This window comes from Pelobates fuscus, chromosome 13 (genome assembly GCF_036172605.1).
Source record: "Pelobates fuscus isolate aPelFus1 chromosome 13, aPelFus1.pri, whole genome shotgun sequence".
Lineage (NCBI taxonomy): Eukaryota > Metazoa > Chordata > Amphibia > Anura > Pelobatidae > Pelobates > Pelobates fuscus.
The window spans coordinates 79,024,493-79,168,671 of record NC_086329.1 but is presented as its reverse complement, the minus strand read 5'-3'; the positions used below and the strand labels follow the sequence as shown (position 1 = coordinate 79,168,671).

General features: G+C 41.5%; 2 protein-coding genes across 4 annotated transcripts; both read right to left on the bottom strand.

Annotated features, from left to right (window-relative positions):
* Positions 1 to 16,472: 16,472 nt before the first annotated feature.
* On the bottom strand, positions 16,473 to 64,284 carry TC2N (tandem C2 domains, nuclear). 3 transcript variants are annotated; one of them, XM_063440020.1, is made up of 13 exons: positions 64,183 to 64,284; positions 57,979 to 58,031; positions 55,998 to 56,113; positions 51,224 to 51,454; positions 48,250 to 48,420; positions 41,800 to 41,888; positions 39,036 to 39,111; positions 29,455 to 29,555; positions 26,753 to 26,869; positions 24,682 to 24,876; positions 22,116 to 22,230; positions 19,127 to 19,326; positions 16,473 to 16,976 (listed from the first exon to the last, which is right to left on the bottom strand). In XM_063440020.1, the coding sequence occupies exons 3-13, from the start codon at positions 56,056 to 56,058 to the stop codon at positions 16,866 to 16,868; spliced, it is 1,467 nt and encodes a 488-aa protein (XP_063296090.1). In that variant the 5' UTR covers positions 56,059 to 56,113; positions 57,979 to 58,031; positions 64,183 to 64,284; the 3' UTR covers positions 16,473 to 16,865. The 3 variants fall into 3 exon arrangements, with proteins under 3 accessions (XP_063296090.1, XP_063296092.1, XP_063296091.1); XM_063440022.1 differs by having other exon boundaries at positions 26,756 to 26,869; XM_063440021.1 differs by lacking the exon at positions 64,183 to 64,284 and adding an exon at positions 58,180 to 58,255.
* A 26,719-nt stretch (positions 64,285 to 91,003) lies between these two features.
* FBLN5 (fibulin 5) lies at positions 91,004 to 141,308 on the bottom strand. The gene is made up of 11 exons (XM_063440402.1): positions 141,070 to 141,308; positions 130,535 to 130,589; positions 125,764 to 125,815; positions 123,421 to 123,651; positions 121,642 to 121,764; positions 102,079 to 102,195; positions 98,316 to 98,435; positions 98,015 to 98,137; positions 97,795 to 97,921; positions 97,052 to 97,247; positions 91,004 to 91,423 (listed from the first exon to the last, which is right to left on the bottom strand). Exons 1-11 carry the CDS (start codon positions 141,081 to 141,083, stop codon positions 91,262 to 91,264), a joined length of 1,320 nt encoding a protein of 439 aa, XP_063296472.1. The 5' UTR covers positions 141,084 to 141,308; the 3' UTR covers positions 91,004 to 91,261.
* Between the last annotated feature and the right edge of the window lie 2,871 nt (positions 141,309 to 144,179).

Here is a 144,179-nt window from a genome sequence, read left to right as displayed (position 1 = left end):
ATATATACCCGAGGCGCAAAAAAAGCCGACCCACCCGGCGGGGGCAGAGGAATTGCTCAAAATACAAATCTTACGACAAAACCCCCCAGAATGAGAAGATGACCACGGTGTTTAACCTATCCGATAAGAGTCTAGATGCCAACCACTATTCACTATTGAACAAAGGTTTATCGTTTGTACCGGTAGCCAAACCTGACCCATTTAAGACTGAGGTGGAAATGTACAAAATTCAAAGAACCCTGTACAGCAATGAAATAAGAAAACAGGGAACTCAGATGACTACCCAGCGATTCTATACGAGAAACCAAAGGGACATCCGTACAGCCAATCCTTCAATCAAAACATTCATACAAACAGTTAAAACTGAGATTGAAAGAACAATTAAAAATCCACCAGAACATCATCATAACCTAACACCAGGTGAAAAACTTGCCTTAAAAGATCTTCGACAGGATCCGAATATTATAATCCGATCAGCGGATAAAGGAGGTGCCACGGTCATTCAGTCTTATCAAAACTACCAGGCAGAAATTTATAAGCAACTAAGTGACACGCTTACATATGCCAAACTCACGTTTGATCCGACTAAGAAATTCCAGAAGAGGATACAAAACCACATAGATATGGGTATACAATGTGGATACTTGGATACCAAAACAGCGCAATTTTTACAAGTGGAACATCCAAAACACCCAATATTATACACTCTACCCAAGATCCACAAAGACCCACTACAACCGCCAGGAAGACCCATAGTATCCGCCAGAGAAAGCTTACTCGAACCGATCGCCAAGTACATTGATATTTTTATCAAAGACAGCGTATTGGCGCTACCTACATGCCTACGTGATACACAAGACTTTATGTCCAAGATTAAACAAGATCCCGGTGTGGAACACACAGCCCTGTTGGTAACGATGGACGTACAAAGTCTATATACGATCATACCACATAGGGAAGGCATACAAGCGCTCAGAGATATTCTCATCAAATCATCGGTTTATGAAGGACCCCCTATCGAATACCTCTTGGAATTTCTGTCAATAGCACTCTCCTGTAATTTTTTCAAATTTGAAAACCAATTCTTTCTTCAGTTGTCAGGAACTGCAATGGGTGCGGCTATGGCACCAGCATACGCTAATTCCTACATGTTCATGTTTGAACAAACGCATATCCTATGTAAATATGGACACCACATTAAACACTACTATCGCTTTGTCGATGACGTGTTTCTCATCTGGACTGGGACCTCCGTTGAGCTAGAAAAGATGATCACTGAAATCAACCAACTATCTACACCAGTTAAGCTAAGTGTTGAACAAGACACACTATCGATCCAATTTCTAGATGTCACAATATACAAGAAAGATGACAAACTTGAATTCACTCTACATCGAAAAAAAACAGATCGGAATACTCTACTCATGGCTTCCAGTTTTCATCCCAAACAGTTTAAAAGATCATTACCGATATCACAGTTTCTGAGGGTCCTCAGATATAACACGGAAACGGACAAACGAGACACACAGATCCAAGAGATGTGGGAAAGATTTAGAGAACGAGGATATCTACCGTGTACACTCAAGGCGGCACATACTAAAGCAGTGGACATTTGGAATCGTGAGAAAACTACTTCCAAAAATAGGACAACACCCAAAACACCGAGGATCTATCTCCCTATCACTTTTCATACAGGGACCTCGATCATCAGAAACTCCATTCATAAAAACTGGGGTATGCTTAGATCGGACAAATCTTTACCTAGAACATTCTTGGAAACACCCATATTAAGCTATAAAAGAAACAAAAATTTGAAAGATCTCCTGGTCAAGAATGATCCTATAGCCAGTTATCGCAAGCCCGCTCTGATCTCCAAGAAAGGTTGCTTTAAATGCAGTGGGTGTGTGACATGTGGTCACATGATCAGTGGTACAACTTTCGCCCATCCTCATAGTGGCCTCAAAATCAAAATACCACACTATATTACATGTACCACTGATCATGTCATATACATGATCACATGCCCCTGCGGACTCTCATATGTGGGGAAAACCGACTTGACCCTACGGGATCGCATAAGAGGACATAGATCTACGATTATGACCGCATTCAGGGATCAACATAGCGACAAACCAGTGGCCAAACATTTTTTAAACTTGGAACACAGACTCCCGACTCTCAGATTTGTGGCCATAGATCATGTGCCTCCCATGTCCAGAGGAGGGGACAGATCGAGGATCTTGCTACAACGAGAGGCCCAATGGATATATCGATTGGACACTGTCGCCCCTAAGGGGCTCAATGAAAATATTATTTTGTCTATGTTTCTATAATTGGGGTATAGAACACCGTGAGATGTGTTGTATATATTTGAACTTTTCATTTAGTCTCTCCAGCTGTCTCTCTTGCTCCGTTCTCTCTGTGTTGCATTCTTTTTCAGTCTTTCTCCGGTATCTCCTGGTGGCTTCTGATCGATAGAATAGGTCTTCAAAATGACTAACTCCTCAAGAATATGGCTATTTATCCCCGAGCCGCCGACTCTATTATACATAGAGTTGGAACAGTTATTTTTGACAGTTATGACATAGCTGCCCTGCTTTGCGTCTTTACATAGACTATGGTCATCATAAGCTAGTTCTCCACTGTTATGTTTGTTATGATATGGTGGATATCACCTTTATATGTATTTTTCTATGTCCTATGTATATATAAGATTAGGTGGTATAGCTCTCTGGGGAGATCTATATGACATCTATGCACATTTTCTTCACTGCATGCAATTTGGCACTATTTTCATTGCGTGATCACATACGTGGATTCACTGTAAAAGTCTTACAAATTTGTTTGCATCTTATATAGCTGTATGCATAGCTATTCCTACATTTTTCATAGTTCACATTTAATTTACATAGATATATATTCACATATCTATACACTGCTCGGGATAGATAACTCTGTAAATGTTTTGTATATGGGTTTCCTTGCAACACATGTACACGTCAGCACGCACGTAGCACGACGGGTCACGTAGTCACGTGATCGCTAATTCACTTCCGGGTTTACACGGAGGAGGGGAGGTGATTCAGTCACGATTGGTGAGTACATTATTGATTATGCTATATATTTGGTTAATGTTTATTGATACACTGATCTTGAGGAAGACCCTGAGGGGTCGAAACGTCGATCGTTATTTGAAAATTTGGAAATAAAATACTAAAGGACTTTTTATGAAGACCGGAGAGTGCTTCCCTTATTTCTGCATATATATCTTCTACACGTGGGATAGCACCAAGGCATCTATAACTTGATTTTTGAGATAGGGTGAGTGCCAAGCATATTTGTTTTTTGTATATATATATATATATATATATATATAAACTAACAAATTATATAAAATGCATACGGGCTCCCCCAATAAGGAGAGGTGGCATGTTTAACTGAATCAAAGCCCCCCTAATACAAAAATATGAGTCACTTCACTGGAGGGGGCGATATAACGCCCGGCGCGAGGAATCCATCCAGCAGGAAATTCTCAACCTCCTAGATCCTCCCTCAGGTATATCTTCGCCATGTATTTACAAAGAGTAGGTGTGCGCTTGGTGGGCCAGTTGTTCCCCTTCTAGTCCCCCAGGCATCCCCAGTCACGGCAGGCCCCCTTCCTTTCCCTACCAATGCTTGCGTCCGTGCCCGCGGTTAGGTCCACCGAGCTGTGGGCACTTAAAGGCTGCAGCCGTCCAGCATTCCCCCCCCCCTCCGTAGAGTCCGCCAGGGCTCCAGCCTCCTGCACCTCCCCAGCTCCGGCAGGCCTCCATGGAGCTCCAGCCCCGTCCTGCCTCACCCTCTTCCGGTCTCGTACATGGCGCCGGTGAGCCCCCGGCCACCGGTCCACGAGGGGTCCGCGCACCTCAGCTCCACAGGGCTCACAGATTTGGGGGCATTTCTCTGGACCGCCACTAAATCCGAAGATCAGGGCCGGCTCCGCCACTGGCCAGTTCACCTTCCGGGGGAGTCCAGTCGTGGGGTCCGCCATCCCGGGGGCCCGGGCCTCCTAGCCTGGGTTTCTATTGTGTGTGCGTAAGGCGCCACCTCCTCCCCCACGTCGCTGTGTAGGTGTGGAGTGTCTGTCTGCCGTTTTGGCTCCGTGAGGGAAGATACCACTCACCGGTTGGGCTCCCACTTCCAGCCTCTGAAGCTTGGACTCTTGGGCCGGGATCACCCGCCACGCTCATGCGGCGTGCCACAGGCCTCAGGGGCTTTCTCTGCTACAATTGCGTTGCCCGCTTAGATCATGCCGCAGCACTTCACTCGCGGGTTTTTCACCTCCTGACTGCCTGTCTTTTCGTCAGTGTTTAGTGGGTTTTTAGGTCAGATTGCGCGTATTTTATACAGCTTATAGCTGGAGCCGGCGAGGATGGCTGCCGCTCGGCTCGGCAGCCCGGCCCCGCCCTCTTGCTTATATTTTTTTAAATACTGTTTAGTGAATAAATCCCATCATATTTTCGTTTGTCATACTTATGGACCCCTTTGCAGTTAAATAAATCTGGCTTTAGTTAAGTGACCTACTACTTTTATTTAACAATATTCCATCATTTTAAGTGATTTTGTTTTTAATATTGACCAATAATCACCAATAAGCATGTTTATATTCATTCCCACGTTGGAACCCTGTGTGTTACTCAATTCTTTAAATATTTGCTCAGTCCGTCCATTAGTAATGTAGATTTCTTGTGTGTTGTGCTGATTATAAAACATGACAAGGCTCTTTCTCTCCCCATCAATTATGGGTTACATATACCATTCTGAGATAAGCAATCAGTTATATGCTTTGTGAACATAATAACAATGGTCTTTGAGATTGATGTCTTCCACTACGTTATGTATGTTTGGTTAACCAGTTCAGCTCCCAAGTGGCCAGCTCCCAGAAAGATGTGTGTTTTTTTTTACGAGTAAAAGGCAAACTTCCATCCAGTTCACAATATCAATGTTCTGGTGGTCAACACCTGCTAGACGGCAATGCTTGTTATTCATAATTACAATTTTGACTGAGTTGATGAGAGTGGACATTCCACAACAATTTGGGAGAAAGTGGTTGAAGAATCCTGGTCTCTGATGCAGGAAAATGAGGAAGTAATTAAACGTTTGTGATAGTATTGTGTCTTGTTATGGGATAACAGTATATTGAGTAACTCCTTTTTTTTTTCTTATTAAATTGTGAATATGATTATTTTAGATACAGCTTTTCTAACAGTCAATAAAAATTGTAGTTGCAGGCAAATGTGTATTTCATAGGCTCCTAGGCAAAAAACTGCTGACTCTCCCAGGCATTGCCCGCTCCCAGTAAAACCTGGAACCTGAGATCAAAGCAAATGCAAATAAAAAAAAAATAGCTAGACCACAAATGGACAAAGTAACTCACAACATCAAAGAAGCTCATCTTATGGACAAACTCACTGCACAAATCAGAGACACCTATCCATTATTCCTTAAAACCTGGGAGCCCGGGGAAGACTACACTAACCGCTGAAAAAAACAACAACACAAAGGCCTCCCTGGAAAGGACTACCTACGTTGTCTGCCCCCCCTGTCCCCGGGGAGTCTCCTCTTCTTGCATAACACCCCTCCCCTCTTTTCTTGCTTCTCACTCTAATTAACTTCTCTTCTTCTTAAAACAATCGAAAAATAGTTCATACCGTCGTGGGGGTATCTATGAATGAGTTAAAGGCACAGATGTACGGACAACAGGCACGGAGCAGACTCGCGCACTACTAGATACAAAGGAAGGGGAACAGCTTAGCCCTAGACGTGGCGCTACCACAGGGATTTTGAGTACCGGGGATATATATCAATCAAATTCAATAGCACAATCAATCAGGGAAAGAAACAAACAAACCTGTAAGGATCTCTGAAATATCTGCATCTAGCAGTAATGTGTAATATGTGTAATTGTATTAGCAAATGTTTATGTACCCGGTTCTTCATTATGGTCAATTGCTATGCATGACTTGATAAAGAAATAATTTTTTTAAAAATAATAAAATAGCTAGAAACAAAATTATGCTGAATTGACAGATATTCAGTGTAACCCTGTTAGCAACACTACATGGAGCAATGGAGAAGGGGTTCAGTGCAGCCCCTCTGTCCACCACCCCATTTATGTCTGTCATCTGGAGGGGAACTATCCCCTCCTCCCTAGTAGTCTGGATAAGTTCTATACTAGTGAATCTTTTCACTTAAGGTGGTTGAGAATCAGCTGCTTAATGCAAAAAAAAACAAAAAAAAAAACACTAGTATTCTGGTGCCCCTCCACCAACTGTATAGATTTGGTCCTGAATGCCCCCACTTCCAGGTCTTCAACCCAAAAAGCCCTCCCTCTACTAGCAATGTCGCTCTCTGTTACTGTTGGCAATTATAGTCTGGGAGTGCTAATAAAAGTGTCATTGGGAAATACGTGGCAAAACAGGTAAATCTAAAAAAGAAAGTAAAGCAAACTAAAAATGCAACAGACACTCATCAGGAGCTGACAATAGATTAATTGTTTGTATTATGTGATTGTATCCCCAAAGGAACATCTCCAAAGACCTCCGGACATTTCAAAGTAAACTTTTCTATGAGTAGATCCGTTTGATCTCAGGCACGGGGACAATAGTTCTTCTTTGCACAAGAGATACAACAATTCAGACATCTGTTTTGGTCTCTCCCAGGTCTTGTTAGTGAGGTACAGCTGATATCCATCTGAGCATGTCTGGATTTTACTTTAGACTTAGGGAGACCATTGGAATATGCAAATAAGCACAAAGGATTGTTACAGAACACAGAATAGCAGCTTTGCTTATGGGTAGTTTTTATTCAGGAGACCTACATTAGAGTTCTATCTCAAAATGCAATTACAGAGGACCTCTAACTAAAAGATGAGTAGGTTTCCTCTGTGCGTAAATACGCCCGTTAATGTAAAACATTTCTCTCAGAATCTCCAACTTCATGTGTGTTCCAGTGGAAAATCGCCTATTAGATCAGGAGCCACCGATAAAGGGGGCACCAAAACCATGCACTGCAGCAAAGATGGAGAGATTCCAGCAAAGATATTAAAGGGAGGGTTAAGAAATCTTGAGAAAACTGCTAGAGAAAAGGAATGGACCATAAAAATACTTTTAGTTAGAGGTGATGAGGGCCAGACTGTTCATAGAATCAAATTATGGGACTATCTATGAAGCCAAAATGAAGGACTCTCCAGGCTTAACTAAGCTAAATATTATGGGAATTAAAAGAACACTTCAGACATATGAAACATACCTACCAACACTGGGAGGTATGCATCACCAGCAATGTCCATAATGGGCATGTCTGCCCAGGAAAGGTGGTGGGTCCACCCACTGAGGTAGCGTAACAGCCTAAATGATCACCCCTTACTGACAGGACAATGCAGGAAGAGCTGCTGAAGTGCTCTACTTGGGCCTCGTGCCTGCGGCAAAGCGCAAGTGGGATCCAATAATTCACTCACACTGTGCCGCCCTGGGGACAATTCCATGGTGTCCTAGATGTTGGATACCAGGGGATTTGGGTGGGATGGCGAGACAGGATTACGAAATCAGGGCTGTCCTGCCAAAAGGACTGTTGGGAGAGATGCATAAAGCAATTGAGTGCATTCCATGACTGAAGCTGATACATTTGTGACAGTTTACAAAAGTGTTGATTTTATTAGAAATTGGCGAATTTATAATTGGGGAAGAAACACCTTACAGGATGTCACTCAGAAAGCCAAGAAGGTGGTTCCAAAGAGCTAACAGAAGTGACAGGACCACCAAGCCAAGAGTGCACCGCCCTTTCCCCTTTGTCAGTGAGCCGTATTGCAGTTCATTGAGAAGCATAGGAAAACCACGATCACTTGTGCACACTCACTGTTTTAGTATTCCCCAGCAGCCAGGACAAACGTTATGTCTGTGCTATTAAAAAAGGGGAGGGCTTGCAAAGACTGCAGGCAAGAGATCTGCAGCATTTGCAATCTGTTTTAGATATACCCCGATGAAAAAAATAAATGCGTGCGTGTTTTATATCTACGAGATTTCCATTGGATTGTTATTTAAAGAAAGGTGTTTAACCCCTTAAGGACACATGACATGTGTGACATGTCATGATTCCCTTTTATTCCAGAAGTTTGGTCCTTAAGGGGTTAAAAAAAAAAAAAAAAAGGTATTTGAAGAGCCCAGAATCCCTTGCGCTGGAGGTGATGAAGTAATACTGGCATTATAGAACTTTCCAGCCAGATGGGCGCTGTGATAGATAGTATTTATTTAAACTGTTTGTTTTTGGAATAAGTTGCCCTCACGTGAACTTCATTAATCATACTGTGATTCCCTGAAAGTCACATGTCATAGCAGGATCACATTGCTAGTTTATAAGAACTGTCTAAAGGGCATTGCACACATGTGCCTCCATCCTGGCAATCGAACATAGTTACACAGTGTAAGGTACAGTACAGATAATCGTGCCTTGGCACACAGCCTCATCCGTGCACGGTACAGGAAACACCTTCTAGCAGCGTGAAGCAACTTGCGAGTGTAGGGAGATCACTCAGCTTGTTCATTAGGGACAATAACCCAAACAGCAGCAAAGTGCAGACCTGTAAGTGTCTGCAGCTTAAAAAAAATAAAGGCTTGCCCTCCAGTTAGTAAAACAGAAAATAGGTAGCGCCAAAGAGAACGGGCAGGATAAGAGATATAAAATAAATCTCCTAACGAAACATGTAGGACGAACATATTTAACTTTTTTTTTTTTTTTCTATACTATTTCACTTTGTACAATAAATCCTCTTTTTTGGAAGAATACTCTGGTTATCGTTGTTGGTGTTTCAAATAGTCCGGTCTGGAGAGGAGTCCGAAGGAGGTATTTTAGCCCCCTACTATAATCGAGGGTGGCACCCACAAGGCGCTGTTATCATCTTTTATCTGTGAGTGCACCTGGGAATTTGCCTTTATTTGTTTATCAGACATTATTGCACTATGTTATTTCTTTTTTTTTTTATTATTTATAGGTTCACCAGCAAGATCTCTAAATTCTGTATAAATAAATATCTGTTGTGGCTGATACCCATTTGGGAGGTAATCTTGGGAGGCTGTGTCCCTATAAGCTAAGTTGTGTTTTATTTATATTTTATTTCACTGGTGTCCGGTGGAATAATCACAACACCCATCAAATACCTGTCTGCCTACACTATGTATTTACTCTGAAATCCCCAATAATCTGGCAGTGTATTCCAAGTATGGTTGTAAACCATGAAGCCCTGATAGTGTACAAAGAATTGAGGCTTTGCGGTTCAATCATGAAAACAGTGAGCTGTTGACAAACAAATTATAATACTTAGGCCAAAATATCCGATTTGGTAAAGATCTCAAAAACGTTTCAATCTTTGCAAATTGTTTAATCTGATTTCTAATTCACCACAGTTTACTATGTATAGAAAAAACATGGTTATTCACTAAAGTGAGAATTAAAGGTGAATTTCAAATTCAAGGTAAAAAAAAAAAAAAGCCAAAGTGGAGACATTCTCTAAGTAAGCGTCTGCGTCCAGTTTGGCAACTTTGGTCATAAATCCAAAAATCATTTTGAATTCACTTTAAATTCTCACTTCAGTGAAAATCCAGGTTCGTACATTTTCTTGTGATTTTTTTTTCTTCTCTCGAGACCTCACACACCTTCAATGCCAACAAAACATATTTGTTTCCCTAGAAGAATGTAATTACAGAAAACCAAGGCATATTGATTAATAATTAATAGCAATCCTTCAAATGTTTTTCCAAGGTACAATGAAGTGTTTATTACTCCGACCAGGATTTTCATTCCTTCAGTACATTTCATACTTGTTTACCATCCTTCTGTGTGCGTGTGTGTGTGTGTGTGTGTGAGCAGAAATTAATCACTACTGTCATTGGCTAAGACATTCACAAGGATTAGTTCAGGGGGTGCTTTTGAATTGCAACAATCTATGGGATCTAAAGACTGGTCAATGCTGGAGGATCAAAGCTTAAAGGGACACTAGAGTCACCACAACAACTTTGGCATAATTAAGCAGTTTTGGTGTATAGATCATACCCCTGCAGTATCACTGCTCAATTCTCTGCCATTTAGGAGTTAAAACACTTTTGTTTCTGTTGATGCAGCTCTAGGCCACACCTCCATGACTGTGACTGACACAGCCTGCATGAAAACACAATGATTTCACTTTCAATCAAATATAATTTACGTTAAATGTATTTCCTGTCCTCTAAATTGAACCTTAATTGCATACAGGAGACTCCTGCAGGGTCTAGCATGCTAATAACATAGCAGGCGATACAAAATTCACAATTAAGGAGGTGCAAACATTAGATGACTCTTTACAGGAAGGGAGGAGTGACTAGGGCTGCGTAAAAAGTGATTTGCAGACCAACAACTGCTCAATAAAATAACCCTAGCAGCCAGAAGGGCCTTGGCCCAAACCTGGCTAAAATCAGACGCCCCTCCCCGTGACCACAGTTATTAACAAGATCACAAAATGCCATCTCATGGACAAACTTACGGCCAGAGTACGAGGCTCCACCAAAGCTTTCACCAGGACCTGGGAACCCTGGAACAATTACATGAACAGTTAAAGACTTATAAACAGACTAGGGATACAACAAACAGGCTATCGACCAATATGTTCCCCGCCCCCTCCTCCCAAACTCCCTCACCCACCACTGGACCGGGATAACTGGTACCCCGGCCCGAAGTTATTTTTGTTTAAGTTTCACAGTTCATGTTACCTTTTTTCATTTTTTTTTCTGTTTGCTCCATGTTAAAAAAACAATGATGCTTGGTAAAAGACAAACGTATGTAAACGAGAGCCACCATTCAGTGAGCTCATGCTTAACCTCTTGTTTCATCGCACTATGTAACCAACGCCTAAAATTCTACTGGGCTCTTGCACGAGCCAAACTGTAAAGAAGTCTTACTATGTGTCATTGCAAAAATAAAGAATTATAAAAAAAAAAAAAAGTGATTTGCAGGGACATGATTTATACACCAAAATTGCTTCATGAAGCTAAAGTCGTTTTGGTGACTATAGTGTCCATTTAGATGTTTGTTTTAGATGATAAAATAAATGCCCCTATGCTCTGTGTGTCAAACTGTCATTTTTTACTTTCATTGGATGCTCTCTGAACATACTGTATATCACTTTTTTGGGTTTCACTCAATATTTACTAAGAGGCTTTCTCTAATCTTCCTTTCATATCAAAGCAGAACCTTAATAAACCGTAAATAAATTATACATGAGATCATATTTTTCAAATTTCCATCATACACTCAAGTACTCGGGAGAGGGTATTTAGTCATAAGCCTAACGGTAAAGTCTTATTTAGGAAATTTACCACCAAATAGTTAAATACATGAATTTGTGTTATCTAGGTAACCGGAAAGAATGAACGAACAAGACAAAAGCAGATACAGGTCAGAATGTCAGGATACAGGATATTCTGTCCACTGAAAAACAAGAGTTCCAAGAACGCATGGGTCACAACGGACACACAGCAGCAATTTAATGGTTTTACCTTGTTGTCATCAGTTTACGCTAACACAACATCAGGATGTCTCTATTAACAGAAACCTTTTTTCTTTGTTACCGTAATAAACACAGGCCAAGTTATAGAACCGTTGATGGAAATGCAGTTCCTACTTAAAATTGTTACTTAATTAACATTATTACTGCCAAATTGGTGAGCAACAATGTTTTCTGGGTGCTGCACTACGTGACCCGTGCTACAGGCAAATGCATAGATTTCACCAACTGCACAAAAAAGCCATAGCTTTGGTTATTAGTGGGGGGTTGTACAGCTTCCTTTATTAACAATCTTGTAACCATCACTACCTAAATCATCATCAGCACCATCCACACTATCAGGGTTATTTAGAAAAGTAATATATATATATGGGAATTCAAAGTGAAATAATAATAATAATAATCTGGAGAAATCCATTTGGCTACTTTGCCCTTATATTTGAAACACACTTTGAATTCCCAACAATTCTCATATTAGTAAATAACTCTGTATGTCTAGACCTGCAGTTTTCCTCTGGTATCGATCAGCACTCTGCCCCTTGAGTCTGTACCAACACTCTGCACCGGAACGTCTATCTGCACCCTATCCCTTGAGTCTGTACCCACACTCTGCACTATAATGTCTATATGTACCCTATCCCTTGAGTCTGTAACTGCACTCTGCACCGGAACATCTATCTGCACCCTATCCCTGGAGTCTGTACCCACACACTGCACCAGAAAGTCTATCTGCACCCTATCCCTTGAGTCTGTACTCACAATCTGCACCAGAACGTCTATCTGCACCGTATCCCTTGAATCTGTACCCACACTCTGTACCAGAACGTCTATCTGCACCCTATCCCTTGAGTCTGTACCTGAGCTCTGTTCTAGCACATCTCCTTCTCTCTAACCTGTACCCAACCTCTAAACACCAGAATGTCTAACTGCACCCTATCCCTTGAGTATGTATTCACACTCCATACCAGCACATCTCTCGGCACCCTACCCATTTAGTCTGTACCCACACTCCATACCAGCACTTATCTTGGAATTCTACCCATTGAGTCTGTACCCACACTCCATACCAGAACTTCTCTTGGAATCCTACCCATTGAGTCTGTACCCACACTCCATACCAGCCCTTCTCTTGGAACCCTACCCATTGAGTCTGTACCCACACTCTGTTCTAGCACCTGTATCCATTTTGAGCCTTTTGAGTCTATACTCACACTATGTACTAGCACTATATCTGCAATCTGACACTTGCATCTGAACTGGCAAGTCTACCTGTGTCCCGCCTCAGCACTTTCCACCGGCTCTCCTTCCATCAGTTTTCTTTTGTCGGCCAAACTGTCTATATTGTCTCAGATACTGAGCTGTGCAAACATTCAATCCCCTTGAATGAGTCAAACAAAACACTCAAATCAAGATGTTCCATCCCTCAGGGCTTAACCTTTATTTAAGTTCCATTAGTAACAGAATAATTCTGACATTGTTATTTAATCAGGAATAGTACATTGAGTTTTCTCTCGTCTCCAAACAAGCCTTAACGAGGAGAGCACAAAAACACAATACAGTTACTAGTGTTAATAAATTAAAGAGGAATGACACTGATTAGTTTTTGATTTCAGGGTATAATATTCACATCACAAGTGGAAGTCCTCTAGATCAGGCTTCTCAAACTTTGTCCACCCAGATGCTGCTGAACTACAATTCCCATAATTCTCTGGCCATGTATTGCATTCAAAGAATTCTGGGAGTTGCAGGCCATCAACATCTGGGGGCCTGCTGTAGATTCCTGCTGTAGATTATAACTATAACTTTGATGATGCTTTGCCAGGCAAAGAATTATGGGTGTCGTAGTACTACAATAGATGTTTGTCTCTAAGTTCTGAAAGCTCATGGTTATTGCACATGGACCAAGATTGTGAGATGGCATAGAGGAATTCCCAGGGGTTATGGCATGCCACATTTGTTTAACCGGAGGGCGTGCACTCTAATAAAGAAATACAAATGTTTAATGTGACTGTAAAGGTAAAAGTCCATTTTTATAATGTGTCACTGTTTCAACTCTAATTGCACACAGTTACAATATATACATATTAGCAAACGGAATCCGAAGGAGGTAACAGTGATATCAGGTCAGATGGAGGTAAGTGTGGTTGGTAGTGGTCAGGAAATATCAGCGAATGGTGAGGGTTTAAACAGTAAGATATGGTGGTGAAGATCAGGTGGACATAAATAATAATGTTGGTCAAGTGGAAGTAAGAGTGGATGACTGGAATTTGGTGATGGTACCAGATAATAGTGAGGGTTGATTGGATTCAACAGTGGAATATGAGTTATACAATGTACTGTATAAAACAAATAATGATGGTCAGATTGAATTAATAGGGACCAGCGAAAGTCCTGTGAAGATCGGTTGGCTGAATCCTGTGAAGAACAGTGGATGTTATAATTCAGGTAAAAGTAGTAGCAAATGATGTATTAAGAGGAGGTAAGAAGCCACCTTGAAAGGTAAGGGTGGTAGAAGAGTGAATGGTGAAGATCGATCGGGGGTAACAGTGAAAAAGCGTCATGTGAGGGGAACAGACTGGTGAGGTCAGGATGAAAACTGAGACCTAGATAAACACGATTTAGAAAATATTACATATTATAACAAATTACCAAATCATTTGGTCGAATGACAAACTAATTGTTTATCAGATAAGCCATTCAGCAACAATTCAGGAAGTTTGTTTAATCTTAATCAAAGATTAATAAAAAATCCACAAGACCGCATCTGGCAATAGGCCAAGGCACACCCTTTGTAGCCAGGATGAAATGGAATAAAACCGTTTGGCTGTGAAAAAAATCAAAACATCACACATTACATTATTAACCAAACAATTCTTGAGAAAATCTGGTAAGATAAAGCAGTATGTTTAACCCTGGCATCTTTAGGCTGACTGGCAACACATCAAATATCAAAAGGAATGACAAACATATTTAATGACTATTATCTCTGGAACCCAGAAGCTTACAATCTATAATTTCATACTACTTCAAATACATTAGTTAACTATTTTTTTTATTTCCTATTGATTTTTGTTAGCACTTTTGTTTTCCAATAATACTACATTGGCAAGTCAACTGGCAAAGCAACTTTTCTTTGAGAAACAAAGCACATTTTGTATTGTAGGAAAAAAGATTTGAAATCCAGCACATAGCATCTTCTGTACCAGGCATAGGCAACCTTCGGCACTGCAGATGTTTTGGACTTCACTTCCAATGATACTTTGCCAGCATTATGTGTGTAAGGGCATTATGGGGGATGTAGTCCACAACATCTGGAGTGCCGAAGGTTGCCTTTCCCTGGTATCTGAGTGGCATACTCAATGAAATCACATTTTAGAAAAAAAACTTGCTGTTCTAACATTAGTACCGGATACATTTAAATCCCCATACCAAGTCTCCACTTGGACAAATGGAATCAAAATTCTAGGCTCACATTAACCCACCTCTTCATACAGGCAGTGCATTCTAGAGTGACGTTATGGGATCCAACATGGTTGACAAATCGTGAAATATTGAATATATTAAAGTTTCAGCAACGTATTTAAACGTATTTAAATGTACAAAATAAAAATTCATCTTTTTGAAAGGGACCACTGACCATAATTGAAATAACCTGGTAAATAAACTGTCTGTCTGATACAGATTATTAACTCCCATAGGAGTCTGTGTAGCTGCGTAGGTTGAGGAAAAAAAACTGAATTACCAGCAAAATAAAATTAATATAATTTAGGTTATTATAATGTCATTAAAAGTTAAACACGTTAAACAGTACACATTATCCTACAACAAAAGCAAACAATTCAGGGCTAAAATAGTCTAAATGAACCCATTTTTAGTAAAAGTTTTATGGATTTGCTACTGCAGAGTGATACAGAGCACTTATGGAAAACCGAATTAACTTAAAAAAAAAAAAAAAGTATGCGTCTTGCGAACTTCATATATTGGGCAAAAAGAAGAATTTAAACAAAACATGCCTAGGAAACCAGTAACTGTTTATATCTCATTTTGGGAATATGGTAGACTTCTCAAATTCACATGTTTTCATATAGGCATAATATTATATATTTCTTTCTCTTTTCATTCTATCTTTAAAATGAATAGGTACTTCTTTTGTTAGCATTTATTGACATACATCTTGATGCAGCCATTCATGTAGTAAGTAAAACAAGACAGACTAGGCTAGTTTTCCAAGAACCCAAGTTAGGTGAGCCAGGCAAGAATGTGCATTTTTGAGTTTCCCTATGGCCTCAATTTAATATTTTTGAATAAGCTTTTAAAATGATTTAATTGTTGAAAACTATTTTAAAATGTTGATTTTTTTTTTTATATATATATATCAGTATTTTGAAAAGATAATTATTAAATAAATATTAAATAACGTGAAAAGCTCATCCAAAATATTAAATCAAGGCCTATATTGGGTTACTCTATCATTTGTTTTAGCAAATTGTTTTTTTTTTTAACCCAATTTACAATATATCTGTTACAAATACTGCACTGTGAATCTGAATTTGTCTTAGATGACGGAATAGTTTTGTCCATGTGAGTGGATCCAGTCTAAAAATATATTACAACATTTAATTTGAATATATGCCAACAAAAGCAGTACTTGTTCACGGTCGCATTTATTTTGAATTATACTTATTTTTTTGCTTTGCACAACACACTTCATTTATTTTATGTCTATACATCTGCATGAAATGGGATGACTTCTGTTAAATGTCATAGTAAATAATTTGATCTAGAAAAATACCACGCATGTTTATCCTGCTCGTTATTGTAAGCCTAGAACAGGGATAGGCAACCTTCGAAACTCCGGATATTGCCGACTATGTCTCCCTTGATGCTTTGTCAGCTTTATGGCTTTATGGCATTATGGCATTGTGGAAGATGTACCTGGAGTGTCAAAGGTTGCCAACCTCTGATCTAGAGCGTGAGAGATGAGAAGGTAGAAAATTACACTGTTACAGGAAAGACGGGTCGTAAGGCCAAATTGAGAATTTCAAGTTCGTATTCCCAAATCGCATCACTGTCCTCCAAATCTGAATTGTTGGTGTATTAATTATTGATTGCGATCCATGCTTTATTATAAGCTGTATGTCCTTCCAAGTGTAGAGAGGAAATAGTATGGTTAGATCCCACAGTCTAGCACAGCCTGCGCACATATATGAAATCCAATGTCTTAAAGCACTCATCCAGCCAGTAATTTGCAGTGTCCCTAGATCCAGGTATTTCCCTGTGGCTTCTCACTTTTTCAAGAAGGATTCAGTTTATGCCATTTGGTCACCACCTTCTCTGGGTTGTGGATTGTATCAGTCCACTGATCAGCAGCCTCGGGGCTGTTACTGTCACTGCTGATCCACACCTGTGAATATGCAAAGTGCAAAAAAAATTAGCAGATGGTAGAAAGTCACTAGTTGCATAGTCTGCACTAAGGGTTATAATATGCCCACCTGTTGCCTAACTACAAGTCCCATAATCCCACAGGGTGGCAGAGTATTACGGGAGCTGTAGTCATACAACATATAGGGTGCAGAGAGCCCAGTTTGACTCCCCTTTTTTAAAAGTGAATTTACTTTCTTTCTGTTAACAGCCTAATGTGTAACCATATCCTCCTATGCATTTCACGCACATTTTGTTTCTGGTAATAATGTACAACAACAAAAAATACAAAACATTTATCCAACTCATGTATGTAATCACATCGTACGGTTCCCAGTGTTTTGCAATGAGCATGACATGCACCAGGATGTATCTGAATCTCACTGTATATCACATGGAGGGTACAGATGTTTGGGGCACTGCTGCACCTGCACAAAACTGGCTGAAAGCAAAGGAAAGCTGAGACTTTCCTGTGTTTATTAGATTTCCCCATCTTGTGAAAAGAAGTCTGGCTGTCTCCCAAAAGCTAAAGGGAAAGGGAGCAGACCAGCCATGTTTCTGTCTGCACAATTAGATCATACAGAGAACTCAGTGTCTACCTTGGAATGAGACTGTGTCCACTCCACAGCCTCCTACCTCATTCTAAAAAAAATATACATCTTAAAACTGACTTAAACTGCCTTAGTTGCCCCAGCACACAGCAATCTCCACCAGACGTTATTACTGTTCAAATATGTGAAAGTACCAGTGGAGGCAGGTAAGACAATGTACCCCCAAGTTTTGAAGCAATAAAAAAAATATGGTAAGGAATAATGATAAATATGTATTTTAAAAAAAGACATGTTGTGTCTTTCATGATTAGAAATGCGATTTCCACACTCCCTGTTGATGGCTGGAGATTTTGCCGAGAGGCTGATTTTATTTATTTATAAAATATTTTATCAGGAAGGATACATTGAGATTTCTCTCGATTTCAAGTATGTCCTGGGTCCACAAACATTACAAATATGATTAACTATTCATGTAAAGGTGGAATGTAAGTGACACAGTCGAGTAACCATATATATATCATGTATGTTAAAACAACTTAGTAATTGACTAGCATGTTGAAATAAAACAGCCTAAACAACGTTTCAGCGATCCGGCCTCTTGATCAAACTGGCCCAAGAACACTTCCCAAAATTAAAAATTTCAGGAATAATTTGGGGTATTCATTCAGTACAGCTATGTGGTAACTTGGAGAATGAGATTGAATTCATAATCTTCTTGATTGTAACTCCATTAAAAATGGCAAATTAAATGCTTGAGCTCAGTCAACATTGAAGTCTGTCTAGAATAAGTTGTATAGTCTTGTTGCTGCTCAGCACCTAGGAGGGTCACCAAGAACATTGTTCAACATCAAAGCCTTATAGACCCCCTGCTTTGTGGTTTGTCATCTGAAATTACACGTACCCACAAATTCCGTCATTGTTAAAACCAGATAGCTATCCAGATTGAATAGTCATATAAAGTTCTCTGTGCCAAGAGATTTATTTTATTGGCCACTCAAGGAGCGATCAAGGTTTTGTTCAATGTCTGGGAGTATGACCTATTTAATGCGTAGAAATCCTCACAGGAGGTATAAGCTTCTTTCCCATTGTTCACAATGTAAACCAATCTTTATAGTTTCATCAGTGGTTTACTTTTAACTTCTATTTAAGGAACACAATGGATGAATGGGTTACATTTAAGAAAGTGAAAATAATCCACCTAAATGTCATGTATACAGCTGACTTTTCCGCATCCCACTAAAATTCATTTTAAAAGTACTGAAAAGTGATCTTTCCTGTCCCTGGAAAAAAGTGGACTTTGAATGTCTGATGAAAGAACAGTTTTGTTTTACTTTAGGGACCCTGGGAACAACCTCCTGAGATATTGTGTTATTTTCGTCATACGAGATGTAATTAGACATCATAGAGATGTAATTTAACATCGGTTACTGCTCAATGGTGAAAATGAACCAAGGGTGGAACAACTGTTTACAAATGTGTCTATTAGAAATAGCCCCATCATCCAAGCAGCAGGTAAAGAGTATATCGAAATCTACTGAAACCTATTAAACATGGAGGAGAAGACTTGTGAAGATGGTCGTACCTGACCAATGAAATGCTTCCGTCTCACTGAGCTCCTGCTGTAAAGTTTGATCAAAAAGTTGATGCCTTCCTCTTTCTGCGTCACTGGGAAGAGCATAGTTTCTCCCCAATTAACTTGAGCATTTGTTGATTTGAGTGGACGTGTCTTCTTTTTGTAGAGAAGCCCTTCAGTGCTGAACATTTCTGCCTTCACAAAGAAATCTGCGGAAATTTTACCCAAAAACATGAGTTTCAGTAAAGAGGTTACATACCTTATTTCATACTATTTTTTTTATCACTGATTAAAGTACATTTTTGGCTAATATAAAGCTCACTGTTAGATGAAAGTCCAAATGTGTTGATATAGAGGTGTCCTTCTCACTACGTACACAAGTTCACAAGGAAAGAGTTCCAGCACACTTCATTAGTTAATGAAAGCACTTCAGATTTATTGAGTTTCCAGACCAACAAGCAATGTTTCCACTTCTACTGAGGATTTCATCAGCTTAACTGAGGATTTGATAGAGGTCAAAATAATGCTTGTTATTCTGAAAATTCAATAAATTTGCAATGTTTTTATTCAATACTGCAGTATACTAGACCCAATTTCTGTTTTAACTTGCTAAAGATGACTGGACTGTGGGACCAGGCGATCCATGCACCCTCCATCTCCCAGGATGATGGAGTAGAGTGAATTGAGCATGCAGCAGCTGTTTACTAGTCTACAGTCTCTTTACCCTGCCCTGCATAACGTTAGCTTTATTATTAAATAGTGTAGGCAATGGCATGGGGGTATTTCCTTCAGGGAAAGCTTTTTAATGTCTGCACTGTCATCATTTTATAAAGATTTATAAGATCAGACAGAAGGTGACTTTTACTGAAAGGTCTCCTAATCACTCCAAAAATGCATTAAAGCAACAAAATGCTGTCTTACACAAAACATAAAAAAATAAAAACTTGACCCGACTGCAAAAATTATACATATTTGACCTAGCCTTAAAGTGACTTAATATGAAAAATATTTACCTAGCAACTTTAAAATATGTATAACCCTGGGATATCTAACAGCTACCAACGAGTGGAAATATTCAGAGTCTGAAACTTTACTTTAGTGAAACAATCAAATTGTGAAACTTGAGGATGAGGTACATTTACTGAGAGTGCTTGGCACTCAGTTTAACAGAAGTATGCTAGCAATAGTTTAAACATCACATGAGTTAGATTAAAATCAAAGTAAAGTAGGATAAAGTGGGACTGGCATACAATTCAGCAAGCATACTCGTTATTATAGGTTGAGAGTTTAGTGGTCTATATTTACACACTACACCTTTAAGCTCCATTTCAGCTTCATTCATACTCAGAAACAATGCAGTTTCACCAGAATACCCCAATTAGGGAATGTTATTACATACCTCCCAACATTTAAATGGACAAAGACGGGCACTTTAATTTTAGTTGTGAGTGGGGGTGTGGCCAGAAATGGTATGTTCTGAGAAATTTTAGGATACTACTAATGACAATTTATGCAACTAAAATATAATTCAGAGCAAGAACAATGTATCTTATTTAGACTGATTTCTAAACTGCTGTGGAGCTGTTTTATGCACTCAGACACACCAACAAAAAACCTGGAAAACAAGGACATTAAGAGGAAAAGAGGACAAAGGAACCTGGGCCCAAAATAGGGACTGTCCATCCTAAATAGGGACACTTGGGAGGTATGCTATTGTGTTGTTAACAGAAAACAAGAGTTATAGACAGATGTTGGCTTTAAAAGTGGAGCAATCCACAGGGACATTCCATTGGTTCCCATGGAGACTGCTTCACTTTTAGAATTTAGAATTTTGCACCAGAACTGCATTTTTTATATAAAATCATCACTACGAAACATTAAGATATGATCTAATATACTTGCGGAACAAAGTGTTTTCCATGTTAGGGGACTCTAGTCTTTATATGTTTATAGCTCTCTGGCATTCTGTGACTCTTTCTTGCCTTAACATCTTGCAATCCCTGCTACCTATTGTCTCTATACCCATTACATCAATTCCATTGTAAGCTCATGGGTCAACTTGCTCTGCACCTAATAGAAAAACGTTGCACATGCTAGATTTTAGAATTACATGCATGGATCTTTTTTTTTAGTTTTGTCTAATTATGTATTGAACTCTTGATTGCTACCTTCTGTTAATGTACCCATTGTACAGCGTTGCAGAAAATGTTGGCACTTTACCATAAACATAATCACATTAATATTTTTTTTGATCTGCAGACTGTCAGAGAAATACATTGAGCAGCGTTTTGCTAACATCATTATGCCTTACCTGTGTTCTAAGTCTCACTAAACTGTAAGCTGCCAAGAGCTGGACTCTCAATATACAGTGCTTTAATTCTTGCGTTGTTCACTGTATATCATTTTTCTTGTACCCACTGCGGTACTGAACGTGTCATTGCTTTAGAATTAACAGCAGTCTTAAGAATGGTGTCATTGCTTTAGAATTAACAGCAGTCTTAACGTATTTCTTCCCACTTAAAGCATAAAGCTCAGATGGACAATATTGTGTCTGCCCATGAAGCTATAGACGTTTAGTCCATGGCCCAACAAATACAAAATTGCCATTGGCTGCCGAGGACTTACTTTTTACATATTTAAAATTGATTGAATGCAGTTTCCCAATGTCAAAATACAAAAAGTGATAACCTTTTCAGTGCTGGGTGAGCAATAGATAATGATATAATGAGCCCATCCGGCAGTGAAAGGGTTAAGCACAGTGACAACCACCTTTCTAAATCACAAGCTCAACTCGCACGTATGCCAAATGGCACTGCCGTGATTCCAATCCTCTGTGGACACACACATTCTGCCTAGCTTGTGCCCTTTTTTTTTTACCAAGACTTTTCTTACGGAACAGGTTAATCCACCTGGACTACGTCTGACTTTCAGAACGAAGAAGGGATGCCAAGTGCTATGGCAACGAGGCAGACAAACAAGAGGCTTATTCTGGACTTACTTAGAGACAGTGGCGTGGAGGAGCCAGGCAAGTTCTGAGCCTTGAGAATCTGTAACTGAATCCGGCTATTTATTGCCTGAAAACAGGTCCCAATCTGCAGCTCAGCGTGACAGACCTACGCAAATGGACAAACAGGACAGTTCAGGAGAAATATCAGCAGACAATGGCTTCTTTCATGATAACCGCAGAACTTTCACTTGGTGTGCCGGTGGCCTAAAGGAACAGTGTAAAGGGCATAACAACTGAGACTGTCTCCGGAGAGTGGCCCGGCTATGAAATAGTTAAAAATTGACTTTATGGGAAATATATTTTTCATTTTGGACATCTACCATTCCCAGTATATTTGTTATGGACAGTCACCATATTGGTTTTACAGTTTAATTATTGAAGACCACATATCATTGGCATGTAACATTTACATTTCCTTATCAAAGACATTAGTCGCATCATATAGCTTTTGCCCTGTTTACTTTCAATAGTTTTTTTTTCCCAGCACAGATGTATCTTTGTACAGGGTAGTTTTAATAAATTAAGCTAACTGCAGGTTTCAGTAGGAGTCTGGTAGTTGAACTTCAATTCCCATAATTCCTGCTGTGTTGCGTCTCAGGATTGAGTCACACACACAACCGTATTACTTGAGACGAGAGTAAAAAAAATACAAAAAAAACACTTATTAAAATAAAACAAAAAACAACAACTAGCACAACTAGTTGAAAAATCTAGGCCAATTAAGGGGATCATCCTCTCTCTCTTTACAAACTATTTTTTCAGAGTCGCTTACTTTACTTGGGGGTAACCTGTTTGCCTAGGCCAGAGGCGGGATAAATGGCTCAATAGTGCATATGTAATACAGCTTTAAAATGCATTAATCAGACCCCAGGCATGATAGAGTTAAATGGAGAATAATACCGCTTTGTAAAATAGAAGTGAAAACAACGTCAATGTAAAGGTCAGACACAAATGCATAGTCACAATGGCAGGTACAATGCACTGAGCAAATCATTTCCTGGCCATTACGAGCTCTTGTTGTATTACAGTAACATTCTCGCACAAAAACCTTATGTTCAACGTAGAGAACCATAAAACATAAAAAAAATTAAAAAAAATACACGTACATGCCAGCAAACAGCTGTCAAGCACAGCCTGTCCTGCATTGCCTGGGAAATCCAGTATTTACACACACCCCTTTGCATCTCTTGTTAATGTTATACGATGGGGATTAACGTCACAGAGCTCTGAGTTCTATAGCATTCTAAGACACCACGTAGAACGCTGTGCTTTAAAACAAATAATATATTCTTTCACACAGGTCACACTAATACAAAAATAACAAAACCTCTAGATTGAGTTCTGTTTATTTTAGAGATATCGGTGGAACATTTACATTAAAGGTTTATTTGTTAACCAGTCAATTTAAACGACTGACCATAACTTACAGAGTACTCGACAATTCCACTCCGTATTGCATATTCTCTTCAATGAAAATAAAAATTAATGTAACTTTTTCCTTCACTCAGCTGTTGATTCGCACTAATCTATAGGATTTCTCAAGGCTATCACCATTACAAATGTCCTATCTTGTCCTTTCCCTCAGCTATCTCCTAGCTTTCAGTCTTTTAAGAAGTGCTTTAAAACCTACCTCTTGAGGGAGGTTTAATATCTATGGCCCTCCAAAAACCCTCCAAGCTTCTTAAAAGCTGTATACAAGTGTTCTCCGTGGAGCGGATAATGAACACTATGTACGTCAATCAGTTGTGAATAAAGATACTGGTTTTCCGGAGACAAAATGCTACGTGGAGAGGGATAACCCATCAGTGAAACTGTTTGCTGTTTATATTGTGAAATATTTAGTGTGGTGAAAGGTTTTTACCGATACATTTTACATCAATGTACCCACTATCCCCTAGAAATGCTTGAAATGCTGTGGACCCAACAAAGTCTGGTCAAGAATGATGGGAACACACGTCTACAGCAGGTAATCATAGGCTCCTCCCAACCCTGACCTCACTGACGCTGCAAATTCTTTGTTACGATTGTAGTACCATTAGAGTATTACTCAATCAACAATCAAAATTTAAATTGCAACATGCAGAGTACAAGTTCTAAATACATGAACTTTTTAGACGTGAAACGACAATAAAGCATAATGAGTAACAGGTAAATCTAAATAAATAAATGGGGTACAGTAGGATTGGCTTCCTCACACAAGTAGGTTGGAGAGACACTTTTTCTTAACCCGGACAGTGTCACCCATGGTGTGAGAAAACAGGGCATTCTTCTAGACCCCTATGGTTAATAGAAGATGTATTGGGCTTTGTTTGCAATTCTGTTATAACTTAACCACATGTACAGATACAGGCACAGGATCAAACATTAGCTGCTGGGACTACCTATGATGCATTTCACAGGTGAGCACAGGTGCATACTAACTTCATGCTGAAGACAATGAAATGTACGTAAAATATTATTACAATTTCAGACATCATGACATTCAGATACTGAAATGTTGCTTCCAAAATTTAGTTGCAGACAAGGTTACATGACATACAGGATTGGTTTGACTCACCGATACTTTTGAAGATGGTGCCACATCTAGCCAATAATCCTTCTCATCCTCACACAAGTCCCGGAGGGAAACAGAGCACTGGCTGATGGTCCGCTTTCTGGGGGTCAGACTGACAACTTTGAAAACTAGTCTTGAGTTCTGCAGACTTGTTAACTTGATGGAGAATACAAAGGTTTCCATAAACTCTATATCCTGCTGGAAAATGGGGACAGTTGAGATATCCCAGAGAATTATGTCAAGATGTCATTCTGTATCACAATTCCAATCATCAGCCTTAGGCAACCTGATCTTGTGACTGGTAGGATATGCTCAAAGCCTTCACATAGGAGATGATGGGGATTGTCCATGTGTTACTTAAGGATGATGATGATATATTGTATTATTTCTACGGTTACAGAAAACACAGCCTTGAGATTCAATGGAACTCCTCCCTTATGAAGAACAGAGGAGACATCCTAGGAGTCTAAGTGTCTCATTCAGAAGACAGTCACAAGCTCTGTTTGCAAATTTACCAGATTTAGGGAGTTGCTTAAATCTGTTAAGTCTACAAAGTTCCATTTCAGTAATGTAACTAACTGCATAAATCTAGCTGCTGCCTCCTAACCCCGCCCCTGCAGAGCCCTGTGATCCTTCTTTAACCTTACAAAATGTAAGACCAACTCCTTTCCATCTCAAACAGAACCTCTTTTCCCATTGTTGTTCCCCTTGCAGAGACGTATGCTGATTTATCCTGCCTTGTAAAACATTTGACTGCTTTCTCTCTTCTCGGCAAAGCTTTGTGCTCTTTCCTTCCCCGTGTGGAGCCTTGTGATGCCTATACATACTGGAAAAGCAGGGGCCTTCAGACAGTTGAGGGTTACAAGATAGCAAATACAGGATAGGTAACAATTGTGAACAATGTCAGACGAGGCTTGTAGGCAATGTCCTGCTGTATGTAAAATTCATGTGTTGTTGATGAGATATCCTTTATGATTCAAGCCTGGGTGCACGTGAATTACATGCATGGCAGGATGGGATTTCAAGTCTTGTCTGAAAGCCTGCAGAGTTAATAATTCTAACTTCCTCCCCTCTCCCCCATTTTTTCATCTTGGTCTTACTTTCTCTCTATCCTCGACTATATCTCATCATCTGAGTGAGCCAGACCGGCTTCCCCTGAAACCTCACACAGAGGTAAAAGTACGAAGGGCTTATGAGCAATTTCTCTAGGCCAAGAGGGTCATGTTGAGTATAAGCACTTAAATATAGCAAATATACTTCATCGATCTTTCCCAGGAATAACCTTGGGCAAGTAGACACAAAATACGTCTCTACACCGACTGGTGTCTTATTACTCTTCACGGTTTATTACTGTGTTTTACTGTTCTTAACATACATCTGTAGTATGTTAATAATTCTTGAAGTTAAACATTTTCTAAATAATTCTAACCTCGGTTCCAGCAGTTCCAGGCTAGCTAATCATGAGGTGGGATAGAAACATAGAATGTGACGGCAGATAAGAACCATTCGGCCCATCTAGTCTGCCCAATTTTCTAAATACTTTCATTAGTCCCTGGCCTTATCTTATAGTTAGGATAGCCTTATGCCTATCCCACGCATGCTTAGACTCCTTCACTGTGTTAACCTCTACCACTTTAACTGGAAAATTAGCATAAATTACTTAAGTAGAAGTTATGTATTTCTTAAACATGATAAACCAGCATAACAGATTAAGAAAGCAAGCATACAAGTAAAGTCTAATATTTGATTATTTTTTATTTTTTTTAATAAATAAAATTAACTGATTGTGTTTCTTTCTTAGGTACCAAAAAAAACATGCAGGCGTTCAGTCTTAGTGTTCATACAGAAAGTGCTGGGACCACTTTGCTGTACGTTAAGATGTAAGGATTGTGGTTGGACAGAAAACGTTAGACTTAACCACACTCAGGGTGATAGGGGTTGGAGTTTGACAATATTGGGAGGATGTACAGAGTTGTCTAACCCATGTTCACATAAACAGTTTTCCCACAGATGAAGAGACACACATAAAGACATGTTTATCTCAATGACATCTCAGTCAAATTACATGACTTACCACAGCTCCCTCCTTAGAGGAGGATTTAAAGTGCACCGCTTTGGGTAACGTAATGATCCCTTTAATACAGATATTGGGATTTTCTCCACAGCTTAGGGGCCAGCTCAAATCTTTCAACTGATATAGGAAAAAACAACAACATTAACAACAGCAAGATTTCAGATTTCAGTTCAACAAAAACCCATCATTTTCTTTCATCAGGTATTTTTTTATCTTCTTATAATAATTACTTTGAGAGAACTGAAAAGGCGGATTTCTCACGTATAGTTTTCCATCATGTCCCATACTAATTTTGGGATCTTTTAAAAGGTCAAATGAAATCCCCTTTGGCATCAAATTTAATATGGAGCAGTTTAACCACAAAGACACCTCTGGCGCCAAAACAGTTAGCCAGACAGCAGTATAGCCAGCTAATGACTTCTGTGACTGAAGGAGTTAATGGGTTACTCTAAACAAACATTTGTAAGTAAAATCAGAGTAAACCTTTCTGAGGTGGTCTACCCCCCAAACAATAAAAAAAACAACAACAAAAACTCTAGAACGTACCAGTGTTCCATTACCATGTCCATGTTCTCTCCTCGGCCCATTCCTCCTTGTCTGACCTCACTTCCCCTTGCAGGAAGAAGATGGAGGTGAGGGAGAAAAGATGGTGGGGGCAGCCATTGGCTGTCTGGGACCAACATGCTGTGTGTGCTGGCGTCAGATGACAATTTTGCACAGAATTTACATTAACTCGCTTTCATACTTTGTTCTGGGCTGGCTAATGACGCTGCATAGGTGTAGTAACAGGGTTTATCTCCATGATCTCTTCAGTGATTTGAAGTGGTCACGGTGCCTGAGATCTATATGCACAGCGTTTTGCTTTGAAATGCTGCACATACAGACTCCAGGCAACATGACCACTTCAAATCACTTAAGAGATCATTGTGATTAGAGAAACCCTTTAAATAGGCGGCAGTATAAACTGCCAATCACCCAGGGCATTAAATGGGTGAAATATAAAGCTGTAAATATAAAGTACTTGGGTGGATCCCAACTTTATCACATTTCCAAGTTATAAAAGCAATATTAATTGTGCAATCCGTCGAACAGATGAGAATCCAATAATAAATAAAATTAAGTATCTAAATGTGAAAGGTGGCCCTTTGATAAAGCATTGTAAATCAGGAAAAACAATAATGGCATTTTATATTGTTTTTACTTCCTTGTGCTATTTCTGTCCACTGGGATTGTCTCATCGACCATTATTTTAATGGAGTCCCTTCCCCCCATCCGTATTGCAGGTGAGGATTATTCCACCCAACCTTTCTACCTTTTGGTAACTCAATCTATTTACTTTCTATTGTGGTCATTTTTATTGGCTGTATAATAGGATTTTCTGGGTTTGTAGATAATATCATTTGTGATACTGTGACCATTCGATGCAAGCACCATTTGTCTAAATGCTAAAACAGGGAATGTACCACTGAAGCGTCCTACGCGGAGCACCAAGGCGATCGGTAACATGTGAGTTTAAATGTATTATTTTGTCAAGATCTATCCACTGGTTTTAAGGGAAACAATAGGGTTATTGTGATCATTGATCTTTATTGAAGATTTAACAAGTTACAAGGGTAACAGAGTAGTATAACGTGGTACAGAGGCATGAATCACATGTAAATAAAATGCAAATTTTAACATTTGTAGGTATATAGATAAACACAGAGTTAGGAAGACGACCAAATGTAATTATGAAATTGGGTCGAGTGAATACAAAAAAAAAATCCAGTTAGGGATAGCAGGAGTCTGTTAAAATTGGTGTTAGCGAGGGTTATTGCAAGAAGCAGTGCTCATATGCTTTTCCTACAGCCCTGTCAGCGCTTCCTCCTCCCAAACTTTCACACCCTGGGATAAGTGAAATCATAAACATATCTACCCTGAACTCCGATAAGGTAAAAGTTCCAAAAAGTCACACCTTGGCACCAACAATGCCCGTAACCATCCAAAATCTGAGAGTTAAATGCAGGGCATCCTGAAACTAACTTTTAAGTACCTACCCCAAAATGCCTCCAAATATAAGTAGGTAGACATAGTAGAGTTATTTTCCAAGTCTTTTCCCGCGCTAAAATGTTTTTATACTTATTGTGTCTGACATAGTCAGTTGATACTCATATATCATATTCTGCCCAACACAAACTAAAAAAGAAAACAAAATAATTCCACAAAATGAAATGAATAAAACCGGTTTCACGGTCAGATGGCTGTATATGATGGCTAACCTGATTGGCTAGAACCATCAATGCTGGGGTACATCCGCTTACTCCAAAACTTAATGTTTTTACTGTAATTTGGCATCTGGTTTTAATTTCCTGAATCCACTCTCAGTTCATTCCTCACAAAGTATTCTCTTACAAGAAAACACAAATGGTGCATTTACTGATATTTGTTTTTTATCTGTTTCTGTGTTTAGCTTCTTTCGTGGGACCCACGGTAGTCTCTATCCCAGATTAGAGCACATCCTGTTTCAGTTACAGAAAATTGCAGACACTTTCCAAGCTCCTTTGGCAGTGAGAGGGTTAACCCGGTGGTGCATGGTGAGTTCAGATGCTTGTTCCACTGGTGTTAGTGAACACAGGATTAAGCCCGCATTAAGGTGTAATTGGAGACTGTGCTGAGCTGGCATCTCAGCAGTTACTGGGATAATGAGACGTTTGTGTCCTCACCTGTAATACTGTGATCCATATCTGTTCCATGGCCGTAACATATCGCAGTTTGAAATTCAGCTTCCCAAACTCCTTCTCGTCCCCAGATAATGTAATTGTATCTGAAACAAACAAAAGTCTTTTTATAGAAACTATTTAGAAAGAAGTTTCCTAGTGGAGAAATGTTTACAAACACTAGCCATTCTGTGGAGAAGGGGTGTCCAACTATGGACCTCCAGTTGTGAGTGCACTATATTTCCCATAATTCTCTGTAAACCACTAGGGAAACTACATAAGTAGAGGACCTTGGAGAGGACTGTACTCATCCAATGAAAGCTCTGCTTTGCTTTTGTTCTATTGGCTGCTTGAAGTTCTAAATTAGAACTTTGAGGTTTTCCCCCCAAAATATATTTTTTTAAATTCTTTATTTTGGTTGTGCATTTATGAAAATTACATACAAGCGTTCTATAGGTCACAGCATCGTAAGCAAGCTTCAATACTATACGTTTAAAACTGGAAGTGACATTTGAGGAACATGCACATTTTTTTATATTAATGTTTAAACAAGCTTTAACCATTTAGTTGCGTCTAACACAAAATGTTAACGTAGAGCTCCTTTAAATAATAAGAATAATACGGTATCTTAGACTCTGCGGTTAGATACAGGGGGCACGTTACAAATTGCTATGGGCATCAGGAGAGAGATTATCAGTCTCACACTGGTAATATATTATGCTTGCCATGAGATATCTATGTGCATTAAAAAGATAGCATTTTGTATTAACTTAACTGGCATACAAACAAAAGAGTTAGGTCATTGTTATACCACGGCACTGTCTTATCAAGGCTTTGAACAGGTGTAAGGCAAGTTGATCCTAGGCTAGGCTAGTCACAGAGTATGTGTAGCTGGTAGGGCTAAGATTAGAGAGAAAAATAAAATGTTCTCTGGGCTGCGCTACCACAGGTGGACACCCAGAGGGAGAGTAAGAATGTTCCAGGGGAGTTGTTGCCTGTCACAGAGCCTTAATTCTAACCCATGCAGCAGTGAAAACAAGCTGTATATTAAGTGATCTGTGGCCTTCGTATGGGGCTGCTCACCCTATGCCCGTTAATGGCAAGCTGCTAAGACTGGAACCCACAAGTCCACCTTTTTGTATGGAAGGAAGCCACCAGCCCCAAGTGCCTGTGCCCTCCCGCCTTGCTCTTGCTGCATAGCGGCATAGTCCAGTTACCGGACCATGGTCTCTGGGTCTTCTCAGTGCTTGTGCTCTGTATTGCCAGGTGTGGCTTAGCTGGCGGTATTCAGCAGGTCTCTTTGTTTTCAGCGATGTTGTAGGGATTCGCTTAGCGGGTTGTAGCTGGACGAGGTGCTTTAGGTAAGTCTGCTTTTGAGGGCTTGTGTCTGCGCTGGTGTGATGGCGAGATGTCTGTCCGCTGCACGCCTATTCAGCCGGTAAGGTAGTCTCCGTGGCTTTCGTTGCTTCAGGATTGTCGGGCTGTCTCGGGGTGAGTGTCGGCTTTTTGGAGTCCGCCCAGGCCGCTTCCTAGTGCGTGTGTGTTCTCCTCTGGCAGGCTGTCTCCTTCTGCACCATTTTTGGGCCTTGGCTGCCAGGGGGGTGTGCGCTCTTGTTGGATGCCTGCTAGCTCCGCTGTGAGAGTGTGGATACTAGATTTGTGTGCCTGGGCTTGCTGCTCCCTGAGTGCCATCTTCTCCCAGAATTTAGCAAATAGCATATCTAGTTTGGCAAGGAAGTCAGTCCCCTCCATAGGTCGGGCGTGTGTGACGGCGGCCATTTTGCTGGAGTTCGCCTCTTCCCGCCGTCGATGGAGCTCCCTTTTTGGGATTTTAGCAGGTCAAGCTTTGACCGGGATAACCCCCACCGGTCCGGGGGGGGGGGAACAGGGTGATTGGACAGCTGCCCTTTCGATGCAGGGCCGGGGAGAGCGGCTGCCTCCCCACAGTCCCCTCACCTCTAGGCCGCGTCTGGCCAGCATAGCCTCCCGGTCTCCGAGGATCTTAGAACGGGTATCAGGCTTGTCATCAGGACTTGCTTATCTCAGTCAGCACTTCCCGGTTTGGTTTTCGACTCGGATTTGGCAAGGATCAGCAGTAATGTGGCCCATTAGACGGGAGACCAGCTTACATGCGACCGCTCGGCTCGCTGGCTTAGCCCCGCCCCCCAAAAATAAAATTTTAATAAATATGACAGTCTTTTGTAATTACAGCTTAACTATATTACTGCTAAGTTAATCATCTTCCATGTATTATCAAATTAAAGTATATGCTTAAAATGTATTTACAATAATATAGAAAAATAAAGCACCACTCTGGGCACCATAACAACTTCTCTCAATTAACTAGTTATGGTGCCCGTAGGTCCTTTGCGCCATCTTTCTTTATAGGGTTAACCCCTTAAGGACACATAACATGTGTGACATGTCATGATTCCCTTTTATGCCAGAAGTCCATAAGGGGTTAAACAAGTGGCAGTTGCAGGGGTTGCAGCTGCGACTGGGCCCGTCACTCCAGGGGCCTGGCCATCCTGTCGATCCCCATGACCGGCATAACTTCATAGCCGTTGCAAAGCCACACTGGCCTGAAACACGTGGTTGCCAGATGACCGTCAGGAGGGGGCACACAGCACGCTCCACTCCTGCAGGTCACTGTATGTAGCATAGCCAAGCAGACCACGGTCTCACAGGAAGTTCTCACTGAGAGCAACAAGCACTTCCTGTCAGGCCGGGCAGCACAGTCCAGTCAGCCACACTACATGGAGGTGAGGGGAAATGGGAAGAGACACATGGAAAATGGTGGGGAGGAAAGGAGACACATGGAGAGGCTAGAGGGAGAGGACAGGAGACACATTGAGGGGCTGGGGGAGGAAAGGAGACACATGGAGGGGCTGGGGATAGCAAATGAGACACATAGAGGGGCGAAAGGAGATAAAAGGAGACACATGGAGGTGTTGGGGGGGAAAGGAGGGCAATTTTTGCACTGTGGCCCAGTGGTTTCTAGTTACGCCTCTGGGTTAAACCATTTACAACCAGCTTGACCCCAAATTGCTCTAAACAGCTTCTGTCTTCCTGGCCCCTATGCTTTCAGGATTTGGCTGGCATCCATGGAAAACTATTGAATCTGGAGAAGGATTGCCCAATAGGACAGTGCCATTGAGAGCACATTGAGTTTAACTATTCGTAAAAGGTTTAACTAATTACGGTGAGACAGCGCCCAGGATCTACAAGCACCATAACTACTTAATTCAGAGTGCTTCTTTAATAAATGTAATGCAGAATAGTACTTTATTTAAACTCCTCTCTAACATGTCATTTGGTGACATCTTGATATTCATGGCATTAAAGGAACAGTCTGAACAGCAAGCAACTTAAGTGCATTTCACAGGTTTTTGGCCTCGTTGTTTTCTTCCCTCTTCAAATCCCTTTAGTTTTAGAAAGAAAAAAAAATTAAAAATGTTTTGCAGCTCTCTGCATCATAACCCCGTCCTTTAGCCACATTGATTGGAAGGTAAACAGCGCAGCTCAGCCAGTGAAAGATTAGTGTATCTGAGCTGCTGATATGACTACATCCCACAGCCAATCACAGTTGTCTTATCAGTTTAGCATATCAAAGCTGTCCTAAGCGTAAAGGAGGATGTTAACAAGATGACAGTGATTGGTTGGGAGCGGATTAATTTCAGCAACTCCGCTCATACTGCGCTTTCATTGGCTTAGCAGAGTACAAGCCCAGATGAGATATGAATAAGGGATATTGGACATGGGGCTAAGGAGGATGAGTTACACTGCACTTAAATTGTGCTGGAGTCTGGTTTGTACCAAGAGGATCCTATACCTCCCACCTTTGGCATTTCGTAAAGCAGGACGCTGATGGGCAGGGTAGTAAGGAACATATGTGTCTCTGGCGCCACTCAAAGGGGCCGTACCCATCTAGAAGAGGAGAAGGTCTGCCCGAAGAATTGACGGGTCATATTGGCGTGAATGCACAATGTGTCATATGGATTCCCGATGTCACGATTCGGGGAACCCAACACGCCAACACACACACAGACACACACACAGAAAGTGTGCCGTACCGGTCCTTAGAGTGGCCGGGCTAAGCACACACAGAATAGTCAGAAGACAAGCCAAGTAAGGGGAACCAGAAAACAGAATAACGAGAAACAAGCCGAGGTCAAAGGGTAGGAGAAAGTCACAAAGTCAGTATAACAAGCCAGAGAGTACGTAACCAGAAAGCACACGTTCAGTATCAATACTATAAAGCAAAGACCACAACAGGGCACAGATAGACAGGAAAGGTAAGTATTTAAATCCTAGCCTGAATCCTGATTGGCTAACCACCAATCAGTATTAACAAACACACGTGGGGGATATCTATACCCCCCACTGTGTTTGTTGCACTGTAGCTTTAACGCCGGGTCACGTGAGTGACCCCGGCGCTTAGATAACAGTGCCGGCTCCCAGCGTGCAGCGTTAGACATGCTGCCGCTGGGAGGAGGAGAGGAGGACGCGAGCGGCGTGTCAAGAGGAGAGGACGCCGCTCGCTTACCGGTAAGGGGAGAGGGGACCGCGGGCGGCGACGGACCGAGGGTGAGTGCTGCGAGAGGATTGCAGCCTCCCCTCACCGCTGCCCGCGGAGCCCTGACATAACCCCCCCCTCGAAGACCGCCCAGAGGGCGGGAAGCCGAAGGCTTCAAAGGAAACCGCGCATGAAAGGAGCGGATCAAGGAGGGGGCGTTCAAGTCAGAGACAGAAACCCACGACCGCTCCTCCGGGCCATAACCCTTCCAATCAACCAGATACTGCAACCGACCTCGAGAGAAACGAGAATCAAGGAGAGCAGCCACCTCATAAACGTCACTAGAGACCGCGCGGAGGGCATCGGAACGCCTGAGAGAGCCAGAGAACCGATTACAGAGCAAGGGCTTCAAAAGGGAGGTGTGAAAGGTGTTAGGTATGCGCATGGAAGGGGGCAAGGCCAGGGAGTAGGATACAGGATTCACCCTACGCAACACCTTATAGGGACCAAGGAACTTGGGCGCGAACTTCATCGAGGGAACCCTAAGGCGGAGATTCCTAGAGGACAACCAAACCCTATCACCCGGAGCATAAGAAGGAGCCGCACACCTACGACGATCAGCAAACCTCTTTTGAGTAGCAGCAGCACGACAAAGAGCAGCATGGACCTGATCCCACATCTTCCGTAAGGAGGCGAGGTGCTCGTCCAAAGCGGGCATTCCCTTGTCGGAGAATACACCGGGAAGGACAGCGGGTTGGAACCCATAAGCCACCATAAAAGGACTTAAGCCAGTAGACGAATGTGTCACAGTGTTCCTGGCGAACTCAGCCCAGGGAAGAAGATGAGACCAGTTGTCCTGGTGCGCATTCGTGAAGCAGCGTAAATACAACTCCACAGACTGATTTGCTCGTTCGGCAGCTCCATTAGATTGCGGATGATAGGAGGAAGTAAACGATAAGGAGACCCCCATCTCAGCACAAAAGCCTCTCCAAAACCGAGAGACAAACTGAGGGCCCCTGTCAGATACGATATCTTGTGGTATACCATGCAAGCGGAACACTTCTTTGGCAAACACCTGAGCCAACTGAACCGCAGAAGGTAGCTTCTTAAGCGGAATGAAGTGCGCCATTTTGGAGAACCTATCCGTTACAGTCAAAATTACTGTCTGCCCATCAGATGAAGGAAGATCCACAATAAAGTCCATGGATAAGTGTGTCCACGGTTCCTTGGGTACAGATAGGGGCATAAGGAGTCCCAGGGGTTTAACATTAGGGGACTTACACTGTGTACAGACACGGCAAGCCTGCACGTAATCCACCACGTCTTTTTTGAGTGAGGGCCACCAAAACTGTTGGAGAAGACCCTTGTAAGTCTTGGTAACCCCTGGATGACCAGCCGTTTTGGCTGTGTGAAATAAAGTTAACAACTTCTTTCTGTCTTTTACTTTCACGTACAGCTTACCAGTAGGGGTCTCAGAGGGTGCTTGGGGTTGGTATGACTTGATACCATCAAGAAAAAGAGACGAGATAACCAAACGGGTAGTGGCTATTATATTAGTTGTGGGTACAATGGGCTCAGGAGTGGAGGTAATTGAATCTACAGGTTCGTACTGGCGGGAGATGGCATCTGCCTTGACATTTCGATAACCAGGCCTGTATGTGATTATGTACTGAAAACGTGAGAGAAATAAAGACCATCTAGCCTGACGAGAGGATAACCTCTTAGCATCTGCGATATAGGATAGATTTTTATGATCGGTTATAACCAAAATCTTGTGTCTAGCTCCCTCTAACAAGTACCTCCATTCTTTAAATGCCATCACTATGGCTAATAATTCCCTGTTCCCAACGTCGTAATTCTTTTCAGACTCTGACAAGCGTTTTGAAAAGTAACCACAGGGAAGGAGGGGTTCGTCATACGATTGTCTTTGTGACAACACTGCTCCTATACCTGATTCAGAGGCGTCTACTTCCAGTACAAAGGGAAGGGAAGGATCAGGATGGTGTAACACAGGGGCAGTGGCAAATGCCTTTTTTAGAGTCTCGAAGGCCACAATAGCATTAGGATTCCAAACCCTGGGGTGTAAACCCTTTTTTGTCAGTTTAGTGATAGGGGATATAATGGATGAGAAGTTTTTAACAAACTTTCTATAATAATTGGCAAACCCTATAAATCGCTGTATTGCCTTAAGTCCTTGGGGAAGAGGCCAGGACAGTATAGCTTCCAATTTTGAAGGATCCATGCTGAATCCTTGTTCAGAAATAACATAACCCAGGAATTGTACAGAGGTTTGGTCGAATAAGCATTTCTCTAATTTACAATAAAGACCATTCTGCAACAACCTTTTAAGCACCATCCTGACATGAGTATGATGTGTCTTCAGATCTGGAGAATATACAAGTATGTCATCTAGGTAGACTACAGCACAGACATGCAGTAGATCTCTAAGGACATCGTTTATGAGGTCCTGAAAAACGGCAGGAGCATTACACAATCCAAAAGGCATGACCAGATACTCGTAATGCCCACTACGCGTATTGAACGCCGTTTTCCATTCATCGTTCTCCTTAATACGAACAAGGTTATAAGCCCCCCTGAGGTCTAGTTTAGTAAAATACCTAGAACCTTTGACACGATCAAACAATTCGGTAATGAGGGGAATCGGATAGGCATTTTTAATCGTTATATTGTTTAGGGCTCTGTAGTCTATACATGGTCTCAAATCGCCCTCCTTTTTTGCCACAAAAAAGAAACCAGCACCAGCAGGAGAGGAGGACCTTCTAATAAAACCTTTACTTAGGGCCTCCTGTATGTACTCCTCCATTACCTGGTTCTCTTTTTCAGAAAGAGGGTATACCTTACCCCTAGGCGGCATAGTACCAGGTAAGAGGTTTATGGCACAATCATATTCACGGTGCGGGGGTAGTTTATCTGCCTCCCTTTTTTCAAACACCTTAGCTAGGTCTGCATACACATGAGGAACATAAACAGACATAACCAGTTCTTTGGTCTCATGGGTCACCAGAGGTTTCTCCAGTGGTCTACCGTCTATGGCCTCCACAGCCAAGGGAGTAACCTTTTGGATCAGAGTCAAAGATGCGGTTTTAGCAAAACTCTCATCCATAAGATTGTCAGCAGCCCCTGAATCTATCAAGGCTTTGGTAATCACGGTAGTATTACCAACAAAAAGGGTAACCGTAATAAACGGTCTAGTAATGGGGACGTGAGGGGTAAACGACATAACACCCGAGGTCGACCCCTCTTTAGGCCTTGGGTGCTGCAGTTTTCCCCGCAATTCAGGGCAGGTTCTTAGAAGATGTCCCCTTTTCCCACAGTAAAGGCATAACCCTTCCCTTCTTCGGTATGATTTTTCTACCTCAGTTAACCCAGTAACACCCAATTGCAAGGTTTCAGGGGGAGGTTGGCTAGAAGGGGGTAATGCCAGTAACGCAGTACTGGGTAAAGCAGGTAACATCTGTGTATACATACGCCTCTGACTACGTCTCTCTCTAATACGATTATCAACACGGATGATATAATCTATAAGATCATCCAGAAGGACAGGCAATTCCCTGGACGCTATTTCGTCCAGGATGTAAGCAGCCAAACCCTCCAGAAAGGCTGTAACGAGGGCATCATTATTCCAAACCACCTCAGCTGCTAGAGTGCGGAATTCGATAGTGTAATCCGCTACAGATCTGTTAACCTGTCGGACCCTAAGCAGAGCTTTGCCAGCAGAAGCAACCCTACCGGGTTGATCAAATGTGCGTTTGAATGCGGTCAAAAAGTCTGCAAAGGACATTGGGGAAGCATTCTCCCACATGGGATTAGCCCAGGCTAAAGCTCTCCCTGACAAGTGGTTTATCAAAAAGGCAATTTTAGTTCTGTCAGTGGGATAGGAACGTGGGTTCATTACCAAATGGATGTCAATTTGATTGAGGAAACCACGACACAAAGCTGGGTCACCACTATAGCGCTGTGGCGGTGTCATATGGACTATATGAGCAGGAACGGGTACTGGAGTGGCAATGGGTTCGGACACAGCAGCAACCGCCTCCTGGACGGCAGGCTGCTGGTGTGCAGTACGAGCCAGTATGGTCTGCAAAGCTGGAGCAAACTGATCCATACGGTGTTCCAAGCCTTCCATTCTAGCCTCCTGATTAACTAGGAGCTGTGGTATGTCAGCAGGTTCCATTATGGCCCTGTTGTAATGTCACGATTCGGGGAACCCAACACGCCAACACACACACAGACACACACACAGAAAGTGTGCCGTACCGGTCCTTAGAGTGGCCGGGCTAAGCACACACAGAATAGTCAGAAGACAAGCCAAGTAAGGGGAACCAGAAAACAGAATAACGAGAAACAAGCCGAGGTCAAAGGGTAGGAGAAAGTCACAAAGTCAGTATAACAAGCCAGAGAGTACGTAACCAGAAAGCACACGTTCAGTATCAATACTATAAAGCAAAGACCACAACAGGGCACAGATAGACAGGAAAGGTAAGTATTTAAATCCTAGCCTGAATCCTGATTGGCTAACCACCAATCAGTATTAACAAACACACGTGGGGGATATCTATACCCCCCACTGTGTTTGTTGCACTGTAGCTTTAACGCCGGGTCACGTGAGTGACCCCGGCGCTTAGATAACAGTGCCGGCTCCCAGCGTGCAGCGTTAGACATGCTGCCGCTGGGAGGAGGAGAGGAGGACGCGAGCGGCGTGTCAAGAGGAGAGGACGCCGCTCGCTTACCGGTAAGGGGAGAGGGGACCGCGGGCGGCGACGGACCGAGGGTGAGTGCTGCGAGAGGATTGCAGCCTCCCCTCACCGCTGCCCGCGGAGCCCTGACACCCGAAGATTAATGCCATGTCCTTTCTCCTAGATTCCCTGCGATCGCATATTCTAAAGCTACCTGGAACAAAATGGCTTCAAATTTTACTGAAAGTTCTCATTAACCTTGACAGTAATTCTGCAATATAGATTATTATATTATAATCTTTCTCTTTGCTTTACAACCAAATTCAGCTAATTTTAAAAATTCAGAAAAGACGAATCAGCACTACAATACTTACCGAGACTTCGATTGCTGCCTTGGGAATCTTTTCTGGAGGAATTACTGCTACGGACACTGGAAACAGAATCGTATCTCTGCAAAATGGTGACATAACTTCAATTAATCATTAGTGATATATAAAGGAGTCAGGGATATAAAATATATAACCATTGTGAGAGATATCTCTCTATTGATTTAGTAATAGAAAAAAATATAATATATAAATACAGGGGGGAAAAGAATAAATAAAGAAAAGAAATTGAAACATGCAGTAGAAAAAAAAAAAATTTTTAATGAAAAAGTTAATAAATTCCAGTCCCCCTCTGGAGCAGAGCATGTGAACCAAGAGACGTGTCCAACATAGATTCTTACTTAGCCCTGCCGCCTTCTGCTGGAGATTTGGGGTCTATTAGGGAACTCATTATTATTTAATATAGAATTAGTATGGTTAGACAGTAACACATCTTATTTCTCAAGGTTGCTTGAGACTCTTGAGAGCTGCAGCCTACACGATCAGCATGTTACACATTCAGAAAATAATTCTCTGTCTGCCTTATACAGGGATTGCTGTGATAATATATATATTTTTTTATATCTATCAGCATTGCGTCTGAGTTTAAGTGTAAATGGCAGTCAGGTTGATCTTAGCACAATACATTCATTCAAGTATCAAATGGGAGAACATTTGAATTCTGAGAAGAAGGATGCCACCGATCTAATTTCCAAGTACTTTATCCCAACATAGGATTTATTTCTATTTCCCAGGTACAGAGCGGATTATCAAGTTGGGCAGCAAGCAGTTGTTTTGGGACATTTTAATAAAAATAAATTATTAAAAAAAAAAAATATAGCTTGAAACCACATTTGAATATATAAGTCAATACAGAAAATGTGAGAATACTGGGAACAATTTGAATATATTTATCTTTAAGTCATGTATCGCTGTAGGTCTTCGGTTGGGAATTCTATTTGTTTAAATATCTGTTTGTATTTTTCTTTCACGATCAATAAAAATTGTTAAACAAAAAAGTGCAGGAGACATTTTTTGAAGCTGTAGTTTTGGTTGTGGTAGACATACAACGTATCTTTGGCTATGCATCATAAGAACTGTAATTCAATAAAAATTTAAACTCCGTTTGCCACCCATGTGCTAAAAAAAAATTCATCATTCCTTCATAAAACCGTTGTGATGTTTTTATGTTTTTGATGACTGCCAGCACAGCCCAGAAAATGATTTCAGTGACCTATTCTTCAAATGTAGTATAACTGACAGAAACTTCATTTTGAAAAATACCTTAAAGGGACACTATAGTTACCAGAACAACTACAGCTTAATGCAGTTGTAGTGGTCAGTATAATAGCTCCCTTCAGGCATTTTCATGTAAACACTGCCTTTTCAGAGAAAAGGCAGTGTTTACATTGCCCCTAGGGACACCTCCAAGTGGCCACTCCTCAGATGGCCACTGGAGGGGCTTCCTGGCTCAGGGATTCAATGCGTCTCTATGAGGAGGTGCTAATTGGCCCAAACTGCATTTGGCCCCGCCCCTTGCCGATTTTAGCCAATCCAATGCTTTTGATAATGTCACAAAGGGGGCGGGGCCAGCAGACCCGTGGAGAGCTAAAAATAAGGTGAGTTTTAACCCATTCTGAGGGGTCTAGGGAGGGGCAGCCACCTAAATGGTGGGTTTAGCACTATAGGGTCAGGAATACGTGTTTGTGTTTCTGACCCTATAGTGATCCTTTAAGGTGCTCCGAATATGAAGAATTCTTTAATTTAAACACTACATTTTGTGTTTATTCAAGAATTAATTAGCAATTTTATTAGCAAATATTTCAAACGCTGAAGCAAATATTGAAATGAGTGCAACTAGATTAAAGCTGTCCAAACTTTTCCCACCAACAGCTGTTGGGCCTATGGCTCACAGAATTCTTTGCGAGTCAACAGCTGGTCAAGAATGCTAGGCATTGTAGTCATACAACTGAAAAGCCAAAGTTAGACAACCCTGCAGTAAAGCAATTTGCATGGACCTCAGATATGCCATTATTCAAACATGCCCCATCTTGAGTTAATAAGTGACCAGTCTTAGAGAGGGAGCCTATCGGGGTCGGGAAAGAAAAATCAGAGCTCTGTCTGGCCAAACAACCACTGAGAAGGACTGCCAAGGACTAAGTATACACTTCACATTTTTCCTAGTTCTTTCACAATATGCACTTTCAATTACCAATCTTCGAAACATGTGACAACCCTTTAGATGACTGAGGAACAAGTAATTTATTAAGTGTCTCTCTAAAATGGCATTCCAAAGAATTCACCTGAATCTGAGCCTATTTTCTAATTTGCTAGATATATTGTGCAATGACTAATGAAACCCAAAATTTAGATCAAAATAGCTGATTAGGAGAATTTTGCAATTTGGTTGTTCATTCACTATAATTCACGGCTTTGTGGGAAAACCCCTGGAAGTTAAGGTATTACATTATCCTTTCTACTGAGCTATGCCATATAACAGACACAAAAAAAATGAGGAGGAAAAAATGTACTGGGAATTTTTATTATATTTGTACTGAGATAAAAGAATTTCCCTTGTGCAATTTATTTAAATAAACTATTGCAATTCTTCTTCTTGAACGTGCTTTTAAAGTGTTACACTGTACACATTTGCGCAATTAGAGTTTTATTTCCCTTCATTCCTCTGGCTTCCTGGAGAAGGTACAGAGTATTGGGTAACAATAGATTTGCTCTCACAATATAATCAGACCATGTATTACACACATCATCATACCTGCATGTACTTGGATGAGCTAGTCAGATCATAGAGCGAGCCGCTTAGGGCCTGGGAATCAGATGGTTTGATGTTCCTCAAATCGCAGACTGAAAAAAGACACAGATTAATATTAGCTATTATATTTGAAATTGAAAATGGCAAACTGATACAGACATTCCATCAAGTTTATTCACTATGTAGCAAGTTATAGGACCTTGCACCAACTTGAAAAAAAAAAAAGGCGAAACTAGCCAAGTAGTTTTTTTCTAACTCTGCTCGTTAGGTCTTACTAAGTTGTCACGAAATTGTAAAGAGTTATTAATTAATTAACCTTAATTGGCAACACAATCACAGGTTTTTTAGAGCCTCATTTTATCATATTGTTTATATATAGCTGGCAAAAACACCTGGTCATATTTCTAATTTACCTGAAAATGAGAACTACAGGAAAAATGCTGCCCTGCTGTAATACCATTCATATTGACTATCACGTTGCAAGCCAGATATGTTGGTAGAAGAGCTCAGGAGACATGGACTCCTACTGCAGACTGTCAGACTGCACTCCCCAGATACCATGTGGAATTCAACTCCCATAATTATCTGCCAGGCTAGATGCGTCTTAGCGTTATGGGAGTAGTTGGCAGGATAAACAGGGGGATATGCAAATTACCAAGCCTGCCTCGCTGTCAGTACTTTCACATCACTCAACCCTGAATGACAATTGCCAAACCCAGTGGCTTCAGGGCTTCCACAGACAGAAATAGGAGAGGTGATTATTACAGCTGTAATAACAGAGGCGGCCACTCCCAGTATTCTGTTCAAAAACAATGTATTACATATTGAAATGCAAAGGTGTTTATCTGTTGCGTTCAGACGAACACTTGATTAAAGGAACTTTATAGCATTAGGAATACAAACATCCCCTGTGCATCCCCTAAGTAGTAAAAATTAGTATCAGCACTTGTCACACCTGTCTCCCCGCTGCCACCCAGTCTCCCTGGCTGCGATTATAAAGACTAAGGATCTCATCCAATCCAGTGCTTCCTCATAGAGTGCCCCTTTAAACAGGTTATTCACAAAATCCCGAATTTTAGCAAATTAACATCTTTTAAAAAAATCGAGCCTAATTTAGCCAAGTTGTGCGTAGGGCCTCATCAGAGGAGTACCCAGTGGTGTACCTACCAGGGTTGCAGCTGCGACTGGGCCCCTCACTCCACAGGGCCCAGCTGCAGCCGCGACCCCTGCCACTGTGGCCCGCTTGGATAACTTATGGGCCAGTGCACAGCTGCCCGGCCCGGGTCTGCGGTTCCTGATGTTGGCAGGAGGGGAGAGCTCCCCTCCTGCCTGTGTGTAGTGTGGCCAAGCGGTCTGACAGGAGCGGATTAGACAGCATGATTATTGCACAGGTGTGTCTTAGGCTGGCTACAATAAAGGGCCACTCTAAAATGTGCAGTATTATCACACAGCACAATGCCACAGATGTGGCAGAAGTTTTGAGGGAGAGTGCAATTGGCATGCTGACTGCAGGAATATCCACCAGAGCTGTTGCACGTGAATTGAATGTTCATTTCTCTCCGTCTCCAAAGGCATTTCAGATAATTTGGCAGTACATCTAACCGGCCTCACAATCACAGACCACGTGTAACCACACCAGCCCAGGACCTCCGCATGCAGCATCTTCACCTCCAAAATCGTCTGAGACCAACCACCCGGACAGCTTCTGCAACAATCGGTTTGCATAACCAAAGAATTTCGGCACAAACTGTCAGAAGCCGTCTCAGGGAAGCTCATCTGCATGCTCGTCGTCCTCATCGGGGTCTCGACCTGACTGCATTTCTTCCTCGTAACTGACTTGAGTGGGCAAATGCTCACATTCGATGGCGTCTGGCACTTTGGAGAGGTGTTCTCTTTAAGGATAAATCCAGTTTTTCACTGTACAGGGCAGATAGCAGACAGCGTATATGGCATTGTGTGAGTGAGCAGTTGCTGATGTCAACATTGTCGATCGAGTGGCCCGTGGTGGCGGTGGGGTTATGGTATGGGCAGGCGTATGTTATGGACAACGAACACAGGTGCATTTTACTGATGGCATTTTGAATGCACAGATATACCGTGATGATATCCTGAGGTCCATTTTTGTGCCATTCATCCACGACCATCACCTCATGTTGCAGCATGATAATGCACAGCCCCAGGTTGCAAGGGTCTGTACACAATTCCTGGAAGCTGAAAACATCCCAGTCCTTGCATGGCCAGCATATTCACCGGACATGTCACCCATTGAGCATGTTTGGGATGCTCTGGATCGGCGTATACGACAGCGTGTTCCAAGTACTGCCAATATCCAGCAACTTTGCACAGCTATTAAAGAGGAGTGGACCAACATTCCACAGACCACAATCAGCAATCTGATCAACTGTATGCGAAGGAGATGTGTTGCACTGCGTCAGGCAAAAGGTGGTCACACCAGATACTGACTGGTTTTTGGACCCCCCCAGGACCCTCCCAATACAGTAAAACTGCACATTCTAGAGTGGCTTCTTATTGTGACCAGCCTAAGGTACACCTGTGCAATAATCATGCTGTTTAATCAGTATCTTGATATGCCACACCTGTGAGGTGGATGGATTATCTCGGCAAATGAGAAGTGCTCACTAACACAGGTTTAGAAAAAGTCTTAGATCTTTGAGTTCAGCTCATGAAAAATTGGGTCAAAAACAAGTGTTGCGTTTATAATTTTGTTCAGTTTACATTGATACACAAACATTCATACATGCTCACATTCACACACACAAACATGTATATGCATACATGCTCACATTCTTGCACGCACACGTGCACATACACACACACACACCAACATTCATACATTCAATCACTCACACATAAACACTCATTCATACACACAAACATTCATACATGCACATACCACATACTCACATTCATAGACTCACACACACACACTTGATTTATATTTGGCTCATTATCCCTGGTGTCCAGTGGTTTGCTGCTGTGATCAGTCTGTGCACTGAATGCGCCGCTCCCAACAGCTTTGTCCCAATGTGGCTGGGAAGATGCTACATTCAAGCTCTCAGCATAAGTACAGCATAAAAGGGGCAAAGATTTTCATGGCCTCTCAGGTCATGTAGCCATAGGCCCCAGCATGCTCATGTGGATGGGTCTCCATGTACACTGAAAGAACCAGTACCACATTCGCAGGAAGGGTAGGTATCTTCTTCTATGGTGCACAGGCGGCATTCAATGGTGGATCCTGGCCCAGAAAGCTGCAAATAATCGGTCCAGTCTATTCAGGATGGGAGACCGCAGGCCTCTAGTGTCGAGTAAGCATGTGGTATCCACCATTTTAAAGGAAATGCCGCTCCCATGGCTTGCGTGATCTAGTGTACAACTGGGCACAACAACAATAGTGGTAGGTGCTGAGATAACCCATACCGACAGGGGGCTATATAGAAGACTCAAGTAGATTCTGTAGATATGTGTGATTCGAAGGGAAGAGGGATCAGCCATCTTCCTCTAACCCACGTTGATCTACCACAATCCAGATTCACCAAAACGTGGTCGTAGCAGAGTCAAAATTACATACAGTTGCAAGAAAAAGTATGGATTTCTGCACAAATTGGTCATAAAATGTGATCTGATCATCCTCTAAGTCACAACAATAGACAATCACAGTCTGCTTAAACTAATAACACACAAAGAATGAAATGTTGCCATGTTTTTATTGAACACACCATGTAAACATTCACAGTGCAGGTGGAAAAAGTATGTGAACCCTTGAATTTAATAACTAGTTGAACCTCCTTTGGCAGCAATAACTTCAACCAAACGTTTCCTGTAGTTGCAGATCAGACGTGCACAACGGTCAGGAGTAATTCTTGACCATTCCTCTTTACAGTACTATTTCAGTTCAGCAATATTCTTGGGATGTCTGGTGTGAATCGCTTTCTTGAGGTCATGCCACAGCATCTCAATCGGGTTGAGGTCAGGACTCTGACTGGGCCACTTCAGAAGGCGTATTTTCTTCTGTTTAAGCCATTCTGTTGTTGATTTACTTCTATGCTTTGGGTCATTGTCCTGTTGCAACACCCATCTTCTGTTGAGCTTCAGCTGGTAGACAGATGGCCTGAAGTTCTCCTGCAAAATGTCTTGATAAACTTGGGAATTCATTTTTCCTTCGATGATAGCAATCCGTCCAGGCTCTGATGCAGCAAAGCAGCCCCAAACCATGATGCCCCCACCACCATACTTCACAGTTGGGATGAGGTTTTAATGTTGGTGTGCTGAGCCTCTTTTTCGCTCCACATAGTGTTGTGTGTTTCTTCCAAACAACTCAACTTTGGTTTCATCTGTCCACAGAATATTTTGCCAGTACTGCTGTGGAACATCCAGGTGCTCTTGTGCAAACTGTAAACGTGCAGCAATGTTTTGTTTGGACAGCAGTGGCTTCCTCTGTGGTATCCTCCCATGAAATCCATTCTTGTTTAGTGTTTTACGTATTGTAGATTCGCTAACAGGGATGTTAGCATTTGCCAGTGACTTTTGTAAGTCTTTAGCTGACACTCTAGGATTCTTCTTCACCTCATTGAGCAGTCTGCGCTGTGCTCTTGCAGTCATCTTTACAGGACGGCCACTCCTAGGAAGAGTAGCAGCAGTGGAACTTTCTCCATTTATAGACAATTTGTCTTACCGTGGACTGATGAACAGCAAGGCTTTTGGAGATACTTTTATAACCCTTTCCAGCTTTATGCAAGTCAACAATTCTTAATCGTAGGTCTTCTGAGAGCTCTTTTGTGCGAGGCATCATTCACATCAGGCAATGCTTCTTGTGAAAAGCAAACCCAGAACTGGTGTGTGTTTTTATAGGGCAGGGTAGCTGTAACCAACACCTTCAATCTCATCTCATTGATTGGACTCCAGTTGGCTGACATCTCACTCCAATTAGCTCTTGGAGATGTCATTAGTTCACATACTTTTTCCACCTGCACTGTGAATGTTTACATTGTGTGTTCAATAAAAACACACAATGTTTGTCTATTGTCTATTGTTGTGACTTAGAGGATGATCAGATCACATTTTATGACCAATTTGTGCAGAAATCCAGATCAATCCAAAGCGTTCACATACTTTTTCTTGCAACTGTATATGAAGCAACTGTATATGAAGTATATGCAACTGTATATGAAGGAGCCTCACAAGTGTAAAGTAAAGTATCTGCAATCAGTGCAGATCAATGTATGCTGTAAATACTTTGCTAAAAGTGTGATTAATACGCATTCCTCTCAGAACGTCCAATCCATGCATCCAATCATCTTGGAGGTTAGGTCCTGCCCCCTTTCCTGACAATTTTAATTGTTTTCTTAAGAAAACAAGTCAGGAAATATTAAAAAACATAGCCTCCCTGGGCTTCAGTTTAGGAGGTTATCTGTACTTTTCTTATTCAGTTATTCAGTGCAAATGTAACACACAATTAAAACTGATACCAAAATAAGAGAGCATGTGATTTCAGCAGCCAATCAGAGTCTGTGATTTTCAAATTAGCTCCCATCTTCTCACTGAACAGGAAACGTTTTTTTAAATCTCTGATGACGCTCTGTAGCCAACATGCCCTAGATCAGGGGTTCCCCACCCAGTCCTCAAGTACCCCCTACAGGTCCAGGATTTAGGGATTACCCTGTTGTGTCTAAAGTGTTTTTTTTTTTTTTTTAGAAACAACTGGGCAATCCTGGACTGGTAGGGGGTACTTGAGGACTGGGTTGGGAACCGCTGCCCTAGATTATCAAGAAATCTTTTATTGGAAAAAAAAAGTGTTCTATGATGCATATAGAATTTCCAGTGACAATGCAACTTTAAATAACCGATAAATATTTTGTAGGATATATAAACATGTGTGCGATTAGTAGGACAGTCATCACTAGTAACACATGATTTGTTTGTTCCTGGTTATTAACACTGACCGCTGCAAGGATTCTGAAAGCATCTGGAACAAAGGATATACAATTGTTCATCATCTGCTCCTAGATGAAGCTTACATCCAGAGACAGACAGACTTCTGCATCGCATTTTAATTTAAAGGGACATGGGGATATTCTGGGACAAGAGATATGATGTTAAATTAATTACTATTATGTATTGTAAGGAACAAATATATGTTTTTTTAAAGAAAAAGAATAAATATGTAAATTCTTTCTTGTCTTAATAGTTTTCTGCATACATTTTAAGTATTTATTGCACCATCATCTTTATAAATTCAACATTTTATCACATTTTACCATTATTGAAAAATAATTGATTTGAAGTTTACCATGAAGACAGATGCCTCTTGCCGAGAAACAGTACCACTTGCCCAGCATCTGTAGGCAGGTACCCACCATGCCCTTCTCATACAGGTCTCACCTGATCTACATGGTATAGCAGAGTACCATGCCCATCTCCCCCGTAAAGTCTCACCTGATCCGTATAGTCTAACAGGGTCTGCGTGCAGCTTGGTTCGCCGGTTCAGATCAGGAGAATTATGCGGTGGGATATAACTGGGGTTGTAAATTACATCTAAGTTGGGTCCTTGTTGATAGAAGTTGGAAAGCTCTGCTTTTCTATCAGTGAAGGTGGCTCTGGCAGATCCTCAATAGGAAAATATATATAAATGTCAATTATTTAACACTATACATGCACACAGACATACCCACATATAGGTATATATCTAGTAATCAGTCACAACATTAAAACCACCTGCCTAATATTGTGTAGGTTCGAAGACATAGAGAACTTGCTGGCATTTCTATTCTGGACTGCTTTTACAGGTAGAATTAGTCTGATATGCTTCAGATATGTTTTCTCTGTAATGGCACATGTAAGCAAAAAACATTTTGAGACCTGAGCGGGGATTTACCGAAGGGCAAGCTACTGAGTTTCTCTAAGCTTTCGTCCGTTCTCAGCAGGGCCGGCGCTACCATAAGGCGGCACAAGCAGCCACCTTAGGGCGCACCGGCCTGGGGGGCGCAATCCTTGGGTGACCGGCAGTAGGAGAGCACCTTGCATAGTGCTCCCCTCCTGCCGGTCATTGCGTGTAGAGTGGCCGAGCGGACGGGACGCGGTTTACCCGGTCTGACAGAAGATGCAACAAACTGCTTCCTGTCAGACCGGGACAGGAAACAGGATCCTCTACCGCGTACCGCCCGTTCAACCACGCTACATGGAGAGAGAAGGGGGCACAATGGAAGGTAGGAGGGGAGTGGGGGACAATACAAGTTACAGGGTGGGGAAAAGAGTTACAGGAGGGGGGACACAATAAAAGTTACAGGGGTGGGGAGAAGAGTTACAGGAGGGGGGACACAATAAAAGTTACAGGGGTGGGGAGAAGAGTTACAGGAAGAGGGACACAATAAAAGTTACAGGGGTGGGGAGAAGAGTTACAGGAGGGGGGACACAATCAAAGTTACAGGGGTGGGGAGAAGAGTTACAGGAAGAGGGACACAATAAAAGTTACAGGGGTGGGGAGAAGAGTTACAGGAGGGGGGACACAATCAAAGTTACAGGGGTGGGGAGAAGAGTTACAGGAGGGGGGACACAATCAAAGTTACAGGGGTGGGGAGAAGAGTTACAGGAAGAGGGACACAATAAAAGTTACAGGGGTGGGGAGAAGAGTTACAGGAGGGGGGACACAATCAAAGTTACAGGGGTGGGAGAAGAGTTACAGGAGGGGGGACACAATCAAAGTTACAGGGGTGGGGAGAAGAGTTACAGGAGGGGGGACATAATAAAAGTTACGGGGGAAGAGAAGAGTTACAGGAGGGGGGACACAATAAAAGTTACAGGGGTGGGTAGAAGAGTTACAGGAGGGGGGACACAATAAAAGTTACAGGGGTGGGGAGAAGAGTTACAGGAGGGGGGACACAATGAAAGTTACAGGGGTGGGTAGAAGAGTTACAGGAGGGGGGCACAATAAAAGTTACAGGGGGAGAGAAGAGTTACAGGAGGGGGGACACAATAAAAGTTACAGGGGTGGGGAGAAGAGTTACAGGAGGGGGGCCACAATGAAAGTTACAGGGGTGGGGAGAAGAGTTACAGGAGGGGGGACACAATAAAAGTTACAGGGGTGGGGAGAAGAGTTACAGGAGGGGGGGGGCACAATGAAAGTTACAGGGGTGGGTAGAAGAGTTACAGGAGGGGGGACACAATAAAAGTTACAGGGGTGGGGAGAAGAGTTACAGGAGGGGGACACAATGAAAGTTACAGGGGTGGGTAGAAGAGTTACAGGAGGAGGGACACAATAAAAGTTACGGGGGGGAGAGAAGAGTTACAGGAGGGGGGACAATAAAAGTTACAGGGGGGAGAAGAGTTACAGGAGGGGGGGACAATACAAGTTTCAGGGGGGAAGAAGAGTTACAGGAGGGGGGGACAATAAAAGTTACAGGGGGGCCAAGAAGAGTTACAGGAGGGGGGACAAGAAGAGTTACAGGAGGAGAGGGACAATAAGAGTTACAGTAGGGGAGGGGGACAAGAAGAGTTACAGGAGGGGAGGTGGGCAATAAGAGTTACAGGAGGAAATGGATGGATTTGGAGACCAAGGCAACATCTTAAACTCTTTGTCATGTTCCTCAAACCATTCCTGAACAATTTTTTGCAGTGTGGCAGGGTACATTATCCTGCTGAATGAAGTCATTGCCATAAGGGAACACAATTGCCATGAAGAGATGTACGGGTTCTGCAGCAATCTCTAGGTAGGTGTTACGTGTCAAAGTAACATCCACATGAATGCCAGGACCCAAGGTTTCCCAGCAGAACATTGCCCAGAGCATAACACTGCCTCCGCCGGCCTGCCTTCATCCCATAGTGCATCCTGCTGCCATCTCTTCCCCAGGAAAATGACGCACGCACACACACACCTGCCCATCTGCCTGATCTAAAAGAAAACATGATCCATCAGACCAAGCAACCTTCTTCCATTACTCCGTGGTCCAGTTCTAATGCTTTTGTCCCCATTGGAGACATTTTCGGCTGTGGACTGTGGACATCATGGGCACTCTGACCGGGCTGCGTCTACGCAGCAAAATGTGATGCGCTGTGTGTTCGGACACCTTTCCACCATGGCCAGCATTACATTTTTCAGCAATTTAAACGACAGGAGTTCTTCGGGGTGATCGGATCAGATGAGTTAGCCTTAACTCCCTGCATGCATCAATGATACTTGGACACTCATCTAGCTCTAACCGAGTTTTCTAGCCATCACTTTTTGGCATTTCAAAAAGTTACTCAGATCTTTTCGCTTGCCCATTTTTCCTGTTTCCAACACATGGAATTCAAGAGCTGACTGTACACATGCTTCCCCATATATCCCACCCCTTATTCATTTCACCTGTCAGTGGATTTAATGTTGTGGCTGATCAGTGTACACACATGCGCTCTTCCATGAATTAAACAATACCTTTAATTCCTTCCTGGTGAGAGGGGCTGGTAAGGGTTCGGGGTTGTATATAGGACGGCTTAAATGTTGGAACGACAAATGGCACATGTCGTCCATCACTTGGCAGTTTGGAAAGCAAGTAATCTTCTGTACATCCTACTTGTCTCTTTATTGAGACCGAGGTAATTGCTGGCAAGCCCACAATATGGGATCCTTTTCTGGCCTCTCCAGAGAAGTCTTTTTCAGTCAAAGCTGGAAGAGATTAAAGCACATTGTTATCTTAGCGGGGTTATGATTATACTGAACATAGTGGGGGTGATTTACCATAGAGTCGTGTTCTTTAAAATGTTTGCAAAGTACAAAAAGTGGGGCCATGGAAATCACTGAAAAATTTGGACACATTCTATTGGTGACTTCTCCCATTTTACATCTTTGAACTACTTTTCAGAACACGACACTTTGAAAAATCTCCATTAATGTCAAACAAGGATATCTCTCTCTGTCTGTGTTTGCATGGTCTAAGCACATTCTAGGCACCATCACCACTTAATCTCACTTCTCATCAAACTTCGCTTGTACGAGTAAATGCTTCAGGGTGCCTACAGATTTACACTTTGCCTTAGCCACACCAATTTGTGATAGGCTGAATGCAGGTGCTGTGAACCCTCACTCAGTGTTAAACCACTCGAAAGTTATTTAACAACAAGTATTGGGATGGCAACTGGGAATCCAGGCACCATCGCTACTCCAATGAGAGTTAGAGGTTATGGTGCTTATAGACTTAGACCTGTCCTAATGTGTTTTACACCCCACCTCCTATAGAATGTAAGCTCGTTTGAGCAGGGTCCTCTTCAACCTATTGTTCCTGTAAGTTTATTTGTAACTGTCCTATTTATAGTTAAATCCCCCTCTCATAATATTGTAAAGCGCTACGGAATCTGTTGGCGCTATATAAATGGCAATAATAAATAAATAAATAATAAATGGTGATTTAAGTATAAAATGAAAAACAAAAATCTTATATTGTATTCAGTAAGGTGAACTTGAACATTCAGTTTTGGCTTAAATCACAGATTTCAAACTCTGGCTGGGAGGATGTTGATGGTCTATAAAACCCACAATATACTTGAATTAAGCAGATAGCCAGGGAATCATGGGAGTTGTAGTTTTGCAAAATCTCGGGAGCCAGAGTTTGAGATGCCTAATTTAAATGCTACTTTAGTGCCCCATCTTTGATCTGTTTCTCCTGTAAGTTTTATTATTTTAAGGTATTTCCCTAATACATCTACACATGATACATCCAATACATCTATGGCTGCCAGATCTACCATGTTTCTCTGGAAAGCGGAGGTTCATGGGATATGTAGTTCAGCAGATCCATATCCACAACAGCTTCATCCAGTTCTACGAATGGAGCTATAGATGTGATCACATCAATACATTTCAGGCTCCTTCACAATAAGTAGTGGAGTAAGGGGGAAACTTGCATGGTTGGGCAACCTTTCGCACTCCAGATGTTGTGGACAACATCTCCCATAATGCTCTTACAGCCATAATGCTAGCAAAGCATCATGGGAGATGTAGTCCACAACACCTGGAGTGGCGAAAATTGCCTTTTCCCTGGCATAGCCCATCATACAGTAATTGGATGGGCAGGAAGAAACATACATACTGTGGCAGCTCGGATTGAGATCTAAGTCGTTAGCCGAGGGGGTCAGGGGCATGGGACTTCCTTCCTTCCTCCCAAAATAACACTTTAATTCCGTATACTTCAGAACAGAATATTTATGTAGCACGACACATCGCGCACAAGTGATATATGTCCAGGAAAACATTGCGAAAAAGTCAATCCTAATACATCCCAACATGTAAAAGTTAATATAAAATTGTAAAAAAAATGTATGTGCTGTCCTGTATATGACACACAAACTCATAGAAGTCAAATGTCTGTTTATATGATGTGTTTGCTTTACAGTTCTGACAATATTTGAGTAAGATCTGTGGAACAATCTTCACCAAATGCAATAAAACTTCACATTCAATCTTTCACACCTTGTGGTTGCATATTTAATGTCATTTATTTCAATGTGCCAAGATCCCATTGCACACAGCTAGGGAAATCCCAACAATTCTCACTTTATGTGAATAACCGTGAAAGTGTGATTGCTCAGGGTACATGCTGCAAAGAAGCACACGTGTAAGTATATCGTTATCGTCTTGCACAGTTTTCACCTAAACAATTTGTTTTGGTTTGTTGAATTTATTGTGAATCACATCGTGGGCTGTCCACTGAGTGTTAGAGCAGCTATCACCTATATATATATATTATTCAAGTGTTTTAAGGACCACTATCACTCACATTTTGTATATTTTTTTATTTCAGTTAATGTTCCTGAGAATAGGAATATCAGACGAATAACCCGGGATGGCAGGACAGAGTTTACAAATTAAGACTACCCTGCCTGATCACAGACAGTTGGGAGGTATGAGAGTACAATCCATTGTTTATTAAATTAATTTCCCTGGGGTTAATATTTTGCAGGATTTAGGAAGGAATAAATGTCTACTAATGCTCCTTAAAGGTACAGTTTGGGCACCATCATGACCTCATCGGAATTAAGTTGTTATGGTGCCAGGAGTGTTCCTTTAACTTGAATCACTATATTTTACTAGATAAAATAAATATAAATAATGCAAAGTATTATAATAATAGTATAATTTATCCAACACGATTAGATCAGGGTCTCTGTTGGATGTGTGCACAGAGATTATGCGTGGCAAATCAACAGGGCTATTCACAAAAGCAAGAAAATCCTGGAATTTATAGTAAATTTCGAATCTGAGGGCAAAATCGTTAAACTGAAAACAGAACTCGCTTGAAGAAGAGTTCTAATTCTGCTATTGTGGCCTAAATTTTAAAATATATTTTTAGAATTCTCAATTTAGCAAATAACCTTCTCTGTTTGAAAGTGGTGATAATGGTAAGGATAACTGGATACATGTGGAGGGAATTTTTTTTTAATATTACTTTCCAGTTTCAGTATGTGAGTTTGTTGCATATTAGGAGAAATTACCAAAAAGAAAAAAAAAAAACTGATTGCCATATATGTGCATCGGGTCTCCAATGCTCCACTATGAGGATCATTGGAATGTTCGAATGGACCATTTTCATTATTTTTATGGCACAAATGGGGGAGACAACATCTATAACAAGGGACATTAAAACGGAAGCATTTTGAGCACTGGTTTGTATTCCTAACTCTTTGATGTTCCTCTAAAGTTCTGTTGCCACTCCTGATTCTAAGTACATTTTAAAGTTTTATAGATAACTCTGGAAGTGTTAAATTCTAATTGGGAAATGCACACTAGGGTAAGTAAGCATCTAGGCTAGGCTATCCAAAAGAAATAGCAAAAGAAGCGATTTCATCAGTCCAAGATGATGACTGAGTAACACGGAGGAGTAGTGAGATAATACTTCCTGTGTACGGACTCCCTTAGTAAATATATGAGGAAATTTGGTGCCTCCCAATCCTTTGGCTTTTATTCCTCGAGTTTGCAACATCAAATGCCAGCTCACTCATGAACAATGCGCTAAAAGAACGACATTTAAAGGGACATGTAAGGCTGGCAATAGGACAAAGATTCCATTTAATCCAAGCCACTTTCTCACTGATCAATAAAATGTGATAAATACTTTCTACTAGCAAATTGCAAATGTACTAAATTTGATCAGACAATGTTTTTGTCCAAAGCGTTCTTGCTGTGGAGCATCCCAAGTGTTTATACGCACTCCCACAAAGTCTCATGTGTCATCTAACAAAAACCAGTATGCGTTATCATTGTGGGATGAATAATGGTACCTTTCACAAGGATTCCACAAACCAGCACAGACTGTAAATGTCATACTTCTTCTTTGTCATGCCTTGCTCTGTCTCTGTCAAACTGATCCCGTACCATCAGCCCATCCAAGCAGCTTCAAATTCCCCACCCATTGCCAAAGTGGATCCTCTGCCAATTTGGTTGCCTGCTCCCAGTCTCTTCATACCAAGCAGTTACCTCTTTAGCTACATGCCCACGATGCACACTGTCTTGTGTCAAATTGTTTCCTTACACTGGTAAGGTTATTAAATAAATTGTGAATTTTTGGTAATGCAAAGTGAATTCAAAGTAAATTTCACATTTGATGCCAAAATAGCCAAACTGAACACAGTTAACTAGGATTTTTTTTTAGTGAATAACTTTATGAGTCATTGCATGCAAAAGACCAGGCCACAATATTTTCCCACCTCGAGTCTTCGCCAGCTTACTTCCTTTCCCCAGTCAATGTCACTTCCTCAATCCATTCAAACTATTTCCTGAACCAAGACGTGCTGGCTCAGTTCTTAGTCTGCTCTGAACTGGTTCTCTGCCACCAGTCCAAGCCAAATTACCTATTTTCTCCCATTCCCTGCCAAACACCCTCTCTCTCAACCATCTCAAACCATCTCAAACTCTTTCATCTTCTCCCGAATGATGCTACATTCGGAGGGTTATTCAAAGTTAATTTCAAATTGAGGCTAAAATGGCTGATTTGGAAACATTGTCTAAGCTATGCTTCCAGTTAATCTATTTTGGCCTGAAATTTGAAATTCAGTTCTGAACAACTCCCCATGGCCTGATCAGGTAAAAACTTTCACCAGAATATTTATTCTTTGCTCCAATCAACCCCATCCGTATCTTGCCCCATTACACCAATAGTCAACCAGGAGTCAATCTCCAGACAAGAATAGTATTATAATAGCCAGTGTGTCCATACCTTTGTTCTTGTCGCTGTAAAAACACCCTTTACAGCAACTCTTTATAAACTCTGCAGCCATTATCCATTCGTTGTTCCGAAATCAAGGGATCTAGAAGATACTACCCACGATTCTCCTGTTTGGAGGACATATAGAGAGAGAGAATAAAACCTTGAAAAATATTTTAGAAACAACATAGGACAGTAATGCCATCACTGGTTTTAACCAGAAGAACTAGATTTTCGACTTTTTTACGGAAATTCCAAATGCAGAAATCCCTTGGTATCTAGGGATAGTTATTACCCAACTTAATGGTATTCATTTTATTGACCTTGGAAGAATGAAAAAGTGCACTGACGTGACTCTAGTGTCAAGAATCAAGCTTGTGACTCTGAGATACTGCAACTGAAGCTCTATTCACTACACTATCTCACTGGTAGTGATGGTTACTGTTTAACTAAGTCACTCATAAGGCAAGATGTGACCTCTACGGAGGTCTTAACACCATGGACGTATCGCTACATCTCCGTTGTGAAAGCCCCGCTTTTCATCACCCAACCTAATGGTATTCGAGCATTTAATGGTTTACTGAAACATTTCAAATTTCGGCCTTACATTTGAAAACTGCTTGGTATTTGCGACAATTCACACAATAGTAAATAACCCTGAAAGTAGTTATTCGTAAAACTAGAAATTGATGGAAAATTTTTGCCCAATAGCTTAATTGGAGACATTTTCAATTCCTATATTCGGGCTTAAAATGTGCAATTCCCTGATCATTTTTCATTCTATTTCGAAAAAAGGATCCTTAAAAAATATGTATTTTGTAACTTGGGTATTTCCTTAAAAGATCAGCAAGGCATTAAACAATTTGCCATCACAATTTTCTGATTGTGCTATATTTTTATGTTATTTGGTCGACATTCTATTGAAAATAGATGGTGGATTATTTTCTGATGCAATCGGTGCATATCAGTCAGGGAAAATTAAGCAAGTGCACATATGTTTACTTCAAATTTATGAAGCATGCCAAAATATACAAATTTATCAGCGCTTGCCTCAAACATCATGGAAAATACTCTACTTATACATTTAAAAAAAAAATCCAAAACAAAAACTTTTATATGTGGTTTCAGATAACACATTCTGTTCCGAGAAATTTCCATCTCTACAAATCCAATAATAGGACGCACAAGATAACATAATTACCCTGCGAATTTAGACTGAGAACACAATTTGTTGATGCAAGTATTTACCTATAGTTAGATTCGTGTTTAGACAAACAGGAAAATCGGGTTAAGAAAAATATTTTATCAAACCAGAAATTATGTGAAGTTTATTATGGCTATTAATAAAATATTGTGAAGTGGTCACACGTGACAATCTGAATTAAAGCAAGTAATTAGTTAATGCTTTAACATTTTTACTTGTGGACGACCGACGTACAGTGAATGTAAACTAAAGGTATTTTTTTTTCAAGCCTTCTGCAAGATCTAAGTTTACAACCTGTTAACCCACCAACTGCCAGCTACAACTCCCATACTACTCAGGCAGACACAGAGAAGAAACAACATAACTAAACAGCAAATAGCAGTGATAAAAATCAGGATAAAATAAACTAACTGAGTTGAAGATTTGTTCCAGAGTAGTTATTTTAGCCCACAATGTGCATTTCGGCCTTAAATTCTCTAAAATTCACTGATTAATGAATATCTCCCCCATCATTTTCTATACAGAAATTTTAATTACTGATTAAAAATCAATGTACAGTTTTAATGAAAGCGAGATAATTCTTATTGCAGAGTTCATAGAACTATCCAAGGAGTGTGCGTAAGCAGAATTATTTTTTTCGTTTCATTTGAGGTTTATTCTAACAACTAATAGTTTAATGACCGGTGTTAGCGTAGAATCTCCAGATGATTACAGGGTTAGAAAAAGGCAGACAGGACAAAAGACTTGCTTTATAAATTACAGGATGCCAAGAATTAAATGACTACTTACCTTTATTACCCTGTAACTTCACCTGCAGCAACACTGAAGATCTGGCTCCATTTCTGCAATCAAATAATGGTTTTAATTAAACCTGAGGCTGATAATGCTACTTTTCTTTTCATAAAAATGTTTAATCGGCTTTTGAAAGTTACTGGGAAAGAGACATTGAAATCTTCCAGCAGTGAAATAAGAGCGAGAGTACCAACGTACCAATGATCTGTTTCTATCAGACTCCTTTCTAGAGTGACTGCACTCCACTGCCTGCTCTGTTGTACAATGGAAACTCGGAGGAATTAGGGGCAGTGCAAAATCAGACAATGGGTTGAAATGATTAGAAACAGCATCATCTCTGCTATATAATCAGTTATGTCACTAGACAGGTCGCCATTGTAGCATTTAACCATTTAACTGCAAGAAGGGTGGTGGCAGCATACACATACACACACAAACACTATCTGACATATCATACGAACACTTATACACAAAGATATTCTTTCTTTATTAGACTTAATCACTAAGCACCAAATTGATGTGAATTCAAATATCAAAAGCAAAATTTAAGCAGTAATAGTTGTAACGGAGTTGGATATTTTTTGCATACTTGTTAGTTTTGTGTAAATTTTACCATTCGGTTTTCAGTCCTTGCACACAAACATGCACAAACACACATTCAGAAACGAACAAGTGTATAGACCACCCAGGTGCAGAAGTGTAAAATTAAAAAAAAAAAGGTAATTATCCCCTTTTTAAGTGGTATGGTATGCCCCAAAGGATTCCTCTCAATAGTCCTTGCATAATTAGAAAAACAAAATATACCTAAAAATATAAAATAGAGAAAGCACTCATAGGGTAGTAACGTAATATTAGATCACCCCCAGAGTTAAAGGTTGCACTCACAGAATGACCGCAAATTCAGGCTCATCAGTAAACTGTCGGTTCAAAATCGATAAATCGAACCTGGTGGAACCAACATTTTACTGATGAGCCTGAATTTGCGGTCATTCTGTGAGTGCAACCTTTGACTCTGGGGGTGATCCAATATTACGTTACTACCCTATGAGTGCTTTCTCTACTTTATATTTTTACGTATATTTTGTTTTTCGAACAAACACACATTCACAAGTTCCATCAAATTTTCAGAAATATTAATTTTATTGTCAATACACACATGTCCATACTCACATGAACACTTACCCCTTAAACATAAAAAACTGTTTCACACACATACCCACCACACACACATTCCAAACACCAGCAGTTTATGTAAATGTAGATACAAATATTCCATTGTAATAGAAAAACTGTCAATTGTGAATTTTTATGAGATGGTGATTGTTGTTATTGTTGATTTGACTCTACCCCCAAAAGATCTAAACACTCACATTCAAACATATCTATATTCAGATATACACTCCTAACATGCTGACTCTCAAGTACGTACTTACAACACATATTCTCTTGCACATAATCCCTTCAACGCTAACGTATACAGGTACACACTTACAAACTGACTTCTGTTTATCTTGATATACACTTATACACATTCCCCATACTATATATCAAGACGTAAACTATTAACACTGACTCTCAAAAACTTTCCCACACATGTATCATAACAGACAGGCAGGCAGAGTGTTTATTAAAAGACTTACCAGGGAATTAGCTCCCTGTTTCACAGCTCTGAAGCTGGGAAGTGTTCATAGTTCTGCTAATTGCCAGCTAATGTCAGGCTATAACATTGCTGCCTGCCAGCAGCATCCTCTAAGAGATAAGTATCTTACAAAAAAACTGAAGAATTACACTGAAATTTTCTAAATTCTCATTTGAAATGAGCCATTTTTTTTAATGGATACCCGATTTTTCACAGTGTTGCTGACAAGGATGTCTACCCTATTTTAGGGAGAATATAAAACTGATTTTTACAAACAAATGTGTGAAATACAGGCGCCTTATTTCTTAATTTATTATTGTATATTTATTATAGCAGCAGTGCATCGATGACGCAAACTATCTGTTGACAAAAAGGGCCCAGGGCTAACAATCTGTCACTGTGCAACAAAACCATATTATGCATGCCCACACCATACAACGTGTATGAAATCCCTTTTAATGATGTTGAAGACAGAGTTTGGGGGGTGCCAGTAAATCACCGGGTTTTTTATCTAACCATTGGAAGTGGTTTCAAAAACACTATGGAGACTGCACCTAGGGCCACACCGGGCGACACAACCATTGCTACTAGCTAAAGTGGTTATGCTGCTTACAGTATCCTATGGCCAAGCCAGTAACCGCCACAGTTCCTACCTTGAGCATTTTATGTACAAGACCCTCATAAAATGATCATTTGCTCCGTCTGTAACTAGAAAAATGGCTTTTAGTAGTATAGCTAATTAAGTTCCAAGCAATGATGACTATTTTGAACTATTTGTTTGAATAATACATGCCCTTTATTAGGACTTCAAACATGAAACTACTTGCAAACACACTACAATCCTGGCACAAATAACTGTAAATGAATGAATTAGTATTTGTATGAGTCCCAGACAAGTTTGGATGATGCATTATGATGCCAGATTATAATAAAAAGCACATCCACAGCTATACCAGGGTAACATCTAGACAAGGGGTAGGCAACCTTCCGCACTCCAGATGTGGTAGACTACATCTCCCCTGATGCTTTGCCAGCATTATGGTTGTAAGAGCATTGTGAGAGATGCAGTCCATGACATCATCCACCAGTGCTCGGAATGCGTACAGAGTCTGAACAAGTAAACAGAATCACAGAATCTCAATACATCATAAATACCTGCCTTGCAGTAGACTTGGGATGAGCTGGTCTAGAGCCCAGGCCAGTGAATGACAGAACATTATGTAAATTTAATCATATGCAAATAACATGCAGAAATCTTTCCTCATAGGAGCACATCACAGTCATGCTTAATCTGTGCCAGAGACTGTGTAATGTACATCAGGGGTCATTGGCCAAAGCAGCCAAGTAGGAATTAACAGTGATGTAAAAAATATCCAGATTTAGCAAAACCGTTATTCACTGATCCATGGCTAGACAAAAAGTAAATCACCAGCTGTTGGACAATGTGTTCAGTTCAGCTATGTTGGCCTTAAATCTGAAATGTACATTTAGTACACTTGATATCCTGACAATTCTCACTTTAGCTAATAATCTGTTAAACTCCAGACACCTACCTGTCCTTCCCCTAGTATTGGCAATATTATTCTAGTCCAGGGGTTCCCAACCCAGTCCTCAAGAACCCCCTACCAGTCCAGGATTTAGAAAAACACCTTAGACACAACTGGGTAATCCCTAAATCCTGGACTGTTGAGGGGTACTTGAGGACTGGGTTGGCAACCACTATATCTAGTATGTTTCCACCAGATTCTAAGTTTACTATCGTCACTGATGTATCCACAAATCTTTTGTAAAGGATTGTGATAAAGGATTTGGTTATATTAAAAATCTCTAAATAATATTACCAGTGCTATATTTTTTTGGGGGGGTGGGGGGGAGTGTTCTGGTATCTTGAATTTGAAATTCACTCTGAATTCTTACGTTAGTGAAAACCTTTCTTATCATAGTCATCCAAGAGCCATACATCACTCACATGCCTTTTCCAATTGCATTATAAATGTCATTAACATTGTAATCTATATATAATCCTCATTATGTAGTCAGAGGCAAGGGGACATTACATAGCGCCAGGTGCTTAACACAGTATCTGTATATGTAATAACTCCCGTAACAGTGTATCCGTAACAGTGTATCTGTAATATGCAGTGAATTCCCTGCAGTTTATATGTAATAAACATCTATACAGTTTATATATAATGTGCCGCAGCAAAAATTTGAGCATATACTAAATCCCGCTTTATTTGTAATTTTTGTAAATCCACTAGTTTATTTGAATACTGTACCAATACAATGCGTATGTAATAATCACCATAAGAACTTATGTAATAATTCTCCTGGCAGCCCACATATAATACATTTACTTGGCACTGTACATGTAATAACATCCAGGGGTTATTACAAATACATTGTGTGATGCTACAAATATTTTGCCAAGTGAGTTAACATTTATACAGATGGATAATTACCTGAATACTGCAAGTTGGTTTATTACATATATACTACTGGGGGAGGGCATTATACACTGGCTATATAGAGTGGGTTATACAGTATGTATGCCAGGTGGGTTAGTACATATACAGGGGGCAGGGAGGGTATATACCCATGTAGAGTGGGTTATACAGTATGTATGCCAGGTGGGTTATTGTATATACAGGGGCAGGGAGGGTATATACCCATGTAGAGTGGGTTATACAGTATGTATGCCAGGTGGGTTATTGTATATACAGGGGCAGGGAGGGTATATACCCATGTAGAGTGGGTTATAGAGTATGTATGCCAGGTGGGTTATTATATATACAGGGGCAGGGAGGGTAAATACCCATGTAGAGTGGGTTATAGAGTATGTATGCCAGGTGGGTTATTATATATACAGGGGCAGGGAGGGTATATACCCATGTAGAGTGGGTTATACAGTATGTATGCCAGGTGGGTTATTATATATACAGGGGCAGGGAGGGTATATACCCATGTAGAGTGGGTTATACAGTATGTATGCCAGGTGGGTTATTATATATACAGGGGCAGGGAGGGTATATACCCATGTAGAGTGGGTTATAGAGTATGTATGCCAGGTGGGTTATTGTATATACAGGGGCAGGGAGGGTATATACCTATGTAGAGTGGGTTATACAGTATGGATGCCAGGTGGGTTATTGTATATACAGGGGGTAGGGAGGGTATATACCCATTTAGAGTGGGTTATACAGTATGGATGCCAGGTGGGTTATTATATATACAGGGGCAAGGAGGGTATATACCCATGTAGAGTGGGTTATAGAGTATGTATGCCAGGTGGGTTATTATATATACAGGGGCAGGGAGGGTATATACCCATGTAGAGTGGGTTATACAGTATGTATGCCAGGTGGGTTATTATATATACAGGGGCAGGGAGGGTATATACCCATGTAGAGTGGGTTACAGAGTATGTATGCCAGGTGGGTTATTATATATACAGGGGCAGGGAGGGTATATACCCATGTAGAGTGGGTTATACAGTATGTATGCCAGGTGGGTTATTATATATACAGGGGCAGGGAGGGTATATACCCATGTAGAGTGGGTTACAGAGTATGTATGCCAGGTGGGTTATTATATATACAGGGGCAGGGAGGGTATATACCCATGTAGAGTGGGTTATACAGTATGTATGCCAGGTGGGTTAGTACATATACAGGGGCAGGGAGGGTATATACCCATGTAGAGTGGGTTATAGAGTATGGATGCCAGGTGGGTTATTATATATACAGGGGCAGGGAGGGTATATACCCATGTAGAGTGGGTTATACAGTATGTATGCCAGGTGGGTTAGTACATATACAGGGGCAGGGAGGGTATATACCCATGTAGAGTGGGTTATAGAGTATGTATGCCAGGTGGGTTATTATATATACAGGGGCAGGGAGGGTATATACCCATGTAGAGTGGGTTATAGAGTATGTATGCCAGGTGGGTTATTATATATACAGGGGCAGGGAGGGTATATACCCATGTAGAGTGGGTTATAGAGTATGTATGCCAGGTGGGTTATTATATATACAGGGGTAGGGAGGGTATATACCCATGTAGAGTGGGTTATAGAGTATGTATGCCAGGTGGGTTATTATATATACAGGGGCAGGGAGGGTATATACCCATGTAGAGTGGGTTATACAGTATGTATGCCAGGTGGGTTATTATATATACAGGGGCAGGGAGGGTATATACCCATGTAGAGTGGGTTATAGAGTATGTATGCCAGGTGGGTTATTATATATACAGGGGCAGGGAGGGTAAATACCCATGTAGAGTGGGTTATACAGTATGGATGCCAGGTGGGTTATTATATATACAGGGGCAGGGAGGGTATATACCCATGTAGAGTGGGTTATACAGTATGTATAGGTTATTATATATACAGGGCAGGGTATATATTACAATAGTGTCTGTGAGATATTACAGGTAGCTGTCGGGAGGAGGGGATTGATAAAGCTGAAGGATATCCATTCATTAACAATTACTGAGCTTTAGGAAGCAGCATGGGCAGTGCCAGTGGGCAGCCGAGGGGGGAGGGGGCAGTGACTTACCTGTGGCAGGAGAGCTCCCAGCCTGGCAGGACATCCAGCACTCTCACAGGAGGCAGCAGCTGTACTGCCAGCAGGAGTGAGTAATGCAGGGCTGGAGCTACCGGGAGGTGTGGCTGAGCTAGGAGCAGGAGACACCCGGAGCAACCTTTGAAGGGCATGGTCTGGAGACAGTGCCAGGCATGATCAGAAAGCAGTGCCAGACAGTCATGATCAGGAGGCAGTGCCAAGCATGGTTCAGATGGTAGTGCGAGGAATTGATCAGATGGCAGAGCCAGACATTGTTCAGGAGGCAGTGACAGGCATGGATCAGGAGGCAGTGCCAGGTTTGGCTCAGGAAGCAGTCCCAGGCATGGTTCAGATGGCAGTGCCAGGGATGGGTCAGATGGCAGTGTCAGGGATGGGTCAGATGGCAGTGCCAGGTATGGCTCAGGAGGCAGTACCAGGTTTGGCTCAGGAGGCAGTGCCAGGCATGGATCAGGAGGCAGTGCCAGGTATGGCAGAGTTCTAAGAGCAGGGCATGCTGTGACTGGGCATCCTCCCAGCCTGGTCTCATCTCTATGTAAAGATCTACTGGGTCTAATCAGTGCATTAACTTACTGTGCATTAACCTTTAATACAATAATGTGTGCTCAACCTGGGGTACTTGCACGGCAGGGTGCTTTATAAGGAGCTCTGTGATTAGGGTGCTTTCTAGGGAGCTCTGTGATTAGAATGCTGGGTGCTCTGTTTAATAAGGTACTGGGTGCTTTCTAGTGAGCTCTGTGATTAGGGTGCTTTCTAGGGAGCTCTGTGATTAGCGTGCCAGCTGCTTCCTCTGGGTATTAGTGATTAGTGTGATTGATCTAGGGTGCTATTCTGGATACTCCATCAAGGATGTTTAGGATTCTGTGCCTTCATCGATGGAGCTCTGTGATTAGAGTGCGGGGAGCTCCATTCTGGGTACATTGTGATAAGGATACTGAGTGCTCTGAGTGTTAGGTGCTCTATCCACGGTACACTGTGATAACGGTGCTCCATTTAGGGTGCTCCATTCTGGGTAGTATGTTCCTGTGCTCCATCTAGGGAGCTCTGTGATTAGTGTGTTGTGCGCTAAATCTGGGATCTTTTATGATTAGGGTGCTGTAGTCTACATGTAGGATGCTCTGTGATGATGGTGTCCTGTGCTACATTGATATTTTGTATTTCAATATGCTCTGTGTGACTATGTGAAAGCAGTTGTGTTGCAATGCCATTTGAATACACTGTAAATCAATAATATAGACTTTGAGATGCTTGTTTTATTTGTAAAATGTCCTTAGATTTCTGGGAGAAAGTTCCCATTTTAGAGAAATCATTAGAGTATACAATGTATTCAGTAAAAATAAACACTTGTGCCAAAAATCCATGAAACTATTTAGCAGCTACCTGTATTGTTATGGTAATTTCACAGTTATTCCCATGTAACCATAGAAATGCAAAGCATTCTTAATCCTGCCTAAAAGTCCTGCTTAGGATCTCTGTGTTGTCTACAAAGCAAGCAAATTTGACACCATTAAAGGGAATTGTCTCTCTCAATGATTTTCATATGATATATATATATTTAAATTATCTGTGTTTGTGAGGTTTGAAAAATAAAATGAAATGCTGGAAAACAATTGCTCTAGTTTACTGTAATGAGGAGCCTCCGTCTTGGCTCCATGGCAATCAATAGTATAAGACTTGCCCTTTTTTTTTTTTAATGTGTTTAATTGTATAATTAAATAAGAAAAGTAACGGTTTCCCTTTAGGTAACGTACAATTTTTATCTTTCACATTTTGGAAAAGTTTGCTAGATTACATTTTTTCCAACACCTAAAGAAAGATGTTGAATAGATGTTGTTAGATTTGCTTGCCATTTTCATAGCACGAGTTATAGATTAAATCATTTACAGATAACCTGCATATATAGAGGTAGTATGCTCACACTGGACCCACCTTAAAGGGACCCTACAGGCATCAAAATAACTTTAATTTAATCAACTAGTTTTGAGGTATAAATCATGCTCCTGCAGTCTCACTGCTAAATTCTCTGCCATTTCAAATTTAAATTACTTTTGTTTATGTTTATACAGCCAAGGCCACACCTCCCCTGGTTATGACTCACATAGCATGCATAAAAAATTGGTTTCATTTTCAATCGGATGTTAACTTCCTACAGACGTTTTTCTCCTGCTCCGTAAATGAAACTTGAATCCCACACAGGAGGACCCTGCAGGGTCTACCAGACTATTAACAGAGCAGGAGGTAAAAAAAAATCCCAAATTAAAAAGAATGTGCAATAAAGGGAGTTTGAACATTAGATCTCTTTTTACAGGAAGTGTTTAGGAACGCTATGGAAGTCACATGGAGGGAGGTGTGACTATGGCTATATAAACAATGTGATTTAACACCTAAATTGCAAAAAAATTAGCAGTGAACTGCAGGGGCATGATCAATACACCAAAACTGCTTAAATAAGGTAAAGTTGTTTTGATACCTATAGTGTCCCTTTGAGGTAGAGAATGATAAGAGGCACAATTTCTTTAAATATAATGACATCTCCGAATGTGCTGAATCAACATGGCATTATGAGACCTTATTGCATTTTAGGGAAGAGACTTCTATGGATCAACAACGAAGGTAGGTTAAAGGGACACCATAGTCACCAGAACAACCACAGCTTATTGTATTTGTTCTAGTGAGTAGAATCATGCCCTTCAGGCTTTTTGCAGTAAACACTGTCTTTTCAGAGATAATTCCACTGGCCACTCGTCAGATGACTGCTAGAGGTGCTTCCTGGGGCAGTGCTGCAGAGTGAGCAGCACTGCCATTCACTGTCTCCATCCTCTGCATGCAGATAAGGAACTTTCCTCATAGAGATGTATTGATTTAATTTGTCTCTATGAGGAGATGCTGATTGGCCAGGGCTGTGTTTGACTTGTGCTGATTATGCCCCTGATCTGCCTCCTTGACAGTCTTAGCCAATCCTATGGGGAAGCATTGTGATTGGCTCAGACCACCATTTCTGATGATGTCAGCAGGCAGAGGAAATTCAGGGGCAGAGGCAGCAGCTTGAGACTTGAATACATATATATATATTTAGGAAGGCAAGGGGGCACTAGGGGGGCTGGATGGTGGTTTTAACACTATAGGGTGAGGAATACATGTTTGTGTTCCTGACCCTATAGTGTACCTTTAATAATAATTCAGCGTGTACTGATCTAGAAGGGGCACAGCAAATATACTCTGATTTTGAAAAAAGTATGATGTGATTTATGAAGAAATAAACCAGTGTGTATAATTTGGACATGGTCTAGTCTACTCTATACACACACCTTTCAAAGTTAAAAGGTAGCACAGTAGCTACAAGTGAAGGAGAAACAATAGAACCAGTACAGACATGCTTTTGTCTCTTTAAACCATTCACAAGGCTCACATTTCCAAAGTATGGACTATCCTATTACTGAAATGCTGTACAGATCTGTACTTCTCATCATAAATACAAATGATCATTTAGAACCATTCATGATATGAAAACAGTCTCTAATATTCAAATTATGCCCTGTCTGACATGCTAAGACATCATTTTTAAATACGAAAAATTCTTTACTGGGCTGGCATTCTGGTACAGGTAATTTCTGAGGAGCCATTATTTCTGGAATGGGTCTTTGTCAGGTCTGTGTGCGTGACTGAAGGGGCCTTCTGGATCAGACACCAACTACTAATGTAAATAAACTCACATTTGATCATTTTCTTTCCAAAATTAATACTCGTTAAAAGTAAACGTTCATTTATGCTTGTCTCTGAAAAGCTTATACCTTCTCTCCAAGACAGCTTTGCAGCCCCCACATCTGTCACTTTTCTCATTTGTTTTCTGTGTTATGTACATCTCTGACTGCCGTGTTTCAAGAATGCCATGTTAACCCACACTTCGCTGGTTCGCCAATGCAGAAAACTGCCTGTAGACAAAGTCCTGAGAGTGGAAGGCTAAAGGATCACTATAGGGTCAGGAACGCAAACATGTATTCCTGACCCTATAGTGTTTAACCCACCGTTTAGGTGGCTTGCCCCCTCTTAGCCACCCTATAAAAGTTTAAACTCACCTTTTTTCCAGCTCTGCGCGGGTCCGCCGGTGCTGGCTCCGCCCCATTTGTGACATCATCAAAATTACCGATTTTTAGCCAATCCAATGCTTTCCGACAGGGAAAGCACTGGATTGGCTAAAATCAGCACGGGGCAGGGCCAAATGCTGTTTTGGCCAATCAGGACCTGCTCATAGAGCTGCAGGAAACTTCAGCGTCTCCATGCAGAGCGTGGGGATGCTGATCGTGAGGGCTGCTTTTTTGGCAGCACTAACCCAGGAAGCTCCTCCAGTGGCCATCTAAGGAGTGGCCACTTGGAGGTGTCCCTAGAGGCAATGTAAACACTTGACATTTGCACAGACGTTATTCGGCATGTGCTAAACTTTTATATAAACCTTTGTACAGACGATATTCGTATGTACTATAACCTTAAACTGAATAAGACACGGACACAGTTAATTCTGTTGGAGTATAAAGTCCACAGCTTTTATTAATTAAATTATTAATTAAATTATCATAAATTAACATAATTTAGGGTCATTGTCCAACTATACATTAAATTACTATACCCCCCACACAGTACCCCTGACAATGACCCTACCAATTGAACAATATATAACAAATAACAATTCACTTGAAACACGGCCTACCAAAGAGGCCCCACATCATATTGTTAACTGTAGGGGTGTACCTCAGACACCCCTACACCCACAGGTTCGTCGCCACCGAAGAGCTAGAACCAACCAGTCCTTAATTCCATCAGGCCTACACCTCGGCCTGTCCAGTCCAAACTCTACGCCAAATTCCAATTTCTACTATGCCCTGTTCCGCCGCTGTGACTGAAACGGAACTGCTAAACCAAGGGAGGGTGGGTGGGACAATTTACAGGTAAGAAAGGCTCTGGTTAAAATGGCCCCTATTCTAAAATGGCTGCTCTTTATACTCCCTGTCTCCGCCCCCAAGCTCCATTAAACTAATCCAACCCCCAAACACTAGCACCTGCCCACTTCCTGGCTCTGTCAAGGCCCACTCCTCCTACTGCGTTGTTCCATGGGCTTCATGACATTTGCACAGACGTTATTCGGCATGTGCTAAACTTTTATATAAACCTTTGTACAGACGATATTCGTATGTACTATAACCTTAAACTGAATAAGACACGGACACAGTTAATTCTGTTGGAGTATAAAGTCCACAGCTTTTATTAATTAAATTATTAATTAAATTATCATAAATTAACATAATTTAGGGTCATTGTCCAACTATACATTAAATTACTATACCCCCCACACAGTACCCCTGACAATGACCCTACCAATTGAACAATATATAACAAATAACAATTCACTTGAAACACGGCCTACCAAAGAGGCCCCACATCATATTGTTAACTGTAGGGGTGTACCTCAGACACCCCTACACCCACAGGTTCGTCGCCACCGAAGAGCTAGAACCAACCAGTCCTTAATTCCATCAGGCCTACACCTCGGCCTGTCCAGTCCAAACTCTACGCCAAATTCCAGTTTCTACTATGCCCTGTTCCGCCACAGCACATGGCTTGACCTCCTTAAGCGCATGTGCGACCCCCACCACACCTAAACAGGGCCTGCTCAATACCTTCGTGGAACCCAAGGTGCAACAAATCGTTCCCCACATCTGACAGGTGTACACCGTCCCTCCTGAAATACCCAGGTAACATGCCCTCCAACTCTCTGTGACGCACCACTACGCCCCCAGAACGTCTAATGAAAACTGACATCATCTTATTCACCTTACCCCTCGATCGAGCTATTGCAGCCGGGTCCCTGGCGTGCCGCCACGCAAAACGTGGAACCATTTCAGACCACACCACCACCACGCCAGGAACCAGCTCCCTCAGCCGATCTACATCCCTTTTCATCCTTCTCACCAATTCCCTTTGCGGAATCCCACCTAGGTCGTTCCCTCCTCCATGAATCAATACCACATCCGGGACCGACCCGCCAACCACTTTCTGAAACAAGAAATTACACAAACTCTGCCAACTTGCTCCCCTGAAACCAAACCAACATAGAGTCACTCGTTCCAAAGGAAAGCCCAGCTGTGATCCGCTTCTGCGAACTGCGGCCCTCTTCTCCGCCCAGTACACATACGAGTGGCCTAGCAACCAAACTTTCAAACCTGAAAAGAGACAAAGTTAGTGGCAGAAAAGGCAACGTCCCCATCCCCAGATACTTGCACCCTAGCAATTACACCAACATATCAGGCCTTACATACGAGCGGAATCGCACGGACTCCCACCTCCCAATTTGCTTGATCTTCTCGTCCCCCAGACCTAAACGCGCAGCTTCCGTCGCTGCCCCAATGCGAAAGGAGTGCGTCCCAAATTGACTCGGCTCTAAGCCCATTCTCTGCAGACCCATTCGAAAAATCCGCAGAAACTGAAATCTCGACAACGCTGAACCATCGGCGTGTAAAAAGAAACAACTCTTACCTTCTGGCCGCACCTCACAGTACCTTTTGCCACAAGCCACCGGGCAAGCCTCTGATCCTGGCAACTCATACAGTACCACCGCACGGCCCTTGCCGTACACGTCCGTTTTAGACCGGCGCAGCCATATCTGCACCTGATCAATACCCACGACCACGTCCTTGAACATCAAACCGCCGTTCCCCAACTTGTTGGCACTCACCAGCTCACTAATGCGAAAAGCCCCAAAAAACGCCCAGACAAACGCCCCGGAAAATAGTGTCACTTCGAAAGGGGAATTACACAGATCAATCAACACACTTAACAGGTTTTGCAAAACCGAAAACGACACCGGTCGCCTCGGGTCCGCGAGCTTCTTACCCTTCTTAAAGCCCTTCAAAGCCTGGCGTATTAGAAAATTCTTCGTAATGTCCTCCCACCCGTTGAACTTGAACAAAAACGCCATGGCGGACATACACCTATCTATCACGGCCGGCGACGCTTGTTTAGCAAACAAGCGACACAGTACCCACAACAGCACGTCCACCCTCTGCCCTTGCGAACTGTCACCCCCTACCTGCTGTACCGCCTCGTCCCATTCTTTCCACACCTTGACATAGCCAGACCACGTGCTCGGCGCAAGAGAATTCTTTATACACTCCCCAAGCATGCGGTCCCGAGCTGCCACATCTCGCCAGGGCAAGCCTGCCCCTGTGCCAAAGCTTCCGGCGCCGCTTCCCGAAATCGTTCCCACTGAAAACGAGAAAGCGCATCAGCTACCACATTCAACATACCAGGTATGTGCCTAGCCCTAAACACCAAATTAGAAGACATACAAAGAAGGACAAAACGCCGCAGCAAACACAAAACAGGGGGGGACGACGCCGACAAACTATTGATCGCCTGTACGACCGCCATGTTATCTGAGTGAAATATAATATGCTTGTTGGATAACACCCGCCCCCACAAACTCACCGCTACCACTACCGGGAATAGCTCCAGAAACGCCAGATTTTTAATCAGCGAGCTTTGCCTCCAGGCCTCCGGCCATGGCTCAGCGCACCAGTGACCCCCCAGGTAAGCCCCAAAGCCTACGCTACCAGAAGCGTCGGTGTATAAACCAACAACCTCCACTGATGCCGCCGGCTCTCGAAAAATCACCGTTCCATTAAAATCCTGCAAGAACCGGTCCCACACAATTAAATCTGCCTTCATATCCGCCGAAACCCTAATGTAATGCGACGGCAGCCGCACCTTACTCGTAGCTTGCGTGAGGCGCCTACAGAAAACCCTCCCCATGGGTATGACCCGGCACGCGAAATTAAGGCTCCCCACCAGCGATTGGAGCCCTCGCAGTGTCACTTTCTTGGCCCTCCCTACCGTGGCCACCAGCTCCCGCAGCCGTGACAATTTGTCCCCCGGTAACCTGCATTCCCATTTACAGGAGTCAATTTCTAAGCCCAAAAAACTAAGGCACGTCGTAGGCCCCACCGTCTTGTCCTCCGCCAAGGGAACCCCTACTTTATGCGCCACCCACTGAAACACGTCCAATATCTGTTTACAGCGGTCCGAATCCCGCGGGCCCACGCAAAGAAAATCATCTAGGTAATGCACCACCGCACCCTCTGCCGATTCCGTCCGCACAACCCACTCCAAGAAGGTACTAAACTTCTCGAAATAGGCGCACGAGATCGAACACCCCATAGGCAGGCACAGATCAACAAAATATTCCCCTTCAAAACAGCAACCGAGCAGATGATGGCAGTCCGGGTGTATCGGGAGCAGTCGAAATGCTGCTTCCACATCTACCTTTGCCATCAGTGCACCATGCCCCAGCCTCCGAACCAACTCGACTGCCTTGTCAAATGACGTATAAGAGACGGAGCTAAGAGCCGTGTCGATGTCATCATTCACCGAAGCCCCTTTCGGGTACGATAAATGGTGAATCAACCTGAATTTGCCTGCCTCCTTCTTGGGGACCACGCCCAACGGGGATATTCGCAAATCGGGCAATGGCGGTGCCGAGAACGGCCCAGCCATCCTCCCCAGTTGCACTTCCTTACTTAGCTTGTCCCTCACTACCTCTGGGTGTTCCCGCACTGACTTAAGATTCCCACATAACGTACCAGGTCCCCTAACTACGTAGGGAATAAAGAACCCTTCCCGAAAACCCCGCCACAAGAAAATAGCATCTTCGCGGTTAACGTATCGCCTTAGCCAAGGCAACATCACGTCTATTTTCACCGGAGACGCTCCCAACGGGAGCTGCGGTGGCTGCCGCCCCTGCGGGCCCGCTTCCTCCGCCAGACTTACCCTTTTTGAAACAACGGTTGACACCGTGGGACCCCCCGCAGCCTGAGCATTCGTGCCGGAACCTGCAATTATTTCCCCATTTGCAATGTCCTTCGTTGAACATCCAACAGAAACCTTTCTTTTGCCCAGCCGACCCGGCCCCTGAGGCCGTGCCGGCTGCCCCGGGAAAGGGCGCCGCCTTCTGGGCCATCATAAGGCGCATCCATAACGGCAGGTCCATTTGGTCCCACCGCATGTTCGCATTCGCTGCCAGCCGCTGACGAAATTGTTCGTCGTACCTCCACCAAGCCAAACCTCCGTAGGTTCGGTACGCGTCACCTATCCCGTCCAAATAACAAAATAGTTCTGAGCAACGCCCCGGCGCCTTCTCCCCGATTACACTAGCTAGAATGCAGAAGGCCCTCAACCAATTCCCAAAGGTCTTAGGTATCTTGCGACACCTCCGCCTTTTCTCCTCTTCCTCCTTTTTAGCATCCTTCTTATCCTCCTCCTTCAAGTCTAAGAACTCCTCTAGGGGAAGGAGGGAAAATATCTCCACAAACTCACCTTTCCATATCTTCTCCTTCACATCTACTTTTAAATGACATCCGAGGGGGCCCGCGAAGGACACGTGCACATTCTGCCGCGCCGCATCCGGGACGTCACCTACCTCCCGCTCCTCGCCCCCTCCTTCCAACCCAGACAAATCAGCCCCCGCTCCCGATTCACCTCCGCCGTGCGCGGACAGCTGTGTAACCCCGAGCCCTGTAGCTATGTCCCGACTACTCTCTCGTGCCCACACCTTCCCGAACTGCGCAGGCGACCCCTCTTTCCCAGACCAAGAATCTAAAAATGTTCTTAAATCATTTAACAACTGTCCTGGGTGTCGTGTGTGTAAGAACTCACCACTCGAACCTCTGGCCGTAGCTGGCTGCAGAGGCGCCGTCCTTCCGTCCACCTTTTCAGGCACCGGAGAATCCCGTTGTCGCCGACTCCCATCCGCCTGGACTCGCCTCGAGACCGTAGGGGTATTGCTCCGAGACCTGTAGGGAGAAGGAAATCTGGGTAGTCTGTCCTGAACCTTCCTCACCCGCCTTTCCTCCCTACGTTCCTCCCAATCCTCCTCAGCAACGCTGCGTCTCGCAGGGCGACTGCCCTCACGAGATGATCCCCTCCACCGATCACTGAACCTCTCTCCCGGCGAACCCGATCTTCTCCGCTGACTCCTCCTCATGCTATCCCTGGAATCACGCCTCCTGCAACATGAGCCTGCTAAGCTGCACCCGCTCCGCGCAGGTGATCTTTCCCTGCTCCCTGAACTCCTTGCTCTGCTCTTCGAAACGCTGCGCCTGACGCCAGAGAAGCATCGTTCTGCTCTCCACTCACTCCCTGAGCGCCTACCGCTGACATCCCTAACCAGCTTAACTGTTTGAGCACCCTGTCCCTCAACTGTCAGTGCCGAGCCTGGCCTCTCCTCGGCCGTCTGCCCCATGTCCGATTCATCTTCGCTATCCTGGCAGCCTGCCGTGTGCCCAGACCCACTCGCTTCTTGTGAGGTCCCCTTGTCCCTGCATCTGTCTCCCTGACCTGCCTCAGCCTGAGACGTCCCTGCCCTCACACTGCTGTCCTGGCCTCCCCCCACAGCTTGAGGGGCCGTCATACATCCGCCATCACCATCACACCCCTGCCCTCCAGCATTCGCACTAGTGGCTGACTCACCGGGACGTGTCCGCTTCGTGCCGCCGCTCACATGACTCCCAGCCGGCCTGGCCTCCGTCCCGGCCGTCTTCCGAGATCCGCCCGGACCGTTCCTCCTGCCAGCCGCGGAACCGCGTGGCTTAGATCCATCCGCCACCATGCGCTGTGCGGCCGTCCTCGCCAGGCCGCTGCCGCGCCCACCGGAGCGAGCCGTGCGCCTGCCTGGCTCTGTTGACCGGGGCTCGCCCGGACCATCGGTCACCCCACTTCCCGCTGAAGGGCTCCTCCTCCGCCGCGCTGCAGGCCCAGCGCCCGGGCTCAAACGCTGAGGTGGTCTCGTCCTCCTAGCCGGTCGACGGGCCGGTACCGCCGGAGCAGGCCCGGCAATCCCCAACTGCTGATGAAGCCAATCCATTCCTCTGTCCTTCACCGCCGCCCGCACACCATCCAGGATCTCATCTAGCGACGCCATAATCCTGCAGAAACGACAAAGAAAAAGAACCTCGCCGACCTGACACAATTTACAGGTAAGAAAGGCTCTGGTTAAAATGGCCCCTATTCTAAAATGGCTGCTCTTTATACTCCCTGTCTCCGCCCCCAAGCTCCATTAAACTAATCCAACCCCCAAACACTAGCACCTGCCCACTTCCTGGCTCTGTCAAGGCCCACTCCTCCTACTGCGTTGTTCCATGGGCTTCAGTCTTTTCTATGAAAAGGCACTGGGAGTGTTTGCATTAAAAAAAAACCTGAAGGGAACTATTATACTTAATATTATACATTAAGCTGTAGTTGTTCTGGTGACTATAGTGTCTCTTTAAGAATGTTAAATTGGGTTGGTCATTAAAATTATATCATTTGTTAAGCTGTGGTTATATCCCAGTCCACACATAATTTAGGCTTCATAACTTTCTTCATTTGCCAAAGTGTTAAGAATAGGGGCAATTCTAGCTGACAAAGAGACTGGGGGTTTCAGGCCAAGTGTAAATGTTAAGACCCCCAAACCATACCTATAGCATTCCATTAGTCTAACTATAAACCCTAACATGTTCTATAAAATACATTGTGACACCAAGTCTTTTGTTGAATTCCGATTATTATATAAACCTATATTTATAAACTCCACACCTGCCTCGTTAACCCCAAGCCATGATTTGTTATCTAAACCAGCCCACTGCCATAAAATCCTGCACCCATAGCAATATCACACTGTGTTGTATCATTAACTTGAAATATGGCTCATTAAGATTGCAAAAATAATGTAATTGTAGATATTATTTCTCTCTTAATATTACAATAACACTGGCATTGGACATCAGCAGATGCTGGTGAAGTTTAAAGATCGTTGAGCGTTGGACTCTACTTCTGGAATTTGACTCCATGCCGTGTGGCTGATACCCAATGACAGACCTAGAAGACAGGACAATGCGTGTGTTTGAGGGGTCTATAGCCAGTAAATGGGAACATACCAACACATATATATCTTTAGTCCTTGTCATGCCAATAGATTTAATTTATTTTTGTATATATATATATTGCAACAAACTGTGATGGGGGCACTACGGTCCTGCCTCCACTGATTGTCACAGCTTTAGGCTTAGAGGTAAAAGCTACAGCCTTGGTTACTGGATGACATTATGTATGTGCTGCACTATGTGTTACAATTTTATCTGTAAACTAAAATTACCACCATAAAATAAACAAGAGACTTCAAATGACTCATGGAAAAAAAAATCACTTAAGAATGAAACAATGTACTTGTGTGTTGTTTTACATTTATGCCCTGATATATTAAACTTTATTTATATATGAATTTCCCTTCTTTAGATACAGAAAATAAATACAATTCCAGCTGAAGGCTAATAGGTGTAGACAAAGGTGACAGGATCTGCCAGGCTCATACGAATTGAGCTGAAAATCTTTAGTTAAAGGAACACTATAGGGTCAGGAACACAAACATGTATTCCTGACCCTATAGTGTTAAATCCACCATTTAGGTGGCTTGCACCCCTCACCCCCGCCCTTAAAAGCAATTAAAACTCACCTTATTTCCTGCGCCGTGCAGGTCTGCCGGCACTGGCCACGCCCCCTTGGTGACATCGTCAGAATGGCCACTTTTTAGCCAATCCATTGCTTTCCCGATTGACTAAAATCGACAAGGGGTGGGGCCTAATGCAGTTTTGGCCAATCAGCACCTCCTCTTGGAATCAATGCATCTCTGAGGAAAATTCAGCGTCCCCATGCAGAGCGTGGAGAAGCTGAACGGCAGAGCTGCCTATTGTACATCACTGAGCCAGGAAGCACCTCCAGTGGCCATCTGAGGAGTGGCCACTTGGAGGTGTCCCTAGGGGCAATGTAAACACTGCTCTCTGAAAAGGCAGTGCTTGCATGAAAATGCCTGCATATAATGATTATACTCACCATAACAACTACATTAAGCTGTAGTTGTTCTGGTGACTATAGTGTCCCTATAATGGAGGGGGGTTTTCGTTCTAGGTATGTGAGCTCCTTGGAGTACAGTTAATACAGGGAGTGCAGAATTATTAGGCAAGTTGTCTTTCTGAGGATTAATTTTATTATTGAACAACAACAATGTTCTCAATGAACCCAAAAAACTAATTAATATCAAAGCTGAATATTTTTGGAAGTAGTTTTTAGTTTGTTTTTAGTTATAGCTATTTTAGGGGGATATCTGTGTGTGCAGGTGACTATTACTGTGCATAATTATTAGGCAACTTAACAAAAAACAAATATATACCCATTTCAATTATTAATTTTTACCAGTGAAACCAATATAACATCTCAACATTCACAAATATACATTTCTGACATTCAAAAACATAACAAAACCAAATCAGTGACCAATATAGCCACCTTTCTTTGCAAGGACACTCAAAAGCCTGCCATCCATGGATTCTGTCAGTATTTTGATCTGTTCACCATTAACATTGCATGCAGCAGCAACCACAGCCTCCCAGACACTGTTCAGAGAGGTGTACTGTTTTCCCTCCTTGTAAATCTCACATTTGATGATGGACCACAGGTTCTCAATGGGGTTCAGATCAGGTGAACAAGGAGGCCATGTCATTAGATTTTCTTCTTTTATACCCTTTCTTGCCAGTCACACTGTGGAGTACTTGGACGCGTGTGATGGAGCATTGTCCTGCATGAAAATCATGTTTTTCTTGACTTCTTCCTGTACCACTGCTTGAAGAAGGTGTCTTCCAGAAACTGGCAGTAGGACTGGGAGTTGAGCTTGACTCCATCCTCAACCCGAAAAGGCCCCACAAGCTCATCTTTGATGATACCAGCCCAAACCAGTACTCCACCTCCACCTTGCTGGCGTCTGAGTAGGACTGGAGCTCTCTGCCCTTTACCAATCCATCCATCTGGCCCATCAAGACTCACTCTCATTTCATCAGTCCATAAAACCTTAGAAAAATCAGTCTTGAGATATTTCTTGGCCCAGTCTTGACGTTTCAGCTTGTGTGTCTTGTTCAGTGGTGGTCGTCTTTCAGCCTTTCTTACCTTGGCCATGTCTCTGAGTATTGCACACCTTGTGCTTTTGGGCACTCCAGTGATGTTGCAGCTCTGAAATATGGCCAAACTGGTGGCAAGTGGCATCTTGGCAGCTGCACGCTTGACTTTTCTCAGTTCATGGGCAGTTATTTTGCGCCTTGGTTTCTCCACACGCTTCTTGCGACCCTGTTGACTATTTTGAATGAAACGCTTGATTATTCGATGATCACGCTTCAGAAGCTTTGCAATTTTAAGAGTGCTGCATCCCTCTGCAAGATATCTCACTATTTTTGACTTTTCTGAGCCTGTCAAGTCCTTCTTTTGACCCATTTTGCCAAAGGAAAGGAAGTTGCCTAATAATTATGCACACCTGATATAGGGTGTTGATGTCATTAGACCACACCCCTTCTCATTACAGAGATGCACATCACCTAATATGCTTAATTGGTAGTAGGCTTTCGAGCCTATACAGCTTGGAGTAAGACAACATGCATAAAGAGAATGATGTGGTCAAAATACTAATTTGCCTAATAATTCTGCACTCCCTGTATAGGGTCACTGAATACCATGCCCACTGTTTATTTGTGTATTTCCCCCTTGTATTATGGTTCCCCCTTGTATTTCTATGTCTTTCGTGTATTATGCCTGTACATGCAGCTGTGGGTCAACAAAGGGGGGTGAAATGTATTGCTCTGTACCTCTCTCCCTCCCTTTTGTGAATGTAGTGTCTGCCTGTACCTCTCCCCCCTCCCCCTTCCCTTTTCCTGTGACAACAGGACTTTGCCACAGAGACACTGCCAGCGGAGGTAACCGGTCGGTTTACCAGGGGTCCGCTACAACTGGTGGTAGCATGGGATGAGTACTTCCCAGCCGCATGGAACCAGCGGTCGCTAATCAAACAAGCATGGCCCAGAGTTGGACCAGAGGCTGAAGATGATGCTGGCTTACTTTCGGCCTAACCCCGCCGAGAAATATGTACTGCACATTAGGAAACCTTTCAGCCGAGTACCTGCAACACCAAGCAGAATGGAGGGCACAAGGAGAGAATCTTCCCGTCCTTTCTCCCCAGCGGCAGTGTGAGGTCAAAAGAACAGAGACACCTGGTCTTTTTTCCCAGCAGCAGGTTCAAGAGACTGGAGACTTGAAAGACTATCGTCAATTCTTGTACATGCTCACTCGACCCTGCACACCAAATAGTCACACGGTGTGTAGACTTGCAATGTTTGATACAAGGGGACACTGAGGACAGGGCTGGTGAGCATTATGGTAAAAATGTAAAATGACAAAGGAAACAGAGCTTAATGTAAGCTCCACCCTTCATCAAATTTTTCAAGCGGAGAAAAAAAGTATATAGCAAAGTAACTTTGCCTTATGTATTTTAGAAAAAATTGAAGCAATTAAAAAAAAAATAGAATAGATTGAAAGATGGGGAAGAAAAGAAGAATCAGTCGAAGAAAGGTAAGCTTGATGTGACAGAGCTACATTAAAGGACCACTATAGGCACCCAGACCACTTCAGCTCAATGAAGTGGTCTTGGTGCCAGGTCCATCTAGAGAAACTGCTATGTTTACATTTGGGTTAATCCAGCCTCTAGTGGCTGTCTCATTGACAGCCGCTAGAGGCGCTTCTCACTGTGATTTTCACAGTGAGAAGACGCCAGCGTCCATAGGAAAGCATTGAGAATGCTTTCCTATGGACTGGCTGAATGCGCACGCGGCTCTTGCCGCGCATGCGCATTCAGCCGGTGACGTCAGAAGAGGGAGGAGAGTCCCAAGCGCCGAGGGAGCCCAGCGCTGAGGGATCCCACCTCCTCTACGAATGCCAGAGAGCCAGAAGCTTCTAAGCAGGAACTTCTGTTAGCTCCCTTGAGCTAAGCCCTGCAATGGCTAAATGCTTACAATGGGGAGTGCCAGGGAATAGTGCAGGGGCGTATTAGCCGCGAGGCAAACAAGGCATTTGCCTTGGGCGGCATTTTCCAGGGGGCGGCAAAAAACCAGGATACACCACTGGAATTGTGGCACCATAAGCACTACAGTTACTTGTAGTCGTTATGGTGCTTGGAGTATTTCTTTAAGAATTTTCCAATTACTGGGAGGGTTGTACTATATTGTTCTCTGTATAAAATTTAATGTTTAATCAAGATGGAACAATTTTCTGCCTCTGCGTTGGGGGAAGCATTTTTGTTTTTCACATTTTACTTCCTGCCCAGACAATTGCTCAGAAATGAAAAGGTATGTTGAGCAGTTCCAAAAGGCACCTGTGCACTCTTTAGGGGAAATCACATTGTTCTTATTGAACCGATGTCACACCCTCCTGCCAGCCTTTAGGTCTCCTTAGCAGATTACAAAAGGTTTCTCTGTAGGGGGTGCCACACGGATGGGAGTATTCATCATGCCTTTGAGTTTATTGACTAAGTAACGTGGCCAGAGACACTCCCAACTCTTCAAGAACTCTGAGATCTGACTATTAAAGGATTAGTGGGCTGACTTGTACAGCATTTATTGGATTTGAAATTTGATTATACAATGGATTTGGTGAAAGTAAAGAAAATTAATACCAGGATTGATGTTCATGGAAAGTCTGTACTAACCCTTTATTGGGTGGAAGCTCCTGTGTTCCTTGTATAAGCACAACAAGAGGCATTAAAGAGAAATTGTTAAGTTTGAGTTAAAAGTATTTTACATCCAGCATGTAAAAACTGCTATTGTTTTACAATAATTTACTGGGATGAAATGAGGGAAGCCTGTGATTTATAATGATTCACTGTGATGGAATGAAGGGAATCCTGTCATGTGAAAATGATCCCTCAGCCAAAAATAGATGGGTCTTCTCCTTAGCATTTTTTTTGTCTACAGACTGAGCCTCTTGGAGTTTGTGGTCTGCAGGCACAATGGGGGTCTGGTGGGACAAAAGTTTGAACCGACTGGTTGGAATTGGTACGCAAAGAAAAGTGACAAAACCAGTCTCTAGACAGTCTGTTGCTGTTATCATTTTTATTGTACTTCACTTCACCTAGTCCCTGAGGAAGTCCAATCTAAGGACGAAACGCGTAGGACGTTTTATGGTGACATGCTGTTTATATTATACTTAAATCCATATACACCTATACACTGATGAATATGTGAGGAGGGACAACCCATTGGATATTGAAGAAAAATAAAAATATACCATTCAATGCTGTTTTAACTCCATCAATTTGTGAGTGACCAATTGTGATTGTATATCATTGCCAGTCCCCACACAGTTATACGCTATGTTTCTTTATTTTATTTGTATTTAGCAGATTATCCCCTAAACTAAAGTAAGTTGGGAATTCAAATTACAGTCCAAAATTGTCACTCCCATGAATATCTTGGCTTCAGTAATGTTAAAGGACCACTATAGGCACCCAGGCCACTTCAGCTTAATGAAGTGGTCTGGGTGCCAGGTCCAGCTAGGTTTAACCCTTTCTTCTATAAACATAATATCATAATAATAACATAGCAGTTTCAGAGAACTGCTATGTTTATAATAGGATTAATCCAGCCTCTAGTGGCTGTCTCATTGACAGCTGCTAGAGGCGTTTCCGCGCTTCTGAATGTGATTTTCACAGTGAGAAGACGCCAGCGTCCATAGAAAAGCATTGAGAATGCTTTCTTATGGACTGGCTGAATGTGCGTGAGGCTCGTGCCGCGCATGCGCATTCAGCCGATGACGACGAGAAGGAGGAGGAGATGAGGAGGAGAGTCCCCCGCCCGGTGCTGGAAAAAGAGGTAAATTTAACCCCTTCCACCCCATAGAGCCCGGCAGGAGGGGGACCCTGAGGGTGGGGGCACCCTCAGGGCACTATAGTGGTCCTTTAAAGGAACACTATAGTCACCAGAGCAACCACAACTTATTGTAGTTATTGTGTTGTGTATATTCAGCCCCTGTAGGCTTTTTTGCTGTTAACACTGCAGTGTTTACATTAAAGGGACACTATAGTCACCAAAACAACTTTGGCTTATTGAAGTAGTTTTGGTGTATAGAACATGCCCCTGCAGCCTCACTGCTCAATCCTCTGCTATTTAGGAGTTAAATCCCTTTATTTATGCACCCTAGTAACACCTCCCTGCATGTGACTTGCACAGCTTTCCTAAACACTTCCTGTAAAGAGTCAGCTAATGTTTATACTTCCTTCATTGCAAATTCTATTTAATTTAAAATGTATTATCCCCTGCACTGTTGATAGCTTGCTAAACCCACAGAAGCATTCTGTGTATGATTAAAGTTCGCTTTAGAGAGCAGGTAGTACAAACTTTTAAAGTAAGTTACATCTAATTGAAAGTGAAACAATTTTTTTTCATGCATGGTGTGTGAGTCACACCATGCATAGACTGCATAGATAGAAACAAAGGGGATTTAACTCCTAAATTGCAGATATTTGAGCAGTGAGACTGCAGGATTATGATCTATACCAGGCATAGGCAACCTTCGGCACTCCAGATGTTTTAGACTACACCTCCCATGATGCTTTGACAGCATTATGGGTGTAGGAGCATTATGGGGGATGTAGTCCACAACATCTGGAGTGCCGAAGGTTGCCTATCCCTGATCTATACAGTAAAACTGCTTCCTTAAGCTAAAGTTGTTTTGGTGACTATAGTGTCTCTTTAAAGCATTGGGACACCTCCAGTGGTCACTCCTCAGATGGCTTCTAGATGTACTTCCTGGCTCTGCATGGGGACGCATTGATTCGATGCATCTCTGTGAGGAAATGTTGATTGGCCAGGCTGGTGTTTGGCCCCACCCCTGCCCCACCTGACGATCTAAGTCAATCCAATGCTTTTACTATGGGATATTAATAACCAGCTTTATATTTTCATTGCACCTATTATGTAATATTACCAGACAAATGCATGTCTTTGATCCAGTAGGTTCATCTCCAATTTCAAGGTCTTGTCCTTCTGTCGTCGGTTGGCTGCCTGGTGTCCCATAGTATCACAGGCACGCACTTAGGGCTTCCCACCGCCTGTCACGAATCCTACCTTCAAGTGCTGGTAGAACACAAATGGAGGCCCTTACTCTAGCATGAGTTAGAACAGATGCAACGTGTTCAAAAGACAACAAGAAATGTTTGAGCGAAAATCTATCCCGTCAAATGTGTTAAATGATATCAAGATGCAAATAAGGGATTAACTGGTACTAAACACCATAGAAAAATTATTTTATAATGCAACTCAAAAATATTTTCTGCCTATGTCTTAATTGTATGGCATCCTTCTGAGGCGCTTCCTTTTTTCTATTTGTGTTTACATTAATCATAAAACCTGTCTTTATGTCATGTTATAGCATTTCAGGTATTCTGAGTATTTAACATTTAACACTAAACATTTCCTGTCTTTTGTGATGAAAACTAAATTTCCGAGCGCCAGCAATCGTTTTCTTGTCTTTTCTGTTTGCAACATTCGTAATGCTTTCAGTTCATTCGTGACTGGTGCAAGACTCACCGAATAAAGCAAAGGATAAATGTACAGAAACTACAGGTCAATGATCTCTCAAACCTCTTTGACAAAACGTGAGGATTCCCTAGAAAGGTTACACTCACAGCAACTCAGTGTGGTTTACGGGTGGGTTTGAGCACAGTGTCAATATGCAACCCTCTCTTTCCTTCAGCCACAGAGTCCGCTTTATCACGAAGTGATATGTGTTTCATCCTTTTGAGTGGCATTCCGTGTTTGCTCAGCTAAATCACTACCATGAAAAGACCAACACCCATTATGTACTTTGGACTTTTAAAACTTTCCAAATTTTTCGATAAATTGCTCACTGCTCCGACACATTAAAGCAGAATTGTTCACTGGGAATGACAGTTCCCCGTTCCTTCCCCACAGTAACCTCTGTTAAAGCATTCACTATTGTAAGGCATAATGCAGCCAAGGTAATTAATGCCTTAACTCCTGGTGCACTTCCACCCCATCCCGTGATGACTTGGACGCATCTACAGACAAATAAACTATCCCATTCTGAAGAAGCCACTTATGGTGAAACGCGTTTATGGTTATTAATTCTGTATTTTATTGTGTATTTTAGATCAATAAAAGTTTTTTTGGCTACTTTATTGTACCAATCCTCTTTTTATTGCACTCTCTATGCACTTTAAACTTTTTTTTACCTATTCCTGGCATTTTAACCTTTCCTGGTTACTTTTACTTCCACTGGCAATTTTAAAGTTCCAGTACTCCAAGACATCCTAGGTGGGGATCATACCACCAGCGCCTATCCATAGAGCAGTACCTCTGCTCTATCTTTGTGAGTATTATTTTATATTGGAGCCTTGGATCACCAGACGGTGCTGACGGACGTATCGCCGCTACAAATCCTATAAGCGGGGATTATACCGCTGTACGCTATCCACACCAGAGCTGGTCATAGCTCCCTCAAATGTGAGTTTTTTTACCTCTTCTTATCTGCACACTGAACCACATCAAAATTGAGAGCACTATTGTCGCTTTCTGTCTTTCTTTTCTGAGTTCTGGACTACCAGACGGTGTTGACGGAGACCACCTCCCTACATATCCCATAAGCGGGGATTATACCGCTGTACGCAATCCACACCAGAGCTGGCCATAGCTCTCTTGAATGTGAGTTCTCTACATTTTGTTACCTATCACACCCTGAACTTTCATACTATACCATTAGTCGCCTCTACCTCTCTTGTATTTACATATACGGAACGGTCTACACTAGACGCATCCACAGAGGAACTCTATCAAGTATCCTAAGACCATCTATTGGCACCCTAGCAATACTTTACTGGACTATCTACCCTTATTTGGCGTAGCCCTTCCATATCTTTTTGTATCTATCCACCGAAGGACCCGAGGGGTTTTCCTTCATTTGGGTTGCTGCCTACCTTGACTAATTTTGTGATTACTAGCGCTGAATTATTTTTGTGTTTAAGGTAATTAATGCCTTAACTCTTGGTGCACTTCCACCCCATCCTGTGATGACTTGGACGCATCTACAGACAAATAAACTAGCAAATGCGCCCTTGGACTTTCCTTCAATAGTGCGATGAACGCATATGTATGGCATTGCAAGGATAAGTTTCATTTTATACGCTCTGCCGTACCTGTATAGCCAGACAGGTCATGTAAAATAAAATTTCAAAACTATTGAAATGTCAATTCAAATTTTTAAAAATATTTTATAAAATAAATAGCTTAACCCTTAGCTAACATTTTTGATTGACAGATAGACAGACAGATAGATGCTGATGAGTTGCTAAGCAGCTAGATTTTCTTGCATTTGCTTTTAGAGAGCAATAATTGGCAGCCAGTCAGTGTAGAGAGAGTAGTTTCAAAACGGCGTTTGTTAACTTTTTCTAAAGATAGTTAAAACTTTTTGTTTTTTTACATCGCCATTTTGGATGATGAATTAAAAAACTTTGATCAATGTATCTGTTGAACAGTGGTGGATAGGTCTTATAATACTCTATTTAGATTAATCATAAAATGCGTTAATTTCTGAAACTAAATTTTGTTGGGTGTTTTTGTATCTTGTAGAAATGTATCTTTCCCCTATATTTAAAATATATAATTTCCCCCATATTTTACTATTTTTGGATAACCGTCACTAGCCAGTTGCAGGCTAATTGTCTTGAACAAACTCTTAAAAAACATGTTTTTGTTTTCCTTAAAAGAGAGTTCAATAGTTGGATATTTATGGACAGACCCCATTTAATAATCATATTTATTTTAGTCTTAATACAAGTTGTTAAATGATAATTAAAAGTCTATGATCCAATTTTTTAACCAGAAAGCTAAGAACTACACAGCTGATGAAAAGAAAAAAGTCAAAAATAATTTTTGGGTTCTATAAATTATAAAAAAAGTTTGAACTTTTAATCACTTGTTTGTTTATCAGTCTGCTGTAAGACAAATGGGGAGATTTATCAAACTGTTCTAAAATGTTGTTCAAAAATGTGAAAAAGGAAGAGTCACTAATGAAATGTGGCTGCTGGTTACACCTGTTTCCATGGTGATTGACCCAATTTTATTAAACCACTTTTTAGAACAATTAAATCTCCCTCAAAGTATTTACATTTTAACCCAACACAGTTGCAGGTTGCACTGACACCTCCACGAGGTTAGATTAATGGCACCTCTTTCCCACAGTGGTCCACATTTCGTGATTCGAGAAACAAATGCTTTGTGTAAGTGTTCAGTTCTCCAGGGAGACCATACAACCCCGCTGTTTTCCTGACACATGCTTTTGTTTATTTGATTTTTGTGAGACAGTCTTTTTGATCTGGTAACATCTGGACCATTGTGTGTGGATACAAATGTGGATACAAATCCATTGCCACTCACATTTGAAACATGGAAACAGTAAAGGAATTTGCTGCATGTCATGACATCCGGGTCCGGAACGTTAGTGAGTCACATACCCCATGTGGATAGATATAATAAGATAAATAGATAAATAGACAGACAGATAAATAGACAGACAGACAGACAGACAGACAAATAGATAGATAGATAGACAGACAGATAAATAGATAGACAGACAGATAAATAGATGGACGGACGGACGGACGGACAGACGGACAGACGGACAGATGGATATAGATGATAGATAGCTAGAGATGGATAGATGGATAGATAAATAGATAGATAGATAGATAGATAGATATAGATGGATAGATAGCTAGAGATGGATAGATGGATAGATAGATAGATGGATAGATAGCTAGAGATGGATAGATGGATAGATAGATAGATATAGATATAGATGGATAGATAGCTAGAGATGGATAGATGGATAGATAGATAGATAGACAGATAGATAGATGGATAGATAGCTAGAGATGGATAGATGGATAGATAGCTAGAGATGGATAGATGGATAGATAGCTAGAGATGGATAGATGGATAGATAGATAGATAGATAGATAGATAGATAGATAGATAGATAGATATGGATAGATAGATAGATAGATAGATATAGATGGATAGATAGATAGATGAATAGATAGACAGATGGATATAGATAGATAGATATAGATGGATAGATAGATAGATGAATAGATAGACAGATGGATATAGATAGATAGATATAGATGGATAGATATAAATGGATAGATAGATAGATAGATGGATAGATAAATAGACAGATAGATAAATAGATAGACAGATGGATATAGATAGATAGATAGATAGATAGATAGATAGAATTGATAGATATAGATGGATAGATATAGATAGATAGATAGAATAGATAGATAAAGATGGATAGATAGTTTAGATAGATAGATAGAAAGAAATAGATAGATAGAAATAGATGGATAGGTAGAACTAGATGGATAGATAGATTAGATAGATTAGATTAGATAGATAGAAATAGATAGAAAGAAATAGATGGATAGATAGATCGACAGTTATTTTTTACCTAGGTAGAAAACCAGTATCCGTCTTACTCACCAGCAATTTTTGTAAATGCATATAGATAGTTAATCTTAGTAAATATCAATTTGTAATTCTTTTCTGGCGTTGTGCAGGGTGCAAAAAGTGATGCTTTTCACAGGTGCGCATGAGACGCCCATATCGACTTATGCTTACATTGTACTGTTTATGAAAAGTGTTATTGTCTGTGTGTGCTAGTGGAGTTTTTTTGTTTGTTGTTTTTTTATATATGCAAGCATAGGCTGAATATTGAAACTGAAAAATGCAGAAATATTAAGTGGTCCCCCCCCCTAAATCATATATTGAAGACATTGTAAAATGTCAAGATGTATTTATTTTCCCCCCAAGGTAAAGACTTGTGAATATTCCTAAACTGAGATAGAAGTAAAAGATTAAGTTGGTTAGGTAGAATTTAGATAAAATTGGGTGGGTGACATAAGGTTGGCAGCATAAAAAAGAAAGAACTGGGGTAGAACCTATCCTAGGTTACATTAAGAGGTGGGGGTAACCCCAAATAGAAACTAAAAAACAAGAGAAGAGTACCAGAATTCTGTACAAAAATAAATAAATAAATAACAAGTAATTATAAAAAGCACGGTAGCAAGTCCATGTGCTATTTCTAGATCATGAAAATAGCACGGTTAGGACCCTTTGACGCGCGCGTTTCGCCCGACCTGGCTCGTCAGAAGGGAGTGTATTATTGTATTTTAGTATTAATAAAATAAAATATTATTTTAGTATTAATAAAATATTTATTATTTTCGACTCATTTAGTTACTAGTCTGGCAGTACCTTGTGGTAATCTGGTATCTACTTCTAGTATTTTATTCATCCCAGTCCCTTTCTGGTACACTTCTCTTGTTTTTTTAAATAAGGTTGGCAAGTTGATAAGTTTCGGGGGAATTATGCCAAGTAAAATTAGTGGCAGAATGAGACTAGTAGAGGACGTAAAATTAAGGATGGCACAAGAGAAAATAGACTATATATTGGTGTGTCAATCTAGGCTAGACTTTGAGTGTCAAAATAATGTTAGGATGAACAAATAAAATAACAATAATGCACTAATCTTATAGGGTCCGGATCTATAGTATGTAGGGCAAATAAAACCCAATAAAACCCAAGCATAAACATCAAAGAGGTTGGACAGCACGGTCATAAATGATCACTTACAGGGATTTGCAACCTACAGTGCACCACCCCACACCACCGCCACTGACAAGATCTATGATACTGTCAGTGCTGTCAGTCACAGCTTCCCATGCTCCACAGAGCAATACTTTTACTGTAGTTCTTTCCAGATCACAAGTACCAAAGCAATATTCTGCCGCTGTGACAATAACTTAGGGTTACAAAATTAAACGTCAGAATAGAATGCATTAGATGCAGTCACACGTCATCTCTTCATGGGTCAAGGGGTCATCTTTTCTATAATGCTGTGTCAGTGGTAGATTGAGCCTTCTGGCTCTCCTGGAGGGTGAGAAGAGGCAGCTAGTGGCACCCATCAGATTCCAGTAAGAAGTCAAACTGTTACTAAACTGTTTACGAACATGGGGGCACGGCACACCTAGCACCATAACCACTGCACTACAGTTGCTTGGAGTGTTCCTTTAAATATAATAGCTCAAATGAAGAAAGATACTCAGATTTCATCTAAAGACCTAACTTTCATAATCCCGTTAAGGACACATGATGGAAATTTGCCGTCATGCTGGACTTTTACTTTAGAAGCAGTATCCTTATGGGGTTAAATGTTCCTGCCCTGTCTTCATTAGCATTCACATAATGGTGAGTTTCATTCTGGCTCAAATGTGCCAAAATGCAGACATTCCAACTTGCATTATTATTTGTAAAATGAATAATAATATTAATTAGGATTATTGGTCCAAAAAAAAGTCTTGTTTATTGAAAATCTCAATGAAAACATTAAAAACATGAATTAGATTTCTTTTTTTTTTTTTTTACGAAATAAACAAAACAATCACAAAGTATATTGCTTTAAATTTACAATATTCCTTTCCTGATGCAATAGTCAATGCAGGTAATGAAAAGCACTGTGCTTAGCTCTCGCTAAGATCTCTGGGAAAGCAGAACACATTAAAAAATAAAATCACAAAAGCAAGGCATTATACATGGTTTACATCAAAGGCACAGTAACCTCTCCTTTTTATGCGCGACATTTTTATAACAAAAAAAAATCAATTTCAAAAACAAATCTTTGCGATGGGCCACACACACCGCTGGGCTTCAGAGGATTTAAATTATTATACTGCCGTTAAACTTTAATTGTAACTTTAGTTTCTGTGATAAAAGCAAATGTTGAATCCTGTTGCCTCAAAGGAAAACTGGGAGCAGGCTGTAGATATATTCAATTATACTCACTGTGGCATAATAGCTATTATGGAATTAGTTAAACAAGGGTTATTCACTACAGTGTGAATTGGCAGGAATTCAAAGTAAATTCAAAATGGAGGCCAAAATAGGCAAAGTAAAAACACGGCGGACCTGGGGAATTCTTCAATTTTGGCAATTTTTGGTCTAAAATTTGAACTTTGCGCTGAAATAAATAACCTTGGAGAGTTTATAACTTTATAGACTTTTTTTCTTTACATTTTAGAAAGTTAGTTGCCAGCTAAATAAGTTGGATTTATTAACTAAACTGGAAACTAGAGAGATTTAACAAAGGGAACCTCAAATTTCAGGCCAAAATAATCAAGTTGGGGGATTGGCTGAGTGTCAGCACATCATCTCAGCCAATCAATGCCATCTCAGAATGGATGAAATAGAAATTGCTAGTGCAGTACATTTTGTATTAGCAATACAGCCAGAGACTGGACATGGGTGGCAGGGGGATTCTTGGTTTATGTCAAACCATGTAAAAACGGTTTGACGCAGAACCGGAGGACGATGGTTGTAGCCTGCTAGCACCATAACTACTACAACAGGCTGTAGAGGTTATAGTGCTTAGAGTACCCTCTTAGTTTTGGTAAAATTATAAGCTAGTTGAAAAGAGAAGTACCAGCAATGAAGGAATTATTTTCTTTATTAAAAGTAAAAGTTTATGTGTACTTTTGCATCTGAGTATATAAATGTGTAAAGAAGACATGACTAAATCCCATTTTTACTGCACCCTGCCTTACCGTTGCTCCATGGGTCAGCCATTTAGTTCCTCTTTGGCCACTGCTCAGCTGACCCTAAACCAGGCATAGGCAACCTTCAGATGTTTTGGACTTCACATCCCATGATGCTTTGCCAGCATTATGAGTGTAAGAGCATTATGGGGGATGTAGTCTACAACATCTGGAGTGCCGAAGGTTGCCTACCCCTGCAGACCATACAGTTAATAAAGAACTTGTGCTCATTCATGAATCCTGGCAACATGCACTGGGCTGGATACAGCTGTTCGTGTCGTGCTTGGTTTAGGAGAATAACTGATGATTCTGACCAAAGAAGACATATATATATATATATATATATATATATATTTATATATATATATATATATAAATTCCTAATCAGTGGTACTTCCCTTAGAAAGCAGCAATCGTATCATATTTTGTGACACTGACTGCACATCAGGAAAGGAACAGTATTGTTAAAGATATCAGCAATATTCCCAGGACTCAGAATGCATAGGGTGAAATAAATATCCTCAGTCGGATGACAGAGCTGCCGCGGAAGTTTACCACAGTATTCACAGTTACCATCTCGAGGTCGAGAACAACATCCCGAGGACCTTTAATGGGTCGTGTCATCACCAGGGTAGCGCTGATGGGTCCTGTTTGCTGTATGTAAGAAATCAGAAAGAAAAATTAAGGTAAAATATACATATATATATATATAATGAGAATTCATCACCATATTGCTGAGAAAAAAAATTAAAATCTGTTCAACTTAAATAAATAAAAATAATACATTTAACGTTGACATTTTAAGTGTACAATTATGCAACCAGGGAGTGGAGCCCTCATTAGTGTGCCTGCCCATAGGAAAGCATTTAATCAAGGCTTTCAGATGGGGAAAAATCTGGCTCTGGATGTCCACATGCAGATCGTGAGGACATCCAGCAACAGTTATCGGACCAAAGGTCCATTTCGATCCAGGAAGCGTTCCCAATGGCTGCCTGGTAGACAAGCACTAGAGGCTTCAATGCGCTAAAGTGGTCTGGGTGCCTATAGTGTCCTTTTAAGAGAGAAATTCAAATGCCAGTTTTTAACTTTTCAGGGCTCATGTGATTTGCAATTCATCAAGATGTTCATAGGTTTCTATATTCTACCTGAATGGGTGGGAAGAAACTATTTATCAATAATGAGAACCCACCTACCCCACCCAACTTAGGCCAAAATAGATAGGATTGTAGAATCTCCAACTTCTTCAAAATACAAGTTTGGTTTTTTTCCGTTTTAAAAACAGTAATAAGGGGGTGGAGCCTTACCAGCTTGCTGACTAGACGCGTGTTCACTGGGCTCCCACAGCTAAAGCCGATTAATCACCAATAATTGCCAATACAAGCTCTTACACATGTAGGGGTGCGCTACCATACCCGTGCTCAGAGTGCCCTGGCGAATCTCATGATACCTCTCTTGAGTAAATTGGTGCACAGGAGCCCAAGGTGTCTGATGTGGCCTATGGGTGATGGAACTGGGGAGAAACGGCTGCTTTCCCTGTTCTTTAATCGGCGGACCAAGAGGCGCGATACTCCCCTCCCCCCCCCCCCCCCGGTGGGGGTGATCCCAGTCCATCCCTGGGAGTCAGTTCGGCTATACAGGAGGCAAGAGACAAGCTCACAGAGACAACTCGCAGTACCAGAGCTGAGCACAATGGCAGACGCCACGTACACATCAAGCCACTGTGAGGGAGATCCCGATATCCTGGCATGGCTGGAATGCACCTTCGAAGCCTTCTGGAAGAAATTAGCACACAGGCTGAAGCAGGCTGAGACACACACAGCAGATGAGTGCTTACCCAAGGTGCCATCTACTGACTCCCAACACTGGCAAGCTATCCCCAGACCGAAGAGTGCTAGCAAACGGCGCCGGAGGCAGCGACATTTCCCGCCTGCACGAAAATCTACTCAACCGTGTGGGGCTAAGATTGGGATCCCTCACATGACAAGCAGCTGGACAGCAACAATGGCAGCGGGATCACGCCAGAACGCATACTCTCACTGAGGTACCAACGGGAACCCTGATTATGTCAAGAGGCCTGACTTGCCGATCCTTTGTAAGTTGGTAAAGCCTGCAGCACTCATCCTGGTTACGGGATCCTCTGGCTGGCATAGGTTAAGCTGGGCCTGAAGGGTTTCATGGCCATTCACCTTACCCTCTGAGGGAATATGGGCCACATCCAACTACTCTGGTGACTTCTTATGCCTTTCTTAAAGTCAATTAATAGCTTCACAGCTAACAATATTCCCTTGTGACTGGTTTGGGGCCTCCTACGGGACTTATCCTGTCATTTGTTCATGTTATAAGCTTTAAACACTGTTCCTCCCATATAACATACTGTACTGCATGGTACCTAACACCTACGTAAAACTTAGGTTACTGTAGTTCCTATGTACCTAGCATGTTCCATATCATTAGCGTGTCTAAAATATAAAATTGAGCATGTATCCTCGAATATCCCAAATGTACAGCGTGATTGCCGTTGGGGTACCGCAAGCATGTTTGTAATATTATTATGCACTGCAAAAATACAAAATAAAAAAATACATATCTTATGCCGTCTTAACAGCATTATAGGCCCCCGGGCAAATCCATGCACCGGGGCCCTGTTTACAATCACTTACAGAAATGAAAATGTAAATTATCTATAAAATTAAGCTTATATTTATTTGCACCTCCAACAAATCAGTGTTTGAACATTAAAAACATGCTGAACGGGGGCGGGGCCCGACCGCCAGGCTGGCTGGTCGCACGAAACAACGGCTCCAACAACTCTGTCTTTTAAGCTCAAAAACGGTATCCAGTGGCACTCCCTCATATGGGTAAACCGGTCCCTGCCCCCCCTCCGCCCCTCCAGCCGGTGGTCGTGATCCCGGCCCACACCCTGTGGTCCCTACCGCAACGGAGGTGGCATTGGAACTCAAATGCCTGTCGTTGGGGTCTTGGGGTGTTCCCATGTTATAGGTTTGCTTTTCCCATGTTATAGGTTTGTTTTTAGGTGAAGCATAACATGTTTTTCAGTACTTACTCATTGTTTCTCACATTAGTACTAAGTAGCATATGAAAGCACATACTAACGGATAGGATACAGTACCACAAGTAATGCTTAATCTTTATACCATGAGCAGCACTATCAACACTTTGCCCCCCATGCGTATCTTGTTGTTTATCGCTTATGATTTCCAGCAGGGCAATACATCTCGAATTAAGGCAGCAGGGGCTATTTATGTCTCATAAGTCTTTAACTACTCCTTCAATATCATATCTTATATTCTTGATAAAGTCCAGTTTAAGCAACTTAAGCAGAAAAGTCCAGCTAGTAAAACACTGTTTGAATGCCTCTGCTTACTCTTATACACTTAAGAATCACTGTATGTTTAATGTCTCAAGCCTGATGATCCTAACACGAACCCCCATAATAGACATACATAGTCAGCTTGTCTTATAACCTTTAGAAAATTGTGCTTTTCTCTGAATGCCATGCAAATGTTAACTTATACTTGTTTTCAAATTGCCTGTCACTGCTGTTGTGGCATTGCAAGCAAGCTACTGTTATTTCATGCACAGCAAAAATAAAGAATAAAAAAAATAAAAGAAACATGCTGAACAGCAGAGATTAATTCACACAAACGTTTGGACAATATAACATGAGCCTTGAAGTTGAAAAAGAAGAAATTCAACATAGAAAATGATACTCTGCAAATCATACAGACGGAGATGGCACGGTAAGAAATTACTATGAATTATTTATTATTACTCATGTGTTCAACACAAACATTTGCAAAATTTGAAAAAACTTGCTTTATAATTGGCTTGAAGTCTATGGTCTTCAGGATGCCAATACTAAGGTGATTAGTCCACCTAGACATTTTAATAAACAGGGTTTAAGGGTTCTGAATAAATCTCCTGGGATAATATACTGAAAAGTTGGCAAGCCTATATTCGTGGGGGGAGTGAGGGGGGGCTCCAGATACCTGCCCAGCGTGCCCATGCGTTAAGACGGCTCTGCATATTTTAATGAATTTGTAAGTGAAAGTAGGAGTTTGAGTGACGGTGATACGTGTTAAACTTCAACACCTGTGATAGAGTTTGTTGGCCCTAGATAAAATTTAGTTTTCTGGGAATTTTATAGTCACATGTCCTTTGACAAATTTGATGCTCTCTATTAAGAGTGCTTTGTGTTTTAATAGTTTTGAAGGTTGCATCTTTCATCTTTTTTATATTTTAAAAGAAGGGAGTAATTAAAACTTTTATTTACCAAACCATAAAAATCAACCTATTCTCACGTCAGCAAGAACATGTATTGTCTTGCTTACTTTGTAACATTTTCCGGTTTGTGTAAAAAACGCACAATGTATACTTTAGATATGTGTTTTTTGTGCACCTGATTCTCTACAGAATAAGAATTGAGTTCTAGTTCATTAGAGCATTTCTGGATTCCCTACAATACAAGCTCCCCCTGTTGGCTAAATAGAATCACAAGAGCAAATGTTCAATTCCAGCAACAATAATCAATGGCAATTTATAATTAAATTTGTCCACTATATAACTACATTGATGCTTACAACTGACCAGTTATCTGATCTCTAAGCAATTAAACAAATGAATGAACCAGGGCTACTTCCTTAGGGCCCCCTCTGTACATTTTGGCCCTAAAATACATGCTTGTTTAAGTATCTTATGCTTCACCTGTCTCCCATTCCTATGCCTGCAAGCCAGGTTATCTCAGTGTGTTTTGTTTCAATTCCCCATTAACCCTTCTAGATTGTAAGCTTATGAGGTGTAAGTTCTAAATGTGAATGCTGTGTGTTCACCAGTCCCATACTACTGGTAGACTGTAAGTATGTGTCCTATCTGTCCCCTAGATTTAAATTTTATGAGTAAGAGTGACCCTTTCTATGATTTGTGTTCTTATCTGTTTTCCACAGTTTCTGGATTGTATGTTTGTTGGCAGGGTTCTATCTATCAATGTTGCTAGGGTGGAGCTTTAGGGGCTGAGCCCCAGATCTGATCCTGTAAAGTGTGGACTTCAATAGTGCACAAATAACAATATACCCATAGATCCACTCATGGGCATAGTATGATATTTATATATTTTGCTGTTGGGCTGCACACATTAACTCACTTCCACCACATCAGGACCTTCCTAAGCCTACTGGAAGTTACACTATAACTACTTATTGAAAACCCCCAGGTGATCCTTAGGACCTCTCCACAGTCACGATACCACAGCTCAAACTGCATTAGCCAGCCTAGTCTTTCTTGACTTGATGGAAACAGGTAAGGAAAACTTCTCAACCGATATAGGTCCCTCTTCATTGTCTTTATTTTCCCTCCAGAGGCACCGTTTCTCCTCTAACCTACCCCACTAACCCCCCACCCCCGACTGTAAGACAGCATGCTCTCCCTCTCTTAGCAGCCATCTCACAGTGCTCTTCATGCCTCCTTCCATTATCACTCATTGTGCCAAACTGCCTGGTGAGCCACCATGCCTCATTCCCTTAGCACTCTCTTTCTCAATTCTTTGGCACCCTAATTGCACCATGTCTCCTTCATTTTGGAACATACTGTACTACCCGAGAAGCCACTAGCATTCACTGTGCTTCCCTCCCTCAGCATTATAAGATGATTAGGTGGAGGGGATCAGCATTTTCTACTTTGGGATCAAATGCAATATATGTTTGGAATTTAGCAATGCTTCGACTTATAAGTGGGACACTATTGATAGCTGTCCACTTGGCCCCTACAGATTGTCATTTTGTCAGAAGGGCTCTCTCAATGCTTTGCATGTCCCCACTCTAGAATGTAAGAATGTTCTGGATATGCCCCTCTGTATGTGATAAATCGGCTTGTCTCCATTTGCAGTAAAATAAAACATAATACAATGTACATCACAAAAGAATTGATGGAAGAAGATACCACTCGGGATGTGTCCAGGTTAGTTTGGGAAAGGGAATCAGCTAACTGATTTATGCATCTTCAAAACAATGAAATTAATGAGACATAAGCAACTCCAAAAAGAAGCGGTTGCCTAGCGATCCTTACTATTTAAAAGGTTTGTGGTCCAACTTTTCTTATTGGTAGTTGTCAAAATGTATAGAAATATTATCTAATGAAACCTTAAGAGATCCTGTAGGACGCTACATCACCTGGGCAGCTGATGCAAGGCCACGTCAGGTTAACCCACTTCATTAGACAATAAAATCGGAAAACATAATGCTGGTAGAATACATTTGAAACACTTACCCTCATATAGAACTCTCTACCATCATTTCCTGACTTGATCTGGAAGATATAATAGGCTCCAGGATAGCGTGTCGTGGCTTGCATCTGGAAGATGTCTGTGGGCACACTGCGACTGGAGATAAGATCCATGTGTCTATGGACTATGGTGAATGGCTGATCTCTGCAGGCTGTGTTCTCCACCGGACACATGCACCGACTACAGCAGATGCAAACTGGTTAGTGTCCTTTAATATACCATCGTTATTTAGTGATTCTCACATTTTTATTTTAGAGACCGTGTTATAAATTAAAGCATAACACAACATCATAAATCACAGTAAATTGCCATGGCATATCATAGGTCCATCATATATCACAATAGAAGATAATGGGGGGTTGTATTTGTTTTTTTTTCAATGCAGGCTATACAAAGTATGTTAATATAAAAATCATTAAATTATCTTTTATTCGAAGGACGGAGTCCTAATTCAATTTTGCCCCCCTCTCACTCAAGGGAGAATATAGAGCTCATTGGCAAGTATGTTAACCCCTTAAGGACCAAACATCTGGAATAAAAGGGAATCATGACATGTCACACATGTCATGTGTCCTTAAGGGGTTAAACAATACCCAATTAGTTTTTTTATGATAACCATAAGCTAAGCAACAGGTCCAGCAAATACCTATAAGCAAATGGTATACTACTATATATATATAAAGTACACATCCTTTCAAATTTGGCTAAAGGCAGTGATGAAACTCACTTGTCGCCGATCTTAATGTAGGGTTCTTCACATCTCACTGGATCCATACATTTATACGTTCCAGGAACATTAAAACAGGATTGTTGTGTAGTACAGGTATTGTTTCTCGTGTCACATTCATCAACATCTGCATTGCAAGAGATTTAGAATAAAGGTTAGAATTACATACTTTAAAGAACATAAAGCTATTTGAATAACATCTATCTGCCATTGAGCTCACCTTGGCAGGTGCGGCTGTCGTCAAGCAACACGTAGCCCTCCGGACAGATGCAGTAGTAGGATCCAGGGTCGTTAACACATTCGTGTTGGCAGATGAACTCAGACACGCTACATTCGTCCATATCTACAATGACAAGGTCAGCCCACAAGGGCCAATATCAGAGCCTTCCTGAGAACATGTACAAAATACCAGAGCTGGATACAAACCTGCCCTCATACTACTGGGCAAGCCAACTGGACCATGACCAACAATAGCTAGCTCTGCTGCATTAAATGTATACACTGCTGGATGAGTAACTTACCAGTGCAGCCAATCCCATCATCCTGCAGCTCATACCCAGGGTCACAACGACATAAATAAGAGCCATAGGTGTTCAAACAGCTCTGTACACATGGATTTGAGGAAAGACATTCGTCTACATCTGAAAAAGTAATATGACCAACTGTATTAATATAATGAATTACTTTAATGCCTCTGCTGGGTGTTGCTTTATTTATTTGTTTTAATTAATTTTCTTTAATTGTTTTAAAACTATTTTATTAGATTAGCATCATCTTCTCGCCCTTTCTGCTCCTCCCATACAAACTGTATTGTTTTCCTTTTTGCCTCAGCTGTATGAGATGCACAGCACATCTTTCTGAGCGTTGTAGTATTGTAGTTAGGCTGCAAGCATTTTGCAGTTGACAAATGAACTACATATCCCAGAAGCCAATGATGAGCTTAACTTTATGGGATGAGTTCAGTACTGCCATAGAAAGCTAAAAGAGCATCTCAATTGGTTAAATCACTACTTGAAGAAAGATTAAGGTCCCATGGAGCCCTAAGCAGGATACGAGATTGGGCCAAGACAGTTCATGCTTCCGAGACTCCTGTATAATCACCGGACCCGTATGGTTAATCCTGCTATAACATCACTTCCTGGCCTCACTGCAGCCATTGGCAGCTGACGGAATTTAAAGATGGTGGACCGGTAGGCTCGATACCTGGAATTTAACTCAGCCCTCTCTGACTTGTTGGACTTTACCCATATAACCTCTATTGAACCTCTGACCCAATGATATCACCATAAAACTACAGATACATTTATTTTGGAAACAACACCAACTTAAAAGTGGTCTGACAGTACTAGTAGATTGGACAATACGCAGGTATATATTTTAGGACATCAGAAATACTGTTTAAGGAAACTAAGCATATCTGACTGGTATATAACCAGTCATTAATGAATGGGGGGAGATGGCTGCTAAACCATGACAGATACGTGTTTTTATATATTTTTTTCCAACACACACTTATTGTTAGTCCTTGCTACACCAACAGAGCAGTTGTTTTTTTATTGCAACAAAAACTGGGTGGTTGTACACTATCCCACCGTCTCCGATAGACCAGCGTTCAATGATCAGATCGCTTAAGAAACAAGTGTTTGAAAGTGTTAATAGTTACCTATTAGAACCCTAAAAGCGTTTTCTTATCCTGTTACCATGTGAAAGAACTAAATGCCGAATAAATGTAAAAGAACAATGATAGCCGTTGTATAGCCGTTTCTGCTAGTTTCTCCAGGTGGATTTTAAACAACTGTATTCTATATAAAATTCAATCACTGTTGTATTCTAGTGACATGAGCCAGATTTTGTGCAAAGGATTGAATTACAGATCGAAATTATAACTTCTCCCCTGCTGGAGGTTAATCTGCTCGCCTGGCCTGACTTGTATGGGGGACAATGCGATTTTCTGCTACAGAATCCTGTTAATCATTACAGATTTAACTGGCAACGTCATCAACGTCAAGAAAAGGGTTTTCTCTCAGCGTGATGAAATTACATACTGTATCTTATAAATAGCCATAACTGTGTTCTGTATTAAGGATTCATTATAAAATCCACCTCCAACCTCTCATTTCAGCATGTTAGTTCTGGTCTGTGTTATAAATACAGAGACACAGATACACGAATAAGGGGATATTGTTTGCAAAAGTTATGAAAGTTAAGTACACTTATCTGTGAATATTCAGTTTTATACATTGTGTCGGTTAGCCATTCAAGGGATTGCTTTCTGTGAACCTGTGAAATATCTTGTCCAAATGAGCGTTCGTGTATATTGATGAGAATCTGTAGATTTTCGGCCAAAATAACCAATCTAGAATAATTGCAAAGTTGGGGGATTTGTCCAACTCATCTAATTTTGTCCAACACATCTTTTTGTTTTAGATTGGCATTATTTGAGTGTCACAAGATTATTAAATAAAAAGTAAATTTTTGTGGATTAATTACAAATTATGATAGCAAAACTTAAAGCATAGCTAACTTGGCGAAATGTTCCACTTCTGCTATTTGACCCTAAAATTTGAAAGTTACTTTTAATGCACTTCTAATTCTGGACAGTTCACATTTTAGTGAATAGTCTATTCAGACTAGAAATGACTAATGCAAACGTTTTTTCTTGCCCTTTTTAAAGGCTTCCTTCCTTACATATATCTGCGCTTTTAAAATGGTGAATAATAACTACTGTCCAAAACACTTCAATTCTGGAAACATTTGAAGGTTTGGATCTTCGAATCCAGTGGATATTCAAATAAATGTACATTCTCAAACGTCCCAACAGCTCCAGATCTAGTGATACAATCCTGATTTGGGATCCTTGTCCTGCTAAGTGTATTCTTTTCTGGAAGTTCTCAAGATACATGGAAAAATCATCCAAATGAGCAGCACAAACACACACACGCTCTAGAGCACGTTTGCACCATGTGGCATACAATAGCTGTACATTATTGAAACATCTCTTGTCACCGTTTCTGCCCAGCCACCTTCTCCTTTGCGACATTTTGTGTCCTCCTACTATGCTTAAGAAATTTGGATGTACAAAAATATATGAATATACTAATATACCAATATACTGATATGAACCAAAAATAGAGAATGGAATAAGCTATTAAGTGGCGACAGGTAAGGTAATCTGAGCGACAGCAATTCGAAATTGCAGAATTCTAAAAGTGACAATTCCTGTAGAAATAAAAAAAAGCTTTCTTAGAATTAATTTTATACAGATCCTCTAGCCTTCAAAAAAATGGAGGGCTACCCGAAGGAAAGAATTAATTTGCCCTGCCTTTTCCTAATGGCCCTTTCAGGTATTGTGATTGTCTGTATAATCCCCCTGCGCCTCTAATGTGTGGGTTAGGGGCATATAGATGTTTATACATGTACAATATATTTATAAGGGTATATTGGACCGACGAACGAACGAAAGAACGAACCAACCAACGAAAACACACAAACACACACACACTTTTACTTGCATGTTTTCTTTGGGGTATAAAATAAAAAGCAGCTTCCAAAAGCCTTCCCCTCTTTCAACAACACAGACTGTCAGTCTGTGCTAGGAATACACCAATCCGAGGCTTCTCAGATCGGATACTGTCTGCCTGAAAAATTGGATCCAAATTTGGACTGAATTTATAAGCAGACAGCTCCCAGCTCTATTTATTTATCACTGTATATGAGCATTCGGTTGCGTATTCCCGTATTAGTTACCAGCTGCAGTATTGCAAAATACAGACATTAATAAATCTGGGGATCAATGGGAGATTTACATGTTCTGTTCTAACAAGTGGTGCAAAAAATAAAAGGGACAGGGTCATCAATGGAAAGTGCCTGCTGGTCCCATTGGTTTCCATGGTGATTGCTCCACTTTTAGTACTTTATCACTTTTAAGAATAACATACTTTGATAAATCTCTTGTTTTAGACTATTTAGTTGTCTGAATATCCCTGGATGTGACTTAATTCTATTTGCTATCCAGATCGAGGGTATTCTCGTTTTACTGAATAAACCTGAAGGTTTTCACTGAAGTGTAAATTGTCAGGAATTAATTGTGAATTTATGTAATCATGAAATCACACTGGTATTTGGCTAGGGCCTTACGAAAATATAGAAATAAATAACTATTTGATTTTCAACAGGAGGAAAGTGCTCATATATTTTTTTTTAGCATTTAACGATATCTGTAATATGTATTAAAATGTGAGAGCACAGGTCCCTTTATCCTGCGCCTGCACTATGCACGCATACCTTGGCAGGACCGCCCATCTTCGTTAAGGATAAACCCTGGATTGCACGTGCAGGAATAGGATCCGGGAACATTGGCACAGAGCTGCTGGCAATACCCAAAACGGCATTCGTCTATATCTGAAAATGGAAGCACGGTAAGTTCATATTTCATATTTCATATTTATTTCTGAAATACTTTGTCACTCTTAACATATAAAATAAAGAAAGAAGACAACAATAGAAGTCAGAGTTACTTAAAAGCAAGTTGAAGGTTGGGTATCTGGCTCTCCATATATCTTTCAACTACAGCGACTATATATTTTTCTTTTCTAATACTTATTTGATGAGCATGAGCGACGTAAAACCATATTTGATGGTGATTAGAGAAATGTCCTCTAGGGGGCAGTGGAACTTTAAAACACTCTGAAAAAGCAACTTTGTTAAATTATTACTGATTGCGAAGCACCAACAGCTATTGCATTGTTGTTGGACTAGAGGACAACATTCCATAGAAGACAAATCATAAATTGTTACACGAAATATGAAGCAAGCATGCCAAACTGGGAGGGCTAGACATGTCTGGCATACAGGCAAATACAAACATTTTTTTAAAATTACAAAATAGATCTTTGTGTGGTCAGTACTGGTAACACACTGTAGGTCAGTGTTTCCCAAACCAGTCCTCATGCTCCCCCACTACCAGTCCAGGATTTAGGCATTACCCAGTTTACAGGGTGGGGGGGCATGAGGAATGGTTTGGGAACCACTGCCGTAGATGATATATAGCTTTGAGAGATGTAGGCTGATGGATTCACGCAGTTTGTCTCTGTAACCTTCTTCAATATGACCTGAGCAGGGTGAGGAAGCAGCCACAGAAATATATCCATGTTTACGAGATGCGGGCTGTATTCCCTGTGACTGTATACGGGCCACTGACAATCAGCAGAGGTGATAAGTGCCTAGGGACCTATCCCACCTTACCCCCCAGCCACGTAAACTTTAAATGCCCATAATCGTAGTCGGCAGCTTGGCCAGCCCAGATACTAAAGTATTCCAGAAAACATCTCAGTGGGCCTGCCCAAGCAAGGAAAGCTTTAAGATTGTGGGCCAAAAGCCAGAGACAAACCGACATAGTGCTGGGATAGCAAAGGCCCTGTTCAATTCCTGCCCATTACCTCACTCCTGCAGCACTGTGCCAGCAGTCTTTATATAAACAGAATATTCAAGGAATTTATTTCATGTAAACAGATTAATGATCCAAGCTTGCCATCATGAAGTCAAGAAGGATTTATTTTCCCCATTTTGTGGCATGATTTAACATGACTGCAACTGGAGGGGGGGTGTTACCTTCTTTTGGATCAACAGCATAAAAGAATGAACTTCACAGTTGAACGTGACGGAGTTAAGTATTTTTTCAATCTATACAACTATGTAACATACATCGCAAGGCACTGCCTGCTATTTTAATTAGCAGGGTAGTGCTGCTGTAAACAACCCCAGTATGCAGGGCCGGCACATCCATAAGGCGGCATAGGCGGCCGCCTTAGGGTGCATCGGGCCGGGGACGCAAATGAACGGGTGGCCGTCACGAGGGAACTGCACAGCACTCCTCTCCTGCCGGTCACTTCTTGTAGAGTGACCGAGCACCAGCCTGCAGTGTCACGGACTGTGTGGAGGGGAAGGGGATATAAACATGTCATATCTCTACTCCCTTTGTAGCGCACAGAGCGGCTGGCGCCCAGCACAGGTGGAGCTACCGCCGGCGCCCTCTTATCGGATGGGAGCAAGTGATGTCCTCCCAAGAAGACTGGAGCAAGAAGGCAGAGAGGAGGGAGCTGGGCAGGGCCAGCTCCTCCAACTCCCAAGTACCTCAGGCAGCACTGGATCCCAGGTAAGCCACCCTCCTGAACCCACCAGGTAGGAAACAGAAGGGTGGCTAGAAAAGTGTATATTTTGACCAGCATGTGTGTGTGTGTATCTGTGTGTGTGTCTGTATGTCTGTCAGTGTGTCTGTGTGTGTGTATGTCTGTCAGTGTGTTTATCTGTGTATCTATATGTCTGTCAGTGTGTGTGTGTGTGTGTGTGTGTGTATCTGTATGTCTATGAGTCTGTATGTGTGTGTATCTGTATGTCTGTCAGTGTGCATCTGTATGTCTGTCAGTGTGTGTTATCTGTGTGTCTGTCAGTGTTTGTGTGTATCTGTATATGTGTGTGTGTATCTGTCTTTCTGAATGTGTATCAGTTTGTGTATATGTGTATCTGTATATCTGCATGTGTGTCAGTGCGTGTATCTTCGTGTATGTGTATCACAGTGTGTGTGTGTGTGTCAGTGTATGTGTATATGTGCATGCATCTCAGCATTCAAACACCAAACACTACACACAAATATACCCCTTGCTGCAAACGTCAACACTACATACAAACACACCCCTGCATTCAAATGTCAACACTACATACAAACACACCCCTGCATTCAAATGTCAACACTACATACAAACACACCTCGGTATTAGACACCACAATTATATATAAACACACCCCTGCATTCAAAAACCAACATAAATGCATGCTTACATTCAAACACAAACACTACATACAAACACACCCCTACATTCACACAAACATACCCCATACAAACACATGCTTATATTCAAAAACACAAATAGTGCTCAGTGCTAAATAAAATCCTGCAAGCATGGGGGATCGGTAGAGCCCCAGCTTTCAAAGCATTGTTGAAGTTGCAAAACAAATTGGGATCTATCTTTTAGCCACCTTGTGTACATACACAGACTGTCATACAGAGACATACAGTTTGTATGTCTCTGTATGACTGTCTGTGTATGTATGTCTCTGTATGTCTCTGTATGACTGTCTGCGTATGTATGTCTCTGTATCACGGTGTATGTATGTATCTATATGCCTATCTCTATGTTTCTTTATGTCTGTATGAGTGTATGTCTGTGTTTGTATGACAGTGTACCTGTATGTGTAGATTGTATGTGTGTCTGTATGTTTTTGTATTTGTGCATATATATATTTTTGCCTGTATCTAAGTCTATATGGAAAGAGATGGATAGGGGTTGGGGGGAAGAAAGAGACACAAACAAAAGGGCTGACGGGGAAGTAAGAAATACATAAGAGGGGTTGTAGGAGACACACTAAATGGGGATGTAAGGCACAAAGGGTAAGACATTCAAGAGAGTGGATATCAAAATTTAGAAGATTGGGCAGACCAGGGCCGAATGGTTCTTATCTGCTGTCACATTCTATGTTTCTATGAAACACTAATGGGGGTTAATAAATTCAAAAGGGGTTACGAGACAGAGATAAAGATGCATTTTTTGTTGGTAGAGGGGAGGGGTGGGGGTGGGGGGGCAGCAAAATGCATTGTCGCTTGTGTAGTAAAAAATATTTGCACCAGCCCTGCCAGTATGCTTGTAACCAGTGTGACTATTGCTCTTCTCCACTTGCCATCTATCTGCAGGATACCAGTACTAAAGTGATGGAGGGCCCCACTCTAGTGCATTTACTATATAGGAGTTGTATGTTTGAAGAAAAAAACATCACAGTATCACAAGTTAAACACTTTCGAATTACACAGTTTGATATTAAAATTACCATATTTCTAATCCTGTAAGACTAGGCATAACATTAGCAGCAATTAATCCATGGTATGGCTGCAGTCATCTATAGATATCTTTGGTCTTCTTGACATTAAAGGAACACACCATGCATAACCAGTACAGCCCTGGTACCCCACCGGTGTAAGTAGTCAAACCCTTAAAGCTTGACAAATTACTTGGGCTCTGGCAGGGATCAGTCCCCTTGTGCTCTGCAACATTTAACATGTTAGCTGTGCACGGCTTAGCATGTGCTATTAGCCAAGGAGCCAGCCCTGCATGGAGTAGAACAGCTCCCAGTGGTCCCCAGATAAGTTCTCAAACCGTTCTTAAATGTTTTGACAACTTATACTGAGCCACTAGACTGGCTGTCCCTATGCAGTCTGGTATGTAGTGTTCTCCTGGCATCCATCACACCCAGATACTTCCATAAGACTGCTAAATAGTGAAGCAAGATTTATCACTCCAGAGAACAATTTTCCAAAACTCCAGAGTCAGCGTGCTTTACACCATTCTTGCCGGCACTTGACATTGCGCATGTTGATGCAAGGCTTATGTACAGCAGCTCATATGTTGACAAATGTTTGCGTATTGAGATTTTGTGTCTGGTTTTTATGCACCTGTTAGCAATGAGTGGGTCTGATACACCTGAACTCAATTTGTACGTGTGTCCAGGTACTTTTGGCCATACGGTGTATCTGCCTGTTTTACAGTGTTACAAAATAAAATTATGCTTTAATAAAAGTCGTTGGTTCCAAGCAGTGCTGTAAAGACCAAACTTAAAGTCACCCCAAGACATGATAAATTGGAAATATGATATCAGACATGTCGAGAATATGCACTTTTTAGATTTTGTTAAAGTAATAAAAGAAAAGGTGATGGTCGCTTAACATAGCTAAACTAATAAAGCATGAGCTTACATGAGTAAAACATTGTGCTTGGTCACTAGCCAATACTGTTTAGATCAAACATAACATTAATTTTTCATGGGCATAATAAGACATTCAGTGAGAAGGCACAAAATAAGCTGAAATTAGTAAAAAAAAAAACAAAAAAACAGTTGCACCAAAAACGAATTGTGTGCAGAAGCAGAGTCACTAAAGTCTAACCGACTCCCCTCCGAAGAGCCCGGGACCCCGGAGATCGATCACTGAATGGAGCCTGCTGCCTCTTCTCTTCCAGACCTACAGCCTCCTGTAATCGCAGGCATGTGCTAACCAGCCTCCAGGCTCTATTGCAGGCTTTGGCACTGTGCTCTCTCATCTTCCCGAGGGCTGAGTTACATCAATGAGCTGGGTTAGCTCTGTAATTTTGCCACTGCTTTCGAATCCTATCGGTGTGGGAGCTGTGCGGGGGTCGAAGGACTCAACCTGAAGATACTTGGCCCTGTTCATCCAGTGCCATCTTGTTTTGTGGGAGCCATCGATGGCCCTTGACCCTCTGAAGCCTCAGACTCCGCAGGCTATGCTGCAGTGGGGAAGGGTGCTAAGGCACCATAGATGCAGAGGAATTTTCCAGCTTCCGACAAAAGGGGCTGTACAGACAAACGCCTTTAGGATGTCAGCCATTTTGGAACCTTTATTTAGATGTTGTTGGGATATGGCGCATTAGTGCCTTCAGAATAGATCCTTATGAGAGGCTGGAACGGTCAGTGTAGGCCGGGACCACCCCCACCTGCCAAGAGGTGGGAAAGCCCAGATGGTAATAGGGCATCTCCAAATAAAAGATAGACTGCTTCCCTCTTCCCAAGCTATCCACCAGGCCACAAGGGAATCCACCACAAATGCACTTGAGGAAAGGACTAGTTAACAGTCCCGGTTTAGTTCTGTGTATAGCCAGGTGATTGTCAACTGAGATACAGCTATCTCCTTGGTACAAGTTCCAAAAAGACATCTATTAAGGCTAGTTGCCAGAAATAATTGAGGAGCTCTGTCACCGTGCAGCTTTCTCCCTTGGCAGTCAGGCCAAGAGGACAATTCTTATGTTCACTGAAGTACATAAGAAAGGGTTAGAAAGCAGAAAGGGAATGTGGGTGCAATCGCAGCTTTCCTGCACTATGGGCGAGCACCAGGGATCTAGGGACATCATCCTTATACATTAAAGGTAAGATATAGTGGCTAGTAAAAATACTCGTATTAACTTATTCACTCTCCATGCGTGTTTTTTTATATGTACTGTTTTGAGGAATTGATTTTGGCTGAAAAATAATTTTGAAATCCAACATTTGGAACAAACAAGCCCCATGTATTGCATATTTATATATGATTTATGAGAACAGAGCATAACAGAGCAGTCTTTGTTCCAACTGTGATCCTTTTGAATAAGCGTTTTCTCAGATGTGTATTTATTATTGGCTCAAACAAACAATTTCCTACGCAGTCCCAGGGGACATCCGTTCAAACCACTTATTGCCACTTAGTGTCTGTTATTAAAAATGCTTTCAGGGCTGGGAATCTAGATAACAGTACACATTGCTCAACTCTTTGCGTTTAACCTGCCGAAATATTATCCTGTACTTCTTGTGAACATGTAATCCCAGGCCTGGTCACGTGGCGTATACTTTGGCAGAAAAAACCTGTACCATAGACATTGGCAAAGTCTACCACTCCAGCTGTTAGTCCACAACTCTCATTACTCTTTGGCCTTAAAAGACAAAGCGGTGGGAAATCTAGTGTTGAGATACAGCAGGGGTTTCAAATCCGTTTTGTTATAGAGTCCAGAATCTGATCATATTCACACCAGAAACAAATGGAGGTCTTCAATAGCTTGAAGTGTGTTTTGTGGTAATAAATGGCAGATAAGGTCTAGTAAATGGGCATTTTTTGTCTATGAGGACTTGTCAAACCAAGATCTAGTCACTAATGAGGACCACTGAAGGCCATAAGTGACACTCTTGGTGCTCTGGTTGTTACTACACCTGTAACACCTCCTAACTGAAGCAAAATTATTGTCCATGTTGGGCAGTGGTCAATCAAATGATCTCACTGAGAAGCATTAGTGGACGACTATTGCCAGAGTCCATTAGGTTAGTGCTTCTCTATTGGTCATTGGTCAAACATTCAGCGTAGGCTTACTTTGCATGCTGCTAACAGACTTAGAAAAAGATGCAAATGTTGAATCTATTTTAGAGGGAAGATCTGATTGACAGCCCCTAAGGCCGTAGGACTTGAAAGTGGGGGTGAATCGAAAAACAGCTTTCAGAATAATCACTCTTTTCTATGATATTGTTATTAAGGCAGCAGATATGCAACAAAAAAGGTGATTTTACTGCAGAGTCTGTCTCTTTAACTAATTTTAATTTGGGGGTGGGGGGAAATAGAGTTGGAACATAGGGATTAAAAGGTTGCATTACAGAAACCTAGACAAAATACAGAGGGAAATTAATCTGAAACTTGTCAGGATAACTTTGAAACGAGAAAATTACATGCAAATTATCTGTGGGAAAATCTAACTGCAATTGGCTTGTTGATTGAAAACAACATATATACGTTATCAGTGATTGATGTGCTCTCTCAACAAGCCCATTAGACTTAGATCTAGACCATTAGATCTAGACTGTAAATAGAATGTTTTTATTTTTTTTAAGTTGACTAAAGTACTAAGAAAAAAAGTGTTACTACACATGCATATGACTTTTTTAAGGGAGTCCAGGTCAATTCCGTGCATATATTGTGTCCGTCGTCAGTGTGCACAGCATGCTGGTGAAAGATATAATAATCTTCTCCCTTGCAGACAGAATACCTGCAAGGGAGAAGAATGCTTCCTCATCTCTCACACTGTGTGCTCCCTCCAGTCTCACTCCATTGCACAGAGGTTTTTTTTTTGTTTGTTTGTTTTTTTAACACTCCCTCCCCTTGCCAGCCCAGATCGCACTCATGCGCTTTGACGAAATGCGCCAACGGAATGATCCAATCACCTTGTGGATGCTTAAACTCCATAGACAGGATCCTATTCTTGTATGTCTAATCTAATGTCCCCCATCTGTACAATTGCCAATGTTCTTTTTGCATAATTGTAAAGTGCTCTTGACAAGAGCGATATATTAGAACTGTTATAGATAAATACATAAACCGATCAGTCACACCATTAATACCACTAACAGGTGAAGTGAATAACACGGATTATATTGTTATAATAGCACCTGTCAATGGGGTGGGCTATATTAGATGGCAAGTGAACAGTCAGTTCTTAAATTACGTGTGTTGAAAGCAGAAAAAATGATCAAGAGAAATGATCTGAGTGACTTTGACAAGGGCAAATAATAATTACTAGACGACTGGATCAGGGCATCTCTAAACTGCAAGTCTTCTGGGGTGTTCCTGGAAAGCAGTGGTTATTACCTACCAAAAGTGGTTCAAGTAAGGACAACCAGTGAACTGGGGGACAAAGGTTCATTGATGCACGTGGGAATCGAAGGCTAGCCCGTTCGGGGGAGGGGTGGGGGCGATTACACAGAAGAGCTAATGTAGCTCGGATTTCCCAAACACTTAAAGGGAAACCATAGTGCCTCGAAAACAAAGTTTTATAGCGCCCCCTACCCCCGTGGTGCAGAACGGGTTAATAAAAAACTTCTGTCGCTTACCTGAGTCCGCCTTTGGGGACAAGGGAACATAACGTGCGGCAATGGCCAAGCTCATATTAGAACAGGACCATAGGAAAGCATTATACAATGCTTTCCTATGGGCTGTCCGGCAACACTGGATGCCCTCATGCATAGCGTGAGAACATCCAGCGTCAGTTAGGCGAACTAAAGTTGCGTTACGACCCGGAAGGCCCTCTAGTGGCTGTTGGGTAGACAGCCACTAGAGGTGGAGTTAACCCATAAAGGTAATTATTGCAGTTAATTAAAAACCTGAATCATTACCTTTGCAGGGTTAAGGGACCTGGGAATATGCACTGAGACCACTTCAATCAGCTAAAGTGGTCTGGGTGCCTAAAGTGTCCCTTTAATGCTTGCCATTATAGAAAGGTGTCAGAGCACATGGTACATCGCAGTTTGCTATCTATGTGTAAGTTTACATTGAATACAAGGTTGCACATTGGTAGAATAAGGTGAATTAGCTAAGGAGAGGAATTAATCAGAAGCTGATGTTATTCTGTAATTATTGTGTTTCATGGAAAGTAAACAAGAGGTTTAAGTTTGTTTTATCTTCTAACCACAGACCTTCTAGGAGTTCGGGAAAGGGTTTGGTTACATTTGATTTAAATTCCGATGACACAAGAAAGCTATGTTTATATTTCAAATAATGTCTTCCTCCTCTTTGTAAGTTATCCCAAGTAACCACAGATATCGCCATGGGGCAATACCTAACAATCCACCACGCAAACATGGCTTCACTTCCTGCCAATCATCCATCTCTTGGATGGATGGAGAGTAATGTGCACCATCCCATTAACATCGTTACACAAACTATTACATTTTAATAGTTGTTAAAAGTTTTTTCGGGCCGGATTGGGAAATCCTCATTTGTTTGTGGATAACACATAACATGCACATCTGGATCCCATTCGTTCGCACTGTTTTATAGATCTGTAGATTTTTTTTTTCTAAAAAGAACAAACAAAACATCTTCAACCCTATTCGATGCAGCAACCATCCTTAACCCGTTAGCTGCTGAAATTTCAACGTAAAAAGGCTGCCTTTCAATGAGAAAAAGATAATTCCACACTATTACTTTGCAGCTTAGAACATGTACACTAGCAGAACAATTAAAGGAGCACTATAGGCCACTAATTAAAAAAGGGGCACAAAAAGCAGGGTAGGGTGAATTTGATTACACCCCACCACGTTTTATTATATATATATATATATATATATATATATATATATATTATATAATAATATATAAAAAGTAAACAAGAAAAAAAAAAAAACTATTAAAATAACACTTTGCTTACTGGAATCCAGTGCCGAGACAGTCTCTTTTTAGCAGCCCGATCCACCCATATGATGTCATCGGCTTTGATGACATTTTGTCCAAACAAATATTTTTATAGAGAAGCATCACAGACAAAAGGTGCATGTGGGCCGCTCTATGCCAGTCAAAGGAGAAGCATTGAATTCAGTGCTTATCACAAAGTAGCAACAGAGTACATTCAACGTCCTGTGCAATGCGTGAGGTCATCGAACGTCAAAGAACTGAGTCTGACTCGGTTGTGGGTGCAAACGTGCCAGCTAATGGCTGTTAGGGAGACAATCACTAAGGGTGTGTTTAACCCCACAATGTAAGCACTGCGGCATCTCAAAAACGGCAACGTTTTTCAATGTGGGAGAAAAAGAACAGGCCCACAACTTATTTGTAGTCAAGAAAATATAAAATATAAAAAATATACATATATTGAAGAATATAAAGCCTGATGGTCGCAGAACAACACAATAATACGTTCACAGATAAACGAGAATTTCTTGTAAAAAAAAAAAAAAGGTACTAAAATAGCAGAGGAAAGGACCATTATAATAAATATAAAAACACAGTATAGAGAGCGCACAATAAAAAGTAGTATAGTGGAATTTCTAGAACAGTGCCCCACACTCAAATATCTACAAGGAAATAAATAAAAAAAAAAGCTGCTAGATACAAATAAAAACCTTCCCAAGTTTTAAAACATCTGATTAGACACAAAATAAAAACAAATAAACACAAACTATGTATCAGCGCTTAGTGAATATACCCCTATATTTTAAACACAGGGTTCAATTTAAGAATATGGCAAAGAGTTCCAATTTCAGTCTTAATTGAGGGTTCTTCCAAAAGCCCACAGGGATTAGTTGTTGCAACAGTAGTATATATGTAAAATCTGTGTCTTTATACGTATCCAAACCTTTAAATAGAGAAGATACTGACATAGCGTAATATTGTTGCAATGTTATTCCCATGTGCAAAAACCCCCCAGAAGAGAAACTCTTACAATAAATAGTTGTGAAGCTTATCTCTAAGATTCACAGTAAAAGCAAGATTCAAACAGAGTGTCAATGGAAGAGTTGGTGATTACCGCTCCGTGAATGCAGATCTTCCTGAACCGATCCTGTGCACTTAGATCGGTCCTTCACAAGAACGCCGGCTTCCAGACGCTGCTGTGATCGTTGCAAATTCAAAAGTCCCGCCAAAAAAACACGATCTACGCGTTTCGCTCGTTAGATCGAGCTTTTTCAAGATGAAGTGTTTTGGGGGACAGTAGGTGTATATAAACCCCTTTCAATTAAAAACTAAATTAACATATTCATGTATCATCTAATTCCATAATTGCAGTTCAATTTTCTTTTTCTTAGTAACGCATAGACATTATTCTTCACAATTCTTATATTTATACATATGGAAAATCTCAATCCTAAATTAATTCCATTTAAATACATGTAAAAAATACAATTGACGGGGGGCGGGGCCGGACCGCAGAGCTGGACGGTCGCACGCGAGCGCAGCTCCTGCAAAAAACCCCACAAATAACCAGCAAATAAGCCTACAAAATGATAAACGACCTACCAGATGACTGGCTGCAATGGTCTCCAGACCGCCGAAGATACCGGATTCTGGGAGAGGCTGGCTTCGGGAGCTACAGTCCCCAGGAGGTGAGGCCCGCGACAAACAAGTTGGGGCCTACGCCGGCAGTGAGAGGGGCAGACGGCCGCTGCCCCACTATCCTGTCTCAAGGTACCAAGACGGAGATCGAGACCCGAGCGATCCCGGCCCTGTTCCCCCCCCTATGGACCGGCGGGGGTGATCCCGGTCCCCCCCCATTGGCTACACACCCAGAGCCCACATGCACCACCATCCTGCTCGTAGGCCCGAATGCGACATCCGAAATGGCGGATGACATGCGTGAAACCGGCCCACTCTGCACCCGACCCTCCACCACCAGCATCTGCCGACCTCGCGACACACCAAGGGACTCCCATGGCAAAGCTGTCCACACCTACAACCCACACGTGCCGGTTGATCACCGGCGTCGAAACCGATGGTCTCGTCAAACGGCCGCCTGCGCCACACGGTGCCCGGGCACCCGTCCTGGCGGGCGCTCGCCTCGGGAAGTGCAGAAGTGGTCCCCATGGGCAACTGGAGAAACTACCCAAAAGCCACCAACGAGCAATGCAGCAACACTCCGCGATGCCCGGACCCCCGCACAAGCACCCACTTGTTCCCGGCTACACGGGCCCGCCAAGTCACAAAGCCCTGGAAGGCAAACCAACGCAAGAACTCTCATCCAGCCAGGGTGGTATCTTAAGCGAACATTCACCAATAGTTGATAACCTTAATAGCTAGCACAGTTTTTATCTTACCTATGCACCCTCTCAGGAACTAAGCCTGGACCATTAGTTAGCCTGTACTAGCAACGTATATGTATATGCATAGACAGAATGTTAGTATTCCCCACAATACACCAAGCTTGTTTATCATAGCTAGCCTGTATATATATGCTCCTGTAGCCTCTCAGGTCCTAAGTCCAGACTTATGTTTCAGCCTGTTTACCTAGCAATGTATGACCTAGCTACCTTCTTGCCTACTTAAAATACTGCAGGTCACCACACTAACTATAGGCATCTTGTATTAAAGCTATTGTGCTTGAATGTATTGTTTGACATTGACCTTATCTGATCTAACTTAAATGCCAGTTAACACAGCACCCTCAAGCTTGTAAGCCGAGTTAAATTACACTGCGATAGCGTAACAACCTTGCTTTTTCTATAATAATTTTAAAAAGTTTTCTCAAAGCCACAAATGTGACCTACTATGTTCTTGCTTTACTTACTAATGCTGTTGTGGCAATGTAAGATATTCTGTTATTCCATGCACACAGAAAATAAAGAATTTAAAAAAAATAAAAAATAAAAAATACAGCGACTAACAAAAGCGAGATAATTATACTAAAAAGGCACTCAAAAGCAAAACTGGGACCACCAAGCGATGGGGGAAATCAAGACTAACAAAATGACACTTTACAAGCAACGATTAACCCACCCCACGCCACACGCAACGGTGAGGCCTACTAGCCTGGCGGGCGCGGGAGGGGCGGCCACTCTCCTGCTGCCGAGCACTAAGGGAACACATATCTGGAGCCCTCGTCCCCCCCCCCCCATATGGACCGGCGGGGGATATCCCGGTCCTACCTTATAAGACCAGCCAGCCACACAAGACCCAAGCGACAGGACAACAAAAACTAAAGGCCGTGGGCGAAGCCTACAAAATGGCGGCCGACCTATGCTCCACTACCGTGCACACGATCGAGCGGGAAACAGAGCTCCGGTACGACCGCATATTCGGGGCAATCTGGAAGAAGCTAGAGGCCCTACTGCGACCTCGGCAAGCGGAACCCTTATCAGGAGGTACGTTGAGGGGCTTGAAACGAGAAGGCAAAGCGGCAAAGGGGACAAACCCCAATCTCACCTTTAAAATGGCCACTCACAAGAAAGGGTCCGGCCAAACAGCGCCCAAACGGAGCACCGCTGCAACCAGACACAGCCCACACAAAGCCCACATAACTAAGGGAGCTCCCAAGTCACAACACCACAGACAGCCACAGCGGAACACAGCGACCACAAGTGGATTCAAGAGGGGCAAGGCCCACCCAGACAGACCAAGAGGAAGGCTGACTGTTAGGCTTAAACTAGCCAATACCGCCACACTGCTACATCGAACCCTTATCAGCCAGCGACAGCACCGCACAGCTCAAAACACAGCCAGGACTCCAGGACACTCACCAGGCAATCCGGTACCCCCCACTGCCGCTCCTATCCTCTGCACACCAGGAACGCGGAATAAGAGACATGACCATGCTACCCGAGGTTTAGTGCACCGCCGAGACAAAAACACGTACCCTGCACAGCCTAGCCTGTCAACCTGGCAAGCGGAGGGGGCCCTCGTGGAGCGATACTCAACCCAGCACTGGGACCGAGCAACACCGAACAGATCTAAGCGGCGCCCTCTGAGTCCGCCCCACACAACCAGCATGGACTTAACCTTACAAAGGGGCATGCCACCGGGTAAGCTCCTGGTACATCTGCGGGACTCTGTAACACCTCAACAGGGGGTCGGCTGACCCAGGCAAAGAGCGGATGCACATACTTTAGCAACACGCAGGGACTGCACTGTTTAATCGTTAATTAGTTCTAATATGGTATTTTATTTAGGCACATACCCAGTGGTACGCTTTCTTTAACCTCCACTTCTCTAGCCATGTTTTTCAGTGGTAGGGGCAAATGCTAGCATGATATGACTTAAACATGCAAAATAAAATGTGTTCAGTGCATGAAGGGTGCCTAGACTGAGCCCAAACCTACATGCTCCAGCTGCCCTGTTCCTATTCCTAGGGGCACAATATCAGCAGTTAACTATCTTAAGCTCACAGAGTGAATCCCACTGTTTCTCAACATAGCCTGTATGTGTGTCTCCTTGGTTAATCTCACACGTCCAGCCTATGCCCACAAGTGTATTATTATATTAACAGCAATGCAAATAATCAGTACTGTAGTCATTTGCAATTAATATGTCTCACGAATGCCGAGATGATTATTTTACTTGTGTTGTATTTCAATTCATTGTTTTATCTTTATTTTATGCTATAATTTACTTTCAGTCTAGATCAGGGGTAGGCAACCTACGGCACCAGTGCCATGCACGGCACTCGAGGTGTCTTTGCACGGCACTCAAGGCTGCTAGAGCCAAACAGGCTCTGGCCTATCAGGAGTCCCAGTAAAACTTCAGATATCTGCTAATACGAAAAGGTGGTGAAGGACAATCCTCAATTTATGCAATGCAGCACGTAGAGGTAGTGATCTCAGATCACTTCCTCCCAGCACCTGTGAATAGGAATCCACACTGTAATAGAGCAGCTCGGAGTTGCTGTTGCAGCTCCTGTCCTTTACATGTACCTGGCCGGCCTAGTTCCCACTGGAAGGCACCCACACTGCTAGATATACACAGAAATGCAGAATAACCCTCCCCTGCTACAAATAATATGGACAGCCCACACACAAACATACACACAATCCGCACAAATGAAACACCACTAACAATCCACATGCATACACACAACCCCACATGCAATACCTCAAACAGCCCCCACACACTACCAAACACACACTGTGACATATCCATCCACACACACACACAATTCCACAAGCAGCCCCCATACACAGCCCACATTCATATGTATCATACGCAATACCATAAACTACTCATGAACATATACAATATAATAGCTCATATACGCAGGGCCGTCTTTAATGCAGGGCAAACTGGCCAACTGCACCGTGAGCCCTGCTGGCCTCAACAATTTCTAACCCGCTGGCCTGTAATCCGCACACTAAGGAGGCCCACCGGTTGGCCCATGCACAAAGTACCACCTGGTGGGCTTCTGTCAGCAGGGGCCCGGTCGCACGCTGAGGCGCTTTAACAGCAGGAGCGGGCCCCTTGCTTTTCGGCAGCGGCTGGGAGGAAGTGACGGCCGCGCACCACTTCCTCCCACAAAGAGAGGGAAAGAAGAGTAGGCAGATTGGAGGGGGGCTGGCGCTAGACCCCCACTCCCAACACATTTCAGCCACCAGCAGGAAAGGTAGGAAACTGGAGGGTTGGTTTTAAAGTGTATGTCTGTGTCAGTATATCTGTCAGTGTGTGTGTGTGTCATGTTTGTGTGTCAGTATATCTGTGTGTGTATGTGTCAGTATATCTGTGTGTGTGTGTGTCAGCATGTCTGTGTGTCAGTATGTGTCAGTATGTCTTTGTGTGTGTCAGTATGTGTATCAGTATGTCTGTGTGTGTATCAGTATATCTGTGTGTGTGTGTCAGTATGACATTGTGTGTGTCAGTATGTTTGTATGTCAGCATGTCTGTGTGTGTCAGTATGTCTGTGTGTGTGTCAGTATATCTGTGTGTGTGCACGTCAGTATGTCTGTGTGTGTATCTGTGTGTGTGTGCGCGCATTTCAGTGTGTATATATCTGTGTGTGTGTGTATATGTGCATACATTTCAGCATTCACACACTAACACTACACACAAATACACCCCTGCATTCAAATTTCAACACTACGTACAAACACATGTCTGTGTTACACACCAAAATTATATGTAAATACACCCCTGCATTAAAAAAACAAAACTACACAAATACATGCTTGCAATCACGCCAACACCACAAACAAACATATTCCATACAAAAACCTGTTTACATTCAAACACACAAAAACTGCTTAGTGCTAAATACAGACCTGCAAACATGGGTAAATGGTAGAGCCCCAGCTGTCAATGCATTCTGGAGTTGCACGACAGATGGGGATCTACCTTTTAATCACCCGTACAACAGGGAGACCCCCAAAAATTCTTGCACCTCTCTACTTTAGGTCCGCCACTGCGTTGAGGTGGAGGATGTGATTGCATGCCTGGGGAGGGGGGGACAGAGTCCAGGGGGCCCCAAGCAAATGCTTTGCCCAGGGTCCAGTCACTATTAAAGATGGCCCTGCATATATGCACAAATACAACGACACAAAGCAATTACAGAATACGGCAGCATACACACCTCAATTAAAAAAAAAAAATAGGACCGGCACGCTACGGGACATCACAATCCTATATCGGCACAGTGCTGCTAAAAGGTTGCCTACCCCTGGTCTAGATAGTACATCCTATGGTAAATAAGCAATATATGCGCAATCTAGACCTATATCTCTAGCTCATAAGATAATACTCTAATGTTTAAAAACAAAAGAAAATGTGCACTGTACATAAAGCCACACTGTTGTTCACCATTGTTTATTGATAAGACTGCATCAGCTATTGTGGCTATGCAAATCTGTTTGTCAATCCATGCACAACATAAATAAAGAATTAAAAAAAATAAAAAAATAAAAAAGCAGTTAGCTATTTCACTTCATTGAAAACGGACCGTCCCTTCATAACTAGTGGGACTCATCCGTTTAGATCCGCTTTGCGGGAGGACAAGTCCTCTCCTGCTCTACATAGCATGTCACACTTCTGAAGAAGCCTCCATAGGTGAAACGCGTAAAGTGGATTTTTTATGGACTTTCTCATTAAGTATTTTATGCATCCTGTTTTTTATTAATATATATGTTAAATAAATAGTTTTAATATACTTTTTATTACTTGTTATTACTCTGAGATCTCCATGATATATTTTGTTCCTGGTTTTCGTCTATATTCCTTGGTGGGGATCATACCACCTATGCGCTACTAACTAGAGCGAGGTACGCTCTGGTAAATGTGAGTACGATACTTTCTATTCACTTATCACCCATACTAATATTGGTACTTACTACACTATGTGGATATTCCGGTCTGTTTTTTCTGTTTGAGACCATCAAGACGTGGACTACTTCACATATATCCTAGGACGGGGATCATTCCGTCTATGCGCTAAAAACAGCAGAGCTCTGTATTTAGCTCTGCCAAATGTGAGTGTATAACCATATATTTCTTTATCACTCTCGGATTACCCACAGGGTTACACTATTATTTTGAATATTCTTCTTTTTTTTGAGGTATACCGTTGAAATTGTAAGGCCAAAAGGACTTGAGTACGTATGTTCGTATCAAAATAAGGGCGCGGTTTTCTTTTATTGTTGTTCACTATTGTTTTCTCATAAGGTGGGGAATCCTTGTGCTGATCACTGCTGCCCATCTTATATCACTTGTTACACTATAGTGAGCGCCTATATTCTGTTTGTTTTCTACATAGCATGTTGGTTGAACATTAGATCAAACTGTTTTACATACCTTATTAAACATATATTAAGAGTATATACAGATTAGAAGATAATACATAAAATTAAAAATTAATTAAAAAATTAATAAAAATTGGATTTAAAACAATTTTTACAATAGAATAACAGCAAAAAATTGTAAAAAAAATAAAATAAAAATAAAAAGCATGTTGGCCTCAGATCTAACGAGTAATTCACATATAAGGTTTTCTGTACAAACAACACATTCCATAATGTCTTAATTTAAAGGTAGTCTTTTTTTTCTGAGTAACCGAAAAAGTATTTAAAAAATTCACGGAGCGGTAATCACCAACTCTTCCATTGACACTCTGTTTGAATCTTGCTTTTACTGTGAATCTTAGAGATAAGCTTCACCACTATTTATTGTAAGAGTTTCTCTTATGGGGGGTTTTTGCACATGGGAATAACATTGTAACAATATTACGCTATGTCAGTATCTTCTCTATTTTAAGGTTTGGATACGTATAAAGACACAGATTTTACATATATACTACTGTTGCAACAACTAATCCCTGTGGACTTTTGGAAGAACCCTCAATTAAGACTGAAATTGGAACTCTTTGCCATATTCTTAAGTTGAACCCTGTGTTTAAAATATAGGGGTATATTCACTAAGCGCTGATACATAGTTTGTTTTTATTATAACAAATATACCTTGAAATTTTCATAAAAACAAAGGATACTCTTGTGATTGTGTTTTTATTTTTTTCCTTTCCTGTTGCAGTACTGGGCCATTTACATAAATAAGTGTTTAGAGAGACCACTCTTATTTTCTGATGTTATCTATGGTGATTGTAACGGCATCCCCCAAGTATACGAGGGGTTAAGGCCGTTGAGGACGTTCCCTTCCCGAATGCGGAAGCAGCTAACGAACACTCCAATTAGCCGAACAAGAACCATACGAATACTCCCCACCATACGAATGTTCCAAACAGCCGAACAGGAAAACCATACGAATAAATCCCCCCAAGTACGAGACAAGGCTCCGTATTGGTGGTCAAGCAGTGATCTGGGTTAATGGGGCTAACTGCCCGGTATTTATCTTCCACCAGGTGGACACTCCCCTAGGGGACCTGGTGGAAAACTGTGACAATTTTTACATAGTAACCAATCACAGACATACACAGTTAAACACTCCCACAAGTACATTGTAATCCCTCCTCTGTATCCTGGAGATAATTGGGAAGTAACTCAATTATCTCCGAGGATAGAGACTAACCTCCATTTAACAAGCGGGGAGAAAAAATACATAAAAATCCACAAGTTATAAACTACCGAATAAAGCATATATGTTCAACATATCCCCAGATAGCTTAGATCTGAGCGCACAAAACTACCGAACAGCACTCAGATTGGATGTGTACAGTTCAATCGCCATGGAGCCAAGTCTTTCACTTAGTCCTTTCGTTATACGAATGGGCTCCATGGTATAGCTATCTGAGGTGGCTACGTTCGTATCAAAAGGACCGAACGGACGGTGTTTATATGAAAGGGAAACAGATGAAGGGAGGTCGGTGGCTTCTAAGGTGTTCATGTGAATATAGTAGCCGTTTTTAGTTCCACGAAATTGTCGACGAACACCGCTGGGTATTCGTATGTCCAAGATGGCTGCCGCCACGTGTTCGTTCATACGAACGACGACCACCCAGCCGACATTCGACAGTTAGGAAGTGTCTGCGGTTAACCTCAAAGTTCTGATGGGGCCAAAAGGTTAACAAGCAGCACACTCCCATGCTAGGTGGCCGGCCGTTCTGCAAATTGTTCGGTAAAAGGGGAATAAAGCGTGGTGACTGTATGGACAGGGAAACAGCCGAACCAAGGGGAATAAAAGCAGTTTTAAAGACAGATGGTTCTGTCACAGTGATTAAACGTGTGCCACATGCTTGGAACATATGGACGTAAGCATTCAACATCTAGAACAGGAGTAGGCAACCTTTGGCCCTCCAGAGATTGATTACTACATATCCGATGATGCTTTGCCATGAAAGCATGGAACATTCTGGAAGATATAGTCCACAACAGCTGGAGTGCCAGAGGTTGCCTACTCCTGATCCAGAATGTGCACGTTGTGAGTAGGACACAAATAATGTGTGCTTGAGACTGAGGTTTCGATCTGCATCTGAATCAGAACCAACCATTTACTACGACAGTATTGGCTTCTTTCCTGTACCTCAAAAATTTGATTGTCACAGTTCTGAAACTTGGCATCATGAAGAGCAAACACCCAAAGCTTACCTAGACATTGTCCCTCCAGCAGCCAGTATCCCTCTGTACAGGAGCAGGTGTATCCACCTTCTGTGTTTATACAGATCTGGGTTGGGTTACAGTGATGGGTTTCACTTACGCATTCATCAATATCTGCAATAAACATATAACAGAACATGATTAGACAGACTACTTTTATAATTCGTACACAAATTGACAGCGAGATTTGGTGGGAAGCGAAGCATTAAAGTTCAGTTTAAAAGTTAAAGCACAATATTTTATGGAGTAACTGCACACATTTTTTTGGGAAACGTATCAACAAGTGAGATATGCATGATTAAATAAAGTAAGTAGTAAGGTGTAAATTCTAAATATATGAATAGTGGCATGAATTCACTCACTAAGAATAACAAGCATCATTTACTCGCATGAAGCGATTAAATTATCCACTATGACAGCGCCAGGGGCATCACGTATGTGTTAAAATCAAATCAAAAGAAAACAGGTCCAAATTAAAATAAAACTTGAAGACAAGATGGTCACTATAACCTCTTGTTTAGGAGGAACTATTCAGGCCGATGACCCAATATCAGTCAGCTTATTCCCAGGTCCGAAATATATAAAGCATGGAGTCTGGCAGGCAGTAACATCCCAGCGGTAGTGCTGGGCATTCCTCCAGCACCAGGCCGGTTCGTAGGCCAGCACCTATAAGACACGGACATGAACACGCAGAGATTCCTTGTCCACCTCCCCTGTGCCTGAGAGATAATTGAGTCAGGAACTGTACAAACCCAGTTATCTCCAAGGTACAAAAAAAAAACCATACAATTAACACAATAGCTTTCATCCAGCTCAACATTTTACATAATAACTCAACATTAACACAATGTAACCCCATATCCAACATATCATTGTGATGCATGGCCTGATTTGTTTGGCGCAAGCCAAAAGCTTGCGGCGCCACTTTCGTGACCGTTTTACAAGTATCCAGATATTGCTATACTGTGTACCCGCATTATACACATAGCAGTGTGTGTGTCTGTATATGCAGCTGTGGGTCAACAAAGGGGGGGGGGGGAGGGGGGCAGCAGCTCCATAAACTATAAAGTATAGTTAGGTGTGAAATGTTTTCTGTGGGCTAATCATGTTAAATGCTGCACTGTGAGTGACCACCTGCTGTGGGAGCTAGCAAGTCTATCCACTACTACCAAGATAACCTTTTATTGTCAGGGTGTATTGGCACAGGGGGAGGTGGAAACTAGTGCAAGGAATCCCCCTGTTGCTTTGTAGTTCATTTCCTGTGACCAGGCCCATAATCTGTGGGCAGGAGGCAAGCAGCTATGCCTCTCCAGCAGGTTGTGGCACGGGAGCTTCTGTGACAGGCATCTAAACAGACAAGGGATTTAGGAAGGAGACTGCAGTGAGGTGCATTAATAAGGAAGACTCAGGTAATATACGAATTATCAGAAATATTAATAAATAAATAAAACAAAATGACGTTTGAATTTGAATGTCAACATTTAGATTGGGGGAAAAAAAAATATTAACTCAAGTTTGATCACATTTAGGCTATTTAAGCCTCAATTGTGCCATTCTTATTTTAACTTGTTATACTTTAGAGTTTCGTGAAAAACCTCCCACTAAGCCACAATCATTGACTTAATTAAATATGTAAGGCCTCTTGTTCTGAAATAGTCAGCCTCCCTGCAAAATATTGATCAAGCTCTATTAAGAGGTATTTTTCCAATTCACATTGCTTAATTAAGGCATCCACATATGTAACTGATTTGAGGCACAGACATCACTTACCAACACATTGACCGTTATCATCCAATTGGTACCCAAAGCGACATATAAGGGGCCGGGATGGAGATGGGAAGTTTGGTGAAGGTAGGGGTGCCACAGCAGGGAGGAAGGAGTTGCGGTATTGTGATCTGAACGTGGTGCCTGTTCGGGGAATGCAGAGGTAGCCTCCATTTTGGTTCACGCACATCATATCCCCCCGACAAGCATCTGAGATGGTACGACACTCATCCACATCTAGAAAAAACAAACAGAGGAATGTGACAGATGGCGCACACTGATAAAGTTCTGTTTATGTTTTCGAGATATGTTGAACTGTGTGGAAAAAAAATCAAAACACAAAACGTAGCATGTACAGGGGCAGTTAATTTACCAATCATAAGGCACCACTGCATAATGTAGCATTTGTAATTTGCATTGCATGGTGTAGATAGAATAATGAGTTTTTTCATTGTTTCAGTGCTGGGCAATACAAAATATATATACCGTATATATGCTGCACCACTGGCATTCAATGACTTGTCCAGTTTACGCATACCTCCCAAATGAGGGGCAGTCACTATTTTGGGTCCAAATCCCTCTGTCCTATCATAATGTCCTTCTTTTTAAGCAAGTCCATATTGTTGGTGTGTGAGTTTATTCCAGGACCCCACAGCAATAATGCTCACAGCAATGGGCCTTTAAACCACTATAAATGTGTTTAGAAATCAGTCTGTGTAAAAAGGATACATTAATTCTTCTTGAACTAAATTACATTTTAGTTGCAAATAGTATTTTGCCCATTTTAAATGTTGGGAGATATTTTTTACATAGAAAAAAGACTGCCTGAGGCAGCCATCTTGTATGTTTACAACAAACTATGGAGGGGGTAGCTGGAGTGCTATTAGACATACTGGACCTAATTCAGAACTCTGGGAAGAGGTTTGGCTGATAAAGAGCGTCTAGTGTTAACTATACCAAGCTGCATCATTTATCTAGGTCAAAATATCCCAGTGGGATTAAATATTGCAATTTAGCCCTGGGTTCAATCCAATCTGTTTTATGAATACATCCCATTAAAACTTCTCCTTTGTACTAAGCATTACACAACTACATAATTTATTAAATGTATTACAAGGCTGAGAACAATGAGCCAATTATACACATTTACTTTAAGATAATTAAATTCATTTTTTTGTGCTCATATTTCTTGCATAGTATTAAAGAAGCCCTAAATCCTGACGTCTAATAAGGCCAATATCCTTGTTTATATCTTTAAAGTGTCCCTCTTTAGATGAAACCGTGTCTCTTTCAGACCCAGCCCCTCTTTTCTACCCAGATATCATTTATTTTTTTTTAAATAGGAGTTTATGGGTGTCACAAAGCTCCATAGTGATGATACTCACAGTAGCGTACAAAGTGTGTGAGCGTATCATAGAGCTCAAAGCAATAAAACTCACAGTAATGTACAGTATGTGAATATATCACAAAGCACCACAGTGGAGTCATTTGGTGATGTTCCAAAATGGTGGTGTGTTATACTCTACATTGAGAATTTGACATTGTACACTAAACACCATGTTGTCATCACTGACCCAATGAGGCGCTATGTCCTGTTTAACTACATTTGTCTATAAATACATGTATTTGCTAAACAATAGTCAATTTTAAAAAGTTACTAACTCCACCAATTAATACTGTTACCCAATGACATGCCTAGAATACAGGATAAAACATTGACCTATCTTTAAGAGTGTACAAGATGCAAAGCCAATTGGTGATTTCAGAAATGCTACTACAGCAGGCCAAGCATGTCCGAGAGGGATATATGCAGCATCGCTAGCCATCACGAAGGAGGGGGGAGGGTATATTGTAAAACCAAATGACACATTTTTTTTATATTACATACGGTACATAACAATCAATAGATTTAATTTATTTTTAATTAGAACAAAAACTGCCCTGCTCTCCCCCACAGCCCTGCCTCCAGCATTCCATAGCAATAGAACTCTTGGTAAGGGCTAATGCATGGGGTGCCCAAGAGGTAGATCCCCAGATGTTGTAGAACTACAACTCCCATGATACTTTGCATGTTTTAGAATGCTTTTGGAATGACAAAGCATCATGGGAGTTGTAGATCTACAACATCTGGGGATCTACCCCTGGTTTAATGTGTGTGAGTGTAAAACTGAGCTCCACAGCAATGAAACTCACAGTAATGTGCCATGTATAACAAATCCACAACGATAAAACAGTAACGAGCAGTGTGTGTAATTATTCAGAGAGCTACAAATGAATAAACCCCACAGTAATGTGCAGTGTGCTTGTACCACATAACTCCACATCAATAAGCACGCAGTATTGTCCTACCTAAACATTGCCCGGATGATCGGTCCATCTCGAAGCCATTGTTGCACTGTGTCTGAAAGACAGGGTGAAAACAGATAATATATCATTTTCACAAAACTCACATTGTGAATGGAAACAATGATAATATTTAGCTATTAGTGAGTAATGAATGAATTGAAAATTAAACAAAGCCTAGACTTGTGAATACAGATTTCCCTAGTACAGGCATGGCTGCCAAAGAACTATAGCTGTCTACAGTCCCATCTTTTGGGCTTCTGTTCATACAAAAATGCCTGGATTGCAGGACCGGTTCTGTATTTCTGGGCAGTCACCCCAGGGGCCACAGGAAGGTGACACAGAAAGAAACATGTTTGTTTTTCTTTCTGTATGTGTCAGTGTGCATATGCATCTTTGTGTGTGTCATTAAACAAGTATCTCTTTGAGAGTATGTGTTTACATCTGTGTGTGTACTTTCTATAAAGTGTCCCTGGAAATGTTTTTTTCAAATGATGGCAACTGTGAAGGACTTACAGTATCAGCATCACAAGATATCACGAAAGGGGGTTAATTCACAAAACTAAAATATGGTGAACTGAAAACAAAACTGCAAACTTCCCAAACTTTGGCAACTTTAATTGGGCATCCTTGTACAGTTTTGCAATCAAATTTGTCAGGGGACAGTCTACCTATCTGTGGCCAGAGTTAGATCACGCTTTTAGTCCGGACAGTGAACATCTCTCTTACATATTCACTCACGCATCAAAAATAGTAAATTGTGGGGACAATACACACATGCAATTTTACCATGAATTGGATAAAAATGCATTAAATACAAAAGAGTAATAGACCATAGTGAAATCTGTATATATTGAATAATACAATAAATAAACACAAATTGGTCTCACTCACATATTGCTGAGCCACCTAATAGTAGGCTCAGACTTTCAGCACCTTTTGAGTAGATGTTGCGGAGATCAAGCTGATGTAATATTCCTCTGGTTGCTGGGCCTCTCTCATTCAGTTTGCCAATAAAAGCAAAAAAGTAGAGTAAAAGTAATAAAAAGTAACCCAAGTAATAATAAAAGCTTTTAAATCTCTATTAGCAACTGCACTAACGCGTTTCGACCAATGTCTTTCTCAAAGTGCTTCTTAGATTTGCTGTAGTAGTGTCTGCTTCTTAAATTTGAAAAAAGGCCCGTATCCTTGGAAGCACCTGTGTGTCTGAAATCTAAATTAAGTTCCGGGTACGTACATTTTCTGGGTACGTCTCTACCGGGTTAAAGTCTCTCCATTGTGAAGTAGTTCCACAGAGTCCAATCACCTGACCGGATTGGGCTGGCTTGCTACATCCTGATTATAACGTACTTCTAATTTATGTGGTGTCGTCAATCCCACAATTGATCTCAGCAACATCTATACAAAAGGCACTGAAAGTCTGAGCTCACTATTAAGTGGCTCAGCAATATGTGAGTAAGACCAATTTGTGTTTATTTATAGTATTATTCAATATATACATATTTCACTATGGTCTACTATTATTTTGTATTTTGGAAATTTTTATCCAGTTCATGGTAAAATAGCACATGTGTATTGTATCACATACATTGTTCAAGTGTGCTCTCACCACAGTTTACTATTTTTGGTACACTGTGTTTTTATGTGGTTGGGTGACCTACATAAGGTGATAGTAGCAAGATATTTTAAACTTTTAATATTTATGTTTTCACCGTTTAATATTCGCTCATACAACTGTTCTCCTGGGGTGAGGGACAATCCCTTATTGTTTACCACTTGTTAAGCTTGACATAAAGTTTAAAACAAATCAGATCCACTACATCTTATATTAATCTTTGCTGGGGAATCCGTTATTTCAGAATGGGATTCTCCCCTCATATATTTTACACCTTCGTAGAACTACATTTTGCTTGAATTCAATATTTTCTAGACTCAGATACTTATAAAACATATATCTATCTTGCTCTTCATTCACAAGTTACATAGTTACAAAGGCTGAAAAGAGACATGTGTCCATCAAGTCCAGCCTTTTTCACATTTGTTTTTTGCTATTGACCCAAAAGAATGCAAAAACAAATGAAGCACTTCCAATGAAAAATTATATAATTGAACATTATGTTTTTGCAAGTATGCATCTAGTTGCTGTTTAAATTACACACGTTCAATTACATAAGTTTCATTCTTTATGCTAAATACAACTATCCTTCTACCTGAGAAAGGTCTTCACTTCTCTTACTACTTCTGACTTTACAAACAGACTGGACAGTTCTACCCTACATCCTGATAGCCGATAATAGCCTATCGCTCTACTGCTACTGTATGACAATTATTCCGATATGTTATTGACCAGAACACTTAACTGTAGCATCTGGAGGACGTGACCCAAGGTTTTCCCAGACCTTACATCAGTGGATCTTATATCTGCCACGCAAACCACTAATGCATGTATCCAACCCCATTCCTATTGGAAGATGTCCTTCAAGATTTTACATAGGGCTTATTTTATTCCCTTATTATGAAGCAATGATGTCCTCAGTAAGTGTGGTAAATGTAACCTTATGCAGGTGGATCTGGTTCACTGCTTATTGCACGGTCCTACAGTGTCATACTTATAGACCATTATAAGACACTCAGGGACATTGTAGAGCTTGACTTCACACAGAGTGGGGGCACTCTTTGGCTTTTTTTCTGACAAAGATAAGGCATTTTTCCAGTCCACTTTTTTTGGCATAAAGATTGCAATTTGGGCTTCAATTCATTACAAATTTGTTTAGCAAATATCATCATAAAAAACACTGGTACAAAAGGTAGCCCTTTTGACTATTTTGGCCTACAAAGTTCAATTCCCTCGGACACAACACAAATAGTACAGACATTCCACACCTCTAACTGGGAGTTATGAAATGGGGACAGGGAGTGGTGGGCCTATGGGTGCTTGCCAGGGACACTACTTGTATTACAGGCAATATACACATAGTCAGTTGTGTCTGGAAAGGGGGCGCGTCGTCTTAGAAAATGGATGTGTCAGCCTGGCATAAACGCATGCCAGGCTGACTGAAAACAACCCCACTCAGGGTAGCACATGCATACAGCACTTATTTTCAACAATATCTTTATTGAGATTTTGTTCACAGCTCACAAGCACTTTAAAAGAGCTCTGGGCATGGGCTTAATGCCCTGACTGTGTGCTGCATAGTGTAAGCATGTCTTCTTGATACTAGTAGTGAAATTGGAGGTGCTTGTTGGGTAGATCAGTACTGCACCAGGGATACACACATGATGGGCAGTAGACACAGACGAACATTTATAAAACCCTTTGAAATCCACCCCTGTACCATTACCACAGTAAAACACGGTCAAAATGATTTATTGGCCTATTTATTAATTATAAGTGCTGCATACCCTGTTCCAACCAATTTAAATGAGATTATTTTAACATTCTCACTATGGTAAAATTGATCATTGGGCTTCAGGTCATAAACGTAAGGTCCTAAGTGAGGTCACTGAAAATATTTATACAGGGTTTTGGGGAGGAATAGCCAAAAAAACAAGCTAATTAACTGGCACAGATCAATAATTCCCATCATTCTCATTCATCCACAACAGTAATATCCCCTTAATGGTGTTGAAACTTTTTGGCTATGCCTGTTGTTTAGATGTCTAGTCATTTTCCTTTAAGAAGCTCATCTCTACAACTAGCCAGTAGAGTCCCATGCCGTGACAGCTGTTCTATTTGGCAGTGATTCACAGCAATAGGGGAATTGACATTGGATACACGTATTTCAGTTGGACTCAACATTTGCATTACCATGTTTAAAAACCTAGATTTTTAAAGACAAATGCCAAACAACATAATCTTTTGTATTCTCTCTGCATAGAATGGTCGCCAAGAGTTTTGCATAAGCTCATCTCCACCCTGCATGCTTACCCCTGCACAATGTATGGAATATGCATACTGCCCAAGCCCACCCTACATCAAACAGGCTCTTTCATAGAATTGTATGTTTGCAGCTGGTGAGCCAGGTATGCTCGGGTGCACCCTAAAAAAGGACTAAATTGTCCTGTTTGCCCCTGTTTAATCCTCTCCTTTTTCTTTTTCTTTTTTTATTTTTATTAACTTGGGTTAATTTCTTATGGTTTTAAACAGAGAAAAAAAACATATCTTTGTATACAGATATCTTTCATCGGAACAAAAATGTTCCTAAATTAGGCATGTATTCTCAGACCACCAAACGTGTTGCATGCCTTTATCAGTCAGAGCTAAAAGAGGTGAAGAGGTGAAGAAATTTATTTTTCCCAGGACTCCAATAACTAAATAAATATCACCAAATCTCTGCAAGGACCGCCGTTAGTGGGCCTGTGTGTGGGATATTTGTCCCTTAGCTTGGCATGATGCATGCCTGTCTATTCTCCAAGCAGACCACTCTTTTTATGGGGAGGTTCACCTCTTTTGGGTGGCACCGGTGACATTGTTTACATCATTGGCCTGCAGCCTTAAACCTCGTCCCCAGGCTTCCTGCATTAAGAGACACCAGTGTTGGGAGGTATATTAGAATGGAATATTTATTTAGAATTCTTGGCAATTCACACCTTGAGAAAATTTCTTATATTCAAAGCACAGATTTAGACCGGTAAGGTGAGCCCATCCTGCCTTTATGAAACACTAGTAAGTTGGTCTTCCTGTAGAAATTGCTTATATCTCCATTGCTATGGGGGGAGTATAAAGTGGTAGAATATATAGTCTATTCACATTCGTCACAGATCCATCAAAACTTACCTGGGCATTCCCAGAATCTGTACGGCACAGGATGAGAGTAAACAGAGGCAATAGTCTGAAACAGAGACAAAAATAATATTTTTAGTCGCGTGAACCTGATAACAAAAGGTATAACATTATTCACATAGTCTAATCTAATTTTATTCCCGGACCTTTATTTACCCGCAGATTATTATGTGGAGAGATAGCTTCTTCAATGTTTTTCTTCTCATTTTGACCACAAAAAAAAAAAAAATATTCAGGGGATATAAGAGTTCGACTTTTGCTTTTACCAAGAAATAACAAATAAATGTCCTTTAACAATGGAGCGATTAAAGAAGAAGTTATCTCATTTTTCTTTCAATATGGAAAAGTGAAATAATTGGGTTTCTGCATCCCTCCCCCCTCCTTCCCCCTTCAGCATGACTTCAGACAGGAAACCTGCCTGGCACTCCTTGGGCACAAAGACGACACACTATATGCCAACATCATGGAAGCCTGTGAAATAAGAGGCCTCGGAGTCTATGCCAAGTAACAAAACACAGCCATGTATTAAATACAATGTTTCACACAGCGTCCTGTACACAAATCTTTAAATTTTACATTGTTTTAACTTAATACTAAATGCAGATAGGGAGTTGCCATTAAAATGATCACTTATAACCAGTATACATTCTCACACGATCTGCCAACTAAAACAAACATCTCAGGGGTGTAGACTACCGTGGGGTTAAAGGACAGCAGTCATCAAATGTCCAGTTCTTGGTTTTTTTAAATTACATTTGATGATGGTTTTTTTTGTTGTTGTTTTTTTAAGTATGTATATTTTTTTTTTCTGAGAAAATTTTACTTTCTTAGCAGCCATCTTGGGTCAGATTCTTCTGTTCTCTGGCTAGCTGATGCTCAACTGAACTTGCCTGTTACTGCAGGTTCACACAGAGCAATCGAAGGAGCAAGCAAGATAGGCTGAGCAGAAGTTGGTCAGATACCTTGGTCACAGTAAAATCTGACCCCCCTCACCTCCAAAAAAGTGATTTAAAAAAAAAAGTCAATATGCATCATTTAAAAGAAAGAAAAAAAAAAATTGGGTTTCATAAAATGTAAAGTTCTTTTAAAACTTAAGAAGTGAAAACCTAATAACAATAGTAAGGCTGCAGTGAATCAAAATCTAAATGTAAAAAAATTTAGACCAACATTGTTAATCTGTGATTAAAGTAGAGCTGGACATGTTTTTTCCCAGTTCAGTTGTTTAATATAGATTTTGACATTCAGATTACAATTAGCAACAATTTTAAATTTAAGGAATAACCCTGTTACTCGCTATAAGTATGCTACAGATCAAACATCGGCTAATTTGCAACTCTTATTAACATGAGAGGGTTGAGAATAAAATGTAAGTATACATTGAATAAAAAACAGCATCATGGGAAAAAGAGGTAAGCTTGGGCTATTTCAATAAGGAATTCAACTATTACTGGTGCAAAATTTCTTTAAAATAGTTGAATTTGTTATTTAATATCAGCTTTGCCATCATTACACATCCTGACTTTTTTTTGTCCAACTTATTATTTTAAACCTAAAAACAGGACCCATTTTTTTCTTCCTCTACAAAAATGTCACTAGGCTTGGTGGAAAAATCTGGTTCAGCCAATACACATTTTCCAAAAATTAAAGGGACACTATAGTCACCAGAACAACTACTGTACACTGGTACCTCGGTTTACAAACGCCTCGGTTAACATCATTTTCGGTTTACAAATGAAAATCCATTGGAAATAATGCCTCGGTTTACAAAATTTTTTCGCAATACAAAGCAAGTTTATCCAGAATGCATTGCACCTGGGAGATTTTTAACGTCGCCCCGGTGTATGTGGGTAGCACGTGGCGTCGAGTGTGGAGGTGTTGGAGCAGCTTTTGCATTGAGTTTTGGAGCCAGTCTGGAAACTTTTTGCAGTGGTTTTGGGACTTTTTGGGTGCATTTCTCAAGCGGTGGAAAGGTAGGGAGCTGAGCGTCATCGTTTGCATGCCTTTTACTGTGTGTTCTGCATCAAGGGTTGGTTTCCATGCCAGGTCATTTTGACTGTTTTTCTGACCTCCAGAACGGATTAATTGGTTTCCAATGCATTCCTATGGGAAACCGCGTTTCGGTTTACACATTTTGCAATAAGAAACGTACCGGAAAACGCATTACATTCGTAAACCAATATACCACTATATTTGTTTTGCTGAGTATAGTCAGTCCCGGCAGGTGTTTTAATGTAAACACTGCCTTTTCAGATAATTCCTGGGAACCCCTCTAATGGTCACTCCTCAGATGGCCAGTAGATATGCTTCCTGGGGCAGTGCTGCACAGTGTGGAGCACTGCTGTTTAACGTCTCCATGCTCTAAATGGAGACGTTATATGCTCCCTAAGAGATAAGTTGAGACAATGGTGGGAAAATGGGACAGTGTACTGCAAACCATCAGAGTATCTCTCATCAGGGGCAAAATCTAGCACCCAACTACCTACTTGTGTAAAGAGTAGGGGGAGAGAGAGGAGGGAAGAGAACCTGGACCAACCCCAGCATGATGTGTATTAAAATAGAAGCAGGTGCATTGGGATGTCTGTTGGCACAGTACTGAAAGAGAGAGTCAGCCGGCAGGAATTGAGCAGGGCCTTCGCCAGGTTGACATTGCCTGAATTGGCAAACTGGGATATTTCATAGCAGACTGCAGTATTTGGGGTTGACCAGGCCTATAATGGAGTATATCTGCACACCTCAAAACCACCACATTCTGTCCTGTCACCCTGGGTCTGTTCTCTAGTATCTTGCATCTGGGAACACGACAAATGTCCTTAATTAGCCAAACAAAAATGTATCATTAAATGGGCTCTAACTAGTCCTTCAGGAGTTCTGTCCACATGGTCTGTCCTGAGTTGGACTGGTCAAAGTACTCGTCTGTCACCTTGTTGTGCGTGCACGACCGTTATTCTGGTGTCCTGCGCACTTCCACAATGAACCCTTACACATTTGGACCCACCCTTCTGGTCCACCTACTGACCCATCCTGTTTTCATACCTCCGACTGTCGGAAGGCATCTGTATGTTGCTTCTGAAGCAGGGCTGGCGCTTCCTACAGGCTAACTAGGTGGGGGCCAAGGGTGCTGCTTAAAGGGCAGCATGAGTTTTACTGCTCTGTTTGTTTGGCCGCCCCTCTATGTTTGAATATTGATACAAATTGTGCCGCCGGCCATGTTACCGGGCGTTAGGGAGCACTTACATGGCTGCTCACTAGCGCCTGGTGTAACACTGGTCCGGCAGCATCCACATCAGCCTGCTCAGCCAGACTCCCCACAAGAACTCCCATTGACGCAACAGCAAAGGCGCTTCAATTTCTTGCTCCCGCCCCTTGGGGCAGGGGGATGGCTGAGACGGAGTGAAAGCGACCAGGCGCGGGGAAGCTGCTAGGAACACATGAAAAGCAGTCAAATATGAAGAAAGGTCAATGGGACATCACAATATTGTGAAGAATTTGTGTTTGTGCATGTCAGTATCTATGGGTCAGTGTGTGTCTGTATGGGTCAGTGTGTGTCTGTATGGGTCAGTGTGTGTATGTGTGTCTGTATGTGTCTGCATGGGTCAGTGTGTGTCTGCATGAGTGGGTGGAACAAATGGGGCGGCACATTTTTTTCCCCCTAGGGAGGCAACAAATTTTGCAACGGCCCTGTTCTGAAGGTGTTTATTAAGTGATGATAGATTAACATGCAGAACACATGCAGGCCGTCAATGGTGGCAGTGAATGCACAAGAAACGTGCGTCTCTAAAGCACCGATCTCAACATTCTGCTGATGGTTATAACGATGGAAGTTTTAGAGATAACGGATTTCGCAAGCTGCAACTTTATATTTACCTTTCAATTGACCACAATTCACTGTTTAGGAAATCAAACCCTTGAAGTATGCTTACAAACCTGGGAATTGTAGAGAACTTTTGAGTGAATTACAGATTTTAGACAAAAATATAACATTTTGATAATATTTCCAATTTGGATATTATGGCTTAAAATTGGTAATTCTCAATCTGGTATATAAAGCCCCATACATCCCATACAAATAAGCACTAAGTATTTTTGGGGATCCCTGGGATATACATTGATCCTTTGATACTCTAATTAACTATTTCCTGGAGAGCATAGTACAGCTGGCTTCACTTCCAGTAATGAAAGGTATGGGAGTGCATCTGCCAGGTCTGTGCTAATATAATATTTTACTTGGCTCTCTACGTTACTTTCTGGTACAGGAATCAAGCTCAGAAATGATTCACTAATTTGTGGAAAAAAGTTGAAAGGAAAAAACAGACTTCTTTTCTCTCCGTTAATTATCAATCTCAAGGCTTTTCATGTATTTGAAGCTTTGGAATCGTGTACTCTAGATTTTGACTGAAGGTCAAACACCAGTTGCATCAATAATTGGTCGACTTCATGTTCTAATAATGTAATTAGGTACAGCACCAGGCCACATCTACATATATAATGCCAGGGTCCAAAATATTACAGTGAATACTCTAGAACTGGCGATTGTTGGCCTGTTTACTTGGACCGAAATCATGATCTGTCAGTCATTTTAAATTGCTGGACTGGAGTGGGGGAGAAAAGTGCTACATAAATGCTGCCTTTTCTGAGGCCCTCTCTGTTACTCCGACAGCCACTAGAGGGACTTCCTGTGTCGGTCCTGCAAAGATTGCAGGACCAACATTGAGCAGCTCAGAGATCTGCATGCAGATGCTGAATGCTGCCCACAGAGATGCACTTATTGAATCATCTAAATGAGGAGATGCTGATTGGTGTAGCCCGGCAATTTATCGCACAATCGCATTAGTCTCCCAAGGCTTCCTGAAGCTGAACCTTGTGGTGGTACACTCACATGATGAGGGCCGAGCAGGGTGGATGAACGGTGAAAGACACTGTGTATGAAAATTTAGGAAGATTGAACGACCGCCATATGAGTGCAAAACCAGTGATACGAAGATAGCCAAATTGTAACCACCCAAATTTATCAAGGGTGATGGAAAGGTCAAGGAGTATAAAGTAGAGCAATAAATGTTGGTCTTGAAGCACAGAAGTCTAAATGGTTTTGTGAGTAAACAAGACACCGACCATACTACAGAAACATCTTTCAGAGTATGACAGTGTAAAGTTAGTTGTGAACATGCTTAGGGAAAGACAATGTCAATGAGTTTTCAGACTGTTTAATAAATTTCTTCCATTGGTTTAAAAGTTAGGTCGAAGTCCTTTGTGATCACTGCAAGCATGGCTTTTCCTGCCCAAACCAGTTCCACAGAGTTAGGCTGTGTGAGATAAGTGGCTTAACTGGGTGTGGTAAGCCAACTATCTCCAGGTACAAAAAATATCCCTATTCACAACAACAGCAAAAATACACAAAAATACATAACTCCTATCATACTGTACAGAACCCCCACATTCAACCTATCGCCAGATAGCTTGGATCTGAGCGCTCAATATTTCCGAACACCGCTCAGATCCCACAACCACAGTCAAATCGCCATGGGGTTAAAGTTACAGCATGGGCTGATGAGAGGGGCCATATTCATGAGGCAAGAGGCTAGCCATTAGTCCTCTCCAGGTAGAAGTGGCGAAGGGCACTTCGTCACAGGATGGTTTGAATGTGGATGCATTTACACAACAACCATAAGAGCAAAAACTGTAAGAGGCACAGAGGCAGGCTAGATTCAGTTTAGTGCCTAATGTCAGTAGGACAGCACTAATTCAATGGTAGGCAGCCTTGGGCATTCCAGATGTTGTGAACTACATTCCCCCTAAAGCTTTGCCAGCATTATAGATGTAAAAACATTATGGAGATGTAGTCCACAACATCTGGAGTGCCTATGGTTGCTTATCACGCTTGATTAGTTCCATCCAGGGCCTAACCGTAAAACTTTTATGTTCCAAACTAAATAGGGAAGTTCAGGACAATATATTCCACTTCAAACAATACTAATTTATGTATTACCAAAAGTATTTACAAATGTAAGGCTACTGGCAAAATGATTCACGTTGGCTAAAAAAATATCTAATTTTCACTATTAACTTAAAGGGAAACTATAGTGCCAGGAAAATAAACTTGCTTTCCTGGCACTATAGATTCCCTCCATGTCAAGGCCCCCTCCCGTGAAAAGGATTAATAACCCCTTAATTCACTTACCTGGATCAAGCGCGGATGTTCCTCAGCGCTGGCTCAGCTCGCCCACGCTCCTCCACCGCCAACATCCACCAGCGGGGAAGACCAAATGCGCATGCGCGACAATGGCCGTGCTCGCATTAGGATCTCCCCATAGGAAAGCATTATTCAATGCTTTCCTATGGGGATTCCGGCGACGCTGGAAGTCCTCATGCATAGCGTGACAACGTCCAGCGTAGTTTAGACAAGCAAAAGTCGTCTAAGCACCCGGAAGTCCCTCTAGGGGCTGTCTGGTAGAGAGCCACTAGAGGAGGAGTTACCCCTAGCAGGTAATTTTTGCAGTTTATAAAAACTGCAATAATTACCACTCTAGGGTTAAGGGAGATGGGAGTTGGCACTGAGACCACTTCAATGAGCTGAAGTGGTCTGGGTGCCTACAATGTCCCTTTCATACAAATAATTGTAGAACTGCCTGAAATTGCTTTATTGATTGTGATAGCAATGAGAACATTTAACAAAATAATTAGCTTTGTATTACTGTCATAGGAATCGATATCCATGAAATAGAGCAGTAAACTAGGTCCAAAAGCCCTATCATAACATCAATATGTCCCTCTATCCAAGTCTCAAACTTATATGCCCCAAATAATAGCTGAGAATTACAGAGTTAAGGAAAGGTGTGGGGAAAGAGTGCTATAATATTTAGTGTATATGGATAGATCAATGGTGAATTTATCAAATAAGGTGAATAATCAACAAGAGGGCTTGTCATAGTTTATACCCAGATGGTAGCAAGATCCTCAGAAGTTACTGCTAAGTAACTAATCATACAATGGCATCCGCCAAGACAGTACACAACTACTTCCGTTACGAAGGAATAGATACTTTAGTAGGATGAATTGACCTAAGGATAAATAATATTGGTGCTAAGCACCCTAAAAATCTAATAGTGCTATTAAGGTAAACTAGCAGCCTGATGAAATCCAGCTTTAAGAGTCTCACAAGACTTACAGACCCAACTTAAGATTGTAGTGGAACCCAATATCATCTTAGTCTCCATTAAATTGGACTACACCTTATATGACGCATGTTTTGGTGCTAATGTAGCATATTCATAGTAACGATAGAGGAAATATGAATATTTTAGGGGCTCTTTCATGGATATTCTTTAGTATGACAGTAATACAAAGCTAATTCTTATATGAAGTGCTCTCATTGGTATCAGAATCATTAAAGCCAGTTTCAACCATTTCAACAATTGTCTGATATTTTTTAGCCAGCAAGAATCATGTTACATTTCATTTTGCCAGTAGGCGATGATTTCGTACAAACTTTGTAATACTTTTGTTAATACATAAACTAGCATTGATTGAAGTGGAATATATTCACTCAAAGGGTTTGTTCGTTTTGTCTTTAACTTCACTATTTCGTTTGGAAAATTGACACAACAAGCATCAATGCGGAGGGATAGATTAGAGGGTACAATAGTGTTGACTGAAGAGAGTGGTAAACTAGTAAACAATTCACGACAAGCACACTGGATAATAGGCAAAGACACGAGGTATGCAAATTATTATCCGGCATATGGCTGGTTATGATCACAGACATAGCATGCTTGGATTTATATCAGTAATGGACTGACACATGGCTGTTTGTCAATAAACAGAACACAGGTACACACAGTATACCTTCAATAAGATCACTGGCACAATATATGTATACACAGAATTAGATCGCCAGCACTTGACTGACTATCTTGGATTACACGGTTGGCACAAAGTGTATATTATAAACTAAATTATATAAGGGACACTGTAGATTGTTGGCACATTGTATACCCAGGATTTGGTACACAGCATACTTGCAATCAAATTATTGGAATACTGTATACCCAGGAGCAGAGGGCTGGCACGTGGCTGGTTATCTAGAATCAACTATTTGGCACATCATATACCCATGGCTAGACTAGAGGTACACAGTATACCTTGGGTTAAGCCACTGGCAGGGTTTTTAATATAGAATTAAATCATTTTGCACACTCTATGAATGCAGTAAGAGCATTGACACTCAACATACCTGGAATGTATTTGCAATATGGTGTGGAACTATGAAACCCAAGATTAGATCACTGGCACAAGACATACCTAGGATTATATCATTTTAACCCAGTATACCGGCAACAGGTCATCGCCATATAGTATCCCAAGATTAGATCATTGACACATGGCTGGTTATCTAGAATTAGATCATTGGCACGTCATACCTAGGATTAGATCATGGTCGCCCAGTATACCCGTAAATGTATCTAATTTTAGATCACTGGCACACAGTGCACCAAGAATTGAATCAGAAGCCACGTTCTATACCCAGAATTTGAAGACTGGTCTTTGTGTATACAGAACTAGAATACTGGCACACAGTATACTTGAGAAAACAAATGATTACACAATGTCTTTGGTATTAAATAAATGCCACGTGCCTATTTACCAGGATTAGATCACAGACTGTAGCCATTACCCATGCTTTCTAAGAATCGTTGAATAAATATACTCTTTCCAGACTATTTGTCTCCCAACACTCCATTTTGCGTGGTGATATCCCCGCCCCCAGTGTGTATTTACCTCATTCATGTTAAACCGCTTGATACTAAGACAGTGTGTTTATAAATCATATACACATTACATAAAGCGTTTGAAAAGCTTGACAGTCATGCCAATGTATCTACCATTGCTGGAGACTAAACACATGTTTACTGAAAGTGATAACAGATTTATCATCCAGCCATCCAGTCTCAATAATATTTTATTTACTATATCCAGTTAAAGGGCAGAGCTTTCTCACTGAATTGAATCTGTAGTACACAAGGACAATCATACACACAGTTCCATGCAGTAGATTGCTCTTTATATAAACAGAGTTAAAATTTCACTTCCTCCTCCAAAGCCAAGGTTCGGAATGAAATGATTTGGACTCTATGTATCCCAAAAGACCAGCACTTCCTGACCCAAACATTCCTGAATATATTACATGGTCTTTATATGAGTTAAAGAAGCGAATCGCAGTTATCGAAGACTAACCGTGTTCATTCAGAGAATCAAATTCTTGGTCCATATCCCAAAGGCTATATTACGGATTTTTAACCCTTTGGTATTGTCCGATGGACAAGACATGGGTTGCTTATGTATATTCCAGCATTAGAACACAGAAGATATACAAGTCAGTTGAACTAGAAAGTCAAAATTTAACAATGGCAAAATTTAGACTCAATCCAATGGGTTGTGTATTTCCTTAGAGACTTGGTAGCCACACGCTGTACTGGGGAATACAAACGGGGAGCAAATTGTTAATTGTGGAGCATTCTCCAGAAACATTTTTGCTGGTTTCTATAGTTACAGCATTGTTTTGCCATTTTATTACAGAACTGCCCAATATTTACCTTGTTAACCCCTTAAGGACACATAACATGTGTGACATGTCATGATTCTCTTTTATTCCAGAAGTTTGGTCCTTAAGGGGTTAAACATGGCACAAACACAAACAATTATCTAGGGAAACAGCAAGTGCTAACTAACAACTGGCGCTGGTTATTCAACTTTTATGACCAATGACAGATAATTGCTCTTATTAATATGAAACGCAATTATATTCGGGTCTCGTGGATGAAAAGGGTTAAAATTCGCTCAATGATTTCTCAAAATCCTGCCACTATGATAACTGGGGATAATGTGTTAAAACATGTTGTTTTTGCCGGTGGATGATTTAAAAGAAATGGTGATGAACAAATACTGAGTATTGAGTTATGGAGTAATCTTATACAGTTGCAAAAAAAATCTCTAACATGATAATAGGAATAACAGATTTACAAAGAATTTTTTTTTCAAAGTATCTTTTAAATGATCAATGTCATATCAATCACACTAGAAAAATAAGAATTGTGGATTACTGCTGAGAATAATATATCATTATATATTAGATGTACATATATCGTGTATAGGGACCTATATAATAGTATGAATCTGTATAAAAATGTAAAAAGTAAAAAAAAAAAAAAACATTTTATATGCAGATCAGAAAAAAAGATTATCCATTAACGTATATGTGAATAACTAGAATCATAAAAAATATCTTGCATTTTGTATTGTAGACCCTTTCTTGTGTTCTTAATTAAAATAAATCTAATTAACTAAACACTAATAGTGAAAAGAAGAAACTGTTCATAGAATATCTTCAATGTCACACCTGTTTTATAGAAAGACAGCCCTTGTATCTGTTGATAAGATATCCCTAGGAACTTGCCTTTATTTCTCAAAGCAAAATGCAGAAAAAAAAAAAAAAAAAAATGAATATAAATAAAGAAAGTGTAATGAACAGCACCCACCTTAATTTCAGCATATCTCAGAATTTGCAGGGCTCCTAGTGATGTAACTGAGCAGGATGAGAGCTCTTGCTTGCGCCCTTGCACACTGGAGTGAGGAGTGAGTGTGCACCTGGTTTAGTTTAACTCTCTTCTGTAATTCAACATTAAACCATTTGCAGGAGGAATGTAAAAAATGAACACTTCATTTTCAGAGTATGTTAAGCAATGTAAATGGGGCCTCAGTCAGAAACAGATGGTTGTGATTACTCAGTTCACAAACTGGCCAGACTCCTCACAACAATCTCGGGGTGACTGCCAAAATAGAGGGGGGGGGGGGGGGGGAGGCGGAATACACACACTCTAAAAGTCTTAACTATTGTGTAGATGGAGGGCAGTGATACAAATCATTTCGTTCTGATCCTTCCTGTCTGCAATAATAGTGTGATTGCCTTAATTAATGTTGGCAGGCATTGGGACAGGAAGCAAAGCAGATAGCATGGTGATGGGGATCACATATAATCTATGTCATGTGTTTGTGTATAGCATTAATGTACAATATACAGTTACAGTGGGCTGCATAATCTTTTACGATATTTTACAATACTTTATAAGAACATATGTATTTCACCATCATTTTACTCCTGGCATAGATCTCATTAACCCAATGCCACCTGTCTGAAGAAGACCTCAACTGACTCAGTATCATATGTCTGAAGAAAGCTTTCTTTCTGTCCCAATATCAACTGTTGGAGGACCTCTTTTCTTCCAAACCAGTGCCACCTGTCTAAAAAGGATGTGTTTTCTTCTGCCCCATGCACCTGTTGGAAAAGACCTGATTTTTCAGATCCAGAATCAAATATCTGAAAACACCTTCTTTCCCTTCTGTCCAAATACCACCTGTCGGAAATGAACCTCCAATCTTCTAAAACAATACCATCTGTTGGAAACGAACACTCTTCTCACTCAATACCACCTGCTTCAGGTTGATATTTTTATTAGGTACAACTAAGTACACGTTCTAAAAGTTGGATTGACTGAGCTTGTCAAGAAGGTAGGCCAGGGTCAGAGCCAGCACAAGCCAAAAACAGCCCTGGCCAATCAGCATCTCCTCATAGAGATGCATTGAATCAATGAAAAAAACTGCCTCTTTTCAGTACACTCCTGCACTTTCTTAACCCATAAAACATAATATTTTTCCTACCTTCACCTGCTCTTGATAATCCAATTATTTCCAATTTTTATTTTTCACAGTTTAGTAATGATCTGTTTTCTCCTCCTCTTTATTTCCTCAGTCTCCCTCAGTATAAAAATCTCTCCTTACACCCACTTCACTCATCCCCCCATCTACACCTACATATGCCCCTCTCTGCTACACTCCCCCCTTCTCTCATATCATGCCTTGCACTAATTTTTCTACTCTCTCACTCCGACCCACAATCGATCTCATCCTAGACCCCATGCATACAAAACCCATTCACACCTCCTGTCACTTTCTCTCCTCCTACGTCTAGCAGCTAGTGATGTCTCTCCCAATCCAGAGCCCTTCACCTTCTCTACACACACTAAGACAACCAGAAACCCCACAAACCTCATCACAATACCCTGCCATTTACCCTCACTAACCAAAATTCATTGTGCACTCTGGAATGCCCACTCCATCTGCAGTAATTTAAAATCAACCATACACGACTTTTTCATCTCAAATTCACTCACACTGCTTGCACTTACAGAGACCTGGCTGTCCCCCTCTGATAGCGCTACTCCTGCCTCTTTATGTTTTGGTGGGCTACAATTCTCTCACACTCCCAGACTCAACTGTAAAGGAGGCGGCGTAGGCATACTTCTCTCCCCTCAATGTACCTTTCAACCAATCATAACTCCCCCTGCCCTATCCTTTTCTTCTTTTGAAGTTCACACTGTCCGCCTACTTAAACCCACTCCTTTAAGAATTTCTATCATCTACCGCCCCCCCCGGTTATCCTAGACTATTCACTGAGCACTTTTCTTCCTGGCTTCCCCACTTCCTCTCATCTAGCACTCCTTCCCTTATACTTGGGGATTTCAATATCCCAATCAACAACCCCAATTGCACTGATGCCTCTCGTCTGCTCTCTGTAACCTCCTCCTTTGGCCTTACGCAATGGTCCAATTTAGCAACCCATACAGCGGGAAACACTCTTGATCTTGCCCTCACCAACCTCTGTACTGCCTCTAATCTCTCCAATATTCCTTTTTCTCTACCTGACCACCATCTGCTTACTTTTGACATTGGCATCCCTAAGACCCAATTGACACCACTGTCTGAACATCACTCTTACAGAAACCTCCAATGTCTTGACCTAGAGCATTTCTCCACTAATCTCCAAACTCTCCTTTTACCTATCTCAAACCTCACCTGTCCTAGTTCTGTAACCTCCTTCTACAATTCAACCCTCTCCTCTCAACTAGACATCATGGCACCTTGTACATTTAAATGACACAGGCGCCCCCAACAACAACCCTGGCACACCAAGCTCACTCGATACCTCCAAAAATGCTCCAGAACTGCTGAACGCTGTTGGAGAAAGTCTCACTGTGCATCTGACTTTCTCCACTATAAATGTATGCTGAGCTCATACAGCTTGGCTCTTTCCTCTACAAAAGTTAATTACTTCAATACCCTCATAACCACACTCTCCCGCGAACCCAAACGACTATTTCACACATTTAACTCTCTTCTTTGCCCTGCTGTTCCTCCTCCACCTACTAACCTGACCGCCTCAGACTTTGCAACTCACTTCACTGACAAGATCTCTACAATCAGAGAAGAGATCTCTCATCTTTCTTCTTCCCCTTACAATACTTCCCCTAACTTCACTCCCTCTGCTGTTCTATGTTCCTTTGCACCCGCTACATTGGAAGAGGTTTCTGCTCTGCTCCAGTCCTCCCGCCCCACCACTTGTTCCCTAGATCCAATTGCCTCTCATCTCATCCATACTCTGTCTTCTTCTCTTTCTACACCTCTCACTAAAATTCTCAATCTCTATCTCCTATGGTATATTTCCATCTCCCTTCAAACATGCAACTGTAACCCCAATCTTGACCCTAACTCCCCATCCAACTATCGTCCTATCTCGCTACTGCCTTTTGCA

What these genes read in the sequence shown, in the direction of transcription:
- TC2N (XM_063440020.1), bottom strand. Translation starts at nt 56,058, where the DNA reads ATGGCTGCAGAGTTTATAAAGAGTTGCTGTAAAGGGTGTTTTTACAGC. An exon ending in TGTTAGACTATACGGATCAG is followed by an intron (nt 41,889 to 48,249) that starts GTGAGACTTTAC and finishes GTCTTTTTTCAG; the next exon opens with TCTGCGATTTGAGGAACATC. An exon ending in CCTCTAAGGAGGGAGCTGTG is followed by an intron (nt 24,877 to 26,752) that starts GTAAGTCATGTA and finishes CCCATTTTCCAG; the next exon opens with CAGGATATAGAGTTTATGGA.
- FBLN5 (XM_063440402.1), bottom strand. An exon ending in ATCATCCGGGCAATGTTTAG is followed by an intron (nt 123,652 to 125,763) that starts GTAGGACAATAC and finishes TGTTTTTTCTAG; the next exon opens with ATGTGGATGAGTGTCGTACC. An exon ending in TGATAACGGTCAATGTGTTG is followed by an intron (nt 121,765 to 123,420) that starts GTAAGTGATGTC and finishes TGTTTATTGCAG; the next exon opens with ATATTGATGAATGCGTAAGT.